General features: G+C 41.3%; 1 protein-coding gene across 1 annotated transcript; it reads left to right on the top strand.

The window, feature by feature from the left end:
* The first annotated feature begins 40,825 nt into the window (after window positions 1-40,825).
* Window positions 40,826-142,474, top strand: LOC122926354 (mucin-2-like). The gene is made up of 64 exons (XM_044277729.1): window positions 40,826-40,901; window positions 41,548-41,809; window positions 46,537-46,651; window positions 46,883-46,973; window positions 47,555-47,670; window positions 47,791-48,007; window positions 49,446-49,571; window positions 55,107-55,224; window positions 55,457-55,595; window positions 55,684-55,794; window positions 55,912-55,981; window positions 56,134-56,271; window positions 57,962-58,126; window positions 58,636-58,730; window positions 58,828-58,954; window positions 60,247-60,502; window positions 61,193-61,239; window positions 61,433-61,533; window positions 61,617-61,768; window positions 63,304-63,442; window positions 65,689-65,799; window positions 66,405-66,584; window positions 68,057-68,296; window positions 69,400-69,556; window positions 69,962-70,093; window positions 71,917-72,064; window positions 72,505-72,551; window positions 75,255-75,452; window positions 76,990-77,028; window positions 78,043-78,594; window positions 81,875-82,258; window positions 83,288-83,440; window positions 85,755-86,684; window positions 89,007-89,119; window positions 92,512-92,689; window positions 98,828-100,320; window positions 101,785-102,112; window positions 102,849-102,975; window positions 107,467-107,480; window positions 109,219-109,920; window positions 112,131-112,647; window positions 113,967-114,664; window positions 116,811-117,665; window positions 119,805-120,551; window positions 121,552-121,605; window positions 124,934-125,077; window positions 127,341-127,978; window positions 129,576-129,750; window positions 129,911-130,158; window positions 130,878-131,061; window positions 132,465-132,669; window positions 132,771-132,946; window positions 133,058-133,127; window positions 133,978-134,090; window positions 134,366-134,397; window positions 134,900-135,077; window positions 135,193-135,297; window positions 136,467-136,507; window positions 138,025-138,144; window positions 138,248-138,343; window positions 139,450-139,578; window positions 140,645-140,684; window positions 141,118-141,241; window positions 142,142-142,474. The coding sequence occupies exons 1-64, from the start codon at window positions 40,826-40,828 to the stop codon at window positions 142,377-142,379; spliced, it is 14,814 nt and encodes a 4,937-aa protein (XP_044133664.1). The 3' UTR covers window positions 142,380-142,474.
* The last annotated feature ends 1,705 nt before the right edge of the window (window positions 142,475-144,179 follow it).

Below are 144,179 nucleotides of genomic sequence, written 5' to 3'. Positions count from 1 at the left end.
TGGATTTGGGTTAGGTGTTCTGTAGATTTTATAATTTTCCCTTATAACATGGTTATAAGGGAAAATAATAGCATTCTTAATACAGAATGCATAGTACAATAGGGCTGGAGGGGTTAAAAATAATAAACTAATTTAACTCACCCCATCCACTTGGTCACGTAGAGGATCTCTTCTTCTTTCTACTTTCTTCAGCACCTGGCTAAAGGACCTTTGATGTCAATGCGCTCATCACTTGGTCCATCACCATGGTGATGGACCATGTGATGAGCGCAGTGACGTCATCAAAGGTCCTTTAGCCAGGTCCTGAAGAAAGTAGAAAGAAGAAGAGATCCTCTACGTGACCAAGTGGATGGAGTGAGTTAAATTTGTTTATTATTTTTAACCCCTCAATAGACATTTTACTAAGCATTTTGTATTAAGAATGCTATTTTCCCTTATAACCATGTTATAAGGGAAAATAATAAAGATCGGGTCCCCATCCCGATCGTCTCCTAGCAACCATGCGTGAAAATCCCACTGCATCGGCACTTGCTTGTGGATGCTTGCAATTTTCACGCAGCCCAATTCACTTCTATGGGGCCTGCGTTGCATGAAAAACGCTAAATATAGAGCATGCTGAGATTTTCACGCAACGCACAAGTGATGCGTGAAAATCACTACTCGTGCACAGCCCCATTGAAGTGACTGGGTCCGGATTCAGTGCGGGTGCAATGCGTTCACCTTACGCATTGCACCCGCACGGAAATCTCGCCCGTGTGAAAGGGGCCTTAGAATTTCATAATCTATTAATCTACATATATTGTATACTCACTGCAAATGGTTATGTCCTTAACACTCCTGCATTCTGAGATTTCTGAGATGTGTTATCTTAACTAAGCAAACACCTTAAATTGCTTTTCAATGGCTTTTGTTTCAAGATAACACGATGATTTAAGAAATTTGAGTTAAGAGTTTGAGTGCTAACCCTGCTCCATCTGTAGATCTGTCAGAATTAGGCCTCATGCACACGACCGCAAACCGTGGATCTGCAAAAAACGGAAGCCGCCGTCTGCCTTCCGCAATTTGCAGAACGGAACGGGCGGCCCATTGTAGACATGCCTATTCTTGTCCGCAAAATGGACAAGAATAGGACATGCTATATTTTTTTTGGCGGGCGACGGAACGGTGCAACGGATGTGGACAGCACGCGGAGTGCTGTCCGCATCTTTTGCGACCCCATTGAAGTGAAGTGGTCTGCACCCAAGCCGCAAAAAATGTGTCTCGGATGCGGACCACAAAAACGGTCGTGTGCATGAGGCCTTAAACATGATGTATACACAGGACATTTCTAACGTTTATTTCTTCAGCCTGGAGAAACGATTCCTTCTGACAATAACTGCACGCTGTACAGCTGCTCCGTGATCAAGAATCAGTTCATCACATCAATGTCCCAAATTTCTTGCCCCCATTTTCATGAAGATGACTGTGAGCCTGTGAGTATGATAAAACATGTTCCTATGTGCAGGGCCGGTTTTAGACAAAGTGTGGCCCTGGGCAAAATTGAAAGTGGGGCCCCAAGTCCCAAAATATTGGACCAGTAGTCTTTCAGGATTTTGTAGGCACGGACAGCGGTTGCAACCACAGCAGTGTAGAATGCCACATTATATCTCTTTAGCCTTTCCACTGTAAGCTGCTGATCCTGCAGCCTCATTGGAGTATTTTCTGTGCTTACAAAAACCTGCATCAGGTTTTTTTTCCGACAAATTTTTTAAAACACTTGCCCCTGAAGTGAAAGGAGAGCACAATGTGCATGCGTGGTCATCCTCCATTATGCTATTTTTTCGTAATTCCATAGCAGTGAATGAAGATAATGCTGGACATGCACACTGTTTTGGGGGATCCGTGGATGACACACTGTTATGGGGGATCCGTGAATGACATACTGTTATAGGGGATCCGTGAATGACACACTGTTATGGGGGATCCGTGGATGACACACTGCTATGGGGGATCCGTGGATGACACACAGTTATGGGGGATCCGTGGATGACACACAGTTATGGGGGATCCGCGGATGACACACAGTTATGGAGGATCCGCGGATGACACACAGTTATGGAGGATCCGCGGATGACACACAGTTATGGAGGATCCGTGGATGACACACAGTTATGGAGGATCCGTGGATGACACACAGTTATGGGGGATCCGTGGATGACACACAGTTATGGGGGATCCGTGGATGACACACAGTTATGGGGGATCCGTGGATGACACACAGTTATGGGGGATCCGTGGATGACACACAGTTATGGGGGATCCGTGGATGACACACTGTTATGGGGGATCCGGGACACCTGTTATGGGGATCCGCGGATGACACACTGTTATGGGGGATCCGCGGATGACACACTGTTATGGGGGATCCGTGGATGACACACAGTTATGGGGGATCCGTGGATGACACACTGTTATTGGGGGATCCGTGGATGACACACTGTTATGGGGGATCCGTGATACAGCCACAATGTCTGACAAAGCTTTACAGATGCCCTTATTAGCAGCCCTGGTCTGCATCCCCCGAGGAGTGAAAAAAAAAAAAAACACTGCTAATTTGGACTCAGATACTTAATCTATGCGCTCCCCCACCATTAACAATGCAGACCACCTAAACAATGCCGTCTTCATTAGTTTAACTAGAGCCCTCTATGGCCCATACAGCCACGTGGTAGTTGAACGCATCCCGGCTACTTCACAAGCACGCGTTTAGTGGTGTCCTAAAAGTGCTGCAGACCTAGCTCATACTGCAGTCACACGGAGAGCACAGGACACAAGGAGCTCATACAGGGGGCATAAGGGGCACAGGGATCACACACAACTCACACAGTGGGGGCACAGGGAGTGCACACAGGGGGCACTGGGAGCTTACATAGGCAACACAGACATGGAGCACACACCGGGAGCACAGGGGACACAGGGAGCCCACACAGAGGGCACAGGGAGCCCACACAGAGGGCACAGGGAGCGCACGCAGCGGACAAGGTGGCAAAGGGCGCTCACAGAGGGGGGCACAGGAAGCTCAAAGATCAGCAGCCATAAGTATTTGAGGGAAGTGCAGGGCATTACAATGAGAGTGTGACCACCAGCAGCCCTGCACCCTCCTCCTCCACAGACACTGCTGCATGTGTTTTGCTCCATGGACTTACCAGCTGGAGAGGGAACAGGCCAGGTGCTATGATAGGACAGGGTCCTGGGAGCTCCTGTTGTCCAGCAGCTGAGGTCAGAGCCTGGGGATCGGATGCAGTAGCATGCCCAGTCATCCCAATCTGGTTTGGGCCTTGCAGCCTGGAGCAAGTGCAGACAAACCCCGCCCACACAGAACGTCCTTATGCTGGTTTGTGGCAGCAGGATTCTAATGCTGTGCAGTCACCTAGGTCTGGTGAGAAGGGGAGATTGTGTGGGGTGGACAGCAGTAGACAGCTGCAGCATGTTAGAGAAACGGAAAGGGGGCCCTGGGCAATTGCCCAGTTTGCCCCCCCAACACCGGCCCTGCCTATGTGATATGGACTTAGGCCGAATGCAGACGGCCGTGTTCCACGGCCGTGAGCGGTCCGTGGTATCCTGGCCTGGCATCCTGCTGAGAGTAGGAGCGCATGTCGTCATTGGATGCTATTGGTGCACTACAGTTATACACTCGTATAAATCATACCAGTGTATTACTGTAGTGCAGTGGCGGCATGAAACGCACGGCGTCATAGCAACCAATGACGCCGTGCGCTCCTGCTCTCAGCAGGATGCCAGGCCTTGATACCACGGACAGCTCACGGGCTAAACTTAAGGGCATTGTTCTGGCGGTCCCCAGGTAGTTACCTTTTAACCTATATACAGGGATCTGGACTTTGCTGCAGAGAACCAACCAGGCTGCTATTGTCACGGTTTCTCCAGCCGGAGCTGCCTTGGTGGGGCGGCAACATCCGGTTGAGAGGGAACCAAATCAGCTGTGCGGTCCCTTCAGAGATCAGAGCCACGGCCAATGACAAGGTGTGTCGGGGCTCCAGAGCATCAGCTCCCTCAACTGACAGCTCTGCTTGGTCTGCAGTGACGCCGGAATGAAGCTATGGCTGGCAATCTATATAAAGGGGTTATCCAACTCCTATAGTGCCCCCCAAAATGTCTGGGCACCTCACACAGGTTATACTTGCCCCGCTCCCCGGCACCTGCATCGCTCTGATGCCCACACGGCTGCTGCTGAATCTGCCCATCACCCGGATCCAAACATCCGGCGATGGGGGGAAGGCAGCCAATAGCAGACCATGACAGGGACGAGCAGGTGATGCAGGGAGGCTCGTTCCGGTCGTGGCTGGATGTTTTGATCCGCGCGATGGGGCTGCCAATAGCAGGCCACAATCGGGAAACACGATGCTAGAGAGGCTCATCCCTGTCACGGCCTGCTATTGGCTGCCCCCTGCCCCATCTCTGGATGTTTTGATTCAGGTGACGGGAAGATGCAGCGGCTGCCATGCAGGTTGCTGGAGCAAGGTGGGTGCCGGGGAACAGGGTGAATATAACCGGTATGAGGTGCTCGGGCATTTTGAGGGCATTATAGGTGTTGGATAACCCCTTTAAGGCCGGCTGTATGTACAGGTGCCAGTGAATGGCTTGTCCTCTGGCTCCCGCTGCTGTTACCTTGTGGTATTGCTGAAGACTCCTCTGGCTTGTGAATTTATGGACTGCCGCCCAGTTGTGGTGTCACTGCCTAGGGTGACCATGGAAGTAGGTAGGGATAGTGGGTCTAGGAAGTTTAGGGCTGCATTATCCCTGTTTGTGTGTGACGGTAGTTGCCATATCTTGACAGCTACCTCCTGGAGTAGTCCTGGTGCTGTTGGAGGCTAACTCACTGGCATCAGAGAAAAAGATGCAGGTACCGGAGGGTCAGTACAGAGTCAGGAGACAGGCTGAGGTCAGGGCAGGCAGCATACAAACATATATTAGAGACAAGTCTGAAGTCAGAACAGGTGGCAGAAGGGCAATCCAAAAAACAGGATAAGGTCAGGGCAGGAGGCTAGGAGTCAGAGTTGGTTGTTAGGCTGGAGTTCAGTACACAGAAGTCAGATAATAGAGAATAATACCTTTGCTTTTAACTAGAGACTAGATAACCTAGTTCAGGCCCCCCCAACTGGGGTGGGTACGTTAAATGTCCGGGGGCAGCCAACCATTGGCTGGGGAAGGATTTTATTACAAGTTACTTATATTGAAGCTTTGGTAATTCAGCTCCTCCTGCTCTTTAACATAAGGCCTGCAGATTGCACTGCATTGTTATGTCGCAGGTTCACTGAAACAGCACAAAAAAAAATGACAAATATATCATGAGCTATTTATGAAAACTTCCAACGCTTGGCCTTTTGGTCACATGGATTGGGACTCATTTATTATCAGTGGCACATGCTGTTGGGTTTGCATTGGTAAATACAGCACACCCTACAGCAATCCCTCAACCACCTGCTATATGCTGCAGAAGCAACACCACTGAGATGTATGGAATGGAATTTTCAGCTGCAAAAATTTCTACAAGTCTGCCTCGCCCAGTATCATATGTTTTTAATCTATTTCATTTTACTGTAGGGAACCATTGAATTCTTACCTGATGGCTGCTGTAAAGTATGTAAGTATTCAGCAACCTACAATTATCAATGCAAACTCATGTAATATTTTGCAGTAAAGTAAAATTTTCTTTATTAGTCATATCCAAAACCCACTTTATAAGTAATATCCCAAAAAACACAATCTATCCCACTTTGTTTAGTCTGTTAAATACTATATGTTAGATGATCGGATACTGTGATCTGCCAACATACTGTAGCTGCCTACTTTGATATAAAAAAAATGTTGCCAGGGCGAGAGAGTCAGTCATCAGAAAATGGCCTACTGTTTAAAGGGGTTATCCAATTTCTAAAAATCCCCTCCCCCATGTGCCAGGCCCCTCACCGGTAATATACTTACCCCGCTTCCGGTGCACCCGCGATGCTAGGGAGGCTCGTCCCCGTCCCCGCCTGCCATTGGTTGCTCCCCCCGACACCGGATGTTTTAATCCGTGTGCATGGAGAAGCAGCAGCCGCGGTGCGGGGGCCAGCAGCGGCTCCGGGAGCTGGGTAAATATATTACCGGTGAAGGGCCCGGCACATGTGGGGGGGGGGTTGAGAAATTGGTTAACCCCTTTAAATCAGGTTTTATGTAAAATATATTTTTTCATTATATTACAATATTTAAAAAAAATCCAAACATCCAGCAATTTTCTTACTGACTACTAAGCCTAATAATATATCGAGACCCCCTGTTCTTTGAAGATCCCTTTTTCAGCAATCATCTCATTATCATCACAGGTTGGATTACACTGATAGATAACATGCCTGTACAGATAACACAGGATCCACTATTCACAATAGGAGATCTACCTTTTCCCCATACAATGACCTCTGCACAGGTCACAGATCATGCCTAGATAACGCTCTGAAATCTCTCCAGTCCGTTTTGTCTATGGCCCATGTGGCTGTTGTAAGAAGAGCTCAGGCAAAATGTCAGCCCTTATAACCATTCTCAGGAAATAGAATTTAAAAAAATCTACGATCCGAAAATTTAAACAGATTAGAATAAAAAATTGGAAGAAAAAAAAATAAGAAAAAAATACAGGTAGCGTATAACCTTATGAACATCCACCAGATTGATTCGAAAAAATAAATGAGCTAATGAGGAAAAAAACATAGCTCACCTGAAAAATTCCCTACCAATCCATTTGCACTGCAATAGTGGTCCCTTCCAATCTTGTTTGTCTTTCCAATCTTTTGGGGGGATTTTGGAAGTGAGCAATGTTTTTTTTTATTTATTTTTTATTTTATCTCATTTCCTTATGCTTATTTGTCCCACTTTAGTTAATAACATTTTGGCTGCCTATATCCACCAGTAGGGGCAACTTACCACATACTGTTTATACACTGAACTGAACACTATATTAACATGTAAGAAGCTCTTAACCCTTTGGGGGACATTCATGTATGGTGGTGGTAAAGATGGCACCCACTGCGGATTGGAGTGGGTGCTATAGCTACTGGGTTTCTGTTGTTTTACACAGCAGCCATCCGGAGACAAAGTATGTGATTGGTGTTAACGTTGATCACAAACATTTAACACCTCAGATGGTGTACTATGGTGGAAGCTATGGTGAAATAGATTTTTTTTCCCCAATTCTACTCCACTTGGATTTTTTTTCAGCTTTCCACTAAATTTCATGCAATATGAACTGGTGCCATTAGAAAGTACAACTTGTCTCGTAAAAAACATATGGCTATGTAACATAGTAACATAGTACATAAGGCCGAAAAAAGACATTTGTCCATCCAGTTCGGCCTGTCATCCTGCCAGTTGATCCAGAGGAAGGCAAAAAAACCCTGTGAGGTAGAAGCCAATTTTCCTCACTTTAGGGGAATAAAAATTCCTTACCGACTCCAATCAGGCAATCAGAATAAATCCCTGGATCAACGATCTCTCTCTAGTAGCTATAGCCTGTAATATTATTACACTCCAGAAATACATCCAGGCCCCTCTTGAATTCCTTTATTGTACTCACCATCACCACCTCCTCAGGCAGAGAGTTCCATAGTCTCACTGCTCTTACCGTAAAGAATCCTCTTCTATGTTTGTGTACAAACCTTCTTTCCTCCAGACGCAGAGGATGTCCCCTCGTCACAGTCACAGTCCTGGGGATAAATAGATGATGGGAGAGATCTCTGTACTGACCCCTGATATATTTATACATATTAATTAGATCTCCTCTCAGTCGTCTTTTTTCTAAAGTGAATAACCCTAATTTTGATAATCTTTCAGGGTACTGTAGTCCACCCATTCCAGTTATTTCTTTAGTTGCCCTCCTCTGGACCCTCTCCAGCTCTGCTATGTCTGCTTTGTTCACTGGAGCCCAGAACTGTACACAGTACTCCATGTGTGGTCTGACTAATGATTTGTAAAGTGGTAGGACTATGTTCTCATCACGGGCATCTATGCCCCTTTTGATGCAACCCATTATCTTATTGGCCTTGGCAGCAGCTGCCTGACACTGTTTTTTGCAGCTTATGTGAACGGAAAAATACAAAAGTTATGACTTCAAGGCCAGGATTAAAAAATGGAAATGCTAAAATGGAAAATTGCTGTGTCCTCAAAGGGATAAGCTCCCTCTAGTGGTGGCTGCAGGCTGATAGAATTGTATCACGTAGGAAAGAGGCAGGTGTCAGGATATGGATGACTCCAATCAGAAGAGTTCCCAGAAATTTTGTCTAGAGGGGTCCGAGTAGAAAAAAGGGTGATGCGTGTAGTGCGCCACGCAAAAGTTTGGGCCCAACCAATTGTTATAAGCGCCTCCTACATATAATAGGCCACTCCCAACAAACACTGTACAGCTGAAATTATATTGTTGAGGATGAAGGTAAGAGTCTCACCCTCATCCTATATAGACACACTGTATTTAATACTCAGGGCCCCAACATAAATCTACTGTGCTCAAACTTTTCTTTTTCCCTCCCTGTGGTAGGAATCACCATCCAGTTCTGTTCACAAACTGGCCACCACATGGCTCCATGGCAGGAGCTGTTGCAGCTTCACTTCCTCCCTTCTAGTCCTGAAGGCACCAAAAGAGGAATGGAGGAGGAGCTGCACAATATTTAAGGTGTAGGTTCGGGTGGAGAAGCCCGGCTCTACACATCATACAGAGAGGGAAGGGCCTGCCCTGGCTGCACTGCCTGCTTTACATTATACAATAGACAACTACCACCACCATGCTTATAGCTGCTCAGCTCTGAATCCTCCTTCTGGAAATGGCAAGTGGAAGAGCCGGAGTATCTCCTTTCCTACATAGCACCACATACCTCTTACATTCAGTGATGTCACCTTTGATGTAGACTTTCTCTTTCCTCATCTTCTCCATTCAGACCAGACCGCCATGATGATTTTTCAGCCATCTCTCGTCTCTGCAGATATTGACAAACAGACATTAGTTTCCTACTTTTCCATCATCTTCACATCTTCTGAACACCCCATTCTGCCACCTCCAATACTGTGCCTGCTGTGCTCCCCAATACTATACAGTCCCCCTGAAAATACTAGTACCACAGAGATAGTGCCCCCTTGAATAATTATTTGCACACAGCACCCTAAACAAATAACTGCGCCCAGTAAATAGTATCCCAGACACTAATAGTATAAACATAATGTCCCCCAAAAATAATTGTGCTAAGATGATACTATGCTAGGGTGCCTACGACAGTAATAGTGCTCCCCAAAATCCCACCAATAGAAATAATTCTCTGCCAGAGCACACTTAGTAGTAATAATGCCCCCATAGTGCCCATACTAATACTCGTGTTCCCCATAGTAGTAAATCTCACGATAATGCCCCTAGTAGTAATAATTCTCCTTATAATGAGACAGTAGAAAGTACTTAAATGCCCCCTTAAAATATGTGCCAGTGCAAATAATTCCCCCTAATTATGTGAACGAGTAAAATAATGCCTCCGTTCTGTGTGCCAGTACATAAAATACCCCCTCTTAGTGCCCGCAGTTGAGCTAATGTCCCCATAGTTACCCAATAATGTATGCCAGTATAAAATACCCCAATATAGTGCCCCCAGTAAATGCCCCTATAATGCTCTACTCTCTGCTTTCTCATAGTGCCCCATAATGTACCAGTATAACATACTCCTATAAAGTACCTCCAGTAGATGACCCCATAGTGGCCCCCATAATGTGCCAGTAAAAATCCCCCTTCTTAGTGCCCTCAGTAGATGCCCCCACAGTGCTCCTCTCCCCCTTCCTCATAGTGCCCCCCATAATGTGCTAGTAAAAAACGCCCCTAGATGCCCCCATAGTTCTCCTCTCATACATTGTGCCAACTAAAAGAAAAAAAAAAGCTCTAATACTTACCTCCATGCGGCTGTCACCGATGCAATGCAGGTCTGTGCCCCGCTTTGTATGCTGCCCGGCTCAGGCGCCGCGATGATAATGATATCATCGCGCTGTCTGCGCTGGCCTCTGATAGGCTGCAGATACTAGTGCCTTCAGCCTATCAGAGGAACGGGGAAGGGACACGCCTCTCCCCTGCCCCGCCGCAGCCTCCAACTGTGTCACTGCCCTGTCAGTGCGCCGCTGACTCCAATGACAACAATATCTTGATCTACAATGTATAGGAAAAAGGATCCAAATTCATTTACCATCCAGCTTTGTAAAAATATTACCTTAATGACAAAGCATACAAATGTTTTAAATGTGATCTACTCTTTCCAGGTGTTGAAAAGACTTGCAAACTGCATGAATACCATGAGCGTCTGTCCTACAACAATTGTCGCACAGCAGACTTTGTGAAGATGTCTCGTTGTGATGGGTCATGTGGAACGTTTTCCATGTAAGAGCATGTCATACGTTTTTATCAGTTAGGCCTGTTTCACACTGGCGCTAATGGTTCCGGCAGGGGAACAGCTTGTTGGATCCGTAAATACCACGTGCAGCTGTGTGCTGCTGGAAGTCTGTCCGGTCCCATTCACTATAATGAATATGGGGCCGGACGGACTTCCGGCAGCGCACAGCTGCACAGGGTAGTTATGGATCCAACAAGCTATGGAGCCGTTAACTCCAGTGTGAAACAGGCCTTTCCCCATACATGTTTGGTCAGTATGCACATCTAATGATAACTTATTCAAATAAATTAAAATATTTTTAATATTTTTCCCAAAAAGAGAACTGCTAAAGCATTACCTTTTCTCAACTGTCATAGTGTCAGGCAGCTGCACCAAAAGCAAATGACATTTTATTATGTTTAAAATAGAGTATAGCTGTTAGGCCCCTTTCACACGGGCGAGTTTTCCGTGCGGGTGCGATCCGTGCGGCGAACGTATGGCACCCGCACTAAATCCTGACCCATTCATTTCTATGGGGCTGTGCACATGAGCGTTGTTTTTAACGCATCACTTGTGCGTTTAGTTGAAATCGCAGCATGCTCTATAATGTCCGATTTCGACGTGACGCAGGCCCCATAGAAATGAATGGGGTGTGTGAAAATCGGATGGCATCCGCAAGCAAGTACGGATGCCGTGCGATTTGCACGCACGGTTGCTAGGAGACGATCGGGATGGAGACCCGATCATTATTATTTTCCCTTATAACATGGTTATAAGGGAAAATAATAGCATTCTGAATACAGAATGCATAGTAAACCAGCGCTAGAGGGGGTTAAAAAAAAAATAATAATAATTTAACTCACCTTAGTCCACTTGATCGCGAAGCTGGCATCTCCTTGGGTCTCCTCTGCGCTGAACAGGACAGGACCTGGGGTGAGCTGCTCCATTAAATATCGGTTAAGGACCTTCGATGACGTCACTCCGGTCATCACATGGTCTTTTACCATGGTGAATCACCATGGTAAAAGATCATGTGACGTACCATGTGATGACCGGAGTGACGTCATCGAAGGTCCTTAACCTGTATTTAATGGAGCAGCTCACCCCAGGTCCTGTTCAGCGCAGAGGAGACACAAGGAGATGCCGGCTTCGCGATCAAGTGGACTAAGGTGAGTTAAATTTTATTTATTTTTTTAACCCCTCTAGCGCTGGTTTACTATGCATTCTGTATTCAGAATGCTATTATTTTCCCTTATAACCATGTTATAAGGGAAAATAATACAATCTTCAGAACATCAATCCCAAGCCCGAACTTCTGTGAAGAAGTTCGGGTTTGGGTACCAAACATGCGCGATTTTTCTCACGCGAGTGCAACGCATGACAATGTTTTGCACTCGCACGGGAAAATCGCGCATTTTCCCGCAACGCACCCGGCTCTTATCCGGGCAAAAAAAATTACGCCCGTGTGAAAGAGGCCTTAAGGAGTAACTCTGACACTTGTTAAGCCTCATTCACAAGTCCGTGTCCGTGCTCAAATCCGTGAGCAGGTGGTCAGTGATGCATCTGTGAAGCTGTCCGTGAAGGATCCGTGTTGAGTCCGTGTGTCCGTTTTTTGCTGTCTGTGTTGCATCCGTGTTTCACTGACACTGAACAGCTGAAAATTTATTTTCAAAGCATCTCTTCTTAATGATCCGTGCAACACAGATGGCATCCGTGGTTTTCACGGAACCATAGACTATAATGGGCGTGATGGATCCGTAAACATGGACAAAACCATGCATCCGTGCTAAAAACACAAATCCACGGACCGTGCTAAAACACTGATGTCTGAATACACACATTAAAATAAATGGGGACGTGTGCTGTCCGTGGAGAACATGTACCGCACACGTCCCTGAAACACTGAGGCGTGAATGAGGCTTTAAACAGTATCTTCAGTAACAGAAACATGTCAAAGGCTTTCATTAATGGTGTCCAGGTTTTGAGACCCAACCTTTTGCTACCACCAATCTGCAGCAATGCACATTGGAACACATAGCAGCTTTGGCTCTTGTCTTCTCCCAGTCTGTTATCTGCCTTTGGCTTTCCTGAGTAAGGGTCCATTCACACGTCCGCAAAATGGATCCGCATCCGTTCCACAAGTTTGCGGAACGGGTGCAGACCCATTCATTTTCAATGGGGCCGGAATGTGCTGTCCGCATCCACATTTGCGGATCCGCACTTCCGCATCCTTGCTTCCGTTTCCGCAAAAAAATAGAACATGTCCTATTCTTGTCCGCAATTGCGAACAAGAACAGGCATATTCTATTAGTGCCAGCAATCTGCGGTCCGCAAAATGCGGAACGCACATTGCCGCTTTCTGTGTTTTGCGGATCCGTGGCTCCGTGTATCCGCAAAACACATTGCGGACGTGTGAATGGAGCCTAAATGCAAAATATGCTGACAAAAGCTAAAATTGCTATGTGCTCTGCCAAGTGCTGTATCAATTTAATTCCAGTCAAAAGCAGGGGTCCCAAAGCAAGGAACCCCTCCTAATAGTGATGAGTGAACCCGGACTGCCCTGTTCGGCTTTGTACTGAACATTTCGGTGTCCGGGAACCCGAACTCTCTTATTGGCGCCATAGTCCGTGTTTGTTTTCGGAGTTAAAATAAAGCTTGTTGAAAGGCAGCGCAGCCAATCAACAAGTGTTTAAGCTGTGGGCACTTGAAAGCCATCACAGTCACGCGTAGTATTGGCATGGCTGTGATTGGCCGGCACACCATGTGACCCTGCATGAATAAATGCTGGATCACGTGGTGTGCCGCCATTTTGCTCTGACTAGTGTAGGGACAGGACTCTGCTGGATCAATGGACAGTGTTAGACTATTATTGATTTTAATAACTCTGTGGGTGACCTGTAGGCATTTTTCTGGAGTGCAATACAACACCTTTGCACCAGTGACACAGAAATACAATACTTAATCGGGTTGTTCAGTCTGAGGGCGACCTGTAGGCATTTTTGGTAGTGCAATACAACACCTTTGCACAAGTGACACCAAAATACAATACTTAATCGTGCTTTTCAGTCTGTGGAGGACCTGTAGTCATTTTTGGTCAGTGCAATAATACTCCTTTGCACCAGTGACATGGAAATACAATACTTAATCCGCCTGTTAATTGTGTTGGTGACAGATAGCAATTTTTTTGGCGCAAAACACTTTAATTACCCCTGTGACACAGAAATACAATAGTTAATGTCTGTTAATTGTGTCAGTGACACATAGCTATTTTTTTGGGTGTAAAACTGTTTTAGTACCCCTGTAACACGGGAATACAATAGTCTGTTAATTGTGTCGGTGACACATAGCAATCTTTTGGGGGCAAAAGAATTTTAGTACCACTGTGACAAGGAAATGCAATATTTATTCTGTCTGTTAATTGTGTCGGTGACACATAGCTATATTCTGGGTTCAAAACAATTAAAGATTCCCCTGTGACATGGAAATAGAATATTTAATCCATCTGTTAATTGTGACAGTGACACATATTTTGGGTGCAAAAGAATTATAGTACCCCTGTGACACAGAAATGCAATAGTTAATCCATCTGTTAATTATGTTGGTGACAAACCAAATTTAAAAAAATTAAGAACACTGCATTTGCATTCGTCTAACAGTAGTAGGAGGGTAAATTCATCTGTTCCTTGTGTCGGTGACCTATAGCCATTTTTTGGGGTGCAAAAGACTTTTTTTTACACCTGTGGCACGGAAATACAATAGTTAATTAATCTGTTATTTTATTTTTTTTGTAAGAACACTGCATTTTCATCTGTCTAACTGTAGTAGGAGAGTACATGCATCTGTTTGTTGTGTCGGTGACACTAAGCAATTTTTTTTTTAATAGTAAGAACACCTCATTTTCATCCATCTAACTGTAGTAGGAGAGTAAATTTGTCTGTTCATTGTGTCAGTGACCTAAAGCCATTTTTTGCGGTGCAAAACACTTCTTTTGAACTTGTGACATGGAAATACAATTGTTCGTCTGTCAGCCTATTTGGTGGGTGACCGTAAAAAAATATGAGGAGAGCATCAAATAAGGAACGTGGCCGTGGTGCTGCTGGTGTTAGTGGTGTTGGAGCTCCTGCTGCAGGGAGAGGACGTTGTCGATCTGTGCCAGCTATGCGCCCAAATGAAACGCCTTCCTCTGGCGACATGCAGGCGACAGGATGTTCTGTGTCATTTTGTAGGCCCGAATACTGCTCTAAGAATGGTGGGGCCAGAACAGGTAGAGGCGGAAGTAGATTGGATGGCTGAGAGTGCCTCCAATTCCTTCACACTGTCTTCTACCTGGTCCACTGCTGAAAGCGCAGAGTTTGCAACGGTGGCCCACAGGCATCTGTTTACCACCTCAACCCCTTGCACATCAGCCAAGCAGTCTGAGCCCCAAGCCATGCAGCAGTCACTTATGCTCTTTGATGACTCTGCTGGCGCGGTTTCCGTTTCCATCCACCTAGCCCTGCCCCAGAAGTGGAAGATATTGAGTGAACTGATGCCCAACCAATTATGTTTGAGGATGAGGACATGGAAGGACCACCACATCAAGTCTCTGACAATGACGAAACACAGGTGTCAACTGCTGCGGCTTTCTGCACTGTGCAGACCAGTGAGGAGAGCAGGGGTGAGGAGTGGGTGGAAGATGATGTGGCGGAAGCACCTTTTGATTTTATTACAGCACTCAGTCTTTTGGGGTATTTTTCAGCATGGCACATTTTGACTTGGCAAGATTTGCCCACTCTTCTTTGCAAAAACACTCCAAATCTGTCAGATTGCGAGGGCATCTCCTGTGCACAGCACTCTTCAGATCACCCAACAGATTTTCATTCGGATTCAGGTCTGGGCTCTGGCTGGGCAATTCCAAAACTCTAATCTTCTTCTGGTGAAGCCATTCCTTTGTTGATTGGATGTATGCTTTGGGTCTTTGTCATGCTGAAAGATGAAGTTCCTCTTCATGTTCAGCTTTCTAGCAGAAGCCTGAAGGTTTTGTGCCAATATTGACTAGGTATTTGGAACTGTTCAAAATTCCTTCTAGCTTACCTAAGGCCCCAGTTCCAGCTGAAGAAAAACAGCCCCAAAGCATGATGCTGCCACCACCATGCTTCAGTGTGGGTATGGTGTTCTTTTGGTGATGTGCAGTGTTGTTTTTGCGCCAAACATATATTTTGAAATTATGGCCAAACAAAAAGTTCAACCTTGGTTTCATCAGACCATAACACCTTTTTCCACTTGCTTTTGGGAGACTTCAGATGTGTTTTTGCAAAATGTAGCCTGGCTTGGATGTTTTTCTTCGTAAGAAAAGGCTTTCATCTTGCCACTCTACCCCATAGCCCAGACATACGAAGAATACGGGAGATTGTTGTCTCATGTGCCACACAGCCAGTACTTGCAGATATTCCTGCAGCTCCTTTATTGTTGCTGTAGGCCTCTTGGTAGCCTCCCAGACCAGTTTTCTTCTTGTCTTTTCATAAATTTTGGAGGGACGTTCAGTTCTTGGTAATTTTCACAGTTGTGCCATATTTTCTCCACTTGATGATGACTGTCTTCACTGTGTTCCATGGTATAGCTAATGCCTTAGAAATTATTTTGTACCCTTCTCCTGACTGATACCTTTTAACAATGAGATCCTTCTGATGCTTTGGAAGCTCTCTGTGGATCATGGCTTTTGCTGTGGGATGTGACTAAGAAAATTTCAGGAAATACCATCTAGAGCAGCTGAACTTTATTTGGGGTTAATCAGAGACACTTTAAATGATGGCAGGTCTATGTTGACTCCTATTTAACATGATTTTGAATGTTATTGCTTAATTCTGAACAAAGCTACATCCCCAGTTATAGGAGGGTGTGCACACTTATGCAACCTCATTATTTTAGTTTGTTTTGTTTTCTTCCCTCCACCTAAAAGATTTCAGTTTGTTTTTCAATTGAGTGGTACAGTTTATAGGTCACATTAAGGGGGAAAACGTTCTGAAATTATTTATTTGTCTCATTTTTTTACAGCACAGAAACCTGACATTTTAACAGGGGTGTGTAGACTTTTTATATCCACTGTATATGGTGTATTTATGCGTGTTGCATATATATGGTGTATACATGTGTCGTGACACCACGTGTCCGCCGTTGAGTAGGGGACCTGTTAAAAATTGGACATTGCTGCTTTCTGTGTTTTCACCCTGCTGCTGCACGTCTGTCTGCGCTGCAGCGCCGCGTGCTGTCTGCGATGCGATGTGCCTACAAGGTGAACTCCACCTTGCACCTGCTGGAGAGACTGTGCAAGCAGCAGGCGATAGTGGAGTTTCAGCTACAGCACGCACAGGTGTGTTGCTCTGCGGAACAGCACCACTTCACCCCCAACGAGTGGGCCTCCATGTGGGGGTTGTGTTTTTTGTTGTGCTGTTTCATATACTCCACCAATATGGCCAGCGCTGATGACACTGTCCTCAGCGTTACTATCCCGCTTCTAGGTCTCCTTTAGGCGATGATGGAAGAGGAAAAGGAGGAAGAACAGGGATCATTCCCACGATTATCAGGCCAGTCGTTTACAGGTGGCTCCGAGGGTGGGTTCCTGCACCAACAGCGGCACGGTACACAACTGTCCAGCGAGGGCACAGTTTTGGAGGATGAGGAGGAGCGGATGATGATGATGATGATGATCATCCGCATTCACAGCAGGTTGGCATCCAAATCAGCTTACGGGCATCACTGGAGTGGGAGGAAACAGAGGACACAGACGATACACCTTCCACCGAGGACAGCTTGTCGTTGCCTCTGGGCAGCCTGGTACTCATGAGCGACTACATGCTGTAGTGCCTGCACAATGGCTGCCAAGTTGCCCTCATTCTCACCAGTGCTGATTACTGGGTGGCCACCCTGCTGGATCCCCTCTACAAGGACAATGTGCCATCCTTACTTCTGTTACTGGAGCGTGATCGAAAGATGTGCGAGTACAAGCGAACACTGGTAAAAGTGCTACTGATGGCATTCCCACCTGACAGTGGGGGCTCAGTTGAAGCACGAGGTGAAGGCAGAGGAGGAGGAGGAAGAAGTCGTCAACACAGCTGGGGCACTGCCAGCACCTCAGAAGGGAGGGTTAGCATGGCCGAAATGTGGAAAAGCTTTGTCAGCATGCAACAGCATCCAGCACCACCATCTGATACGGACCATCTTAGCAGGAGGCAGCGTTTCAGCAACATGGTGGAACAGTATGCGTGCACATGCCTGCACATATTGACTAATGGGTCTGCCCCATTCAACTTCTGGATCTCCAAATTGGGCACATGGCCTGAGCTTGCCCTTTCCGCTGTGGAGGTGCTGGCCTGCCGTGCAGCAAGTGTATTGTCCGAACATTTGTTTAGCACGGCAAGGGGGGGTGATCATAGACAAGCGCATCCACCTGTCCAACCAGCCAATGTGGACAAGCTCACATTCATTAAAATGAACGGGAATGGATCCCACAGGACTTGTCCGTCCCTTGGCCAGTGTAGGGAAGTATACCGTCCGCACCCCGCCATTGTTATACTCCAGCGCACTTTGTGCATTCCCTTTGCCATTTGCCAATGTTTTGGGGCCTACACTAACCAAATAACCCACAAAAAATAAGAAAATAAAATGTTGGCAACCTCCACCCCCTCTTCTGCCTGTAGCACCACGTCCCTCTCCTCCTCCACTCGGACCTCCACCTTCTGGCTCAAGTTTATTATGTCTTAAATTGTCAGAGTAGAGAAGTATACCGGCTGCACCCCACCCCAAAAAAATAGCTGAAGGTCACACACAGAATTGACAGACACATAAAAAAAAAAAAAACAGAAACAGTATTGCTTCTTCCTCCACCTCCTCCGCCTCTTCCACCTACACCGCCACGTCCACAGCCTCCTCAACTTCCTACTCCACTTGGACCTCCGCTTCCTGGTTCAAGATTGTTATTTTTTTATTTTTATGTATTTTATGTTTTTTAAGTCATTCCCCTATCCATATTTGTTTGCAGGGCAATTGTACTGCTCTTTTGCCCATTTTGGATCCTTTTGCAGCCCTCTAGCCCTTTCTATTACTTTTTTACAGCCATTTTTCAGCCCTAAAGTTCAGGTCTCTATTGACTTCAATGGGGTTTGGTGTGCAAGGTCTAGTTCTGGACTCGAACCAAACTTTAAAACAAAGTTTGGTCGAACCCCTCAAACATCCACTGGTCCACTCATCACTACCACCTATGAATGAAATATCAGTGCACTTTCTGTAACTGGAGATATGCTCACATTGACAATAGGATATAACTGATAGAAGTGATAGGCATGCAAAAATATGTGAATGAAGCTGACAATCTCTTTTCACTTGTATATATATCATCATGATGAGTGGGTCAAAGGGCTCCTCTGCCCAGTCACCAGTATTATGAAAGTCACATCTTTGGCGGGACCTAATACAAATTCTACATTATGGCCTACGTTACACCTATGATAATTATTATAATGATTATTAAAGGGCATCTGTCAGCAGATTTGTACCTATGAAACTAGTTGTCCTGTTTTTATGTGGCTTGGCAGCTGAAGGCACCTTTGTTGGTCCCATGTTCATTGCTGAGAAAAATTATGCTTTAATATATGCCATTAGTCCTAGAGGCTCTGCAACTGCCATGTCCTCTCCACTTAGATTGACAGGGCCTGGCGGTGTAAACACTATCACTAAAGATGAGCGAAGTTTTCAAAAATTTTATTTGGACGCTTTGCCAAATTTTTTCAAGAAATTTGCTTCAATCCGAATTAATTTGCCACAAAGCGTGTTAAATCAGCAGGGAGAGTGTATCTCAGGCCTACAGAGAGAGTGTATCTCTGTGTAAATCTCTGTGCATTGCAGCAACATGCATAGCAAGTTCTTTCTGGTAGTGACGGAGAAAGTACTGCAGTGGCGCAAATTCACTGATGGAGACGGATGTGGAACTTCAAGTTGGATGATTCTTTTTATTCAATGGAAGCGCAAACACATGTAAACAAAACGTTTCGGTGACAAACAGTTCCCCTTCATCAGGTTTCTGATAAACCTGATGAAGGGGAACTGTTTGTCCCCGAAACGCATTGTTTACATGTGTATGCGCTTCCATTGAATAAAAAGAATCATCCAACTTGAAGTTCCACATCCGTCTCCATCAGTGAATTGGTGCCAATGCAGTACTTTCTCTGTGACAAGCACTCTCTGGAGGATTGGACACCCATTCCAGGAAAGACATTTCCTGCGGCTGCAGTCCTGTGGAATCGGATTATATCTCATTTATACATCTACAATAGAGTTGTGCCTATCACTAGCACAACTAAATAAGGCAAGACTTTCTCTCTTTTTTAATACCTCAATTTGCTCAAACATACTACCCTACTGTGTGCCCCTTTTCTCTCTCCCACCACCCCACTTGTGGTTTGAGTGGGGTTAGAGACGTCCTCTTCTACAACAATCTTTCTGGTAGTGAAACAGTTACTGTGACAGGCAGGAGAACACCACAATAACAGTAGAATTAGACATCTTACACACCCAAATTTGAGAATGAAGGCCTAATAGAATTGCTTATCTATTACACAAGGTGGACACTTTTTAATTAGATAGCTCTGTGTTCTACACAGGGATTGATGCAAACTGTCTCATATGCTCACCCTACAGTGTGCAAACTCCCACTACGATCTCCCTACACTGTCCTTACTGTCTCCCTACCCAACATTTCACAAATAAAAGCTTTTAGCAACACTGTCCCTAGTGCTTGTCACGTCTCTCTCTATGCTCAGCTCACAGTTAAATGACAGAGACCGCACGGGATGAGGCTTTTAAAGGGCTGTGACATCACAGGGGCTGGCTAGCTGGTGGTTGGCTGCCTGCACAGCATTATGTGTGATCTTGCATTCCCAGGCTTCTTACTTTCACTTTGTAACACGTGTAGCCACCATTTTAAGAAAAAAATAATTAGTTACCATAAAGCTCGAGGAAATTTGGATTTATTGCGTATCTAATTTTTCTAAACTCCAATTCCAACTCGAATTCCAGTTCGGATGGTTCGACTCGCTCAAAACTAGTTATCACACCTGGCCCTGTCAATCATAATGCAGAGGTCGCAGGAGTTGCAGAGAGAACTGAGCCTCTAGGAACATTGACAATGCCCCCATTGCTCCTAGAGGCTCATTTGCATATATGGAAAAAAAAATCTTTTAACAATGCAGGCACATATGAACATAGGACCAACATCGATGCCTTCAGCTGCCAGGTCAACCAATTTCATAGTCTGCCAACAGATGCCCTTTAAATTTAACTTACATTTAGTATATGACCCGGTGGTGTGACTGGCCACATATGGTGGATCCATGACCACCAAAATAATTGACATTGGCAGCTTGGGTGGGCGTGGCTTGGCAGCAAGCGGCCAGCTGCTCCTTCTGTTTTTAACCTTATAAGATGAATTAATGAAGTGAATATTTTCATATAATATTTTTTTCAGTTACTCTTCAGCTGCCAAAACCATGTCACATAGTTGTGCCTGTTGCCAGGAGGTGCAGACCAGCCTGAAGAGAGTAATGCTCCAATGTTCTGATGGAAGTCAGGTAGATCACGAGTACATTGCAGTGGAGAAATGTGACTGCATAAATGCAGAATGTGAACTGTTGAATGTAGAAGAAGTAATGACATCAGCTCCTACCAAGAGTTCCACAGAAGACTAAGCCAACACGGGAAGATGCACTAAAGCTACAACAAACTCAACACGAAGAAAGAAGAAATCACTGCAAAAAGATCTGTCATTCAACATTGAACACAATGATTTTGTGCAATGCCTTCTTTTTGAACATTAAATCAATTATTTCATATTTTGCTTGCAAACTCTACTGGATCTCCTCTGATGTTAAAGGTGTTCTCTGGGCTTTTAAAAAATTCCCTTCTTTCTTCTGACCTATGGGAGAAAGATAGTTTAGTTAGTAACTTACCCATCAATTGCTCCATCAATGCCGCCATTTCTGCTGCATTCACACTGGCTGCGAGATCTTCTACTTTGGTCCAAACTCAATGTCTTTCCTTCTCTATTAATATTATCCAGCTGAACAGGAAGAGAAGGAAAGACTACCAGTTGGAACCTGAATGGAAGAGCCCGCTGCCAGTGTGACTGCAGCAGAAATGGCATCGGCATAGTGATGGACGGGTAGCTACTGCCTAAACTAATCTTTCTTCCACATGTTAGAAGAATGCATGGATATTTTAAAAAGCCAAGAGAACACCTTTAAAGTGACATGGGATTTAAAGAGACCTAAAATATTCACTTAAATAAAGCATGGTTGCCTTCTTTAAGTACCAGTACATGGTCTTTCTATAAAATGCCCACTATCACATATCCAAAAACTAAGGGGGGATGATAGACAAAATTAAAAATTTGCCTCTGCCTAGGAGCCTCTACAACCACCAAAATTCTTGCTATTCTGGAGATGTCTATTGAACTTCAGCCAAGCTGCAGTCAAACTGCCCCGCTGTATCTTGCTTCTTAGGGTGCCTTCACACACAGCAGATTTTGTGGCAGAAATGTTTGTGACTGGAAAGCAGTTCCATTCACCTGAATAGGACTTGCAGAAATCCATGTGCTTGCCGCCCCATTTAATTAAATGGGACTGATTTTTAGTTGCTGAACTTTTACAAAATATGCCGCGTTTGAAGACAACTTTAAAAATACATTTCCACTAGAAAGGTTTTTTTTTTAACTCAGTTGTCATGCAAAAAAAATAAAAAATATAAGTTTTCCTTTTCACTATGTTGGACTATGCCATTGAAAATTAAATACAACATTTGTAGCAGTGAACACAGAAAGATAAAACTTATATACAGATAGGTGACCCACTGTCAGTTTAATGCTGCTGCAAGGGAAAGAGAAAAATAGTAGATAGGTAGAATTGGGATAACAGTAACAGCTCTATTGTTCACTTGAAAGGCTCCCACAGAAGAGCATTGCACTCAGAGTAATGTGTGATGCTCTAATTAAGTCGCTCATTCCTCTCACTCCTCGGTAATGGTCTGACTGAGAGAGTCAAGTGAGGTTGTCTGCCATGCTAAAAGTCCAAACAAAGGGGGAAGTTAAAGAGTCAGTACAGGAAGTAGAATACATGGAGTGACTTCAAGACATTATATCCAGTATGTGATCTTGCTTTTGGGCTGCTGTCTACTAATGTCATGTAGCTGGCCAACGCTCTCATTCTGCATTTTGTCGGTAGACATGTAATAATAGAGATCTGTCACTTCCCTTCTCAGAACATCCATAAATGACCTTTACTGAATGGAGAGCAGGTGAAATGAAATAGACTGCATCAATAATAACCTAGCCAATTGAGTGTTGAGAGGTGCAAGCAAATGGATGGAAATGGACGAAAGTTCCTATGTACTGTAAACGCTGGTGACAACCATTGGGATACGGAGGAGCAAGAAAAGTGCACTTCTGTCTTCACTGTGCCTCTAAATCATTGCCAGGTTAGCCTACACATCTACACTATATGGACCAATTTCTTTGGGACACCTACAAATCACTCCTACAGGAGCTTTTACAATATCCCATTCTAATCCTGTTTGCAGTTAAACAGCTTCCACTCTTCTGGGAAGGCTTTCTACAACATTTTGGAGTGTGTCTGTGGAAATGTTTTCCCATTAATCCAGAAGAGCATCTGAAAGGTCAGACATTGATGATGGAGAAGAGGGCCTGGCTTACATTCTCCGTTCTAATTCATTTCAAAGATGTTTAATGGGGTTGAATAATATAATGGCAAAAAAGAGATAAAATCTGTTGGAATGAAAGATAAAAAATAAAAAAACACAGAAGACAACAAAGGACTATATATTTCTTGGGGAACTGTTCAGAAGGTATAGACCCCAAATAGCTGTATTAATAACAAACCTCTCAGTAATTAAACTATCCAGTGGGACAGCAGTGCTCAAGAGATATGAATAAGAGATGAGCAAATTTCTTAAAAGTTCGATTCTGCTGATTCGCCGAATTTCACAAAAGAATTCACTTCGTAATGCGCATTTTTTCTAAGTAGCGGGTGCAATAACAGGGAGCTGTGATAGCGCAGCCCCCGTCATTGTACCGCTCAGATGCCGCGTTCATACATGATCATGGCATCTGAGTGTAAAATTAACAATACATTTATTTTTTTTATCAAACTTACCGCCTCCATTTGCTCACAACGGGTTGGCCGCCGCCATCTTGCTTGAAGATCTCGGACGAAATCCTGTGCAGCACAAGATTAAGTCATCACACCGGTGTCACGGAAGGTGTACAGGAAACAAGACAACACAAAATGCATATACGACTCACTGGATCCAAAACTAAGGAACAAAAAGGGAGACCCCTGCATCAGACCTGGCACTCTCCCTGACTGCTCAGCCTATGCGAAAATCCCAATGGTAGATGATCGCAGATCCTCGTACCTCGACTGTACAACACCTGAACACCCTATAATAGTGAGGGGACACGACCACCGGCTCCCTACACTAGATACGGAGGGAGTCAGGGTCACCTGGGATCCAGCAAACAGAGAAAACACAAATGAATGCACAACACTTATCTTGTAGAAGACTGGGAAGTAGGATCAGCATGCACACACACTCCAGGAAGTAATATAAACCGCAAACTGATGCACTATTGGGAGGAATTTAAAGGGATGCAATCAGTTCAACTACATGACAGCTGAGAGAGGCTAACGAGATGAGGAACTGAAAGCAAAACAAAGGAAGCTCAAGGAGGAGGTTCTGAAAGGCATCTGTCAGAGCTTCTCAGATGTCTGGTGGTGACAGTACCCCTCCTTCTAGGAGTGGACTCCGGACACTCAGAGCCCACCTTCTCAGGATGGGACCTATGGAAAGCCCTGATGAGACCAGTCTTCTGCAGAAAGCGCACAGATGGCGCCTGAAAACCAACCCCATCAGTCTGTCACATCACCCCCATGCATACCAGGGAAACTGTCTCAGCCTCAAGTTATGCAGCAGTCTCTTATGCTGTTTGAAGACTCCGCTGGCAGGGTTTCCCAAGGGCATCCACCTAGCCCTTCCCCAGCGGTGAAAGACATAGAATGCACTGACGCACAACCACTTATGTTTCCTGAGGATGAGGACATGGGAATACCACCTCAGCACGTCTCTGATGATGACGAAACACAGGTGCCAACTGCTGCGTCTTTCTGCAGTGTGCAGACTGAACAGGAGGTCAGGGATCAAGACTGGGTGGAAGACGATGCAGGGGACGATGAGGTCCTAGACCCCACATGGAATGAAGGTCGTGCCACTGACTTTCACAGTTCGGAGGAAGAGGCAGTGGTGAGACCGAGCCAACAGCGTAGCAAAAGAGGGAGCAGTGGGCAAAAGCAGAACACCCGCCGCCAAGAGACTCCGCCTGCTACTGACCGCCGCCATCTTGGACCGAGCACCCCAAAGGCAGCTTCAAGGAGTTCCCTGGCATGGCACTTCTTCAAACAATGTGCTGACGACAAGACCCGAGTGGTTTGCACGCTGTGCCATCAGATACTGAAGCGAGGCATTAACGTTCAGAACCTTAGCACAACCTGCATGACCAGGCACCTGCATGCAAAGCATGAACTGCAGTGGAGTAAACACCTTAAAACCAAGAAAGTCACTCAGGCTCCCCCTGCTACCTCTTCTGCTGCTGCCGCCTTGGCCTCTTCTGCTGCTGCCGCCTCGGCCTCTTCTGCTGCTGCCGCCTCGGCCTCTTCCTCCGCCTCTGGAGGAACGTTGGCACCTGCCGCCCAGCAAACAGGGGATGTACCACCAACACCACCACCACCTCCGTCACCAAGCATCTCAACCATGTCACACGGCAGCGTTCAGCTCTCCATCTCACAAACATTTGAGAGAAAGCGTAAATTCCCACCTAGCCACCCTCGATCCCTGGCCCTGAATGCCAGCATTTCTAAACTACTGGCCTATGAAATGCTGTCATTTAGGCTGGTGGACACAGACAGCTTCAAACAGCTCATGTCGCTTGCTGTCCCACAGTATGTTGTTCCCAGCCTGCACTACTTCTCCAAGAGAGCCGTGCCTTCCCTGCACAACCAAGTATCCAATAAAATCAAGTGTGCACTGCGCAACGCCATCTGTGGCAAGGTCCACCTAACCACAGATACGTGGACCAGTAAGCACGGCCAGGGACGCTATATCTCCCTAACTGCACACTGGGTAAATGTAGTGGCAGCTGGGCCCCAGGCGGAGAGCTGTTTGGCGCACGTACTTCCGCCGCCAAGGATCACAGGGCAACATTCTTTGCCTCCTGTTGCCACCTCCTCCTACTCGACTTCCTCCTCCTCTTCTTCCACCTGCTCATCTAGTCAGCCACACACATTCACCACTAACTTCAGCACAGCCCGGGGTAAACGTCAGCAGGCCATTCTGAAACTCATATGTTTGGGGGACAGGCCCCACACCGCACAGGAGTTGTGGCGGGGTATAGAACAACAGACCGACGAGTGGTTGCTGCCGGTGAGCCTCAAGCCCGGCCTGGTGGTGTGTGATAATGGGCGAAATCTCGTTGAAGCTCTGGGACTAGCCAGTTTGACGCACATCCCTTGCTTGGCGCATGTGCTGAATTTGGTGGTGCAGAAGTTCATTCACAACTACCCCGACATGTCAGAGCTGCTGCATAAAGTGCGGGCCGTCTGTTCGCGCTTTCGGCGTTCACATCCTGCTGCTGCTCGCCTGTCTGCGCTACAGCGTAACTTCGGCCTTCCCGCTCACCGCCTCATATGCGACGTGCCCACCAGGTGGAACTCCACCTTGCACATGCTGGACAGACTGTGCGAGCAGCAGCAGGCCATAGTGGAGTTTCAGCTGCAGCACGCACGGGTCAGTCGCACTACAGAACAGCACCACTTCACCACCAATGACTGGGCCTTCATGCGAGACCTGTGTGCCCTGTTGCGCTGTTTCGAGTACTCCACCAACATGGCCAGTGGCGATGACGCCGTTATCAGCGTTACAATACCACTTCTATGTCTCCTTGAGAAAAAACTTAGGGCGATGATGGAAGAGAAGGTGGCCCAGGAGGAGGAGGAGGAGGAGGAGGAGGAGGAGGAGGAAGAGGGGTCATTTTTAGCACTTTCAGGCCAGTCTCTTCGAAGTGACTCAGAGGGAGGTTTTTGGCAACAGCAGAGGCCAGGTACAAATGTGGCCAGCCAGGGCCCACTACTGGAGGACGAGGAGGACGAGGATGAGGAGGAGGTGGAGGAGGATGAGGATGAAGCATGGTCACAGCGGGGTGGCACCCAACGTAGCTCGGGTCCATCACTGGTGCGTGGCTGGGGGGAAAGGCAGGACGATGACGATACGCCTCCCACAGAGGACAACTTGTCCTTACCCCTGGGCAGCCTGGCACACATGAGCGACTACATGCTGCAGTGCCTGCGCAACGACAGCAGAGTTGCCCACATTTTAACGTGTGCGGACTACTGGGTTGCCACCCTGCTGGATCCACGCTACAAAGACAATGTGCCCACCTTACTTCCTGCACTGGAGCGTGATAGGAAGATGCGCGAGTACAAGCGCACGTTGGTAGACGCGCTACTGAGAGAATTCCCAAATGTCACAGGGGAACAAGTGGAAGCCCAAGGCCAAGGCAGAGGAGGAGCAAGAGGTCGTCAAGGCAGCTGTGTCACGGCCAGCTCCTCTGAGGGCAGGGTTAGCATGGCAGAGATGTGGAAAAGTTTTGTCAACACGCCACAGCTAACTGCACCACCACCTGATACGCAACGTGTTAGCAGGAGGCAACATTTCACTAACATGGTGGAACAGTACGTGTGCACACCCCTCCACGTACTGACTGATGGTTCGGCCCCATTCAACTACTGGGTCTCTAAATTGTCCACGTGGCCAGAGCTAGCCTTTTATGCCTTGGAGGTGCTGGCCTGCCCGGCGGCCAGCGTTTTGTCTGAACGTGTATTCAGCACGGCAGGGGGTGTCATTACAGACAAACGCAGCCGCCTGTCTACAGCCAATGTGGACAAGCTGACGTTCATAAAAATGAACCAGGCATGGATCCCACAGGACCTGTCCGTCCCTTGTCCAGATTAGACATTAACTACCTCCCCTTAACCATATATTATTGTACTCCAGGGCACTTCCTCATTCAATCCTATTTTTATTTTCATTTTACCATTATATTGCGAGGCTACCCAAATTTGAATGAACCTCTCCTCTGTCTGGGTGCCGGGGCCTAAATATATGCCAATGGACTGTTCCAATGTTGGGTGACGTGAAGCCTGATTCTCTGCTATGACATGCAGACTAATTCTCTGCTGACATGAAGCCAGATTCTCTGTTACGGGACCTCTCTCCTCTGCCTGGGTGCTGGGCCTAAATATATGCCAATGGACTGTTGCACTGGTGGCTGACGTGAAGCCTGATTGTCTGTTACGGGACCTCTCTCCTCTGCCTGGGTGCTGGGCCTAAATATCTGACAATGGACTGTTGCATTGGTGGCTGACGTGAAGCCTGATTTTCTGCTATGATATGAAGACTGATTCTCTGCTGACATGAAGCCAGATTGTCTTTTAAGGGACCTCTCTCCTCTGCCTGGGTGCTGGGCCGAAATTTATGAAAATGGACTCTTACAGTGGTGGGTGACGTGAAGCCTGATTCTCTGCTATGACATGAAGACTGATTCTCTGCTGACATGAAGCCAGATTGTCTTTTACGGGACCTCTCTCCTCTGCCTGGGTGCTGGGCCTAAATTTATGAAAATGGACTCTTACAGTGGTGGGTGACGTGAAGCCTGATTCTCTGCTATGATATGAAGACTGATTCTCTGCTGACATGAAGCCAGATTGTCTGTTACGGGACCTCTCTCCTCTGCCTGGGTGCTGAGCCTAAATTTATGACAATGGACTGTTGCAGTGGTGGCTGACGTGAAGCCTGATTCTCTGCTATGACATGCAGACTGATTCTCTGCTGACATGAAGACAGATTCTCTGTTACGGGACCTCTCTCCTCTGCCTGGGTGCCGGGGCCTAAATATCTGAGAATGTACTGTTCCAGTGGTGGGTGACGTGAAGCCAGATTCTCTGCTATGGGACCTCTCTCCAATTGATTTTGGTTAATTTTTATTTATTTAATTTTTATTTTAATTCATTTCCCTATCCACATTTGTTTGCAGGGGATTTACCTACATGTTGCTGCCTTTTGCAGCCCTCTAGCCCTTTCCTGGGCTGTTTTACAGCCTTTTTAGTACGGGTCCCCATTGACTTCAATGGCGTTCGGGTTCGGGACGAAGTTCGGATCGGGTTCGGATCCCGAACCCGAACATTTCCGGGAAGTTCGGCCGAACTTCTCGAACCCGAACATCCAGCTGTTCGCTCAACTCTACTAATAAGTAGTCAGACCTGTTAAAATGTGAAGTTGCAGGTATTGCGCCAAAATATTTGCATCATTAGTGCCGATTTCGCAATTGTGCATATATTGGAGCACTCTATCTGCATATAAAGCTATTGTAATGTTCTGCCATGCCAACCATTTTCTCCAGTCTCAGGAAACGTATAGCAGCTTGAAAAATGTAGCTATAGTGACCCACGCCTGTATTTTGCGTGCATTACGCAAATATATCATTGCTGATTTTTCGCGATAAAGAAAAAAATTGCTAGGAGAAACGCCCTGCTGCGGTATTGCTGGCCCTGAGCTTAATTTCCTAATATCAGCCAAACAGGCATATTTACTAGGGCTATCCAGCTCAGACTTTTCCCTCTACCCCTTCTTCCTACATTAACCCATCTGCTGACCTGATAGTCCTGATCTTGCCCTCCTCCTCCCACCTCCATTGCACTGACCCCAGTCAGCGCCTGCACAGTGAGGTCTAAGCCTCTCTCCAGGTCTGCAATGCCCATAAGTATTTCAAGCTGCTTATTTAGATCCAAGATCTGGGCTTCAAAAATGCAACGTGATTGCATCTAGTGCAAATGTATTCACCCTCGAATGGCTCTTCAAGGCACGCATACATTGCACAGGACACACACTTAGTGGCATTGTCCATGGAGCACATGTTTAAATGGGGATTTACAGTAAGGAAGGAAAACAGTAAATATGAGTTGGAATTAGACCCTGTCTGCTGTAGTCGGAGGACTAGCTAAAATCAAGCCAACAACACACAATGAAATCTAGCAAACCTTAGTTTCTTGCTCCTTGTCTTAAACTCCGGTTCTTTAAACTCCACTTATTCAGAAGCCGACTTAGTACAGCAAACCCAGAGTTTGCTGGCAGCAGTGCTGTTTAGACAATCTGCTGCCGGCAAATGATGATTTGGGTGTCTGCACCAAAGATCTTATTACCCGATAAACGAGCGTACGAACATTGGACAGTCTAAAGGGCCCTTATTAAAGACTAGAGGGGCGGTTTGGATTGTGTCACAATGGTTTAATCTCATTAGTTTCCTCCCCTAATCTGTATTATGTTCCCCTAGTCTGTAAAGTGTCTGTTAAAGTGCAAAAAGTGTCTAAAACACTTTCACATCTGCGCTTTCCCTTTCCGCTATTGAGATCCGTCATAGGATCTCAATAGTGGGGGAAAACGCTTCCGTGTTGTCTACATTCATTGTCAATGGGGACAAAACTGGACTGAATGAAACGGAGTGCAGCAGAATGCATTCCGTTCTGTTTGGTTTCCTTCCCATCATTTTCTGTCTGCGATATGGTACGAAGTAAGACGTCCTGACACACAATGTAAGTCAATGGGAACTGATCCATCCCCCACTGACTTTCAATTGTGTTCATGACAGATCCAGCCTGGCTATTTTACAGATAATACAACCGTATCTGTGCAGACGGTTCTATTTTCGTGACGGAAGCAGGTTTGCTGATCCATGATGGATCCAGCAAAAACTCTGGTGTGAAAGTAGCCTAACAAATCTGGTGCATGGCACAATTCGCCCTGGAATTCTGAGACAATTGCTGTATTTGATCCCCCAACAAATCTGCCCTGATACAATGAATCTACTATATCCAATATATAATATGTGGAGTGAACCCGATTACCAGACCTTACAGGCACCCAGTCTTCAGGTACTGATTATGGATCACAAACCCAGTGGTTAAATTGGTTATTGCAATACAGTGTATGCTGACTTATGTGAAGAGTCCAACGTGGAGGGTAAGTATATTTAGCACTATGCACACAGCAGCTGGGATGGCTTGCACCCTTGTAACTTTTTTTTATTTGTTTAAGATGTTGTTCCAAGTTCAATAAATTGCTAACATATATATATATATATATATATATAAATGGCACACTGTCAAAAATGTTGAAACATCAAAAACTCGATCATCAGGTTTTGCCTGCATACGAAACACATAGTAAGGAGGGGGACACAAAATATAGACCTGTCGGAATTTCCAGCACAATTGACTTCAGATCTCATACATAAGATGGTTTGGACATTGTATAATCTTATGTCAACAGAAATATACACGCTTCAGCTGTTTACTTTTATGAGCGGGTGACACCAGAATATACAGATAAACCTGATAAAATATCTCATCTACTAATATTATAAGACTGCTAGTTCCCATTCATTCATATTAAACATATCAACAGGAGACGACTTTGGATAACATTTGGAGTTTGTAGCAGAAGGCTTCCAAAGAAAACCCAGATCAATTGTCAAAGGAGGTTCCCTTTTAAATGGTAGATAATATGTTATCTAGTCGCTTTCTCGTGAAAATTTGTTCAGATCTCTACTTATCCTACTTTGCATATTTGGGAAATACAACTTATCATTTTATTGAGACATGATGCTCTTCGAAAAGGGATTTCTGGTAGGCGTAGTCTTTGTATGATAAAAGTTATACTAACTGTATGTGGACTCAGGGCTGACACATCTCACCTATGTAGATACAGAACATGTGCACATCCACTTTTAATTGCATTGCAAACATTTTCCTTATCGTTGAACACTTGGGATTTATCATCTATTAGGTCAATCTACCAAAAAGAATTAGATCTTAAGGTGCAAGTAATTGGCTTCAACGTCAGCTCCAAATGGGCTTTTCTTCTGCTGGACCATATGCTGTCCATACATATTGAATGTATGTCAGACTTCAGTGGTGTCGGTCAACCATCATGTGTGTATATGGGCCTCAAGACTCTCCCCCCATTCTTTTGTTCTTGGGGAGATAAACTCTGACAAAGGAGTGGATCATGAATTTTGCAGTATGGAGTAGACAATAAGTGGCTTGCCAAGTCTGGCTCTGCTTACCTCTAGGGGAATGGAGTATTGAGAATGTTAAAATACAACATGGCCGATTCCTGTTTTCCCCGACAGCAGACATTAAGGTAGAGTCGGGCTGCCCACATACATATAAAATTTGTTGACTTAAGTGGCATTTGTTGAAAATGATGTAAAATATAAGCCCAACATTACACTGTTATCGTGTTCTATCCCTGTGCCAATAGGTTTCACAGAAATAATTTTTTTATTTTTGTGACACAGAGGATTATCAAATTGTAACCAGAGACATTGCTTATTTTTATGCATTAATGGACTAAACTCCAATCAGTCATAGCATTAAATCCACCTGCCTAATATTTTAAAGTTCAACTGGATTAACACAGCCTGTAATCAACAGGAATGAACCACCTATATAAATATCAACTAAAGAGAAATCGGCACCATGATATCCCTTAAAATGGTTTTTATTATAATTAAATGACATAAAAAACATATACAAAACAGCATATTGCAGAGATCATACAGAGTGCCATGCATTACAGTCCATACTAATATCACTTATTTGCACTTATTATTTATTGTGTATATAATTGTATTGCTATTGGGTGGCTGCACTGAGGCGCTCAGGTCAGCATACAATATCAATTAGCTGGCTCTGGCTATGCTTACAGTCATCTCGGCTCGCAATACAATTAATATGGTTGTTGGTAGGATGATAGTTCTAGTGTGGCGCTTGACACCAAATAACTTCTAAATGATATCATCTGATGTTGCAGTGTGTCAAATCAGGCCGATCACATTTTCTATTTCTAATTTCTATTTCTTACCCTATTGTTCAGCGTTGTGAAAGTGTGGGCTGGTTCAGTATGGCGTGCGCTCCTCTACTAGAACTATCATCCTACCAACAACCATATTAATTGTATTGCGAGCCGAGATGACTGTAAGCATAGCCAGAGCCAGCTAATTGATATTGTATGCTGACCTGAGCGCCTCAGTGCAGCCACCCAATAGCAATACAATTATATACACAATAAATAATAAGTGCAAATAAGTGATATTAGTATGGACTGTAATGCATGGCACTCTGTATGATCTCTGCAATATGCTGTTTTGTATATGTTTTTTATGTCATTTAATTATAATAAAAACCATTTTAAGGGATATCATGGTACCGATTTCTCTTTAGTTGATATTCTGCCTAATATTTTGTAGATCCCCTTAGTACCACCAAAACAGATGTGATCCACAAAAACATGGCTTCCACAGGTCCCATGGAGATGTCCTGTAGTATTTTACATTAGATTTTTTAAGTCCTGTAATTTATCATTTGGGGACTCCATGGTTTAGTACATCTCACAAGTGATGGATTAGATTGAGATCTCAGTCATTTGGAGGCCAAGTCAATACCTTGAACTCTTGTTCATGTTCCTCAAAGCATTCCTGAATATTTTTGTAGTGTGGCAGGGTACATTATCCTGCTTAAAGAGACTACTGCCAATAGGAAATACTGTTGGCATGAAGGGTTGTACTTGGTCTGTGTCATTTAGGTACTGTAGGTTGGATGTGTCTTAGCAGGGAATGCATCAGAGCAGTACTGGTGGTACTGCAGTCACGGGTCCAGAGCAGCTGGGGGGCTAGGCCCAGCCACTTTACAGTAGGCCTGTAACATCATCAGCTTCATTAGTAGTCATTTCAATGAATACTAAAAAAGTGGGGCGCTTCCTCTCAATATGAGCTTGGGGCAGGGGTCCTCTCCCAGCACATAAACATTCACTAAACAAACAATTTTACAGATTTATGTTTTGAATTGAATCCAAGAACTTCTGTATGGCAGGTGGCAGTATTACCATTACATTACAGAACTGCACTGTGGTGACCAAATGATTTTCTGTTCTTAAAAAAAATTAAACTACTATAATACTATTCACTATGCCTCTGATGAGTACAGTAATACTACTTTTAAACACAGAAAATACTACCTTTAAAACAGAGCAGTAGTTCTATAGTATAGTGGTAAACCTTCTGCTTGCTATACAGAAGGTTTGAGGTTCATATCCCAGCAAAGACCTGTACAGTGAGTTGAAATTATGGCAGAAAAATGCAACTTTTACTTTCCAGCTTTTTTTTTGGCAAAAGAAAAGATAACAGTAAAAGTTGCATTTTTCCCCGCAAAATTGTTATTAAAAATAAGTAACAAAGCAAAAGCCATTACAATAAATGCGATTTTGTAATATACTAATTTGTAACAATTCTTAAATATCGCATAATAACAGTATTGTGTATCCCTGTAATCATAATAACTCATATAATATGGTGAATATATCATTAATGCTGATTGGAAAATAGTGTAAATTAAAATGCACCATTTTTTTTTCTTCGTTGACCTAGAATAAAAGTTAATAAAAATTTAAATTGTACTTATGTATATGGAAAAAAAATGGCCTGATGCAAAACAAAAAAGAAAAAAAAATTATGCCTATGAATGTGAGATTGGCTGGAGGTGGTGGGGTACATGGTTTTCCTATTTGCCTATATGAGGCCCAGAAATTTCTGATGGAAACCCCATTTCTCGGGAATGTCCACATGAATGCATAAATGCCAGGACTCAAGGTTTCCCATCAGAGCATTGGCCAGAACATCCCTGCTCTACCATCTTGTGCTCTCCCTATAGTGCAGGCATCTCAAACTGCGGCCCTCCAGCTGTTGAAAAACTACAACTCCCAGCATGCCCGGACAGCCTACAGGTATCAGCCTACAGCAGGGCATTGTGGGAGTTGTAGTTTTACAACAGCTGGAGGGCCGCAGTTTGAGATGCCTGCTATAGTGCATTCTAGCGCTATCTTTTCCCCAGGAAAGATGCACACGCACCCGGCCATGCACATGATGTATAAGAAAATGTGATTGATAAGACCTTATTCCATTGCTCAGTGGTCAATTTCTGATGCTCATGTGCCTATTATACTGAAGATTCTTTAGGCAGTGGACAGGGGCAGGGGTGGACTGGGAACTTAAAGTGGCCCTGGAAAATAATTTAAAAGTGGCCCCAGGTAATAGATGGATCCAGACTGACAGAAGGCAGGGCAACACAAGTCAGCATTAACAATATGGGTAGAAGTAGGCAGGGCCAGTAGTACCTTAGTGCAGCACAAAATACTGCCCCAGCAGAATTAAATACCACAAAGCAGCATAAAATACTGCCGCCCGCATCATAGTATTCAACTGTATTATTGTCCTGAGGATGGTGATACAGTTAAATTCACGAGGGCACCTGTACCTGATACTCCTAGCTGAGATCGTTATGTACCCATCTGGCGGCCATGAGGAGGGCTTGGGTGGCCTCCTGGACATTGTCTCACTGGGAAATTTCCCTGTAGAGTCTATGGCCAGTCCACTCATGGACAAGGGTCAGCATGGACATTCTGACTGGTCTGCAACTCTGCTGATTTCTTTCTAAATAGCCAGTAATTTCAGCAATTTGTGCTCCAGTAGCTCTTCTTCAGACAAGATGGGCTAGCCATGGCTCCTCATGTGCATCAATGTTATGGCTGACCGGTACATATAGTGATACTTGAGTGTATCATTTGCTAGAAAATACGGAGTGAAGGTGCATTTTGAGTCTGGCAGACTGGCAACACTTCACCTATGGGCATTTAACTCTGCAGGCATTAGTTTAGCATTAACTGCACCAGTCTGTAGACATTCTGACTTATTACAGAGCAGGAACATTGTAAATGCCGTACGTACTGACCTTTAAACCCATTAATACGTCTCTTAGTCCCCAACTTAATGTGATGGGAACTGGCTTATTTGTAATTATTAACAACAAAGGGTCACATATCCCTTAGAATAGAGCACAAAATATTGAAGGAATCTTACATTAGAAAGTGTTAGTGATATCTGCTGTATTCTGAACAGGTTGTAGACACTGCATTATTTATAGGTTTACCCAGGAAAACAATCTAATTGTATTTGCTCTGCATACACATTAATAGATCTACCCACCTTTTGTAATTTCACTGTATTCTGGTAAATTGGATTAGAGCTACTCAGGTGCCAACATCTATCAATTACTTCTTGGGAAGCTGGTGCACTGAAGGCTGATTTCCCCCCACGGGGTACATTTACTAAGAACAGTATTTCACACACCAGCCTATAAGCCCAACTAGAAGATCTAATCAATTTATAAAGGGTGCATACTGTACCTCTCAATAAGGCCTTTTGCCCATGACCACACAAATCCCAGCTATGTGCTTGCCACCATTTTTTTAACATCTGTAGAAATGTCCTACCCAAAAGATACTGTCTGCATCTTTTGCGGTCCCACTGAAATGAATGGGTCTGCATTCGATCTGCGGACCAAAAGTATGGTTCTGTGCATGAGGCTTAAATTTGTTGCATCTTCTGCTGTCCGTGCACAAGAACTGAAATCTGAAAGTAAGGAGCTAGAGTAGGTTTCTGATGTAGGTTTTCTGAGACAGTTTTCTGGTGCACCTATCAAAAGAGTTAGGTCCCTGAGCTCCCACCCTTTGCCTGCCTCTCCTGCCCTCTTTTTTTTTTTTTTTTTGTGGTGAAGTTGTCATAAAAAGCTTACCAGTCCCAAATTTGGTCACATAACAACACTTGCAACAACATTTGGGACTTTGAAACACCAGAAAACTAGTGCAGAACTACTCTATAGTAAATTACCCCCAATGTTTGCAGTGTGTACAGAGACTAATCATCTTTGGAACGTTTATGCACTTTAAAAACCCACACATAGTATGCAAAAAAGGTATTTTTTTCAGACTTGGTGTGACAAGTATATGTTGGGAAAGCAGAGTTGACTATGTCTTCAAGACAAGTAGACCATGTGATGTCATTTTTAATGGCAGTCTGTGGAAAATGTATGCCACAGTATAGACATACGGTGACACATATTTGGTTCATATGCTCTTCAAGATAAATTTGGTAGGACTCATGAGTAGAAGTTTTTGAGATGTAGAAGTTACAGGTTCAGTGCAAGGCCCCCTATTATTTAATTTATTTATTAATGATATCAAGGGGGGTGATTCAAATTTTTATATTTTTAAAACTTTTTTCTTTTTTTACACTTTTTAATAGTTCTTCTACGGAACTATAATAAACAATCAGTAGATTGTTTTTTTCATAGACTCCAATGCACTAGCATTGGAGTTTATGAGAATTACACTGTTCCTGTGGAGCCCTGCCACAGGCGCTCTATAGGAACTAATGTACTGCAGCCCTGTACTACTCCTGAGTAGAGGTGCTGCCACACAGTACATCCGGCCCCCCCCGACCCTCACCAGGCGGAGCCGGTACACGACTGGGAGCTGTGGTCACATTTTACCAAGGCATCTGAGGGGTTAAATTAGTCCCAGGTGCCCACTGTTTAAAATATTAGGCACCCGTCGGCTATGGCACCCGCTCTGCTCGCGAGCAGCGCCATTTTTAAATGCCCGACCGGCAACGTAAATTTACCAACTCAGCCTTACAGATCTATGTTAGTGCCAAGAAGAAGCGCACTCCTTTTACACAGTCGCCAGCTGATTCCACATAGATGTCTACAGAACCTTTTCTATTGAATGCTCATACAAGTAGAGCCCCTTGACAGAGTGGAGACACATATAACCGTCGCACTGACTGACTGCTACCGCCGCTGCTTCCACGAACACCTGCACCACTACTTCCCGGGCAGGTAGGCTGCTGCGAAGCACGTGGTCTACCCCGGGCATGTTTGGCTCCCGACCTCCCACTACTGCCACCCTGCTGACTCCCAGCCATGCTTTGAACGGGAGCTGAGCCACGCATGCGCAGTGTGCTCCCATTCACTTGTAGGGGAGCTTTCAACACAACTTAGAATATATATATTTTTTTGTACTGAAATAGGCCACTAAACGCTTTCAAGACATATAACCGCCGAAGTGAACTGAGAATATATATTTTTTTCTGTACTGAAATAGACCACTAAACACTTTCACCACAAATAAATGCAACAGTGAAGTGCGTATATTGTTTTCCTTTTGGTAATGAAATAGCACACTAAACTCTTTTAACACAAAAAACTGCAGAAGTGAAATGCGTATATATTTATCTTTTTCCACAGATATAAGCCACTAAAGGCTTTTCAACATAACACTTGCACCCCTAGAACAAGAACAAATTGCTAGAATACAAGAGCTGTATGATGGCTATTTGGATCCCCAAAAAATGTTTTCCTGCACTTGTAAATCGCTTTTTTTTTTTTTTTTTCCACTATGAGGTTTTTCTAGTACTGTCCCTAGCAACTTCAGACGTCACTTCCTGCACTAAGATGCTGGGAAATGATTCCTCTCTATTTTTTCCCTGCACTTGTAAATCGCTTTTCTGGCACTTTCCCTAGCGCCTTCTGACGTCTCTCCCTGCACTAAGATGCTGTGAAATCATGCACTTACAAATCGTTTTTTCACTTTTTTTTTTTCACAATTAGGTTTTTCCTATTGCTGTCCCTAGCGCCTTCTGACGTCTCTCCCTGCACTATGATGCTGTGAAATGATGCACTTACAAATCGTTTTTTCACTTTTTTTTTTCACAATTAGGTTTTTCCTATTGCTGTCCCTAGCGCCTTCTGACGTCTCTCCCTGCACTATGATGCTATGAAATGATGCACTTACAAATCGTTTTTTCACATTTTTTTTTCACAATTAGGTTTTTCCTATTGCTGTCCCTAGTGCCTTCTTACAACTGTCCCTGCAGTCAGAACACTAGAAAATGTCTAACTCTAAGATGGCCGCCGTATTTATAGGGCTCTGACATCAAAGGGCTGGCTGGCTGCTGATTGGCTGCATGCATGACATTATGGGTCAGCCCACCGTCCCAGAGTTCATTGCCCCATGTCCTCACATGTGTAGCCGCCATTTTAGGAAAAATTGCGATTCGTTACCACGAAGCGCGAGGAAATTCGCATTCGTTGCAAATCCAATTTTTCCTGAAATTCAGATGGAATTCCATTTCGTCAGATTCAAATAGCTCATCTCTGTTGAGACCCTATGACGGATCTCAATACCAGAAAATAGAAACGCTAGTGTGAAAGTAGCCTTAGATGACTTCTTAAAATGAAATAATATTAATGCTTATGAAAATGTGTAGAAGTCTATGACTCACTCCCTTATTCTAAAATTCACATTCCCACCTATCCCTTGCTTGAACTTGGTGGATTTATGTATTTTATCTTTTTGTATTCACTCTATAACTATGCAACTATAAGCAGCAATTCACTCATGCACCATGGCTTCGCACGTTCTTGAACTTTCCTTCATCCATGAATTAGCAGGCACAAACAGAAACCTTCTGTAGCATCTAGCCCATTGATGTATATATGTAAAGGTTTGCAAGAGAAGAACTTTGCTTTAGGTTTTAAATATTTCCTTACATATTACTATTTTTAGCAAAAAGTTTAAGAGGTTGGAAGAGATAGCCTACCGTATACAGAAGCAGCACCATGTTTGACTATAGGCAGCACCTGGTATAGACTAGAGAATTTCTACAAAAGAAAACAAACCTTTTTTATTTACAATCACTTTTTTAAATCTAATCTATCATCTGAAAACATATGTTTTAAATCAAGTATTACATTGAAACATTTTTTTTCTAACAAATTGGTGGTGTTTTTTTTCCACCTTTGACAAAATATGATGGTCACAGCTCCCCCCACCCCTCCCTACACAATGACCTTTGCTCAGGTCACAGACCATGCCAAGAATAATATCCTATGCATGTCCATGATGAGTCATCTTCAGACACTAGATTCCTATGGTCTAGAAAAGAATTTAGGCATCACTCCAAAAAAGTTCTTGTTTATTCACAAGCTTACAAGTGCATAAGTGGGCATCCCATGAAATATATTACTATGTAATGAATATAGTATTTCAAATGAAGTATTATTGCAATATACATGCGATAAAATATTGTTACTTTTTTCGTGTACACTTTCCTCTCTCGTGGCTTCCTCTGCTGTTTTTCTTGAGCGGCTAGGATATGCCCCCATTGTCTGACTGGTGCGGGTCCCACCTCGGGGACCCGCACCTACCATGAGAACTGAGCAGGGTGAGTTGTGGCTGGAGGACCCCGGGTTTACTGGGGTCCGGCCACCACTAAGCACTGCTCCCCTACAAGTGAATGGGAGCACACTGCGCATGCGCGGCTCCGCTCCCATTCATTTCTATGTGGCTGAGCCAGTGGCTATGTGGCGTAGCTGAGCCAGTGCCAGAGCCGGCCCCATAGAAATGAATGAAGGACGGCTGCGCATGCGAAGTGTGCCCTCCACTACTTTCCCCGCTCCGTTCTCCGTGTAGGTGTGGGTCCCAGAGGTGGGACCCGCATTTATCAGACGAAATCTGTACAAAACCCCTTTAAGGGTCCATTACTAGAAAATAAACAAGAAACACAACTTTGCACTAGAACATCAAATCTGGAGATGTGGTTGAATTAGAGGTAGGTTTTACAGGCTGATGACTCCTACATTTAGGTCAATTAACATATTCAGAATTAATCAGAAGTAATCATTTAGATCAAGTAACAGGTTGTAGAATAGGTCTCTTTAATGCCTGCTTTAATGAACCTAGCATGGTACAACTTTGAATATGTCATAGGGGGTTTCCGAGACTTAAATACTGATGACCTATCCTCTTGACACCGGTGGGGGTCTGACACAGGAGACCTCCGCCGATCAGCTATTTGAGAAGGCAGCGGCGCTGTTCTTTTGTGTTTGCCTTGTCTTTTGTTACGATGGACCTTCTTTTTTTTTGCTATCTATCTGTCTATTTATCTGTCTCTTAAATTATCATGTATTATATGTACGATGTTATATTCACACATAGTTAAAACCATATTGTGACCTTACTTGAAAGAAAATGAAGCCAACAAGAGATATATAGTCTAGATTGACCAGCTTGTTTGTCAAAGGCTTGGTCTGTAGTGACAGAGTTAAGGAAATGAATATCTTTTAAAATATCCCTCCCAAATGTATTGATATGAAGAAAGAAAAGGAATGTTTACCTCGATTGTAAAGATTAAAGATTTCCATGCCCCTCCTGCTGTGATGTCATTAAGACACCAAATAATCCTATAAGAGCAAGGTGCGAATGATCCTGACACTCCTGAATGTGCATCGCCCCTGGGGCATACAATGGGGTACCACACTGCCAGCTTGTGGGTGCTATGGTTGGCTTTGGGCCTCTCTGATGCTATAGATGTGAGAACAGGTAAATACTTACAGTTTCTGAAATCCCTTTTACGTTACATGTGTGCATTTTGACATAGTAGAAAATGATTGGGTTTACTGTCTGGCAGAAGAGAGTCATTTTGGACCAAGTGATCAAGAAAGACCATAATAATGTACTAATGGTAATGACAGGTTTTTACTCCTCATTGTAGACAGTTTAACAACTTAGTCAATAGATAAGAGTCTGGGAAGTTTACACATGCTGAGAACCCTGGACAATAAACCACTGTATGGATGAAGAGAGTCTTTTAATGTAACGTAAATGAGTGGTTTTACTCTATATTAGAGATTTGATCTTTCTTACAGAAGTTTTGCCCGTGCATGAGGCTTTCTAGTGAAGTTATAACATTCTTACTTCATGTTTATAGGGACATTACACAGAGGAACTAGCTTTGTTAATTGCTACATACTAAGTGGGGGAAATGTATCAAAAATGGTGTTAACTAGAACTGGTTTAGTTGCCCATAGCAACCATTCAGATTCCACCTTTAATTTTTCAAAGTTCCTTTGTAAAATGAAAGGTAGAACCTGATTGGTTTCTAAGAGCAACGAAGACAGCTTTCCTTTGATAAACTTCCTCTACCGTTTTTAGACTCGTTCTAACCTTCTTGACCAATTGTCAACAGGTCGAATCCGTAATCATGGTCACTACGTCTGCAGTACCTGGGGAAACCATCATTTCAAAACCTTTGATGGGGATTTCTACCAGTTTCCTGGCAGCTGTAGCTACAATTTGGCCTCAGACTGTGGAGAGTCCTATCAGGAGTTCTCTGTCCACGTCCACCGGTCCATGGTCAGTGGTCACCCCCATATAGACAAGATCACCGTCGCAATCAAAGATGTCATCATTCAGCTGAAAAGTAGCATCGTGATAGTGAATGGAGCCATGTAAGTCCATTATACTTATATAATTTTATAATAATAATAATAATAAAAAATAATAATATTATAGAATTTTTTAAAGTTTGGACACCTAATATTTTCATAAACACTTCTGTTCACACCTCTGTCATGCCTTCCATTTTTACTATATAATCTGTTTAATAGCGCATGCATGATCTTAATCTCTTTTTTTCCGGGTTAGCCAGTTTTCCATTTTCTGTACTGGAAAGAACGGCAAGCTGTGTCAAAATATGTAAAACAACAGAAACCTAGAAATAGTGCCGGTGTGAACAGAGATGTATTTAAAGAGGACATGTCGCCATAAAATCCAGTGTAATCTGCAGGCAGCATGTTATGGAGCAGGAGGAGCTGGGCAGATTGATATATATTTTTTATGGGGAAAGATTCAGTAAAACGTGTAAATTATACATATTAATCTCTGCATTCTCTGTGTAAGTGTGTATATATACAGGGAATGCTATCAATCACTGGTAACACCTCCCCGTGACCAATGAAATATCAGGAATAGCAGGAAATAGCAGGAATATACCTTAAATGTATAAATTACTATTTTTACTGAATCTTTCCCCACTAAACTATATATCAATCTGCTCAGCTCCTCCTGCTCTATAATATGCTGCAGATTGCACTGCATTTCAATGCTGACCGGTTCCCTTTAAAATTTGTGTTGCTCTGTCAGAGTGAACTGTGCTCCAGTTTATAAACTGTGTAGCTGCTGTACCCAATACTAACTTATAGGTAAAATTTAGCAACACTTTATACAGATGTGTTCTCTAAATCATATCTTGAGATGTAAGACACGAGATGTTAAACAATTGTGAAAAAAAACCTTGATGGATGGAACCCTTCAAACTTCCACTACCATTGGCTTTTAAGTAAAAAATATATATTATATATAGTTTTATGTATATGCAGTTTTACTGAATGGTTCTGATGGATGCATCTGAAGGATACCAACCATCAGCCATTTGTCACCTATGGGGCTCCTATGTAAAAACATTCAATGTTTCACCTTTTTTTACTCTGTGGCACTCAATTGTATTGAATTGTCATCATAACAAGTTGCATAATGTATAGAATTTCAGAAAGAAAAAAGGTGTGAACTAGAGCTAATTTGTGTTAAAGGAGTTCTGTTTTTCTTGATATGTTTGTTGACTACTAGCCCCTCAAATTGAGACTCTAATCTTCCTTGCCCTTTTCTATAAACTGTTGTAATCTGGGGGACATATAGTTGTGGTCCTTGCTCCACTAAAATCAGTTGGCTGTTAAAATTGGCCAACCTGATCTATAAAGGTACAGAAGTCAGAGGCTGAGGAGTAAAAGAGTACTACTTCACGCCAAGTCCAATTTATTCGGGATATCTGATGCTCAATTCCAGACCCCTAACAATGTATTTTTCTCGAAAGATTTTGGAAATAATTCAAATAGAGACTCTTTTATTGGTAAATCTACCGTAACTTACCTGCTTACACTTTAATTTGCTGAATATGTAATAGAAAGTTTGTCTATCAAAGACTTGATAGAAAAAGTAACTTAAAGTAAATTGTCATTTTCTCCACTGAATTCTATGAATGTATCTCCACAGTATACAGTCTACCTATCTTTATCTAAATACCATAACTAATTTTCATGTTCCTTCATTTAAAGTAAACCACAGTTTTTTTGTTAATTTTACCTTGGGCTTGCGTTGTCAGTGTCATTGCAATTGATATCCTATAACTGACCCTCCTGTAATACAAACCTACAAATTATAGGGTGAGAATTGCTGTGACATAATATTTCAGTGGATAAAACATGTTTGCTCTGATCCAACACGCCCTAAGGGTATTTTCACACTAGCGTTTTTGCTGGCTCCAGCAGTGCTCAGCAAAAATGCTTCCGTTACTGATAATACAACTATCCGCATCCTTTATGAACGGATCCGGTTGTATTATCTTTAACATAGCCAAGACGGATCCGTCATGAACTCCATTGAAATTCAATGGAGGACGGATCAGTTTTCTATTGTGTCAGATTGTGTCAGAGAAAACGGATCCGTCCTTGTTGACTTGCAGTGTGGGTCATGACGGATCCATCTTGCTCCACATCCCATGATGGAAAGCAAACCGCAGCATGCGGAATGCATTTTGGAGCACTCCATTCTGTTCAATTACGTTTTGTCCCCATTAACAATTAATAGGGACAAAACGGAAGCGTTTTATTTCTGGTATTGAGACCATATGACGGATCTCAATACCAGAAAATATTAACGCTAGTTGAAAGTAGCTTAAGATGCCTAATTAAGATTCATATTCCCTAAAGTAACCTTAAATCTTTCCTGTATTCATTGGCAGATAAAATCAGCGTCAACATCTAGCAAACTTAAGCATTTGGCAGGGCCACAGATTTTTATAGGTCCTATGGCCATTCGAGTAGACATGTTCTACCCTTGTCAAGTGGGTAGATGGATAGATGATGGACAGATCTTATCATTGCTTTGCATTTGATAGCTAGAGCTATATGAATATCCTTAAATTTTGACTGGTGGTGGTCAGTAGAAGGAGGAGAGAGAAGTGCTTGCATATCAAGTTTTCTCTTCTCGCTGCAGGAGAAGAAGCAAGACAGACTTAATAAAAAGCATAGGGGTCCTCTTCAATCTAGGGATAGTAGAGGTCTCAGCAGTTAGACCCCCACCGATCAGAAACTTGGATGACTCATGACATATCAAACATTTCCTGAAAACTCTGTGACCTTTTAAAGGGTTTTTTCCAAGATTATGAATTGATGACCTCTTTTCAGGAGAGGTCACCAATATCAGATAAGCAGCAGGTGTTCAACACCTGAGACCACTGATGATCAGTTGTGTGAGGAGACTGTGGCACTTTGGTGAGCACCTCCTCACAGTTCAACAAGCACAGCGCCACCCAATAAATAATAGGTGTGCTTGGTATTGTACCTCAGCCCCCTTCATTTGAAAGGGACTGAGCTGAGCCTAGGCTATGTGACCAATGAACATAATGTCACTATCCTAGGAATAGGCAGCAGATCCAGCAGCTCAGTTGAGGGTTGCGGCAGTCAGACCCACGCTGATCTGATATTGATGATCCATCCTAATGAAAGGTCATCAACATCAAAATCTTGGGCAACCCCTTGCTGCCTTATCGGGGGCAATAAGGTTAAGAATCTTGGTGGAGGGTTACGATATTTGATGAACAATGAAATCTCACCCATTACACTATCATTTATACTGTACCATGGGCTTACCTTCAACCTACTGTGAAGAAGTTTTTAGAGAATGCCTTTTGCTTATGTAATGATACCATCTCATTCTTTAGCCAATGGAGCGTAGTGGTAGTAAAATGTAGGTCTGGGGCAGAAAATCACATTTCAATAATTTGCAGATGGATATCTTTGTAAAGTGGTTGCAGATATATTGTCCATAGATAAAGTAATAACCCCTACGAAGCCTTTGTGCAATAGAATTCTCCCATGACTATAATTACTTTTTAGTAAAGTAGTTTTTAGTTAAGTTCTACTGACTATATAAGAGTTCCCTGAATGATAAATATCTAACTACTGACAATGTTGTGGTATTTCCTGAAAATGTCATAAATTACCTATAGGAAAGCATTTATTAAGCTGTCAAATGACAGCACTGCCTTCTGGGAAGAACATCTGTGGTCCTGAAGGTCTAGTATATAGACTGACATTTGTATAAGGAGTTCCCTTGGGTGTTGTCCATTTTATAAAGCAATTAAAATGAGTTTATTCATGACCACACCAAGCCTCATATATATCTTAGACCATATGGTGAGCAGGCTGAGGTTGGACTCATCAGATTGTAAAATTTAATAAGAAGCTATAAATATTTATAATATCATACCACACTGGATTAGTCATCAAGTGGATATTAGGTTTAACCCTTTAGCCTTTTTTAAATTAAAATTATTTGAAGATCTGAAGAGATGTGGCTACATTGATAAAGCCTATTATGTGTCATACTGTCATGGAAATCCATGAAGGTCTAAGGTTATCAATCTGAAAGTTTTTATATTGATTTACTAAATAATTTCAGCATTTTAATTGAAGCCAGTCCATACTAAGGAAGCAGGGGAATTTCTAAGGATACTCTTTTATCTTTTTATACCTGAGATGTCCATGGGAATAAGAAGTTAAATTTAACATGACTTTATGAAGTCTGAAATTAAAATGGTTTACGTACTACTGATATACGTATTAAATTGTATGATTCTACATTGATTTTGAGCACCAAACTTTATGAGCCATTTGCACATAATATCGTCTTCCTTTGTATAGTTTATATATTATATCTACTTGTGTTGTCATTTCCTATTCCTCATAATGGAAATGCTGACTTGGCTGACCCCATAGTAGATGACCTCAAGTTCAACACTCAAACCCTTTGTGTAACTGAATCCATGGTGTTGTATACTTCATTCTTCCCATCGATCAAAAGAAGGTAGAAGGTGAATGTCTATTGTTAGAAAGTCCTAGATGACCCATCAATGCAGATGTGAGGAAAGAGACAAGCAAGTATAACATTTAAAGGGAGTTCAAACAAGTAGATCCCTACCAAACTTTTTTCACGTAATAGACTTGTGTCAGGTCAATGTGATAGGTGCCACATCAGGTCTCTCAGCATACTTTCTGAGAATTTTTTGGAGATCTATGAGAAGGAGATTTTCATTCTTTTGATTATTTTTATTTTTTAGAGCTAAGACACCTTACTACAGCTTTGGAATCCTGATTCATAAAAACGATGCTTATTTTAAGTTGTACACAAAGACGGGCTTGACCCTCATGTGGAATAAAGAAGATGCTGTCATGGTGAGTTTCATGCAAAATATATAGCTCCTAGGCAGATTTGAGGAAGCTGGTTGTGTTTATATACACATTTTCTTTATATAATTTTCCACTGGCGTACAAGTTCCACAACCTAAACTGTACTATCATTAACTCATATAGAAAAATTAACACTTTGTTCTGAAATAATTTTAGTTAAGTAAGTCTTGGTTTATTGTTCCTCATGATGAATGTTTTCTCTTCTTTTCTTCTTAGCTGGAACTGGATCCAAAGTTTAATAACCGTACCTGCGGTCTGTGTGGTGATTACAATGGTGTCCCTCTTTATAATGAATTTGTATCTGGGAGTAAGTAGTCTGTTGAAAATGGTTAATTTTAGCACCCTAATCTTGTATGGGCACAATGTAAAATGTAGGAAATTAGGGATCTAGTACACAGAAGAGGTAAAGAGGTAAGGATTGGTCTGGCACAAAATAAAGCTAGAGGAGTTATGGTTTAGCATTTGCTTATTAGTTACACAATTAGTAGTAATGTTAACAATAGATGTGCATGGGTTACCACAATTCCCAGGAGATTGACCATACAATACTGATATCTAGAACAGAAGTACGATAGATAGTGCATTTTCCCCTTTGGCCATGACCAACTTGATCCTCTGTAGAAAGTGGAAGACAACCTAATTCAGCAAAACAAGGTTATAACACAGGACACAGAAGAGAGCAGTGCTGTATCAATGGAGTGCCAAAGTGGGCTTGGCTAGGATATGCCATCAATGTTAGACACTGATCACCTATATTACAAGATACTGCCATCGTCTTTCATAAGAATACCTGTTTAACCAAATTGGCAAACAGGACACAGGTTATGTTGCTCACTTCTCAGTCCAAATAGCAAGTGGTATGCTACATGGTGTCTTTCTTCTCTTTAGGTATTATACTGAACCCAATACAATTTGGAAATTTGCAAAACATTCATGACCCAAATGATGAGTGCACAGACAAAGACGAGACTCAGAAAACAGACACAGCGCAATGTTCCCAATTCGTAAGTAAAGGGCTTGTCTGAGTGTTTAATACTAATATTGATCCACTGTTTTCACCCAGAAATATCTTATAAATATTACTTTGCAGAGAGTATGTAACTATTGATATTTCTACCCTTTAGCGCTCTGTGTGTGAACAGCACCTGAGGCATGAGGCATTCTCAGACTGTGAAAGTCTCCTGAACCTGGAAAACTACATCCAGGCCTGCATGCTGGACATGTGCTCCTGTGATCACTCTCAAGACTCCTTCTGCTTGTGTAGCACCATCACTGAGTATTCCCGACAATGCTCTCACGCTGGAGGACGTCCGGGAAACTGGAGAACTGATAACTTCTGTCGTAAGGATTATAATTCTCCTCACTTACAGAAAATCTGTCACCTCTCCTGACATGACAGTTTTAGTAAATATTATATTACCCATGGAACAACAAGTCTGGAGCATGTTTTCTTTAAATGTGTGTCATTCCACTAGTAGGATTTGGGGGGTACTATCTCTTCTTGGAGAAGAGTTACAGGCCATGCTCCTGTATTCTGGGAAGAGGGTATGGAAATGAGCTCTAAACAAGCTCTGCTAATGCCACCAGATGTAAGGCAGCTATACTATAAGTCAATATTTGGCCCTTTAACTAGCCCTTGAGACATGACTTGGATATTAAATAAGCCAGCATCTCATCTGCAGACAGCTGTTTCAGGGTGATTTACCCTCATCAATGCAGAGCAGAGAGTACTGGCTTAACTGGGTGAGAGGCCTAAGTCAGGATTTGTGGGTTACTATCTCTCCTCGGGGAGAGAGAGCGCCTTAGTCAGCGCGAGGAGACTTATAGGCCATACATGCTCATCTGGAACTCTGAGAAGATGTTATTCCTCCTGGAAATGTGAAAGGAGCTTGCTCCTGCACAGTCTGATGTTGTTAGCTCTGACTGGACAGTGCCAGACTGTGCCAAATTTGTTCATGCACTTCTAGCAGTAACAGATGAGCTGCATAAAACAGCATTCTAAGAAGAAAATTCTCCTAAATTCTTATATCATGAAGAATACAAGTGCATATTAAAACAGAACTTCCAGGAGAGGTGACTAGTGTTAGTCAAGCACCAAAGTGCTCATGTGCTCTGCTGCTCGAGTAGGACATTTCCCGATGCTCAAGGGATCTACAGAGCACCCGAGCACAATGGAAGAACCCGAGCATTAAACCAGGCACCCCCTGCTCTGACTCCATATATAGCTATGTCCAAATATGGGGTCAGTGCTTGGGGACACCCAGTGTATTTAAATCTAATTTAGCCTGTATTTCTGAAAAGTTTCTGGCAGGATTCAAACTCACAAACCTCTACATTACAGCCAAGAATGTTAACCACTACACTATAGAGCTGCATTGCCAGTTACTAAAAAAAATTAAAAATTAAAAAAATATGAGACACAGCTGAAGTCTAATTTATTATGTAACTGGCCATGCAACTCTAAAGTGTAGTGGTTAACATTCTTGCCTGCAATGTAGACGGTTGTGAGTTCGAAACCCGCCAGAAACTTTTCGGAAATAGAGGCTATAATTAGATTTAAATACATTGACTCGAGCATCACGCTTGAGAACACATGATATTTGGCCGAGCATAGGGATGCTCGAGCCGAACGCTGAGCGTGCTCGCCCAACACTAGAGGTGACAGCTCCTCTATAAGCCTTAAATGACTATGAATGAAATATAAAGCATTTACGCAGAAGAGATTGATGCTCTCACTTATTTCATGCATAATATAAATTGAGATTGATATGTTTTCCAGCTAAACAATGTCCTGCAAATATGATTTATCAAGAAAGTGCCTCGCCTTGCAAGAACTCGTGCTCCCACCTAGAAATACACAGCTTGTGTGAGGAGCATTACATGGATGGCTGCTTCTGTCCTGAAGGTGAGTTATGCAGAAATAATATATAAAATTCCTGCCCATAATAATAAAGTGAGAGGTTTATTGTACTATACAAATATAATAAAACTACACTGAGCATACAGTGAAGTCAGCAAGTGCACATGGTCTCTACCTTTACAACTGCATCCAGTTAGGTACCTCCTAAACAATTTAACACTATGTGGGTTCAACCTTTTCTGCTGATTATGTAATTTCTTAAGATGCAGCATCTTTATGGCTGTACGTTTTCTGCTTGAGGGCTCCAAAATCCATGCAGAGACATAAATAAGTGGAGTTTATGATGAGGACAATTTCTGAAGTCAGATTTTCTTGAGTCTCTGTGGCCCTAATGAGCTCCAAATTTATTAAAAGTCGCATATAACACTTTTGTCTACAGTTTTTATATTAAGGAACTGTAGTAGCAGGCACTCTCTAATTCTAGAGTCACATATTAATTGTAATAAAAACAGGCAATACTGAGTTAGGCCTCATGCACACGACCGTTGTGTGCATCCGTGGCCGTTGTGCCGTTTTCCGTTTTTTTTCGCGGACCCATTGACTTTTAATGGGTCCGTGGAAAAATCTGAAAATGCACCGTTTGGCAGCCGCATCCGTGATCCGTGTTTCCTGGCCGTGAAAAAAATATGACCTGTCCTATTTTTTTCACGGCCAACGGTTCACGGACCCATTCAAGTCAATGGGTCCGTGAAAAATCACGGATGCACACAAGATTGTCATCTGTGTCCGTGATCCGTGTCCGTGATCCGTGTCCGTTTTTTCCTATCATTTCAATGGCAAACTTGACTTAGATTTTTTTTTCATTTTTCATGTCCGTGGATCCTCCAAAAAACAAGGAAGACCCACGGACGAAAAAATGGTCACGGATCACGGACCTACGGACCCCATTTTTGCGGACCTTAAAAAAAACGGTCGTGTGCATGAGGCCTTATCAAAATTTAGATGTATTTCTATAAAATGCAGGTAATACAAATGTCAATAATAAATGATGCAATAAAGGTAATAAATAATGATAAAAGGAAAAATTTATGAGGTAATAGTCCCAAACAATAGTAGATTAATGAAATAAAAATAGTAAAACCAGGTAGCTAATAATTTGCAAAAAGATGATGATGCAAAAATAAATCAGTATTGCATATATAGTCCTTCCAATGTTGTAAAACATAGACTTTCGATTTTTGTAATATTCGGTAGCAACCTTGTATGTTTTGGGTTGTAGCTGATCCAAAATAGTACTGCTTGTCTCAGGTACAAGTCTTAATAAACTGCTGATATCAAGTTAAAAATCGTATTCGATAAGGCTACTTTCACACTTGCGTTCAGAGTGGATCCGTCTGGGGTCTGCCCAGACGGATCCGCTCCTATAATGCAGACGATGGGATCCGTTCATAACGGATCCGTCTGCATTATATTGTAGAAAAAATTCTAAGTGTGAAAGTAGCTGCAGACGGATCCGTCCAGACTTTACATTAAAAGTCAATGGGGGACGGATCCGTTTGAAAATTCAGCCATATAGTGTCAAATTCAAATGGATCCGTCCCCATTGACTTACATTGTAAGTCTGGACGGATCCGTTTGCCTCCGCACGGCCAGACGGACACCCGAACGCTGCAAGCAGCATTCGGGTGTCCGCCTGCTGAGCGGAGCGGAGGACAAACGGTGCCAGACTGATGCATTCTGAGCGGATCCGAATCCACTCAGAATGCATTAGGGCTGGACGGATGCATTCGGGGCCGCTTGTGAGAGCCTTCAAACGGAACTCACAAGCGGAGCCCCGAACGCTAGTGTGAAAGTAGCCTAAAAACACAGAAAACCCTCGTGTTGAATTCGGATCCTATCAGAGGGAGTCTGTCAAAGTAACTTACGTGCGGGGTAGGTATTCTTCGGTAGCTGTGCCTTAACGCGGCGTCCCGCATTTTCCCCATCTCAGCTCTTCCTATTTAGTCAATTGCAGTCTTACCCGGACAAGGCCTCGGCGTCCCACGTGGAGTCTGGTGGCGCGCTTCGCATAGGTTAGGGAATGCAGTTATTTGCGCTGTCTCGCCACGTATCCTTCACACGTGACCGGGATGTAATTGATCCGGGAAAAAGGCAAAACCAGTGATGCGATAAAGTCTCTGATTAGATAAATAATAATACTGGAGCGGTCTGATTATTTATGTTCGCTACTTATACTGTGTATAGTCGAGAATAATTCCACCATAAAATCGAGATAATAGTAAGTCCTCAAACGCGTTTCGGGACATTCGGTCCCTTCATCATCACACTCACTGAGCGCTGAGCGCTCCAGTATTAATATTCATCTAATCAGAGACTGTATAGCATCACTGGTTTTGCCTTTTCCCCGGATCAATTACATCCCGGTCACGTGTAATTGTGAGACAGAGCAAACAACCGCATTGCCTAACTTTTGCGAAGCGCACCCCCAGAGTCCACATGGGACGCCAAGGCCTTGTCCGGGTAAGGCTGCAATTGACTAAATCGGAAGAGCTGCGTAGGGGAAAACTCTGAGAGGTAAACAATTTTAGGTGCCGAAGAAGACACGGGACGCCACGTTAAGGCACAGCTACCGAAGAATACCTACCCCGCACGTAAGTTCCTTTGACAGACTCCCTCTGATAGGATACAAATTCAACAGGAGGGTTTTCTCTGTTTTTATCGAATACGATTTTTAACTTGATATCAGCAGTTTATTAAGACTTGTACCTGAGACAAGCAGTACTATTTCGGATCGGCTACAACCTGAAACATACAAGGTTGCTACCGAATATTACAAATATCAAAAGTATATGTTTAACAACATTGGAAGGACTATATATGCAATACTGATTTATTTTTACATCATATTTTTTCAGATTATTAGCTACCTGGTTTAACTATTTTTATACTATTTTTATATCATTAATCTACTATTGTTTGGGACTATTACCTCGTCTATTATTCCTTTTATCATTATTTATTACCTTTATTGCATCATTTATTATTGAGATTTGTATTATCTGCATTTTATAGAAATACATCTAAATTTTGATAACTCAGTATTACCTGTTTTTATTACAATTAATATGTGACTCTAGAATTAGAGAGTTCCTGCTACTACAGTTCCTCTATATTCTTTATTACTGACTGGGTGAGTCACAGCAGTTGCACCTCAAACCATTGTAATATCTGGTGGAGCTGTCCAATCACTAGACTTACTTACAGTTTTTATGTCACCCTTCTGCTAGAGTAAGAGTGCACTTTTTTTGTAACATTTAAAAAGTTGCAATAGGTAATTAACATAGGAAACCGATTGAACTTTTCCACCCGCTTCAGTCACTAGGGGGAACTTAGGGGGAGTTTAGAAGTCTAATGCATACTGAGAGGTAAGATTTATCAAATATTTTATGCCACAATAGTGGCATAAAAAAGTGTATGATTATGGCACATGTTATATTTGTGCCATAATTTGGACTTTTAGAGGTTCTTGACACTTTTCAAAAGTGTTGAGAAAAGGGTCGGGGCCCAGAAGGAGGGTGGGGCTTAGCGCTGCCAGCTGGTTTTACTATAACCGTCGTCAAAAACTGGCATAGATTAGAGCTCAAGTCTGCCCAGCCTCTAGCTAGTGTAGACTTCAGTTTCTGGGGCACGGCAGGGCAGGAGATGTAACTAATATATTAAGAGGTGTTACGAATCAGCGGGTATGAACCGACTGTGCCACTGACTGGCTATACTCTGGAGGGGCGTGTCTAAGCAACTACCTGGTTTTCACTAGAGCCTTTGATCGTGAGGATAGACTTGAGCCGATAGTGTAGTTGCCAGGGGCTACTCCAGAGCAATCTCTAAGTCAGTGGCAGCTGATCCAGGCGGACCAGGAGGTACCGGGGAAGGGTACTAGAAGTACAGGTGTTGGTCAGGCAGGTGGGTCATTAATAGGAGCAACAGTGCAGGACCGAAGGATGAGGCAGAGGCATAGTCAAATAGGCAAAATGTCAGGGCAGGTGGCACAGGTACAGGTCAGGCAATCCGGTTCGGCAACAGGAGAGTCAAGGCAAGCAGGTAGGGATCAGACGGGTAACAGAATCCATGAACACAGGTACAAGTCAGGAACACAAGTGAATATCAGGAATCTAGCAGAGCACAAGGAACTTGACACTGAGGCATCTGGGAAGGGGGCTAAGCCACTTATATATGTGCATGAGGGCTAGGATTGGTCAGCAAGGTCACATGACCTAACCCATAAAACCCAGGAAATGACGTGCGCCAGCCCTCAAGGAAGCGCTGCAAAAAAAACAGCAGCAAGCATGCTGTGGCCAGGACTTAGGCCTCTTTCACACTTGCGTTGTCCGGATCCGGCGTGTACTCCACTTGCCGGAATTACACGCCGGATCCAGAAAATCGCAAGTGTACTGAAAGCATTTGAAGACGGATCCGTCTTCAAAATGCTTTCAGTGTTACCATGGCAGCCAGGACGCTATTAAAGTCCTGGTTGCCATAGTAGGAGCGGGGAGCGGTATACTTACAGTCCATGCGGCTCCCGGGGCGCTCCAGAGTGACGTCAGAGCGCCCCATGTGCATGGATGATGTGCCATGTGATCACGTCATCCATGCGCGTGGGGCGCCCTGACGTCACTCTGGAGCGCCCCGGGAGCCGCACGGACGGTAAGTATGCTGCTCCCCCGCTCCCCGCTCCCCTTTACCATGGCTTCCAGGACTTTAGCATCCCGGCAGCCATGGTAACCATTCAGAAAAAGCTAAATGTCGGATCCGGCAATGCGCCGAAACGACGTTTAGCTTAAGGCCGGATCCGGATCAATGCCTTTCAATGGACATTGATTCCGGATCCGGCCTTGCGGCAAGTCTTCAGGATTTTTGGCCGGAGCAAAAAGTGCAGCATGCTGCTGTATTTTCTCCGGCCAAAAAAAGTTCAGTTCCGGAACTGAAGACATCCTGATGCATCCTGAACGGATTTCACTCCATCCAGAATGCATTAGGATAAAACTGATCAGGATTCTTCCGGCATAGAGCCCCGACGACGGAACTCTATGCCGGAAGAAAAGAACGCAGGTGTGAAAGAGCCCTTAGATGAAACTGTGGAGCGGATCCTCAGAACCACAGCACCTACACAAACAGAGCCCAGAGCTGCAGCGGTAAATGGGAAGCTCTGGCCACAGATCACCCCTGAGCACGGGACTGTGGTGGTAAGCAGGGGAACAGCGGCGCACGACAGCCGCTGTTACAAGAGGCATCTTACACCAGTAGAGGGAGGTTAAGACTGGGACTGGTCTTGTCTTCTAATGAAGTTCAATGTATAGACAGTATGTGGTGGCTGCAGGCCGTCTCTGACATTTACAGGAGGAGTGAGATATGAGGAGATTTGGACAAGTAATGATTCTGTAACTATTCATTTTTTAGTGGTCTCATAGGTGGCAAATTTACAGGAGAATAGACTATAGTACATATATTGCGCATATATACATTTATGAAAGATTAAAATGACATTTTATAGAATAATAAAATATATTTATTGACTCTTTCCAGGCACTGTACAGGATGATTATACCAACAGGGGCTGTGTACCGGTCAGCCAGTGTCACTGCAAGCATCGAGATACTTTATATGCGCCCGGAGAAACCATGGAAAACGACTGCGATGAATGGTAAGGACAGGAATATGAGGGTCTCTAAGATGATCTCAGTGGTTTTCTAACCAAGTAGCTATGCTTTCCTCCAACCGGGGCAAAGATTCTGCTTAGCTGCTCTAGCCCTGTTATAACCTGGCCAAAGGAGAGGCTTGTAGGCTCTGCCAGACCTATATATCTACGTTCTGTCTCCAAGCAATCTACCAATCCCTGTCTCTCATGTATCTTCCCAATATTATATTCATTTTAGCCACTGTGTAGCAGGAAAATGGAGTTGTACAGATCGGTCCTGCCCAGGAGTTTGCGCCATTGAAGGTGGAGCACATTTCACCACTTTTGATAAGAAGGCCTACACTTTTCATGGGAACTGTTACTATGTGTTATCTAAGGCAAGAAATAGTTATTTTAAGTTCTTTTTTCTATCTATCTATCTATGAAAATATAATTGACTTTCTTATGGTTTATTCCTCATTACAGGGCAATTCAAATGAATCACATGTAATATTAGGTGAATTGACACCCTGTAGTTCTTCCGAGAGAGAAACCTGTCTTAAATCTGTTGTATTCCTGACAGACAACAAGAACAATGTAAGTATGATTACCAATAGACTGGTAATAGTAATGGCTTTTAAGAAAATGACAAAGTAAAGAATTAAGACTAATCTAATCTAAGAAGCCCTTTCATCTATATTTTAATTCCTCTAGGTTGTGATCATCAAAGCAGATGGCACAGTGCTATTCAATGAGCTTAAAATAACCTTGCCTCATCTAACAGGTAAAAAATCACAAATATATATAAAATGTATGCAATTATATATTCAGAAAATAAACAAAACCATGGATCCGAATGGGTGAAGGAGATTTGATGGTGGGATCTCAATTTCTAGGTCACTAGGTAACTATCAGGATGTCTCTGTTTTTCCACAGCCAGTTTTTCAGTCCTGCAGCCGTTTGAAAACTATATCATTCTTCAAGCTATAAATGGCCTCAAAATGCAGATTCAGCTGTCTCCGACAATGCAGTTATACCTTACAATGGAGAAATTCGCCAAAGGACAACTGCAAGGTCAGTTAAACCAACACCAATTTTTTGGTTGTTGCGTGGTGTTTTTTAAGCATGCTGCTTATTTTGGATCTAGGGAAAAATTATCTTGACTGAGCTAGGACAAACAAATGCGTTTGAAGTGATTCATTTTGCACCAAATGGAATCCCACAGAAATGACCATGATAGAACATACATTTGACCCCTTTAATAAAAAAGTGCATGCAGAAATATGATAAATTCTAAAGGTTATAAACACTCTGCTTCATATTTGTATTTAGCAATATGAATAACTTGCAAAAAGGGCAAGCTGGTAAGAACTAAATCATATATAATACCTCTATCATGCTATCGCATCACAAATTTAGAACTTGTTGTCTATTGGGTTTTCTAAAGATGCAACTATATAGAAGCACAATGTGAAATAACTTGTTTTGTGACAACTATCATAAAAGTTATGAACACCTTTGGGGTGTGTTTTTTTTAATGAACTGCTTGTATTTTTTCTAAAAGCAATTTTTATAATTGAGTCTTATTAAAAATGTTCCATTGTTTGTCTTCTGCAGCCTGCATGTACTCTCATACATTGCAGGCTGCTCAGTCCTATTCAGTGAATCCATCAGACAAGTCCTTTGATGGCTCGGACTGTAGTCAAGGGTCTAGGTCCCAGCTCTCCTGAACATGATTATAAGCTGACATTTTTACAACCAAATAAAATAACCATACTTCAAAAAGGTTTCAGCTTTATGAACATTTAGGAGAGCAGAGAGAGGGCCACCAGAGAGCTCATTTGATGGATTTAGCATAGAACCGGAAAAAGCAGCCTGCAGTGTATCAGAATACATTGTATGAGAATAAACTGTTAACATTTCAACAAAACCCAATCACAAAAAATAATTTTAACCAAAAAACTTCACAGTTTGTAAAAAATTCCATCAAAGCTCTCCGTATAGCCTCCAACTCTCTCAGTGCTGTCCAGATTTTTACAAATGGTGGCATTGTCCTTAGAATAGGCCATGACTGCCTGATCACCAACACCCCACTGATGGAAGCTGGTTACTGCAGCAAAGTGAAGTGCTTGGGAGCAGTGCTGCAGTAACCAACTCCAAGCACCATACAGTGGACAGAGCAGTGTAGTTCCAACTCCAACTTCTAGCTTCTGAAAAGCTGGAAACCTCTTTTACCATATAGAATACCTTGAGGGGAAAAAATCCCAATAATTTTTTTTTAAATAGTTCTAGCCGTCTCTTTTAATTTGGATCTCCAAAGTATCAAGTAGACATGGTATAATATAAGAACTTACAGTAAAAGTAAAAGGACGAGGCACTCACCCATCGAAAATGGAGTTTATTCAGATGCCATGGTACATGGGATGTGGACAGAAAACGACTTTCCTGTCCACCTCCTATGTACCATGATGTGTGAATAAATGCCACTTTGGATGGGTGAGTGCCAAATCAGTCTTCTACTGCATGTTGTAATCTAGAGACTTTCTCTGCAACACTGAGCACCACTGATATCAAAGTAATTGAGTCTCCATCTGGATGGAAACTTACACATCTGGGTTGAAGAGAGTTTTGCAGCAGCACCATGTGTTCTTCATTTTTGGATCATAAAAGAACTGGTGGAATGTGGCCCATTTATTTTCCAGTTTCACTATATTTTTTATTAACAATATTCCAAATGGTCATAACAATTCATTGTCTTGTTTAGGTCTTTGTGGAGACTTTAACTCTAAGGAAGGAGATGACTTTAAAACATCTGGAGGTCTTGTGGAAGCCACAGCATCAGCCTTTGTCAACACGTGGAAGGCCCAGGCCAGTTGCCATGACATATCTGACTGGTTGGAGGATCCGTGCAGCCTCAGCATTGAGAACAGTAAGACTATATTTCACTGCACATCAAAACATGTCTTGATAAAAATTATATCTAAAAGATAAAGTTGTTTGACTAAAAAAAATCTACTATAATAAAGACAGGGATACAAAGCATAGTAAAAAAGACAACACTATACTGTAGATACAAGTCAGTAGTGAACATAGGAAAGACCATCATAGTAGTAATAGTCTGTCAGGAATGGATACATAGAGGCCTATTTAAAGCTGATCCAGCTTTTATGAATGAAAGCATTGAAGATATTGTTAACATAGCCATATCTCCAAGGATTACAGTGTATATAGATTACTTTCTTGGTTTGAATCTGATAGATGGGCCCATCCAGCCCTGAAACGTTTAATTCCCATCCAATTAAATAAACAGCTTATACTTACCTACTGAAGTCTCCTTACCTATAAGAGCAGTGTGCCGATTCTTGGTTTTCTGTAGCGACATATGATTTTCCTTACACTAATATGGCATTTAAATTTCCAAATTCCTGTATTTTTCAGAAAATTACGCAGAATATTGGTGCTCTAACTTGGAAAGGGATGAGTCTGCTTTTGCCAAGTGTCATTCCACAATAGATCCTACTGAATATGTAAAGGTTGGTGGCAATTTTGCATGTACAATCTCAAGCACCTTTGTACTATACCATACTATACTATACTATACTATAATTTCATCTTATGTTTCATCCACAGAGATGTCGCTATGACTCATGTAACTGTAAGGACAGTGAGCACTGTATGTGTGCAGCTCTCTCCTCCTACGTCAGAGCCTGTGCAGCGAAAGGGATCATTCTCTGGGGATGGAAGAAAGGGATCTGTGGTAAGAACAGCTTAATCGGCTAATGATATAGAAATGCTAGAGGAGAGGGGATCCAAAATGAGGCCCCTTTCTCATATTGGCTCACAATAGCACTGCCATTGTGCCTTTTTATTCTACCCTTGTTTGGGTATGTGTCAATGAATGTATAGGGCGGGAGCATTTTAAAAGTTGACACCCACGAGGAAGTATAATGACACCATGGTGAAATGGGGCCTTCCCTTTCTACATTCTCTATAGGAGCATAATGACCTTAAAAACAGATTATTTTAGAGATTTGTTTAACAGTAGTATTTACTCATACAGTGTCCTGCAGTAGAGGAAAATTATAAATAATTTCATGCAATTTTTGTTAATCCTTTATATTTCTATAATAAATTGACTTAAAGGGACACTGACAGCCCCAATTAGCATATTTAGGTATATATACGTGAGTACAGGTCTTATAAAGTCTATTAAAATGATCTAAGTATCCCCCTGTCCACCTTATAAGTACCAAAATATAAAGTTATATAACCTGCTTGTCCGGTCACCAATCTGCCCAAGGGGCGGCGTTTCATCACAAAATGCGCCCAGCCAGCCGCTCCTAACTGCCGTTCTGAAGCGCCGCCCAGCTCATCAATATTCACTTAGCATTTTGTGATGAAACGCCGCCCCTTGGGCAGATTGGTGACCGGACAAGCAGGTTATATAACTTTATATTTTGGTACTTATAAGGTGGACAGGGGGATACTTAGATCATTTTAATAGACTTTATAAGACCTGTACTCACGTATATATACCTAAATATGCTAATTGGGGCTGTCAGTGTCCCTTTAAGACTTTAGTATAAGCCAGAATTAAAGTAAAGTGGACCTGCCATCTCTCCTGACATACTGTATGTATTTTAATTAAAAAAAATTGTATTCCTCAATTCTGGAGCATCTTTCTCTTGAGCTCTGCATTGTGTTATTCCCTTTTATGTCTCCTACAAATTTATGAATAAACTGACAAGCAAGTGGTACCAGTTGGGTGTGGTCCCTACTCAGTCTGGCACTGTTAGTACTAATTGGACAATGTCAACCTATGTAAGGACACCCTTCCAAACTGGTAACCCAATTCTTAATATCCATGAGGAAAGGCAGAAGAATGGCACAGCGTAGAGTTATGAGAAAAGCTGTTTCAGCATTGTTAATCTATGACAAGTATTTACTAAAACAGAAATGTCAGACTCTCTTTAAGTTGATTTCTTGGGAAAATTCAAAGTCAAAAATTCAAAAACATTAAAATCTTGTTTCATGTTTTGTTCTCTATAGACAAGGACATTCATTCTTGTCCCTCTACCCAAGTTTATCTGTACAACTTGACTACGTGCCAACCGACCTGCCAATCCCTGGCAGAGGGCGAGAAGTCTTGTCACACTGTCTTTACACCAGTAGATGGCTGTGGGTGTCCAGACGGACAGTATTTGAATGAGAAGGACCATTGTGTAGATGTATCTAAATGTTCCTGCTATTACCAAGGCACATATGTTCAGCCATTAGATGTTATCTACAAGCACGATGAGCGCTGGTAAGTGAATTCTTGCTCAACACAGTAAAGCTCCGTACGCATGACCATATTTTTGTGGATAGAACACTGATCCACTGATCAATTCATTTCTATGAGGCTATGCACGCATGTATTTTTTGTGGATCCATGTGGCCACTCTTCAAATTATAGAATATGTCCTAATGTGGTCCATATTGTGGACAAGAATAGTCCTTTTTATTGATGGGAGTGAGGAAAATGTGTATATACACATGGAAAGTATCCATATCTTGCAAATCTTTTTTTTTGTGGATCAAAATATGGTTATGGCCATTTACATGAAGCCTTAGGCTGGGTGTACATATATCAGGTGTTTCTGACCAATGGCTTCATGCCAGTGCCGGACATGATTGATGTACAGTATATGCATGAGCACCAGTCCACGTAGCCATAGCGCAAAAACTGCATGCTATGTTTTTTGGTCTGGCACTATAAAGCATCCGATCAATGTCAAAACTGCGATACAGATTAGAAACTATCTCATAGACAACCATGGGATCTATTCAGGCATCAGTTTTCCTCTGGTTATTCTGTGGTTCTCAGAGAGAAACTGCAATAGATTAAATTACAAGTAATGTATAAGCATGACTCAATATATATTTTAGGTCAATGTATTTGCACAAAATAACATGAAGTTATTAACAACATATTCTACTATTTTTTTTAAACCAGCTCCTGCCATCATGGGAAACTTCTCTGCACCACACAAGTCAATGAAAGTAAGGAAATATTGCATTGTTCTCTTTTTTATGTATATTATAATGTTAATGCAATTAATAACAAGTTGAGATTATTGTGAGCCTTTAACGAGAACCTGGTTTGTTTCTACTCTCATACAAATAATGTTAGTAATACATTATAGATATACTTTATATATAGTATAATACAGACTCGTCCAATGTCTCTTCACAGCTTGTCCTGCTGGAAAAGTCTACTTTGACTGTAACAAGGCCTACTCAGGGGTTTCACGATCTACAGTACATAGAAGCTGCAAGACTCTGGGAGTTGAATACGTATGTTGAGTCTCTCTCTATTATTACTATTATTATATTTTATAGTAAAGCAGGGACTGTACAATTACTGTTTTCTAATATAGTTCCAGACAGAGTGCATCTCAGGATGTGTTTGCCCCAATGGACTTCTAGATGATGGAGCTGGAGGCTGCGTCCCTGAAGACAGGTGTCCTTGTGTCCATAATGAAGACATTTATCCCCATGGATCCAAAGTGAAAGTAGACTGCAATACATGGTAACATAGCGTTTTAATGAACAAACTAATATAACTTTAAATATAAATTTATAAGTGATACGAAGGGTTTCATTATAGATAAACTGGACAGTTTGGAAATTCTTAGCATTTGCATACCGCTCTCTCTCTCTTGAATTCATTTGTTTGAATAGCTTCATCTCTTATTTTACTTTAGTATGTAATTTAATATTTCCTAACTGTTCCTATGAACAATGTTATCCATGAACTACATATACTGATGACTTTCAGGGGATTCAGAGTTGAAATAGAAATCTGTCCCAGTGCTTTGCTTATGGAGTTTCAAAAAAACTTTTTTTTTTTTAACATGATACAAAAATATTAAGTGAGAAAAGAAGAACTGGCGTAGGAAGGGAAGAAGAAGATCTGGAAGAGATTAGTTGGAACAATGATAGGTTGATGATCCTCTGTTGTGAGGCGACAATTTAAATCACTTGTAACAAGGTCATTTGTTGTCGAGTGGTGAACAAGTAGGCCAGCCTTTCAGAGTAGTAGCCTAAGAGGTGTTGGTAAGAACCCCACCAGTGTGGTAAACAGACATAGGCAATTTGTCTTCTGTTAGAAGACAAAATATCAATCGTATCTGCCACTATTACACGTTTACTTGCAGTAAAGACCCAACTTTCTTCCCTTGGGCCTTAAAAGGGGTACTCCTGACTGGATGTTTATGACATATCCACAACATATGCCATAGAAGTCCAGTAGCTCCAAATCCCACCCCTGGGACATTCTCCTATCTTGAAAATGGTGCCCTGATTTGCAACTAACATGAATGGAGAGGTGGGTGTATATACTTGGATCTCTCCATTCCTTTCTATGGGGATCTGAAGATAGTGCCTCTTCTGCCACCTAAGGCTCCACTTCCCAGACTACGCAATGTACACTGTGCATTGGTAGTCTAAAACACTGTTCTTGGATAGGTCAGCACTGCTTACGTGGTCAGCACTGGCCAATCTGAAAGCAGCAGGAACTGTGCATCTGGTAGTCTGAGAAGCGTGGTGGTCATCTTAGGTGGTAGAGGTGGGACAGGTGAATTGGCAGATCCATGGTTCAACAGATGAAAATGAGGGCACCAGGTTGCTGTACTCTCTGTTCCCCATCTAATGTGAATTTTTTTATTCGGAGCAAGAGGATCTCTTTAAGCAAATAGCTTTCTCATGAAGACAACCCTACAAGGGCATAACGGACATTATAGAGTGTGGTGTCCTGATGGGATCCTACCTCTATGAGCTGAAAGAGAGAGTGCCTTGTAAGAGCAGCTGCCACAGTGGTGGAATTGACCTGTCCATGGCATGAATGGTTACTCAGTTTCAAGAGAAATGTCTGGAGAGAAGTGGCCCCTGGAAATAACAACTAATTGCAGGGAACTGGAAAATCCAGATCTAGGAGGATCGGCTAAACGCTTCACCTTATTCTTAAAACTGAGACTGTGGTTAATGGATTATTAATGGAATTATACCTAATATAGCAAAAAAAAAATAATCAGAAAATCTAATTGGATTTTTTCACTGTTCTAGCTCATGTCAGAGAGGAAGATGGACGTGTACTAATGCTATCTGCTATGGAACATGTATAATCTATGGAAATGGTCATTATATCACATTTGACGACAAATTTTATGACTTCGATGGAAACTGTGAATTTGTTGCTGCCCAGGTAAGCAAAGCAATTCACATGTAACTATACATAGCAACTATCTGCTGCTATCTATACATTCTCTACTATTTGCTCATGTCTCTTTACTATTTGTTCACATATTATTTTGCACTTAGCAAATATGACATTTTAAGATTTCTCATTCACTGATCTTTTCTTATGCCTTAACATGATATAAGGTGTTTGTCATACTTCAAAATTCCAACCATAATCCTAGAATGGAGAGCCTTGCTAGCTGAAGGTGGGGTTGTATTTAGTATAGATATTTAAAATAGGTGAGAGGGTACTTTCACACTAGCATTATTCTTTTCCAATATTGAGTTCTGTCACAGGAGCTCAATACTGGAAAAAAAAAATGATTAGTTTAATCCTAATGCATTCTAAATAGAAAGCAATCCATTCAGTATGCATCAGGAATGGATGTCTTCAGTTCAGTCACTCTTACGGTATTTGGCCAGAGAAAATACTGTAGCATGCTGCGGTATTTTCTTAGTCCAAAATTCCAGAACACTTGCCGGAAACCCTGATCCGACATTAATTTCTATTGAAATTTATTAGTGCCAGATCCGGAATTAAAAATGCTGCATTGACGGAACTGGTCTTCAGTTCTGCGCATGCGCAGACCTTTAAAAAATGCAAAAAAATACCGTATGCGTTTTTCCGGATGACAACAGGAGAGACAGATCTGGTGTTTCAATGCATTTGCTAGACGGTTCCAACGGAACTGCCTGCCGGATCTTCACAACGCAAGTGTGAAAGTACCCTTAATACCTATTTTCCTGGAAATAAAAGCATAACTCATAAATATGCGTGCATGTAGTTATGTATAAGAGAATAGAGTAGACTAAAGTTATGCAAGATCTGAACTGCTGTTGTCAAAGGATGAAAACAGTCATCTGTAACTATAAGGGCTAAAAAATGATACGTCAACCATTAATAAAAAAATATAAATAAAAGAAATGTATGTAATTAATCACAACACTTTGGGAACAATTAATTGAAACTGGCGTTTTATATATAAATCCCAAAGGAATATCTGAGATAATCAAAGATCTTGGATAAGCCCTGCAATAGCCTAAAATAAAAAAATCAATTAGTGTTGTCCGTGTCGCCGGCCTGGCCCTCCTGCCGCAACTTGTTTACAAACTGCAGCGGAGACGTGTCATTATATGGCACATGACCACTGCAGTCAATCACTGTCATCATTGGTCTAACACCAAGGAAGGGGATTGGCTGCAGCAGTAACAGAGGTGGACCGACCGGTGCACCAGAGGATGTTCCAGATGGCCCTGGCTCTGATGCAATACTGGGCCCCATTGGTCCATGAGAGAAATCCCATTTGGAGCCTCATTGGAGCTAGTCACTTGCTACTGGGGTCTGTTTCTTTGTTTTAAAACCTATTAGACAATATTTATTATTTATTATTGATGATTGATAGAGCAGGGATGGCCAACCTGTGGCTCTCCAGCTACTATTTCCACCATGCTCTGGTGTAGGCTGATATCTGTAGGCAGTCTGGGCATGCTAGGAGTTGAAGTTTTGAAACAGCTGTTTGGGTCCCAAAAGTAATTTCTTCTGCTGGGCCAAGCAATCCCAGTCCAACACTGAGCAGTAACATTTCATACAACTGAACATCACATGTGACCACTGCAGCCAATCACTGTCTGCAGTGTTGGACTGCACAAAATGCTGCCGGAGAGAAGGGATGAGTATAAGATTACTTTTTTTATTTTACTATATTGCTGGGCTTGTACAAGATTTTAAATGGTCTCAGGCAATAGGCTTCAGATAATCAACCTTCGGATCATAGATCCAAAGTCAATTTGTTCAAATACCTAGATTTTAATGCTGTTTCTGTATAGCATTAAAATTTATTGGCTCCATGGAGCCAAAGTTCTTCTCGCCCGAAGTTGTGCAAGACTTTGGTGAATTACTACTGTATCAATATCTACATCTTTAAAATAGCTGGATGGAAATCACTGACCAAAACTCTGACGTGTGAATGAAGCCTTAAAATCTATATACCACTCTGCTCTCCATATAGGGCATGTAAGTGAATACTGAATTGGCAAAAAAGTTAATGTCAAGTGGTGGGACCCTACTCTCTCTCTCTGTAGTAACTGTGTGTTTTTGGGGATGAGGGTGGCGGGTTACTGAGTTCAAAATATTTGTTTAAGGTAGAAATATTTTGATGTGAAGTGTTTGCCATCACACTGTCATCAATAATGTAACTTATGTCATTGCAGGATTACTGTGGCCCTAACCATTCTGCAGGCAACTTCAGCATCATCATAGAGAACATCCCATGTGGCACCACCGGCGTTACTTGTTCCAAGTCTATAAAAGTCTTCCTAGGAGTATGTATTTTCTATCCAGATTGTTCATGAATGTGACATTATATTATTAAAGAGACTCCTACGGTATATTGATGACCTTTCCTCAGGATGGGTCATCAATATCTGATCAGTTAGGGTCTTAAACCTAGCATCCCCACCGATCAGCTGTATTTCACCATTACTACACTTGTATTTTTTACTTTATGGGTTTTACGGAACATATCTGCTCAACATTGAAGAACTGTTACTTTGTACTAGTAGTCCTGACCCTTTTTATAGCTAAGGAGACATGGCGGTGGTAAGCCACAGCTTGTCCAGGTTTAGAAAAACAAGGCCACTTTCTTCCAAAAACAGTTGATATCTCTCCACAGGTTGTTTGTGGTATGCTATAGCAGCTCAGCTCTATTAACTACACAGAGCATGCTGAAATGGCAGACACATCCTATGGATATGTGTCTACCGGAAAGCAGCCATATTTTTGTAATCCTGAGATTATTGATAAGGACAAATTAACCAATCTAGACAGAAAACGTCAGTGTCAGAGCCACATGATAGTGTAATGCCATAAACTGTGTACAAGTAGAAAGTAAAATGTATCCCTTTGGTTATATTCTGACAACTTTCAGAAAACTGTACTGAAGTTAGCAGACAAGCACATAGAGGAAACAACAGGTGAAGGTGTGAAGCGTGTGACATACCTGACCCGGGAAGTGGGGATTTACATGGTCATTGAAGCAAGCAACGGAATTCTTTTGATTTGGGATAGAAAAACAACTATTTTCATTAAGGTGTCACCAGCATACAAGGTAAGTTGATCTTGTTCAATACTCAGTTCTACAGAACACAAGGTTTCAAGAATTTTAAAAAGCAAACAAATTGTCTTATACAATGATATTCTTAAAGGAAAATGGGGGGGGGGGGGGTTCTCATTAGAATCATGGTGCTGTCACAAGGAAGCAGTCAGAAATGTATTATTAAATTATTTCTAAGTGCAGTGGATTTGGAGCTCATTATAGGAGTAAGCAGAGCTCTCAGCATTTATGACCAAATATGCTAGAAAAGATTCAGATAAATCTGATTGACTTATAGTTGAGGCAATTGTTACGAGACCAAGATCACATTTGTGTTAGGTTTTATTGTATTGTATTATTGTTCTATGATTTCTATTATGATTTCTATTGTGATACGTATATTGATATAATTATTATTTGTGATATATATTTCGGGGAGAGCTATATACATTTTAAGACATTGCTACTTGTAGAGCCAGTCATTTCAAATATGTTAGAAAAGAAGTTTCATGTTATTAAATTAAAAAATTAAATAGTGTTCAACGGTGGATGTTCACAAATAATGAATCAAGAGTATGTATAACCAATATGCGTTTTGTCCTTCGTTGTACATATACTTGACAAGTAGGACTTAAAGGCTATGGACATTTTTGCATTTCATTTTTTATTGCCCATTAGCTTCTTGAATGCAAAATTAAGCGACTTTCTATATAACCTTCATTAAAAATATTCTACCATTTTGCTTCTGCAGTGTGTGTGAAAATCTTTCACCTAGCTACTGATGCTGCTGAATCTTACATGAAATCTGAACTCTGCTTTGACAGCTTTCTCCCTCTCTTCTCTCACTGTTAGGGCTCATGCACACGCAAAAAACGGATCTGCAAGAAATAATCAGATGGCATCCGTATGACATCCGTGTTGCATCCATTATTTTGGTGGATCCATTGTAACAATGCTTGTCCTCGTCTGCAAAACAGACAAGAATAGGACATGTTAAATTTTTTCGCAGAAAGGACATGCGGACATGCAGACATGGAATGCACACAAAGTCATTTCTGTTTTTTTCAAGCAACATTGAAGTGAATGGTTCAGCAAACAGAAAAAAAATACGTTCAAGTGCATGAGCCCATAGAGATAGCAGCATGAGGGTCTCTACATGGTAGATGTGTGGAAAAGGGAGAGGATATAAGGAGGGCAGCTCACACAGGATGTAGATGGGGAGGAAAACACACACAAGGCAAATTGCAGGGGGAAGGCAGAAACATCCTGGACACACAGATCCAGTATGCATTATTGGAAGAGACATACCCACATGAGAAAAGTCTGAATCTAGAAGCAGGTTGTAAACTGAATATCAGGGGATTTGAAAATCAAAGATAGAATGAAAACAGAAGAAAATATACCCATACGCTTTCCTGATAACCAAATTTACAGCTTGTGCATATTTTGACTTTTCACTAACTTGCAACCTCTTTTTTTTTGTCTAGGGAAAACTTTGTGGCTTATGTGGAAATTTCGATGACAACTCACAAAACGACTTTAAAACCAGTCATATGTTACAAGTCACTGATGTGCTGGAGTTTGGAAACAGCTGGAAGTTGGATGCCTCCTGTCCTGAGGCAACCGAAATCATCAATCCCTGTAGCCAAAACCCACATCGCCACTCCTGGTCAGAAAAACAGTGCGGACTTATCAAAAGCCAAGTATTCAAAGTCTGTCATAGCAAGGTAATCAGATTAGACTGGACTGTATGGAAACTCTCAAGTCTGCATCAAGGTTTTCTTCTGCAATAATGCAATGAGTATAGAGCAGGGCTTTTCAAACTGGAAGTCACTCCCCTAACTCATCATGAGGGGCATCATGCATCCTAAGCATCTCAGAGTTAGCAGGAAAGATCTACTTTCCAGGGCACAATTTTCTGTCCTGGCAATGGAGATCTATCACAGATTACTTGATCCAGGTAGACATTCTCCTATGCAAGCTACAAGTTAAAGGGGATGTGTCATAAGAAAAGGACCTATTGTTAAATCACAGTTTTATGTTAAACACATTTTAAAGAAATGTTCATGTTATTTTTAATTGACAAATAGCAATGTCCATATTTAAAAAATACCCATAAAATCCTGCCGTTTTCACAATGGTCACTAGGCCTAATAAAAGGGAGCACTTCTTGTTCTGTACAAATCACTTTACTGCAGTTATCTCCTTATCATTACAGGCAAGTTTAGAATGACAAATAGCACCCCTGTGTAGAGATAACACAGGATCCTTCATTCACAATAGGTTTAATTTTAAAGCTTATCTATTGTTTCCTTGTACAATGACCTCTGCACAGGTCACAGAGCATGCCTAGAAAACTCTCCCATAGAAGTCAACGATGTCAGTTCCTGTATGTTGTGTCTATGGTCCTTGTGGCTGCCATAAAGCAATTCTTTAAATGTTTTTTAAATTATGTTAAGAACAGCTCAGACAAGATGGCAGAACAATTTGCTGACACATTCCCTTTAAGTCCCTTCTTGAGGAAGAAGAGGCAGGAGCATCAAGAAGATAACTAAGTATGGACTTTGTGGCTCGTACTGGGAACACATTGGATGACACTATATTAGGGCACTGTGGCTGACACTGAACATTTTAAATCCCTCTTTTGGTACAAAGGTAGAGCACTTTTGAGTCCCAGGGGAATGTTTTGGCTGGTGAGGCCCTGAAAGAAAAGGTTTGAAAAGCCCTGCATTAGATGAGAGTTTCTGATCACTTTAAATGCTAATGTTTTTATTAGTGCAATTCGAAAACATTTTTGAAAAATTCACAAAAATGTATCTACTTCTTTAAGGTTGATCCAATACCATTTTATGAGGCCTGTGTAAATGATGCCTGCTCATGTGACAGTGGTGGAGACTGTGAATGCTTCTGTACCGCAGTCGCTGCCTATGCTCAAGAGTGTACCAAAGCAGAAGCCTGTGTCTACTGGAGAACACCAGACATATGCCGTGAGTAATTTATTAACAATTACTTTGGGGACAATGTATTGTATATATGTAGTATTGGTGGAAAGTTGATGAGTCCTAGTTTGCCCATAGCAAGTAAGATCTCGTTTTGTTTGGACCCATAATACAGCACATACTGTGCCTCCCATTTCATATGAAAAAACTGTGGCATGTTCCACCCCATACAATACTTAAGATGGTACTGTAGAAGGTTTACCTCCAATAGTCTGGCTTCAGAGGTAGCATTATATATGAGTTTCTGTATGAAATTTTTTGATCACCTGTATATAAAGCACACGATTACAATAAATGCATATGGTACATACGTATGTGTTGTCCACTTAAAATAGCATTTGAGATTTGAAGAACTAAAGTATTTACAGGAAACTTTCTTTTCTTCCACTTTAGCCATATTTTGTGACTATTACAATCCTGAGGATGAATGTGAATGGCATTATCACCCATGCGGCAATCACGAAATTCAGACATGTCGTTCCATTAATAACGTCTACACAAATGTCACCATTACTTATCTGGAAGGTAAGCATTGTATCCTGCCAATTTTGAGAAATGTTTTAGTAATAAAATATATAGGATCTAAGTAGAGATAAGCAAATTAATTCTAAATAAACCGAATTCAACATGAATTTTTCCAAAATTCAGGTCAAATCTAAAACTGAATTTTTGGCAATTGAATTTTGGTGAATTTCTCAAATTGGCATCAGCCATTTTTCAGCTCAGAAGATAGCTAAGATGAAGAAGGAGGAACATATGACCCAGGCAATATGTGTGTATACATACCAGCAGGCATTTGCCACCAAAAATTAAAAAATTTTGGGACTATCTTTTTAAACAAAATTAAGTGCAGATGTTTGTTGCCACCAGCAGCTATGCATTATCCATAGCTATACACGTTGCTGTAACTTTAAGATTACATATGCAGGTTTGGCATTAAAGAGTTCAAAATGAGTTAGATACAGTCCCAGTAGACCCAAGAGCATTATACAAAACTTTTCAGGACAATTGGCGTATTTTCAATTTGGGCCAAATTTATTAAGAACTGAATAAAATCACCGGACCGACTGCAGAATTAAAGTAGAATTGAATTTCAAGAAATTCAGTAATCACTGGTCCTAAGTCTATGCAATTTATATCTCTGTGTAAAATAGCAAAGGGGTATTCCAATTTCAGCAAATAAAGCCTGTTCATTATACAATGTAAACTATGCAATTTTCTAATATGCTTCATACATAAATAGCCCATAATTTCAAAAACATTGCTTCCTCTTGAAGTCAACAGTGAATATTGCCATTCAATGGAATAGCCCTTTAAGGAAATATTTGTAATACCATAATCATTATGTCTACACTAGTTGTATTAGAGATAGATTTGACTTGAAATGACCCTGGATTCAGGAGCTCAAAACTATATGTACCTACAGGGGATGTATTTTTGGTGTTATTTTTCATGGCTCCTTTTTTCAGCTTAGTTCCTTTAGGACAGAGCTGTTATTGGTGACCACTGTTTAGCTACACTACACAGAGGGAGTCTGACATAGTCTGAGACACACCTCCTTTCTCATTGTAAAACCCAGAGCAGCTGCATTCCCCCAGCATACAGATCCTGCTAGAGTGTCTATGTGCTGTGTGTCTGCAAGAGGGAGGTGGAACCAAAGTTCAGGAGACAGTTAGGAAAGGTTTTGGAGCCTGCAAAGTGACAGGTCATATGCTGCAGTAGAAAGACAGTCTGTAATATTTCCTGGACAGCAAAATAGTAGAAACAGAGGTATCTACAGACCTAGGCGTGGAAAGCAAGCGTGTCCATACAGTAAGAACTGTGCAGAAGGCTTTGCTTCAGGCTAAAGTCACATTACAAACCCAGAGTACTACCTGTATGGCATCCCCATAACAGAGAAGTGGATTGTAATAGGGGACAACATGATATCACTGCAAGTACTGGATTAAAACATAAAGTGCTTCCAAGTCATTAAGTTAAAAGGGCACCCAGTATAAGGACTGTTGTAGTGTATTCCATAGAAGAATATTTACTGCTTTGCATTGCTATGGATGTCCATGAAAAGTGAATATTGTTTCTAGAGATTGTACACATGAGCATACATGGAGTGAGTCTCAGACTACCTCAGTCTAGGCACTGTAGCTAAACTGTAGACACAGATGAAGGCTCTGAAAGCAGCCAAGATCTGAGGAAACTAAACAGCAAGTAATCATCCAATGCAGATACCGACCTACAAAACATTTCTGAGCTCCTGACTTAGGAGTCATTTTAATTGTGATTGTACTGATGTTATTGATGATCATTTCTATATTTGTATGTTGAACCTCTTTACCATCCATGTTTTTCAGGCTGTTACCCTAGTTGTCCACAGGACCGGCCTATATTTGACGAGTCAAACAGAATATGCGTAACCAAGGAGGATTGTGGCTGTTACATTAACAATACTCACTATAACAAGGGTGATCCTGTGCCTACTACTAAACCTTGTACTTCTTGGTAAGAATCACTACGGCCTGCAAGTAGGCAGGCCTTTACTCCAAGGTGTTCTTCGGGCTACAGCTATTGATGACCGATCATCTGGATAGGTCATCAATATCAAATCAGTGGTGGTCTGAGAAATGCACACCCACCAATAAGCTGTTCTGGGCTGTTGGGTGGTATACGGTGTATATAGCAGAAGGCAGACAGCACCATATACTATTTCGTGGCAGTGCTGGGGTACTGCAGCTTATTTTCCTTTCAAATAGAGCTGAACTGCAGTATGCCAATGCCAGAAACCCCTCAGTGTATGGAGCCTTCTGCTTCTGCCGGTACCACGCTGAAAGAGCCGATTGGTAGGGGTGTTGGGTATGGTACCCCCCACTAATCTGCTATCTTGAGGATAAGTCATCAGTGATAGGACAACTATGTAACAATATATTTATTTTCTGTTTCAGTGTCTGCACCTTTGAATCAAAGGTCGAGTGTTTTTACGATCCATCAGGTAGATTCACTATTATTATTGTAATATTTGCTCTAGCATTTTTTATTTCTATTTCATGAGGGTGCTATTGAATTTTAAGAAATTCAAAGGGAGTTAGAAATTACTGGCATAGTCATACATATACAGCAGACCCTCAAAATAGATCTGCACAACCAGCTCTCTACTTATCAGGTGGATACATAATGAGACTATATATTATATGTACATTTATTTTATTTATTTTACTCATATAGCGCTGACATATTCCACAGAACTTTACAGATGTTATCATTGCTTTCTGTCTCCTGTGGAGCTCACAATTTAATGTCTTATTCACACAGATCAGTGATTTTGAGCCACAACCAGACACGGCTCTAAACACAGAACAGATGCAGATCTTTCCCTTAGACCTTATCTCTGTGTAGGCTCCAGTCCTGGTTTTGGCTCACAATCACTGATGGAATTCACTGACCAAACACTGACATGAGAATAAGGCATACGTTTCCTATTAGTATGTCTTTGGAGTGTGGGAGGAAACCCGAGTACCAGGAGGAAACCCACCCAAATACAGGGAGAACATACAAACTCCATGCAGAGGGGGCACGAGCAGAGAGCAGCTTCTTACGTGCGCTTGATCCTCTCAGCTCTGCCAATAGGCGGCATACCACATCAGTGCAGGCAATTAGGGAGCGGGTGAGCTCAGGCCAGGAGCTCACATAATACATTGCTCTCCTGCTTGTACCTGCTCTGGTAAAGCCTACATAGCCCATGTATGCCAGGCTTTATGGAGCAACGCTGGTACAGGCAGGAGCAACAATGCTTTGGCCTGTACAGCACTCAGTGCGGCCTTAGGCTGAGTTCACACAAGCGTGTCCGGATAAGGTCCGGATGCGTTTCGGCAAACCCGCGCGAGTAGGTACCCAATTGCAGTTAGTTTTGACTGTGATTGCGTTCCGTTGTTCAGTTTTTAACGCGAGGGTGCAATGCGTTTTGCATGCGCGTGATAAAAAAACTGACTGTGGTACTCAGACCCGAACTGAAGTTCAGGTTTGGGTTCAGTGTTGTGTAGATGTTATTATTTTACCTTATAACATGGTTATAAGGGAAAATATTAGCATTCTTTAACACAGAATGCTTAGTAGGTGGTCAATTGTGGGTTACAAAATTAAAAATAATGAACTCACCTTCTCCTCTTGATCGTGTAGCTGCCGGTCTCTTCTTACGTCTTTAATCATGAGCTGCTGGCTAAAGGACCTGTGGTGACGTCAGATCACATGGTCCAATCACATGGTCCATCACCACTGTGATTGGACCATGTGATATGACGTCACCACAGGTCCTTTAGCCGGCAGCTCATGATTAAAGAAGTAAGAAGAGACCGGCAGCTACGCGATCAAGAGTAAAAAGTGAGTTAATATTTTTTTTTTAACCCTCAATTGACCACCTACTAAGCATTCTGTATTAAAGAATGCTATTATTTTCCCTTATAACCATGTTATAAGGGAAAATAATACAGTGAATAGACTGTCATCTTAGCAACTATACGTGAAAATTGCACCGCATCCGCACTTGATTGCGGATGCTTGCGATTTTTACTCAGCCCTATTCACTTCTATGGGGCGTGATAAACGCACAATATAGAGTATGCTGCGATTTTCACGCAACACATAAGTGATGTGTGAAAATCGCCGCTCATGTGCACAGCCCCAAAGAAATGAATAGGTCCAGATTCAGTGCGGGTGCAATGCGTTCACCTCCCGCATTGCACCCACATGGAAATCTCGCCAGTGTGAACTCAGCCTTAGGGGAATCTGTACTCCAGTAGAGCTGTACATGACTATGGATTTTAAAGTGAAATAGGCACCTGAACTTTAGCTGTCTATTTTGCATGGAAAGTAAAAAAAAAAAAAATATATATATATATATATATATGAAAAATTATATTCTAAAAATTATTTTTAGCACATTTAGAAAAGGATCTAATAAAGGTTAGTTTAAAGTGTAGGTACACTTTAATAAGAAGGGGCTGTATAAAAACATATGGTAATACATAATGTTGTCAGTTCCCTGTTTTTGCAAAAACCTCAGGGTATTGTTGGGGGGCATGGCATTCTAACGAAATAGCCCCCCGAAGGCTATAATGATTGGGTTAAAGGGATTTTCTGGGATTTTTTTTTTTTTACTGATGACCTATCCTCTAAATAGGTCAATATCAGTATCTGATTTGTGGGGATTTTCCTTTATTGGTTACATGGCCTAGGCACAGCTCAGCCCTATTGAAGGGAATGGGGCTGGGCATAATACCAAACACAGCCGCTATACAATGTACAAGAGAAGGCCGTGGCGCTACTGCTAGCAACAATGCTTTCTCAAACAACTGATTGGTGGGGGTCCTGGGTGTCAGACCCCCACCAATCAGATATTGATGATCTATACAAAGGAGAGGTCATCATTAAAAAAACTTCTGGAGAACCCCTTTAAGCTGCAATGTAAATGTGAGGTATTATGACTTATAATTACTTTATTTTGGGGCTACTAATGGCAATTAAGGAAATACTGTTAGACGTGAAAGTACATAACATAAAAGTACAGCCGATATGTTACTTTGCATGAAGTCACCAACTGTGATGTCTTCTTCCATGTGATACTACTCCATTACAATGTAGTAAAGTGCAATTTCCTGGTACAGTTTTCAGTAACTCACTTTGAACACTTCGGTTGTAGCATGTTTCTGTATGATCAATGGGACAAGATATGAAGAAGGTGAAATCATATCTGCAGAAGAACAGTCTGGAGTTTGCATTGAAAGACGATGTGAAAATGGGAACGTTACAGTATATGTTACAGTCTGTACTACTACAGTACCTACTACCACATCAATTACTACTGTTACTACTACTCCTACTGTATCCACCACAACAGGTACTACTTCTATTTAGCTGTCTGTTATAACAAAACTGTCACAAAATAACTCCACTGTTAAAGGGGTTATCACATGATTAACGTAAAAAATGAAGATCATACACGATATAGTACATGACAGTCTCTTTCTAACAAAGCTAGAACCAGCCCTGTACCTCACATGGATACGGAGATCTCCCCATTCATTGTTCCAATCGTTCTACTAGATTGATTTCAAACCCAGGGTCATGTCCTATCTCAGGGGCATAGAGGGTGTGGCCCTTCTATTGTAGCTAGTACCAGTAGAAGAATGGAACTGAGTACGTGCTTCCATCTCACTGAGCAGGGCAGAGACATTTTTAAAAGCGCGAACAGCAGGTGGCGATATACCGATACATTTTATTGAATAACTCAGTGGCTATGATACATTTTTTATTACAAAACAATTACAAATGTATTCAGATCTAGTGTTGATCACGAATATTCGAATTTCGATTTTTTATCGCGAATATAGGTACTTCGAAAATTCACGAATATTTCGAATATAGTTATATGTATTCGTAATTTCAAATATTCACATTTTTTTTTCCTTTTTTTTTTTTTATCAGCACACATGATCCCTCCCTGCTTCTAGCTTGTGAGCCAATAAGAAGGCTGCAATATACTTGACTTCAGGAGTAGTAGTGTTTGCGAATTTTGCTCTATATTAATTTTTCGAATATTCGCTATATTGCTATATATTCTTGTTTTAGAATAATACGAATATTCCAAAAAACGAAGTTATAGCAATATAGCGAATATTCGGAAAAAAAATGAATATAGAGCAATTTAGCTAATATAGTGCTATAACCTTCTTTGTCTAACAGTTGTAATTTTTTTCTCATCTGAAGTTCAGATTGGAAGAAAATTCCAACTATAAAAAAACAGATTATAGCACTATATTAGCTAAATTGCTCTATATTAGTTTTTTTCGAATATTCGCTATATTGCTATATATTCTTGTTTTAGAATATTACGAATATTCGAAAAAACTAAGTTATAGCAATATAGCGAATATTCGAAAAAAAGTCGAATATAGAGCAATTTAGCTAATATAGTGCTATAATCTTCTTTGTCTAATAGTTGTAAGTTGAAAAATTCGCAATAAAATTTCGAATCCGAAAATTCGAATTACGAAAAATCATTACCTTGCCGATTTTCCGAGTAAAAAAACGTGAATTTTCGAATATTCGAATATTCTAAAAAGTATTCGCGAAATATCGCAAATTAGAATATGACCCCTGCCGCTCATCACTATTCAGATCCAGGTGCTGGTTTGAAAACTGTAGAATATTTTTGAGGGGACAACTCCTTTAAGACCAAGTATAACATTAGCCATAAGAGTTTGGGGACGTAGGCACATTTTACATCTATTTCTTTACTACAAAGCCTTTTCAAAGCCATATGCGTTAATGTTTTATGCTTTTTAACATATCCTTGATATCATATTTTGTATGATCCGAACTTTTCACCAGCACAAAATTTAAAGAGAAAATAACACCAATATTTATATTTTCAGTCACAACTCCTGTGACAACAACAAGCCCTCCATCTACAAGTAAGTACCTATTACTGCTGTTATTCCAATCTCCGACCGTGATGACTTATGTCTAGCAAATGCCATCAATGTCAGATGGGTGCAGGTCCCACCGCTCCTATCTCAAGAACAGGGCCCCTGAAGTGAAGGAGAGCACACCGTTTATGAGTGGCATGATCTTCATTTACCGCTAGTGAAGTTTTAAAAATAGCTGAGAAAGCGCGCTCAGCTAATTTCAGAAGTCCCATAACTGTGAATGGAGAGCACACCGTACATGTATGGCTACCTGTCAACTTACCGCTATGGGCCTTCCAGAAATAGCAGAGCCAGCGCTTAGCTATTTTTGGAACTTTCGTAGCGCTAAACGGAGGCTGGTCGCGCATGGTTGGCTGCTCTTCCTTCACTTTGGAGTGCCTTTTCTGGAGATAGAAGCAGGTCCCAGAGGTTAGATCCTCAATTATCTGACATTGATGGCATATGCTAGAGATATCTTTTTCAGTTTTGACTGTAATATAACACAAAGTAGGACAAAGGGAAAGGATGAGATGAAAGGGAGGTGCTGGGATTTTTTTGTGTACATTTTCTACATTAAAGACTCTTTTAATGTCATGAAATAAACTAGTAAACAGAAATGTCTATACACTTCTGTAGTCAAACAGGACTGCGAGCACCCTGGCCACTCCTTGGTTACTCGCTCAGCCCAAAGAACTCTGCTGCTCCATCATTCTGTTGATTGTAATGGTTCTGGAGGTTGGAACACCACCACTTACCAGTAGAAGTCAGGATGGAATTTTATGGCACTTTGGCCTTTGTTATTTAGTGGAGTTATTGGTCTTTCTCTGAAGGAATCAGTTTTTTACCAGTATGAAAGGTTGAAGTTGAAGGGCTTATATCTTTTTTCAACCCAGTAACTACTTAACTTGTTGTCATCCATTTCCTATGATGTTATTGGCAGGTATAGATCTACCTCACCAAATATTTTTTTTAAATGATTGTACATATCGTATATCATTTGCTTACCCCTCTTTTTCACAGCTTGTGTTCTTCAAGAAGTTTGCCTTTGGACCAAATGGTTTGATGTCAGCAAGCCAGAAAATGATGTTGGTAGCGGTGATTATGAAACATATGATGAGATAAGAAAGCATCACAATTTCTGTGACGTCCCAGAGCAAATTCAATGCAGAGCAGCAAATGCGCCCGATGTCAGCTTAGATGAATTGAATCAGGTTGTATATTGCAATGTATCATATGGACTCATTTGTAGGAACAGTGAGCAGAGCACAGGGAGCAGCCTTTGGCAAAAGTGCTTCAATTATGAGATCAGCGTATACTGTTGCAGAGTTGATTGTGTTCATTCAACAACGCCAGCTACCACAACACCCACTACCACAACATCCACTACCACTACTACTACAACGACAACTTCACCAACGACAACTCCACCAACAACTTCACCAACGACAACTCCGCCATCAACAACTTCACCAACGACAACTCCACCAACAACAACGTCACCTACGACAACTCCACCAACAACGTCACCTACGACAACAACAGTTACTACTACAATAGGAACAACAACTTCAGGTGAGAAATATTGACAAAATATTTATATAATTCAAAAATATAAAAGCTCTTGATTCAAATGGTAAAATAATGTACAGTCACAGTCAACATAGGGAAAAAGCAAAGGGAATGACAAGTAATGCATTAAAAGGAGACTTTATAATATATAACATATGTATGTGCATTAAATACTTGTTCAACAATATACATTATATTTATACCAAGTAGTGAGAAGAGTAGAGATGTCCCGAACTATTCGCCGGCGAATAGTTCCCAGCAAACATAGCTTGTTCGCGTTCGCCGCCGCGGGCGAACATATGCGATGTTTGGTCCGCCTCCTATACGTCATCATTGAGCAAACTTTGACCCTGTACCTCACAGTCAGCAGACATATTCCAGCCAATCAGCAGCAGACCCTCCCTCCCAGACCCTCCCACCGCCTATCAAAAAGCAAGGACAACATCCATCTTAGATTAATTCTGAAGCTGCAGTGTCACAAAATTGTAATCGCAATGCGATTAATACAGGTTATATTAATCGCATTGCGATTACAACTTAGACCTGGGTTCCTAATGGTTATATTGATAGAATATAACGAAGATTGAGAATATAGTGTTATATTCGTTGTCAATTCTAGCAATACAACCATTAGGAACTCAGATCTAAGTTGTAATCGCAATGCGAATAATGCAGGTGATATTAATCGCATTGTGAATTCAAGCTAGCGAATGCAAGCTAAGTTCCTAATGGTTGTATTGCTAGAATTGACGAATATAACGAATATAGCGCTATATTCTCAATCTTCATTATATTCTAGCAAAAAAAAAAAACATTAGGAACCCAGCAACTCTAAGTTGAATTCGCAATGCGATTAATATAACCTGCATTAATCGCATTGCGATTACAAATTTCTCAAATCCGACAGTACATTCTAGCATGGAGCCGTTCCCATGGTGATGGGGACGCTCCATGAGCACGGAAGTCGGCAGAAGCTCTAAGTTGAAATCGCAATGCGATTAATTCAAGTTCTATAAATCGCATTGCGATTTCAACAGAACTTATGCTGACCTCCGTGCTCATGGAGCGTCCCTATCACCATGGGAACGGCCCCATGCTAGAATGTACTGTCGGATTTGAGAAAGTTGAAATCGCAATGCGATTAATTTAAGTTCTATAAATCGCATTGCGATTTCAACTTACCACACTCTGCGTCAACTACGTAATTTTCCATGGGAGTTTTGCCATGGGTCCCCCTCCGGCATGCCACAGTCCAGGTTTTAGTCCCCTTGAAACAACTTTTCCATCACTATTGTGGCCACAAAGAGTACCTGTGGGTTTTCAAATTCGCCTTCCTATTGATGTCTATTGCGGTTCGCGAACATTTGCGGAAATTCGCGTTGGCCGTTCGCGAACGGAAAATGTTATGTTCATGACATCACTAGAGAAGAGGTTATATAGAAGCTTCATTCAATGAACTTGGTGCAATAAGTAATATATACATGGTATAATATGTGAGTTAGCTGGCCAATTATGCCTAATGTTAAAAGAAGGTCCTGCATAAGAAATAAAGCAATCAAAAAAAGATTGGTATATGAAGTAGCCAATGGCTGACAAACTTCTATCAGTCAAAGCCTTTTCTGCAGATTTTCCACATTGACTTCAAAATCCACCATAAAATCAATCTATTTAAAGGGTAACTAAGTTTTAGAGTTTCTCACAAATTAACTTCTGCTTTGCTGGGGACAATGTGAGTATCCATTCCAGCCTTCCCCAAGTGCTCTGTTCTGCTTATATTGCCTTTATCTTCCCCAGTGTGCTGCTCCTGCATCCAGTAGTTATCCTCAAGCCTGGAGGGGGGGAAGGGGTGTCCTAATGCAGGCAGTCTGCCAGTACTATACTGCTCTAGACTTTATTTTCCATACTACTAGGTCAATCACCAGTGAGCCCTATTCTAATATTTTGCCCTATTATCAGCACAGATGGTGTGTAACAGACAGTTTAATCTCACAGCACACAGATTTCAGACTCAAAATACACATTATTATGACAACATAGAAAGGGGGGAAATAATTGCGGGTCACAGAAGACAGTTTATGGGGGAAAGTTTATGAGATAAAATATCCAGAACTCAAGGACACATTGATTATAGCACAGACTTCATAAATGAATTGTAATATGACTGAAGTAAGAAATACGCTTACTATGTAGCACAGTGAAGATGTGGCTGTCATACACGGACAACAGCAGTCTAAGACACTCAGCATTCTGTACTGTTCAAGCTAAATAGGGAAGGGGCCTCTGCACTGAGCTCAGATACACATTAAGATCTGGAGCCAGCCAGTGAAGAAAGACACAACCACTTTCTTCAGTCTGTTTTGGCTACTAAGGATGGGATTCACCTAGTCAATGGACAGTAAAATTGCTAGAGGGGAGAACCCTAGTGGTTGAGATTTCAGAAGTGTTTTTAAGGTGAATAATAGGAACATGTTTAATCAAAGTGCTTTAAAGCTTTGTTCAGGTTCACCTAGAGTTGTTTGAAAAGTTAGTGTTCCATTTATGCAATTTTATGTTGCAGATTTTGCTGTAGGTTACTTACAGATCCACGAAAAAATCTGCAATGGTAGATCTCCAAACCATTGAGTTTTTTCTCCTTTTGAGATTCCACATCAAATTGCACTATTCATTACAAATTTATCTTGCATATTGTCCTTGCAGATCTGCAGCAAGTCCAAACAGTCTGAATTTAGTTCTACTACTGTTATGAAATTCTGTTAAAAAAATAAAAAAAATAAACCAGTGACACCTACGATGAGCATGTATTTTAACATATTTATTGCTTTGCTTTTGCACAATTTGCTCCAAATACTATCTAACGCAGTATGATTTATAGATGATAGTTTGCTAGTTGATGATGGAGTAAAGGGGTTTGATTCTTCTTTTAGAAACTGTTCAATGAAAGAGATGGAACAGGAACAAGTTTTTTTTTGACACATGCCAATATTCTTTTGTATTCCAACATAAATATTTGCAACTTTTTAAAATAAACTATTTTCTACTATTTACTTACAGCAATATCCAAATTTTAAGTGCTCAAATGTAAAAATAAATAAAAACATTAAAAAATAAATAAATAAATAAAAAATAGTTAAGTTAAAAAAGTACTTTAAAATAAATGGACTCAATTAAGTTGACCACTAAACATATGAAACCAAAGGTGGGACCTTTAGTTATTTAGATATGTTTTTGGATTCATTAGAATATTTTATAATTTCACCATAAAAATGTGTCCTGATTTCTGCAGTTTATCCCCCCTGTGACCAAGTTTGCACATGGTCACCATGGTTTGATGTGAGCTATCCTAAATATGAACCCAATGGAGGAGACTTTGAGACATACGAGAACATTAAGAATGCTGGCTTGGAAATGTGTAAGGAGGATATGAAACCAGAGAACATTTCCTGCAGAGCAACGAAATTACCAGATATGACACTAGACCAGCTGGGACAGACATTGACCTGTGATGTCTCCACTGGCCTAATCTGTTACAACAAAGATCAAACAGGGTTCATGCCTGTGTGCTACAACTATGAGATCAGTGTGTACTGCTGCCGACCTGAATGTACAACTACAACACCAACAACCACCACTACAACTACAACTCCAAGTACAACAACTACAATCTCAGGTAAAGGATCGCATTGTTTGTAATATCCAATAAAATGTAATAAATAAATAAAGTTCTGTAGCAAAGGTGTATGCAATGGGGCAATTTATTAAGCTTAATGCCCCACAATTTTTGCTTAATTCAGCCCAAGAAAACTGGCCCCACATTTATTTTATGCACCTTCCCAGACAAGGAGATGTGGTTCAGTAGGTAAGGGCATGGCTTAAATGTGTGACAAAATTACACCAAAAAAGTTATGCCAATGTAATCCTCCAGCATCATTTGGTTCATTTGTAGTCAAGTTTACACATGCTTAATACTAGACAAGGCTAATAAAACTTCCCTATTGTGTCAAGTTATTATAAATGCTGAAAAAGCTGCAGCTGCAATAAAACATAATTTAGTTTACATGAAGGGATGTACCTAAGGCATAGTTGGCATCATGCCCATCTGCTACCTCTTTTGGGATATATCACCATTACCCCCCATACATTGAGGAAGGAAGGGTTGAGGCTTGTTTCCCTTGTAGACACTATTTCTCCATTCTGATTCCCCATTTTAAGAACTGAAAACGTATATTAAATAATCTATAGTAGATACTTGTATGTTCATGATCTATCTGTTATTCTGTTCAATATAATAACTCCTATATACTAGAACAATAATTTATATAAGGATAGGTCATCAGAATCAGATTGTCGGGAGGCAGGAGTAGAGCTGCAATAACCAGGTGAGGCCACTGCATAGTGGATCGAGCTGTGCAGTTCAGGTGCCTGGTTCTAGCACCGCTTCTCCTGCAAACAGCTAAACAGTACAGGTGGCAAAATTCAGACCCTGATTATCTGATGTTGATGACCTAAAATCAGTAGGTAAGTCCTTGAAAACCTTTTTAAGCACAGTAAAAAATTTTGGAACGTGGTGAGAGTTGCTTACTGTGCAGATTCTTACGTTACAGTGTCGGTCAATGTCTCTATTCTTGCTGTTCAATTTTTTATTAGCATTAATAATGTTCAGCATCACCCACTTATTATTAATATTCTATATGCACAGAGTCTACAACTCCAGAGCCCACATCAACTTCAACAAAGACCACAACTACTAGCCCCACTACTACCAGTGTGACCACAACTTTGCCAACAACAGTCACCACCACAGAGTGTACAACTGAAGAAACTGAAGAGACAACTCCAACTCCAACACCAAGTAAGTAACAATTGATGGGAACAACTTTCTGTTTGACATTTTTAAAAAGAAAAACAGTGTTGAAAGAAAGATTAAACCAGCTCACAAGATATAAAATGCTAAGCATTACACAGGGCTCATTCAAATCTTTGCAAATGCTCTTTGTAACCATTCTAAACTCTGGCCAAGCGATGAGGAGGACTACCGCTACTATAAACTGGGTTTTCTAAACTGGACAACCCCTTTAAAAAAGAATTATAGAAATACATTGTCTTGAATACAAAAAATATATATACAAAATACAAACAAAAAAGATATCCATTAAAACCTACAGTACATATAGCATGGATTCAACTGCTAATGCTCAACTTGACAACTTAAACATGGAAATGAGTAGTATCATGCAATCAAGGAAAGCAAAATAATACAATGCCATCTTACAGCCAACATTAATTAAAAAATACACCTTTCTTCTGTGGGTTTTTGGTAACTTTTTAATATGGATGACTTGAAGACTTTAATATGGATGACTAGGACTAAACCCCTTGATCATAGGATGACCAGTCTCTATGTAAAAATGTATTGTCATATCTAATTATTTAGCTTAGTATATGTTTTATATAGTATAAAGAAGTGTTTCCAGACCTCTTTAAATCAAGCACCCTCTAGTGATAACACATTATAACTAAATACCCCAAGGAAGTGATCAGTGATAAGGTTTTGTTCAATTCCTGTCAGTGGAGCCGCTTTGCAGGTTCTGTCGTACGTGGCAGGAAGAATAGCACAGCATGCAGCACTGTTCTTCTGCCAAAATGACAAACACCACGTCAAAACCCAGACAGGCACCATTTGAAAACAATGGAACCAGTTGGAATGCTGATGGAGTTTGCTTTATCATGGATCTGGCATTGCATTGTGATTTCCAGGTCAGACTTCCTAAATAAAGATACAGATCCTCACCATACAGACCCCAGCCTAGCCCAGTATATAGACCCTAAAGCATAAAAGATAGAACCCCTAGAATACAGACCTCAGATTCCCTTGTATATACAGGTCTCCCTATTTATACAGAACTCAGACCAGCCTCCCTCTGTTTACAGACCCCACATGACATCCCCTAAAATTACAAACCCCAGATTTGACCTTATAGAAAGTTCCCGATGAGACTTCATAAAAATTATACGCTCCAGATCCCCCCCACCCAGTGCCCCCCCCCCCCCCATTTACATAGCCAAACTGATAGCATGCACTGGCAAGAATAAGCAGCTTCAACAAAACCATATCATCACCTCTTCATTTTCACCTATACAGGATAGGAGGAGTATCATGATGATGATGGTGGTGGCAGCAACAGGCAACTCACAGCAGTAGCAGGTGCAGAGCATTCACAGAATTGATGAGAGCAGACAGGCTTTAAGAGCTATCAGAATATCATAAATGCTAGACTTGTGTCTAATTCCCTTAGAAGACTTGTCTGGTCAAGATCTGCAGCTAATAATCCTTGTGCTTTGTGATAGAGAATCAATTTAACCTGAAATAGTATAAATAAAAACAAAAGCAAAATCATACTTACCTCCTCCATTTGCTTGTGATGGGTCGGCTGTCACCACATTATTTGAAGATCTCAGTCGAAATCCCATGTGTGGTGACATATGATGTCACTACGCCGGCCGGCGTAAAGACGTAATCTCAGGCAGCATAAGATTTCGTGCCAGATCTTCAAGGAAGGCGCCGGCCTGTCGAGAGCAAATGGAGGCCATAAGTATGATTTAAAAAAAATAAAAATTTCTGTAAATTTGACACTGCATTTCAACTATCAGATGGCGTGATCATGTATGATTGTGGCATCTGAGGGGTACAATGACGTGGAGTGGTGCAATCATTGCACGTACTACGTACGCTTGTAAAATTTGGCGAAGAGACAAATTGAACTTTTAAGAACTTTGCTCATCTTAAATCATTCCTTGCCCAATGGCATCTAAGACAGTCTTGTTGCCATTGTCTGTAAAGAAACCAGAGAAAGGGGACTCCAAGAATGCGGGCTTGTAATAGTTGTTTTCACCCTTGCTAGTGACCTATACACTGTAAAGACTAAACTCTAAAGCTGTTTTTCTATGCTTCGGCTGCTGCAAGTGGCCCAATCCCACCTCCCCTTGACGGCTAGTGCTCTCACTATTTTACTTGCAAAGCTGAGGCATTGCCATCAAAATTGTATTTTCAATTAATTATGGCAGTGATAGTGTGTAATCCTAGGCTAAGTTGTTTCCTAGAGATCATATTAAGTAAATTTACTTGATAAATGTTAGATAATATATTTTACTTTTATTTTATCTAGCAAATCCTGGCCCCTGTGATCCTGATTGCAAGTGGTCACAATGGTTTGATGTGAGTTATCCTAAATATGAACCCAATGGAGGAGATTTTGAGACCTATGAGAACATAACAAATGCCGGACATGAAGTGTGTAAGGAGAATATGAGACCAGAGGACATTTCCTGCAGAGCACAGAAATTCCCAGATATGACACTTGACCAGCTGGGACAGACATTGACCTGTGATGTCTCCACTGGCCTAATCTGTTACAACAAAGATCAAACAGGGTTCATGCCTGTGTGCTACAACTATGAGATCAGTGTATACTGCTGCCGACCTTTACCTGAATATTGTGAAAGTACAACCTCTAAAACCACTACCACAACTACAACTACTACTCAAAGTACTACTACTAAAATCACAACTACCACAGAGACATTAAGTCCTACCACTACAGAGACCACAACATCTGAAACCACTGCACCAACAACCACAACAACTGAAAGTACAACTCCCACCACTACAGAGACCACAACATCTGTAACTACAACACCAACAACTACAACAACTGAAAGTACAACTCCTACCACTACAGAGACCACAACAACATCTGAAACCACAACACCAACACCCACAACAACTGAAAGTACAACTTCCACCACTACAGAGACCACAACATCTGTAACTACAACACCAACAACCACAACAACTGAAAGTACAACTCCTACCACTACAGAGACCACAACAACATCTGAAACCACAACACCAACAACCACAACAACTGAAAGTACAACTTCCACCACTACAGAGACCACAACATCTGTAACTACAACACCAACAACTGAAAGTACAACTCCTACCACTACAGAGACCACAACAACATCTGAAACCACAACACCAACAACCACAACAACTGAAAGTACAACGACTACAAAGTTCACTACAACTTCAGGTGAGAAACATTATAAAATATTATGATATGAAAATGCTTGATATAAATGGTAAAAGATTGAGATTAAATTGAATTTGAGGGCTGGCTAGACATGGTTCAAAGCAAAACAAAAGAACTTAACAAAAGGCATTTATTCACAGTGTCCCCATTCCAGTGCTGAGGTTCCTGTCCCTGGCGGCTCCTGTATCTGCCAGCCCATTAGTGATGACGTGCCTTATACATGTGACTATTGGTGGCATGTGATCACTGCTAACCAATCAATTGCCTTAGTAGTGATATGTCACAAACACCACATGACTACTGAGCCCTAAAAATATGAATGCCCAAGTGTTTCTGTTTTAAACCCTGTCCAATCAGCCTCCAAACTGACTTGGCAAACAGACAAACCCCTGTAAAAAAAAAAGCTACATTACTTAACATAGGCAAACAAGCAAAAAGGACAATTCAGAAAGGGGGATACTTCATAAAGAGATGTGGAATATGTGCATTAATTGCATTACAGTATAAACCATATCTAGAACACATATTGATATCAAATAATAATAAGTGATTATAGAAGTCTCTAAGTTAAGTAACAAAGGGCTCTTTCACACTTGCGTTCTTTTGTTCCGGCATAGAGTTCTCTATGCCGGAAGAATCCTGATCAGGATTATCCCCATGCATTCTGAATGGAGAGAAATCCGTTCAGGATGCATCAGGATGTCTTCAGTTCAGGACCGGAACGTTTTTTGGCCGGATAAAATACCGCAGCATGCTGCGCTTTTTGCTCCGGCCAAAAATCCTGAACACTTGCCGCAAGGTCGGATCCGGAATTAATGCCCATTGAAAGGCATTAATCTGGATCCGGCCTTAAGCTAAACGTCGTTTCGGCACATTACCGGATCCGACGTTTAGCTTTTTCTGAATGGTTACCATGGCTGCCAGGACGCTAAAGTCCTGGCAGCCATGGTAAAGTGTAGTGGGGAGCGGGGGAGCAGTATACTTACCGTCCGTGCGGCTCCCGGGGCGCTCCAGAGTGACGTCAGGGCGCCCCACGCGCATGGATCATGTGATCGCATAGGACACGTCATCCATGCGCATGGGGCCCTCTGACGTCATTCTGGAGCGCCCTGGGAGCCGCACGGACGGTAAGTATACTGCTCCCCCGCTCCCCACTACTACTATGGCAACCAGGACTTTAATAGCATCCTGGCTGCCATAGTAACACTGAACGCATTTTGAAGACGGATCCGTCTTCAAATGCTTTCAGTTGACTTGTGTTTTTCCGGATCCGGCGTGTAATTCCGGCAAGTGGAGTACACGACGGATCCAGAGAACGCAAGTGTGAAAGAGCCCTTAAACAGATATATTATAAGAATATAACAAAGTAGGATCAAGTATTTAAAGACACGCACAAAAAAACTATTTTATTTCAAATAGATGCAAGGTAGAGTGCAGTTCATCACACTTGCAGAGACTGAATTTGTCCATCATATAACAAGTGTCAAAAATATTATATGCTATGCCAATACGTTATTTATTTATTTTTAGTCTATCTACCTATGACCTATCATGCATTCAATGCATATTTCCTGTGAATTAGCAATTGATATTTGAAATGGGAACACATATAGAGCACAGTGGCTTGTAAATTCCTTTTGAAGGCTCTCACAAGCGGCCCCGAACGGATCCGTCCAGCCCCAATGCATTCTGAGATCCGCTCAGAATGCATCAGTCTGGCTCCGTCTTGCCTCTGCTCCGCTCAGCAGGCGGACACCCGAACGCTGCTTGCAGCGTTTTGGTGTCCGTCTGGCCGTGCGGAGCCAAACGGATCCGTCCAGACTTACAATGTAAGTCAATGGGGACGGATCCGTTTGAAGTTGACACAATATGGTGCAATTTCAAACGGATCCGTCCCCCATTGACTTTCAATGTAAAGTCTGGACGGATCCGTCTGAGTACAGATACCATCGTCTGCATTATAGGAGCGTATCCGTCTGTGCAGACACCAGACGGATACGCTCCGAACGCAAGTGTAAAAGTAGCCTTAGCAGGACAGAGAAATCAGAAAAAAGAAAACAGCAGATGGCGCTATGCAGATAGTTTGATTAAATAACTCGGTAGCTATCATACATTTTTAATTACATGCAGTTACAAAAGTATCCAGATCCAGGTGCTGATTTAAAAACTGTTGAATGTTATCTGTAGGGAAACCTTTTTAAGATGCTGCAGCACTCATTTGCTGTGCCAGGAACCTATTAAATATTGATGAGAATAAATCATTAATATTTAAGTTCCAGAAAACCCTTTAATAATGTTTAGTTTCACCCACTTATTGTTAAGACTCTGCTTCTAAACACACAGAGTCTACAACTCCAACACCCAGCGTAACTACAACAAAGAGCACAACTACAAGCCCCACTACTACCAGTGTGACCACAACTTTACCAACAACAGTCACCACCACAGAGTGTACAACTGAAGAAACTGAAGAGACAACTCCAACGTCACGTCCAAGTACCGGTACGTACAATTTAACAAATCTTTCTCTCTCAGACTATGTTTTCTAAGAACAGCCCTGGAAGCCAGCCAGTTTCTCCATATGGCTTGCTAAAGGTTGAGGTACACTAGGCCTCAGAGATGATGATGTCCTCCAGATACTTCTACTCCTGAATCATTCAATTACAGTTTTATATGTATATAGAAAAAGTCATAGCCACAACGGTGCACATAATGCTATGCTTGGAGTGCTGCCTCCCGTAAATCCATCCTTTTAAGACCATCAGCATAAGACAGGTCTTAATAGGAACTTTACTGATCTGGGAGCCTTTAGAAGTCCCCAGGGTGCCATGTTAACAGAACAGCTCTGGTAGTCTTACAGGTGGATGTTTGATTGTCTCTAAATGACTACCCAGATGCCGTGGTTGCAATAGACCATAACACCCGAGGGATTAAGTGTCAGTAATGGGAGTTGCCTTGGATAACAGACACTGCTAACGGATGTCTTCTGTATGAAACAGCAGGGACTAATCGGCTATGAGGTGATCTTCAAAGACCTGACATCCACCATACATACAAATCTGTACTGCATTAACTGCCCCAAAAGTTATGTTCATAAGAAAATTACTGATTGTAATCATTGTAAGGTATCTACATATAGCATGTCACATTAAAGCGAAAAGTGTAAGTGTTTCTGTCACTTTAAAGAGTGTTCAGGACATTTCTGATATGTCATAGAGACAAACTACATAGTGCTGAGATCCCCCACTGATGGGTAGAGAGAAACACTTCCACAGTGCGTTCTCTCTCCTCACTGCAGTAGTCAGAAGCAAGATGGACTCATTTACTTTCTATTGAGTTTGTCTTGCATTCTCTCCTGCTGCACGGGGCGTATTTCCAATTAGGCACTAAAGGCCTACAATATTCAGGGCAGTGTAAGGACCAGCTACATAAATACTCTGCTCAGAAGTCCCAGGTAGAAGGGCGTGTTCAGTCTAAAAGAGGAGCTACCCTCAATTAATACTACAAGAAAATTTAGACTAGAACCTTCTAAATCACAGGTGCATATCCATGAAGCAAACATGATTATAAAAAAGAAAATTGTAGGCTTAGGTAAGTCCAAAGAGAGGCAGTATACTAGTGTCAGGGACCCATCTGCGGAAGCCACCTTGACACCTGCTAGATGGGCCCGACACACGTTTGATCAAATATGTGCGCTAAGAGCCTCCATTGACTCATTTATAGTAGGTATTATACCAGTTTTATTTAGAATGACCCCCATTTCTTAGCTCTATTGTTTGTATGTATGTATAATGGTGTGCAGCCATTTTCTTTTTTATAATCATGTTTGCTTCATGGATATGCACCTGTGATTCTGAAGGTCCTAGTCTAAATTCTCTTGAGGTAGACACTATAGGCAGTCTATGTTCCCACCAAGGAGGAAGCAGCTGATCCCCTGTGAGACTCACCCACCCAGCTGTACTGCTGTCTGCCTGCCTCTGAGTGCAGCATCCTGATCCCACAGGTATGGAACCCCTATCATCCCTATGCGGTCAATCATGCCAAGGTTCACTACCAGTCCTATATGCAGGAGATCTAGTACTGTTTATATACTATTATACGCAGGAGATCTACTATATATACACACTATATGCAGGAGATCTACTACATATAGACCTAATGCACTGCACAGTATATGCTAGATCTTCTGCAGATATTGTGTAGTAAGGGGTAGCTCTCTTTCAGGGGGTCACACTCACAGACATCTTCACAGACACCAGGATTTAAGGACCAAAACTGTGTTTTATTGCGGCACGTCCGCGTAAACATAAACAGTTATACAAAATAAACTCCTGCCCGTCTGGGCTCTACCTAAACACATAGGTTTCCCTGACTCACCTCTAAGTACCGCTTAGTGTCAGGGTCTCAGGCTCCAAGCCTTAGCAGGTTCCGCTCATCAAGAGTCAGTCCGCACAGGGAAGAGATCAGGCTTTGCATAGCCTTGTGGCCCCTCCGTCCTCCTGACTGAGACCACACACAGAGCCCCTGCTCCAGGTTCACAGACACTTCTCCCTTCTCAGACACCCTGGGAGGTGCTTTATGCCGGCCTGATTACAGCGGGCCTCACCTGCGATCACCTTCCTGCTAGGGAAAAACCTGGGGGGGGGGGGGGAATTGGGAGGTCCCACTGCCAAAACCTACCATCCCAATCCAAGTAAAATCCAGCCCTGAATAAAAAAAGAAAAAGCATTAAAAGCAGGAGCATTGTGAAGTTACTATATCCTTTATGTCCTTTTGGTTCTGGTTAGCTAGGAGCTGGAAGATGTCAACTCAAACTACTATGTTACAAGCAGCGAAAACCCACGGCCATGCGCAGCCCTACACATTTATTACAGTTTAGGTCCGAAAATTATTATGTAATTGTACCGCAGCTCAGAGCTGGCATTGCTTTGTATTTAGTTGCATGGATTGCCAAACGAGGAGACTAACCATAAGCCTCTTAATAAATTAGGTGCACCTAACTTTATTGGGCCTCTAAGTAACACTGGGGTAGGAAACATCAGCCTTAGTATAATCTGTCCCACTGTGTTTTGTTGATTTTTTTTTTGCAGTGTAGCTTATATGCATATTGGGTTGTTGGGAGGGATAGAGGATGGTCTAGAGAGCATTTGGCTGCCAACTATCTACATTCTATGGACATATGGGAGGGGCATTAAAGTGCCTATGGCAGTATGAACTCTTAATACGGCCCTGGAGAGAGCATTTTTCTCTTCTCGTTCTACCAATTGGTGAGGGTCTCAGCACTCAGATGTTTCTATGTCATTTCAAAAGTTTTCTGAAAACTCAGTGATCCTTTAAGAATGAATGTGTTTACATTTATCTTAACTTACATATGTATGTATGTACAAATCTTTGTGTTTTATTCTATTCAGTAACTCCTACCTGTGATCCTTCCTGCACATGGTCACAATGGTTTGATGTGAGTACTCCTAAATATGAACCCAATGGAGGAGATTTTGAGACATATGAGAGCATTAAGAATGCTGGATTTGAAGTGTGTGAAGGAGACATGAGACCAGAGAACATTTCCTGCAGAGCAACAAAATACCCAGATAAGCCAATACAACAATTGGGACAGATGGTGACCTGTGATGTTTCCATTGGGCTCATCTGTAACAACAAAGATCTTATAGGATACAAGCCAGTGTGCTACAACTATGAGATCAGTGTGTACTGCTGCCGACCTCTACCTGATTTCTGTACAACTACAACCTCTACAACTACAACATCAACAACCACCTCTGAGACTACAACTACAACAAGTACATCACCAACAACCACCTCTGAGACTACAACTACAACAAGTACATCACCAACAACCACCTCTGAGACTACAACTACAACAAGTACATCACCAACAACCACCTCTGAGACCACAACTACTCCTTTCATTACAAGTACTCCAGAGCCTCCAACACCAACCATTACAAAGACCACAACGACTACATCAGTAACCACAACTTCAAGTAAGTAACCAAACTAGGAATAATAAAATAAATTTTATGTGTACTGTATAACATGTATTTATGTGGTCACGTTTTTATGAGCTATTAAAGTGGTTTTCCCACCAAAATACTTATTGTATGCAAACAGGATATGTTATAAATGATACGTGAAGAGCCCACCTTTTGATAACACCTATCAGCAGAACAAACATCTCAGAGTATACAAGGGTCCCCTGTCCTTCCAATAAGTAGTTTTCCCAGAGGTACTTCCCAGATATTATACAGTGGTGCTTGGAAGTTTGTGAAACCTGCAGAATTGTCTATAAAGATAAAATAAAGATAAACAAATCAGAAGACTTAGTCATCTATTTTGTGAGGGAAATGACACAATATCACATGTCTGTGAGTTGCAAAAGTATGAATCCTTAGAATTAACAGATAATTTTAAACTGAAATTACAGTTAGGTGTTTTCAATCAATGGGCTGATAATCAGCTGTGAGTAAGCAACCTGTTTTATTCAAAGAATAGGGCTCTATCAAAGTCTGATCTTCACAACACATGTTTATGTATCAAGGCACAAACAAAATAGATTTTTGAGGACCTCTGAAGAAAGCTAGTGATGCTCACCAATTTGGAAAAGGTTAGAAAATCATCTCTAAAGAGTTTGGACAGATTTTAGGAAATTCAAGAAAATTATTACCATCCCTAGGAGTTCTCAAGCAATCAAAATCATGCCAAGAGAGAGGTGTGTAATAGTCAGCTAGGTCACAAACGAACCCGAGTTAACCTCTAAGCAACTAAAGGCCTTTCTCACATTACCTAATGTTAAAGATCATAAGTGCACCATGAGGAGGACAATGAACAACAACGGTGTGCATGGCAGGATTGAAAGGAGAAAGCTCCAAAAAGAACAATGCTGTCCCATTTGCAGTTTGCTCACCTGGACAATGCCAGAACGCTATTGGAACAATGTTTTGTGGATGGATGAGTACAAAATAGAATGTTTGATTTAATTGAGAAGTTATATGGTTGCAGAAAGGAAAACACTGCATTCCAGTTTGAAACCTAGTGGTGGTAGTATCATGGTTTGAGCCTATTTTGCTGCATCTAGGCCATACATCAGTCTGTGAGGTGAATCTCAAGAGAATGTGGGTCATGCAGCAAAACAACTACCCTAAGAACAAAAGTTATTCTGCTAAAGAATGGTTAAAAAAGAATTAAATTAAAGCTTTGGAATGGTCAAATCAATGTCCTGACCTTAATCCAATAGAAATGTTGCGGAAGAACCTGAAGTGAGCTGTTTATAGGAGGAAAACCCACCAACATAACAGAGATTAAGCTATTTTGTACTTAAAAATTGGCTAAAATTCCTGTAAGCTGATGTGCAGGACAAATTAACAATTACCAGAACACCAGGTTCACATACCTTTGCCACTCACAGACATGTGGTATTGGATCATTTTCCTAAAATAAATGACCAAGTCTAATATTTTTGACAGATTTGTGTGATTTCATTATCTTTATCTATTTTTAGGACTTTTTTGAAAATCTAGTGTAGGTTTAGGTCAAATTAAGACAGAAATTACAGAATTCTGAAGGATGTATGAACTTTCAAGCACCACTGTAACAGTCACTATATAGCTGAAAATTATGTATAGTAATTTTTATTTAAATTGCATAAACATAAATTATATGGTATTCTGAAATGCTTAACTACATTTAATTTAGGTCCAACAACTACTACAGAGACCACACCAACTCAAAGTACGAGCACATCACCAACAACTACCACCTCAGCAGTCTACAAACACTCCTATCATTACATCTACTCCAGAGCCTTCGACTCCAACTATTACAAAGACCACAACAACTACATCGGTGACAACATCTTCACGTAAGATACATTTTGTACAAAACTAAAGCATCTTCAGGGTTAGACTGAAGTCCCTTTGGCCCACCAGAGGGAATGCTTCTGCGGACCCAATTTGTGTGAATATTGGACCTTAAAGGCCCTGTTTTATTAGGGGTCCTATCATTGTTAGAATTTGGGCCCACTGGAGAATCCTCTAGTACTCTGCTAGGCCAGTCCAGCCCTGGGCACCTCGTTTTTCCTCTATATGCTGTATACAAATGTTATTCTTTAAAACAAACAATATATATACATATATATATATATATATATATATATATATATATAGACACTCAAGATGGTTTATATTACTTTGCACAGTGTGGCATTGGTTAAAAGATGACACTTATGTAGTAGGTGTAATTTTTCAATCTTGTATAACATAGATGTTATGTCAAAACTGATAAAAAAGGAAAACTGAGTTAGTTACCCATAGCAACAATCCTATTTCACCTTTTATTTTTCAAAGGTGCGCTAAAAAATGAAATGTAGAATTTAAATGGTTACTATGAGCAACACCAGATTAAAATAATTTTCCCCAGAGACCTAGGCCGGGTTCATATCATTGCTTCATTGTCTGTTAATCCAATCCATCAGAATAAAAAAAAACAAAAAAACAGACAACTCCATTGTGCTCAGTTATGCACATTTTGCACCCGCTTTAGCCATTTCGATCTGAGATCCATTATTTTAGAATATAAAATAAAAATAATCTGTGTAGGACTTTTATTCCGTCTAAAACGGGTCTCAGATGGAAATGTCAAAAATGGATGCAAAATGTGCATAACTGAGTATAATGTATGCTTAAAATACAGACAGCGTTTTCATTTTGTTCTTTTCTGTTTTTCTGATGGATTAGGGGAACGGAAAACAAAATGGTGATGTGAACCCAGCCTTAAAGGAAATGAATGTTTAAAAAAAATCTAAAAGTTTTAAAATTATACTCTAACACATAAAAATAATAGAAATTGCATACCATAAAAGTTTATATAGCTTTTAAGTTTCATGCACACGGCTGTAATTTTGGTCCACGGACCTATACATCTCAGTGGACAGCACGCAGCAGGGCCACAACCCGATCACAGTACGGCCATGCCGTGTGTTCGTACCCTAATGTCCACTCACTTTTCGATTCAGTAAATGCAATATCACTTGCAAAATAGTAATCTAGTTGTTAAAAAAATCTGTGTAGCGGAGTGCAATATTAGAATCCACGATCTCCTCTGGTATAACATGGTAAATCCACAGTCAGCGCTGAACAGTACGGCAATATTCCCAATCCTCCCAATAACCGGACGAAACACAGTCTGGGAGTCAACAGCCCGCTTTATTCACAAGCTTGTATATTTATACAGTTCCCCATGCCATTGTACACAAAATCCCCTTCCCTCTGTCTGTAACACAATAAACAAAACCAAATGAGCATTGTCTGAGACGTAATTAACCAACACAATAAGCATTGTCTGAGACGTAATCCACAAAATACAATTACCAAACGTAATGGACTAACTTGAACCCTGGCATACACATATACAATTTAACCGAACACATAATAGCATACATAATCTTTAAGACAGCCTGAATGCAATCTGCTACCCAGTCTTAAAGGGGCAGTAGTAGCAATATAAAATACCACATGCCCCTATATTGCATTCAAACGTACGGACAACCTTTCTTACATTATAGTCCAGAAGTGGCTAGGTTTGCCACAATGCTCCCCCAGAACCAAGCCGGCATACACAGTCTGATCCCAACGGATCGGCTTGGGGATGTCCGGGAGAGTACTCACAGATCACTTTTCAAGTTCAGTTTGTCTGGATAACCCGTCGGCGTTATCGTTTTGTTTCCCTGGGCGGTAGTGGATGGTAAAGTCATACGGCTGCAGCGCCAGACTCCAGCGCAGCAGCCTGGCATTGTCTCCAGCCACACGATTTAGCCACACCAACGGGTTGTGATCTGTGAGTAAGGAAAAAGGTTGTCCATATAAGTACGGCTGTAACTTTTTGAGGGTCCACACCACAGCCAGACACTCCTTCTCAATGGCGGCGTAACTTACTTCTCGTGGCAATAACTTTCGGCTCAAGTAAGCTACGGGGTGTTCTCCGCCATCGGCTCCAACTTGGCTCAGCACTGCTCCCAATCCAAACATTGAAGCGTCTGTGTGAACAAGAAATCTTTTAGTTTGATCAGGAGCAGCAAGTACGGGAGCATTAGTTAGAGCAGTCTTCAGTTGTTGGAATGCCTGATCACACTCTGGGGCCCAGACAACCTGTCAAGCAAGATTCTTACGTGTCAGGTCAGTCAGGGGTTTAGCCAGGGCGCTATAATTGGGCACGAATTTTCTATAGTACCCTGCGGTACCCAGAAACGCTAGCACTTGGGTTTTTGTCCTAGGAGTGGGCCATTTAGCTACAGCTTCCACTTTAGCTGGTTCCGGTTTCTGTTGCCCGCTCCCCACCCGGTGGCCCAAGTACTGCACTTCGGCCATCCCTATATGACACTTGCTGGGTTTCAGTGTTAATCCTGCCTCTCCAATACGATCTAGGATGGCCCCTATGTGTTGTAGGTGCTCTTCCCAGGTCTGGCTGAATATAGCGATGTCATCCAAGTAGGCACAGGCGTATTCCTGGAATCCGTCCAGTAACCGATCGACCATCCGCTGAAAAGTTGCCGGAGCGTTTTTCATCCCGAATGGCATGACCCGAAATTGATACAGGCCAAATGGGGTGACAAACGCTGACTTGGGCATGGCATCCTCGGCTAGGGAATCTGCCAGTATCCCTTACATAGATCTATGGTAGTGAGATACTGGCCCCGTGCCATCTTATCCAGCAGCTCGTCTATCCGAGGCATCGGATAGGCATCAGACACCGTTTTGTCATTTAGCCTCCGGTAGTCGACACATGAAACGTGTCGTACCGTCCTTCCTGGGTACCAGCACTACCGGCGATGCCCAGGGGCTATCGGAAGGTTCGATAACCCCCAGCTGCAACATCTCGTCAATTTCAGTTTTCATATGTGTTCTGACTGCTTCAGGGATGCGATATGGAGTCTGCCACATAGGTAGCTGTCCCGGGGTTTCGACTCGGTGGGTGGCTAGCGGAGTGTACCCAGGCAAATTGGAGAAGGTAGCCCCTTTAGCTACAATCAGCTCTTGTACCTGGACACGCTCCTGAGGGCTTAGCCGCTCCCCCAGCCGAACCCCCTTGGAGGGCTCTGTCTGTTCTTCCTGTTCTAATAGGTCAGGTAGGGGCAGATTCTCCTGATCCTCAGAGGCTGAGGCGCATATCGCCGCCACGTCCTCTATCCTCTCATGGTAGGGTTTGAGCATGTTTATGTGGAGCATGCGTCTCTTCCCTACCCCTGAGCAGGGGACAATCACATAGGTGGTGTCACATCTCTGTTCCACCACCTAGTATGGGCCTTGCCAGATGGCCTGCAGCTTGTCTGTGCGGATGGGTTTTAAAATCAAAACCTTCTGCCCCACTTGAAAGCTGCGGTCTCTGGCTCCCCTATCGTACCATCGGCGCTGGCGCTGCTGGGCCGCCCGGAGGTTGGTGCGCACAGTCTGAGTCAGCGCCTCCAGACGGTCCTGGAACTCCAGTACGTAAGATACGATAGGGGTTCCATCTGGGCTACTCTCACCCTCCCAATGCTCCCTAATTAGGTCTAACGGCCCTCGTACCCTCCTTCCAAACAGTAATTCAAAAGGAGAAAACCCTGTCGATTCTTGGGGTACCTCCCTGTATGCGAAGAGCAGGTGGGGTAAAAACCACCAAATGCAAAAAAACCCCCACCAAATTAGCCAAATGCAAGGCAGCTGTGGCTTATTGGCCGCGTGGTTCCTGATGGCAGCAGGGCCGCAACCCGATCACAGTACGGCCATGCCGTGTGTTCGTACCCTAAAGTCCACTCACTTTTGGATTCAGGAACTGCAATATCACTTACAAAATAGTAATCTAGTTGTTGAAAAAATTCTGCATTTTCATTGTCTGTGAAAAAACAAGGGAAAAAGAACCCCACACTGTAAAGACTAAACTCTGAGGCTGGGTGTATGAGCCATGGTTGCCACATGCGGCAACCCTTGGTTGCCAATGCCAACGCGATTTTGCTTGCAACGTATTACAAACAAAATCATGTGGCCAATAGGAGTTCCAATGTATAATAGTAGTCAAATTTGTCCCCTAGGGCTTATATTAAAGTGAGTCTACTTGATAAATGTTATATATTTTATTTCTGTTTTATCTAGCAACTCCTAACTGTGATCCTGTTTGCAAGTGGTCACAATGGTTTGATGTGAGTACTCCTAAATATGAACCCAATGGAGGAGATTTTGAGACATATAAGAACATTGAGAATGCTGGATTTGAAGTGTGTGAGGGTGATATGAGACCAGAGAACATTTCCTGCAGAGCAACGAAATACCCAGATAAGCCATTACACCAGCTGGGACAGATGGTGACCTGTGATGTCTCCATTGGGCTCATCTGTAACAATAACGATCTTATAGGATACAAGCCTGTGTGCTACAACTATGAGATCAGTGTGTACTGCTGCCAACCTCTACCTGATTTCTGTACAACTACAACCTATACAACTACTGCAACAACTACATCACCAACAACCACCACTTCTGAATGGACAACTACATCACCAACAACCACCAACTCTGAGACGACAACTACATCACCAACAACCACAACTCCAACAACTACAACTACTTCTCCAACAACCACCACCTCTGAGTGGACAACCACATCACCAACAACCACCACCTCTGAGACTACAACTACATCACCAACAACCACAAGTACAGCAACTTCAACTACTTCACCAACAACCACTACCTCTGAGTGGACAACTACATCACCAACAACCACCACCTCTGAGACGACAACTACATCACCAACAACCACAACTACAGCAACTTCAACTAATTCACCAACAACCCACAGTTCTGAGTGGACAACTACATCACCAACAACCACCACCTCTGAGATTACAACTCCATCACCAACAACCACCACCTCTGAGTGGACAACTACATCACCAACAACCACCACCTCTGAGACGACAACTACATCACCAACAACCACAACTACATCAACTTCAACTAATTCACCAACAACCCACAGTTCTGAGTGGACAACTACATCACCAACAACCACCACCTCTGAGACTACAACTCCATCACCAACAACCACCACCTCTGAGTGGACAACTACATCACCAACAACCACCACCTCTGAGACGACAACCACATCACCAACAACCACAACTACAGCAACTTCAACTAATTCACCAACAACCCACAGTTCTGAGTGGACAACTACATCACCAACAACCACCACCTCTGAGACTACAACTCCATCACCAACAACCACCACCTCTGAGTGGACAACTACATCACCAACAACCACCACCTCTGAGACGACAACTACATCACCAACAACCACAACTACAGCAACTTCAACTAATTCACCAACAACCCACAGCTCTGAGTGGACAACTACATCACCAACAACCACCACCTCTGAGACTACAACTCCATCACCAACAACCACCACCTCTGAGTGGACAACTACATCACCAACAACCACCACCTCTGAAACTACAACTACATCATCAACAACCACCACCTCTGAGACGACAACTACATCACCAGCAACCACCACCTCTGAGACCACAACTACTTCTGTCATCACGAGTACTCTAGAACCTCCAACACCAACCACTACGACTGCAACAACTACATCAGTGACCACATTTTCAAGTAAGAATTAAACTAGAAACAAAGGTGGTGATTTATTAAACTGGTATAAAGTAGAACTGGCTTAGTTGCCTATGGCAACCAATCAGATTCAACCTTTCATTTCGGACAGCTCCTTTGGAAAATAAAAGGAGGAATCTGATCGGTTGCTATGGGCAACTAAGCCAGTTCTACTTTACACCAGTTTGAAAAATAACCCCCAAAACATCTTTAGTGCAAATTGATTTAATTAGCATTAGATTTTTTTTTACCACTACAAAGTTCACTACAACTTCAGGTGAGAAACATTATAAAATATTATAATATGAAAATGCTTGATTGATTGAGATGAAATTGAATTTAAGGGCTGGGTAGATATAGAATATATATAAAAAAATAAATAAAAAAAACTTAACAAAAGGCTTTTATTTACAGTGTCCCCATTGCAGTGATGAGGTTCCTGTCCCTGGCGGCTCCTGTATCTGCCAGCCCATTAGAGATGAAGTGCCTTATACATGTGACTATTGGTGGCACTGCTAACCAATCAATTGCCTCAATAGTGATATGTCACAAACACCACGTGACTATTGAGCCCTAAAAATATGAATGCTCAAATGTTTCTATTTTAAACCCTGTCCAATCAGCCTCTAAACTGACTTGGTAAACAGACAAACCCTGTAAAAAGCTACATTACTTACATAGGCAAACAAGCAAAAACCATAAAGGAAAATTCAGAAAAAGCGGGATACTTCATAAAGAGATGTGGAATATGTGCATTAATTGCATTACAGTATAAATCATATCTAGAATACATATTTATATCAAATAATAAGAAGTGGTTACAGACGTCTCTAAGTTGAGTAACTAAAAGAGGTATATTATAAGAACATAACAAATTAGGATCAGGTATGCAAAGACATGCACAAAAAACTATTATTTTTCAAATAGATGCAAGGTAGAGTGCAGTTCATCACACTTACAGAGACTCAATTTGTCCATCATAGAACAGTTGTCAAAAATATAATAGACTACGCCAATATGTTATTTCTGGGTTGACTTTTCTATCACAGGTGTTTTTGAGTCTGTCTACCTATGACCTATCATGCATTCAATGCATATTTCCTGTGAATTTGCAAGTAATATTTAAAATGGAAACACATATAGAGCACAGTGGCTTTTTATATCAGTATAGTTAAACACCTGTACACTACAATATACATTGCTCTCCATTTTTTTTATTTTATTATTTTAGATGTTCAAATATTAACATTTTAAATGAATACTAAGACTACTACATTTGAAACCACTAATGTGTGACAAGTGTGTTACTTTTTGTCTCTACTATAAGGAACATATACTGTGGATATCTGTTTTATATTTATCATAATATTTATTGACAATAAAATATGTTCTGATTTTTGTAGGTATTTGTGTTCCTGATTGCAAGTGGTCACCAGTGGTTTGATGTGAGTTATCCAAAATATGAACCCAATGGAGGAGATTTTGAGACCTATAAGAACATCACAAATGCTGGATTAGAAGTGTGTGAGGGTGATATGAGACCAGAGGACATTTCCTGCAGAGCACAGAAATTCCCAGATATGACACTAGACCAGCTGGGACAGACATTGACCTGTAATGTCTCCACTGGCCTCATCTGTTACAACAAAGATCAAACAGGGTTCATGCCTGTGTGCTACAACTATGAGATCAGTGTGTACTGCTGCCGACCTCTACCTGGTTTCTGTACATCTCCAACCACCACTACTACAACTACAACCTCAGGTAAAGTTTATTTACAATATTCACTAAAAAAGTAATATGTTTCCAAAATAGCAACCTGTAAGATTGATCCTTTCATTTTCCAAAGTAGCTCTGAAAAATGGAATATTGATTGGTTGCTATGGAGTTTTGATAAATCTCCCTCTAAATCTTTCCTAGTCAGTATGTTCTGCAGTAAGTGTGTTTGCATTGTTTTCAACGTCACACATAAATGATTTATGATAATCATCTACATGAAAAGCTGTCTGCTGCCCACAGAAACCCATCACAGCACAGTTTTTATTTTTCAAAAGTCAAGTACAAAATAAAAGCTGTGATGTGAGTGGTCGCTATAGACATCAAATGGTTTTTCTTTTAGGCGGTTTAATATATCTTTCCTTTGCCTCATATTACTTGAAGCAGTCATCATATATATATATATATATATATATATATATATATATACAGGACTTGCACATGAAGTAAAACATTGTTGTACATTCAGTAATGTACATATAGCATAGGTGTCATCATAGCTAAAATTTAAATGGAGCTCCTCTGCCGCTCCTGGAAGATGGGGCTTGTTCTCCTTGTGAACACAGTTTTTTTTATATACATGTAGATAGAATATCCACTTGTAGCACTGCAGCACTTATTTGCCATGCCTGGAACCCATTAAATATTGATGAGAATAAATTATTAATATTTAAGTTCCAGAAAACCCTTTAATAATGTTTAGTTTCACCCACTTATTGTTAAGACTCTGCTTCTAAAAACACAGAGCCTACAACTCCAACCCCCAGTGTGACTACAACAAAGAGCACAACTACAAGCCCCACTACAACTAGTGTGACCACAACTTTACCAACACCAGTCACCACCACAGAGTGTACAACTGAAGAAACTGAAGAGACAACTCCAACGTCAAGTCCAAGTACCGGTACGTACAATTTAACAAATCTTTCTCTCTCAGACTATGTTTTGTAAGAACAGCCCTGGAAGCCAGCCAGTTTCTCCATCGGCTTGCTAAAGGTAGAGGTACACTGGGCCTCAGAGACAATGATGTCCTCCAGATACTTCTACTCCTGAATCATTCAATTACAGTTTTATATTTATATAGCAAAAGTCATAACCACAACTGTGCACATAATGCTATGCTTGGAGTGCTGCCTCCCTAAAATCCATCTGATTTTGGTGATCGACCTTAAGACCATCAGCATAAGACAAGTCTAAATAGGAACTTTTCTATGGCTGATCTGGGAGCCTTTGGAAGTTCCCAGGCTGCCATGTTAACAGAACAGCTCTGGTAGTCTTCTTACAGGTGGATGTTTGATCGTCGAAGGGAGCCTCTACTCAAATGCCACGCTTGCAATAGACTATAGCTGTGATGGCTAACCTCCGGCACTCCAGCTATGGTAAAACTACAACTCTCAAGATGCATACTTGCTTGGCTGTGCTCAGAACTCCATAGAAATAAATGGAGCATGATGGGAGTCATAGTTTTACCACAACTGGAGTGCCAGAGGTTAGCCATCACTGGACTATAGTATGTGAGGGATTAAGTGTCAGTAATGGGAGTTGCTTCCGATAACAGACACTGCTAATGGATGTCTTCTGTGTGATACAGCAGGGACTAATCGGTAGTGATGTCGCGAACATAAAATTTTCCGTTCGCAAACGGCGAACGCGAACGGCGAACGCGAATTTCCGCAAATGTTCGCGAACGTGCGAACCGCAATAGACATCAATAGGAAGGCGAATTTGAAAACCCACAGGTACTCTTTGTGGCCACAATAGTGATGGAAAAGTTGTTTCAAGGGGACCAACACCTGGACTGTGGCATGCCGGAGGGGGATCCATGGCAAAACTCCCATGGAAAATTACGTAGTTGACGCAGAGTGTGGTAAGTTGAAATCGCAATGCGATTTATAGAACTTGAATTAATCGCATTGCGATTTCAACTTTCTCAAATCCGACAGTACATTCTAGCATGGAGCCGTTCCCATGGTGATGGGGACGCTCCATGAGCACGGAAGTCAGCAGAAGTTCTGTTGAAATCGCAATGCGATTTATAGAACTTGAATTGATCGCATTGCGATTTCAACTTAGAGCTTCTGCCGACTTCCGTGCTCATGGGGCATCCCCATCACCATGGGAACGGCTCCATGCTAGAATGTACTGTCGGATTTGAGAAAGTTGTAATCGCAATGCGATTAATGCAGGTTATATAAATCGCATTGCGATTTCAACTTAGAGCTGCTGGGTTCCTAATGGTTGTATTGCTAGAATATAACGAAGATTGAGAATATAGCGCTATATTCGTTATATTCGTCAATTCTAGCAATACAACCATTAGGAACTTAGCTTGCATTCGCATTGCGATTACAACTTAGATCTGAGTTCCTAATGGTTGTATTGCTAGAATTTACAACGAATATAGCACTATATTCTCAATCTTCGTTATATTCTATCAATATAACCATTAGGAACCCAGCTCTAAGTTGTAATTGCAATGCCATTAATATAACCTGTATTAATCGCATTGTGATTACAACTTTGTGACACTGCAGCTTCAGAATTAATCTAAGATGGATGCTGTCCTTGCTTTTTGATAGGCGGTGGGAGGGTCTGGGAGTGAGGGTCTGCTGCTGATTGGCTGGAATATGTCTGCTGACTGTGAGGTACAGGGTCAAAGTTTGCTCAATGATGACGTATAGGAGGCGGACCGAACATCGCATATGTTCGCCCGCAGCGGCGAACGCGAACAAGCTATGTTCGCCGGGAACTATTCGCCGGCGAATAGTTCGGGACATCTCTACTAATCGGCTGTGGGGTGATCTTCAAAAACCTGACATCCACCATACATACAAATCTGTACTGCATTAACTGCTCCAAGTTATGTTCATAAGAAAATTGATTGTAATGATTGTAAGGTATCTACTTATAGCATGTCACATTAAAGGGTAAAGTGTTTAGTGTTAAGTGTTCATGTCACTTTAAAGAGTGTTCAGGAAACTTCTTATATGTCATAGAGACAAACGGTATCAAAGGTTTTGATTGGTGACTGAGATCCCCCACTGATGGGTAGAGAGAAACACTTCCATAGTGCGTTCTCTCTCCTCACTGCAGTAATCAGAAGCAAGATTTACTTTCTATTGAGTTTGTCTTGCTTCCCCCCCCCCCCCCCCGATGCATGGAGAGAGACAGGGGCGTATTTCCAATTAGGCACTAAAGGACACTAGCCTAGGGTAGCGGTCTGAAGGGGGTGCCACCACAGAGGACATCTTTTTTAAATCTTTTATTTCTTTACATCCCTGCCTTTTGGGCATCCATGTTGCCAGGGGTTTAAACAGTGGAGTGCCACTGCACGCTACAACCATGGCATGACTTTCCTTCCTGTAGTGGAGGTCCTGGCAGAGGACGAGGAGAGAGGAGTGAGGAGTGATTCATTTTAGTTACATAGTAAATACGGCTGAAAAAAAATCCAATAAAGTCCAATAAATTTCAATCAAGGGATGTGGGGACGCAAATTTTAGAAAAGGAAGGGAGACCCAGATTTCTGCACAGTTTCATAAGCATTAATGTCATTTACTTTCAAGAACTTATCTAGGCCCTTTTTAAAACTGTCCACTGTTCCTGCTGTGACCACGTCGTGAGTTAGACTATTGCAGTGAAAAATTCTTGATCCCTCTGGGGGCTGAACTTTATCTTCTCCAGTCGGAGGCAGTGCCCCTTGTCTTGGTATTTTACATGGAACAGCTTTTCAGCATATTTTGTGTATGAGCCATTTATATTTTTGTATAGGTTAATCATGTCCCCCCTTAGACGTCTCTTCTCAAGACTAAATAAATTACAAGACCCTCCATGCCCCTTATCAGTTTAGTCGCTCTCTTCTGTACTCTCTCCAGCTCCAGAGCATCCTTTCTATGAACTGGTGCCCAGAACTGAACTGCATATTCCAGATGAGGCCACAGAAAAGCTTTATAAATTAGTAATATTACATCCCTGTCCTGCGAGTCCATGCCTCGTTTAATGCATGACAGTATCCTGGTGGCCTTAAAAGCAGTTGATTGACATTGTATGCTGTTATTTAATCTTTGATCTACAAGGACATCAAAGACTTTCTCTACAAGAGACCCTCCCAGTGTTACATGCCTTAGGACATATGATGCACTTAGATTATTACCACCCAAATGCATAACTTTACATTTATCCACATTGAACCTCATTTGTCAAGTTGATGCCCATTCACCCAGAGTGTCCAATTCAGCTTGTAGTTTATGGACATCTTCCGAAGACTGCACAGTACTACATAGCTTAGTGTCATCTGCAAAAATGGAAATAAATTAGATAATACAGGACCCAGCACTGAACCTTGGGGTACACCACTTATAACCTGGGACCATTCTGAATAGAAATCATTGACCACAACTCTCTGGACACGGTCCTTCAGACAGTTTTCAATCCAATTACAGACTATACTTTCTAAACCTATAGACCTTATTTTACCTATTAAATGTCTATGAGGGACAGTATCAAAAGCCTTTGCAAAATCCAAGAACACTACATCCAAAGCCGCCCTCTGTCCAGGCTCTTACCCCTTTCCTTTGCAATGCAGCACTAAATGCTAATCTGATTGATTTAGAAGCACATTGCTGCTCCACCAATCATCTTAGTGACATGTAGACACTATAGGCAGTCTATGTGGCCACCAAGGAGGAAGCAGCTGATCCCCTGTGAGACTCACCCACCCAGCTGTACTGCTGTCTGCCTGCCTCTAAGTGCAGCATCCTGATCCCACAGGTATGGAACGCCTATCCGGTCCTGCCATTGTCACAGAACAGAAGCAGCGGCTTTCCAGGAATGTGCTGCATAATAGTAAAATAAATTCTTTCCAAGAAGCTTTGCCCATGGGCTGAAGCATTAAAAGCAGGAGCATTGTGAAGGTACTCTATGCTTTATGCCCTTTTGGTCCTGGTGAGCTAGGAGCTGAAAGATTTCAACTCAAACTACTCTATTTTTTCTAATGTGTGGTATAGAGTGAACATTATTAGTTGGTGGGGTTCTAGGTGATAACCCCAAGTATGAGATCCTTATGGCATATTCTGTGGATTATTGGTGGTGAAAAGCCTTTTCAAAAGGATCAGAATAGTAAAAAAATATATATATATTTTTTTTTATTAATACTGACCATAACACAGTTGTGACTTGTCTTATAATAATTTGGCTTGGCTGAGCAGGCATTTCCTCTATTTCCAAGAGGTAGACACCAGACCACATTCCAGGAAGTGTAGTTTTTATTCAGTAGTGGAGACAATATCAGGAAAAAGAGATTCAACATTCTGGTAATGTCCTCAGGGATAGAACAGTAAATTCAGTATAGTTACTTCTAGTTTTCGTTTATTACTGCATCAAAAGTAAACATTTTGATTCTGAACAACCTTCTTGAATGTGAACAACCTTCTTCATCTGGGATTGAGCCCAATGAAGATGGCTTTTCACCTTTGAAATGTATTGTTTTGATGCCCTAATAAACTGAAACTAGAAATAACTACATGGGATTAGCCTTTCTACCCCTGTGGACAGTACAGCACTAATCCTATATTGGTGATATTTTCTCCACAACTACTACCGGCCACAGTTATTGTAGTTTATGCTGGTTGGGATCCAGGCCAGAAGTCCAGAGAATTTGTACCATGCTTGTATATCTGTCATGCCCGCAGAACACCACCCTGTTAATGCATTACTGTTTACCCATACCTGCATTCCTCCCCTTGTTTTATAGCCCTGCAAATGAAGTGTTCCTTTCTTTTCTTTATTTTGGCATTCATCTGCCATTGAAAAAAAGTCATGTTGGTGGTGCCATGAGACCTGTAAAATGGGCAGAGCAAGTGCCAGTGGTTCCTCCACATATACTACTGGTTTATTAGATCAGCAGCAGTGGTGAGGTTACGGGCACACGTAGTGTTGGCCAGAAGCATGTGATGCCCATTCCTGGTGGGTGCGGTTTAAAGATTGATAATGTGTACATGATTTCTACAGCAATACCACAGTTTAACCCACCAAACCGCATAACTATTCAAAGTTATGATAATAGTCAGGTGGTTTTGAGGGTAAAATTTATGCAAAATTGTGTGGCCAATTAGCTGCAGAAAGGTATCTAAGAGAGTTTTAAAAAGTAAGTAAACTTTTCAATACATTTTTGTTAATGTCCCTAATGCTCTAATAACAGTTTTTGTCATGTACTTTATTAATGCATTTTGTATTATTTTTAATAGACTAAACCTCTAGCCCCCCCCCAACTCAAGGCGCCCCTTTCTCTGTGGAACTTGTCACCGGTGTACGGAGTTTACAGTTTCTCAATGGGGCCACAGCGCAGGGAGTACAGGCAGAAGCACACATTGCTGCTCCTGCCCGTTCTCCCCCGGAAGTTTATTGCTGGAATAGCACAAGGGTGCCCTGTAACCATGTGCTATGCCAGGATTAGCTGAGTGGAGCGGCTCCTGCCTTTGCCTGCTTCACTAAGGTAAGAGCTGACATGCAGGACTTTTAGCTTAGAGAAGCAGGCTCAGGCAGGAGCTCACTCCGCTCAGCTGATCCTGGCATAGCACGTGGTTATAGGGTACCCATGTGCTATGCCAGCATTTAGTAAACCTCCGGGGGGGGGGGGGGGGGGGCACAGACAGGAGCTGCAATGTGTGCTCCTGCCCGTAGGCCCTGCGCTGTGGCCCCATTGATGAAGTGACAACTCTGTACACTACTGAGAAGTCAGCGGTGTACAGAAAAGTCAATTTTAAGCGCACAGGGAAAGGTGCGCTTTGGGGGGGGTCTATTAAAAATACAAAATACATTAATAAAGTATATTTAAAAAAAAAATTATTAGGGCATTAGGGACATGTTAACAAATATTTTGTTACTCTTTAAGGCCCTCCCACAGCTGCCAATGACCAGAGGATTTTAAAGTTGAAATTGAAGTATTCCCACCAAAATTGTGTACCAACTGTAGGTTGCAGTGTGTCAGCCACAACTGGCAGCCGCATTTTGTCCTCCCACACTAATTTGTTCTTTAGAGCTCATATTAAGTGAGTGCAATTGGTTAATGTTATGTATTTTATTTCTATTTTAATTAGTAACTCCTAACTGTGATCCTTCCTGCACATGGTCACCATGGTTTGATGTGACTTATCCTAAATATGAACCCAATGGAGGAGATTTTGAGACCTATGAGAACATCACAAATGCTGGATTAGAAGTGTGTAAGGAGAATATGAGACCAGAAAACATTTCCTGCAGAGCACAGAAATTCCCAGATATGACACTTGACCAGCTGGGACAGACATTGGACTGTGATGTCTCCACTGGCCTCATCTGTTACAACAAAGATCAAACAGGGTTCATGCCTGTGTGCTACAACTATGAGATCAGTGTGTACTGCTGCCGACCTTTACCCGAAGAATGCTTTACTACAACCTCTAAAACCACTACTACAACTACATCACCAACAACTACCACCTCTGAGACTACAACTACATCACCAACAACCACCACCTCTGAAACTACAACTCCATCACCAACAACCACCACCTCTGAGACTACAACTACATCACCAACGACCACCACCTCTGAGACTACAACTCCATCACCAACAACCACCACCTCTGAAACTACAACTCCATCACCAACAACCACCACCTCTGAGACTACTACTACATCACCAACGACCACCACCACTGAGACTACAACTACATCACCAACGACCACCACCTCTGAAACTACAACTCCATCACCAACAACCACCACCTCTGAGACTACAACTACTTCTGTCATCACAAGTACTCCAGAACCTCCAACACCAACCACTTCAACTGCTACAACTACATCAGTGACCGTATCTTCAAGTAAGAATGAAACAAGGAACCCTATATCTTTAGTGCATATTTATTTAATTAGTATTAGATTTATTTCTACAGTTTTATTTATAACCAAGAATCCCAAATAGCTTTAAACCGCAGTATTGTATTTTTTTGTCCTTTTTTCAAACGTGTGGTATAGAGTAAACATGATTAGTTGGTGGTGTTCCAAAGGTGGTAACCCCAAGTATGAGATCTTTATAGCATATTCTGTGGCTATGCCATAAATATTGGTGGTGAAAAAGCCCTTTTGAAAAGGCTTATTGGTAAGATTAAAATTATTTTTAAAAACTTCAGAATAATTTAAATAAAAAAAAATAAAAAAAATGATCTTAGTGCAGTGGTGACTTGTCTTAGTAATTGGCTGAGCAGGCATTTCCTCAGTCACCAAGAGGTAGACACCAGACCACATTCCAGGAAGTGTAGTTTTTATTCAGTAGTCGAGACAATATCAGCAAAAAGAGAATCAACATTCTGGTAATGTCCTCAGGGATCCAGTCCTCAGGGATCCAGTATAGCTACTTCTAGTTTTCGTTTATTACTGCATCAAAAGTACACATTTTGAATGTGAAAAACCTTTTTCATCTGGGATTGAGCCCAATGAAGATGGATTTTCACATTTGAAATGTATTGTTTTGATGCCCAAACTGAAACTAGAAATAACTACATGGGATTAGCCTTTCTACCCCTGAGGACAGTATAGCACCAATCCTATATTGGTGATATTCTCTCCACTACTACTACCGGCCACAGATACTGTCGTTTATGCTGGTTGGGATCCAGGCCAGAAGTCTAGAGAATTTGTACCATGCTTGTATATCTGTCATGCCCTGCAGCACATGCACCCTGTTAATGTATTACTGTTTACCCAAACCTGCATTCCTCCCCTTGTTTTATAGGTCCTGCACATGAAGTGCTCCTTTCTTTTCTTTATTTTGGCATTCATCTGTCATTAAAAAAAGTCATGTTGGTGGTGCCATGAGACCTGTAAAATAGGGAGAGAGCAAGTGCCAGTGGTTCCTCCACGTATACTACTGGTTTATTAGATCAGCAGGAGTGGAGAGGTTACGGGCACACGTAGTGTTGGCCAGAAGCATGTGATGCCCATTCCTGATGGGTGCAGTTTAAAGATTGATAATGAGTACATGATTTTTACAGCCATACCACAGTTTAACCCACCAAACTACATGCCCATTAAAAGTTATGTTAATAGTCAGGTGGTTTTGAGGGTAAAGCTACTGCACAATTGCTGCAAAATCATGTGGCCATTTTGATTTTTTTCCCCTTGTCATGCTGCACAAAGGTATCTAAGAGAGTATGACCGCACTGTCAGGTTTCAGCATGCAGTTTTGGAAACCAAAATCAGAAATGAATTAAAAAGAAGAGAAGTCGTATCTGTTCTTTATACTTTCTCTCATTTTATAATCCACTACTGATATTGGCTTTAGAAATTGCATGCAGAAACCAATATAAAGACAAAAGTAGAAAAGGATTGAAAATAACAAAAGTATAATGTTTTCTAAATACTTCCCCATAAGAACTAGGGGAAAGGGGAATTCAAGATTGAAGGCCTGTGATATTTGTTCATCCCTGTTAGTAGCCTATACACAGGAAAATGGGGTTTCCGTGATTTTAATACTGATGACCTAACCTCAGGATAGGTTATCAGTATCGTATTGGTGGGGGTCTCACAACCAGGGTCCCCACCAAACATCTGTTTGAGAAGGCAATGGCGCTCCTGTGAGCGCTGGCCTTCTCACAACATTTCCTAAGCCAGTGACTGCATGTTCATCTGTCATGTGGCCTAGACACAGTTCAGCCACATAGAAGTGAGTGGGGCTGAGTGCTATACCAGACACAGCTGCTATACAATGTACACTGAAAGGTCATCAGTATTAAAATCTCGGAAAACCCTTTTATGCTAAACTTTAAGGCCCTTCCTCAGCTGCCAATGATAACAGGATTTTGAAGTTGAAGTATTCCCACCAAAATTGTTTACCAACTGTAGGTTGCAGTGTGTCGGCCACAACTGGAAGCTGCATTGTGTCAGCCCAGACTAATTTGTTCTCTAGAACTCATATTAAGTGAGTCTACTTGGTTAATGTTATGTATTTTACTTCTGTTTTATCTAGCAACTCCTAACTGTGATCCTGTTTGCAAGTGGTCACAATGGTTTGATGTGAGTACTCCTAAATATGAACCCAATGGAGGAGATTATGAGACTTATGAGAACATTGAGAATGCTGGATTTGAAGTGTGTGAGGGTGATATGAAACCAGAGAACATTTCCTGCAGAGCAACGAAATACCCAGATAAGCCATTATACCAGTTGGGACAGATGGTGACCTGTGATGTCTCCATTGGGCTCATCTGTTACAACAAAGATCTTATAGGATACAAGCCAGTGTGCTACAACTATGAGATCAGTGTGTACTGCTGCCGGCCTTTACCTGACTATTGCCCAACTACACCTTATACAACTACTTCAACTACATCACCAACAACATCTGAGACTACAACTTCTAGAACTCCATCACCAACGACCACCACCACTGAGACGACAACTACATCACCAACTACCACCTCTGAGACTACAACTACTTCACCAACAACCACCACCTCTGAGACTACAACTACTTCACCAACAACCACCACCTCTGAGACTACAACTTCATCACCAACAACCACCACCTCTGAGACTACAACTACTTCACCAACCACCACCACCTCTGAGACTACAACTCTTTCACCAACAACTACTACCTCTGAGACTACAACTTCTTCACCAACAACCACCACCTCTGAGACTACAACTACTTCACCAACAACCACCACCACTGAGAGTACAACTACTTCTGTCATCACAAGTACTCCAGAACCTCCAACATCAACCACTTCGACTGCTACAACTACATCAGTGACCGCATCTTCAAGTAAGAATGAAACAAGGAACCATATATCTTTAGTGCATATTTATTTAATTAGTATTAGATTTATTTCTACAGTTTTATTTATAACCAAGTAACCCAAATAGTTTTAAACCACAGTACTGTTTTTTTGGTCCTTTTTTCAAATGTGTGGTTAGAGTAAACCTTATTAGTTGGTGGTGTTGCAAAGGTGTTAACCCCAAGTATAAGATCTTTATGGCATATTCTGTGGATATGCCATAAATATATGCCATCAATATTGGTGGTGAAAAAGCCTGTTCGAAAGACTTATCTGTAAGATGATAATTATTTTTAAAAACCTCAGAATAATTTAAAAAATTAAAAACTGATCTTAGTGCAGTGGTGACTTGTCTTAGTAATTGGCTGAGCAGTCATATCCTCAGTCACCAAGAGGTAGACACCAGACCACATTCCAGGAAGTGTAGTTTTTATTCAGTAGTGGAGACAATATCAGCAAAAAGAGAATCCCTGTTAGTAGCCTATACACAGGAAAATGGGGTTTCCGTGATTTTAATACTGATGACCTAACCTCTGGATAGGTTATCAGTATCGTATTGGTGGGGGTCTGACAACGAGGGTCCCCACCAAACATCTGTTTGAGAAGGCAACGGCGCTCCTGTGAGCGCTGGCCTTCTCACAACATTTCCTAAGCCAGTGACTGCATGTTCATCTGTCATGTGGCCTAGACACAGTTCGGCCATATAGAAGTGAGTGGGGCTGAGTGCTATACCAGACACAGCTGCTATACAATGTACGCTGAAAGGTCATCAGTATTAAAATCTCGGAAAACCCTTTTATGCTAAACTTTAAGGCCCTTCCTCAGCTGCCAATGATAACAGGATTTTGAAGTTGAAGTATTGCCACCAAAATTGTTTACCAACTGTAGGTTGCAGTGTGTCGGCCACAACTGGAAGCTGCATTGTGTCAGCCCAGACTAATTTGTTCTCTAGAACTCATATTAAGTGAGTCTACTTGTTTAATGTTATGTATTTTACTTCTGTTTTATCTAGCAACTCCTAACTGTGATCCTGTTTGCAAGTGGTCACAATGGTTTGATGTGAGTACTCCTAAATATGAACCCAATGGAGGAGATTATGAGACTTATGAGAACATTGAGAATGCTGGATTTGAAGTGTGTGAGGGTGATATGAAACCAGAGAACATTTCCTGCAGAGCAACGAAATACCCAGATAAGCCATTATACCAGTTGGGACAGATGGTGACCTGTGATGTCTCCATTGGGCTCATCTGTTACAACAAAGATCTTATAGGATACAAGCCAGTGTGCTACAACTATGAGATCAGTGTGTACTGCTGCCGGCCTTTACCTGACTATTGCCCAACTACACCTTATACAACTACTTCAACTACATCACCAACAACATCTGAGACTACAACTTCTAGAACTCCATCACCAACGACCACCACCACTGAGACGACAACTACATCACCAACTACCACCTCTGAGACTACAACTACTTCACCAACAACCACCACCTCTGAGACTACAACTTCATCACCAACAACCACCACCTCTGAGACTACAACTACTTCACCAACAACCACATCACCAACAACCACCACCTCTGAGACTACAACTACTTCACCAACAACCACCACCACTGAGAGTACAACTACTTCTGTCATCACAAGTACTCCAGAATCTCCAACATCAACCACTTCGACTGCTACAACTACATCAGTGACCGCATCTTCAAGTAAGAATGAAACAAGGAACCATATATCTTTAGTGCATATTGATTTAATTAGTATTAGATTTATTTCTACAGTTTTATTTATAACCAAGTAACCCAAATAGTTTTAAACCACGGTACAGTTTTTTTGGTCCTTTTTTCAAATGTGTGGTATAGAGAGAACCTTATTAGTTGGTGGTGTTGCAAAGGTGTTAACCCCAAGTATAAGATCTTTATGGCATATTCTGTGGATATGCCATAAATATATGCTATAAATATTGGTGGTGAAAAAGCCCGTTCGAAAGGCTTATCTGTAAGATGATAATTATTCTTAAAAACCTCAGAATAATTTAAATAAATAAAAAACTGTTCTTAGTGCAGTGGTGACTTGTCTTAGTAATTGGCTGAGCAGGCATTTCCTCAGTCACCAAGAGGTAGACACCAGACCACATTCCAGGAAGTGTAGTTTTTATTCAGTAGTGGAGACAATATCAGCAAAAAGAGAATCAACATTCTGGTAATGTCCTCGGGGATTGAACAGTAAATTCAGTATAGTTACTTCTAGTTTTCGTTTATTACTGCATCAAAAGTACACATTTTGAATGTGAACAACCTTTTTCATCTGGGATTGAGCCCAATGAAGATGGCTTTTCACCTTTGAAATGTGTTGATTTGATGCCCTAATGAACTGAAACTAGAAATAACTACATGGGATTAGCCTTTCTACCCCTGAGGACAGTATAGCACCAATCCTATATTGGTGATATTCTCTCCACTACTACTACCGGCCACAGATACTGTCGTTTATGCTGGTTGGGATCCAGGCCAGAAGTCCAGAGAATTTGTACCATGCTTGTATATCTGTCATGCCCGCAGCACATCACCCTATTAATGTATTACTGTTTACCCATACCTGCATTACTCCCCTTGTTTTATAGTCCTGCACATGAAGTGCTCCTTTCTTTTCTTTATTTTGGCATTCATCTGTCATTGAAAAAAGTCATGTTGGTGGTGCCATGAGACCTGTAAAATAGGGAGAGCAATTGCCAGTGGTTCCTCCACGTATACTACTGGTTTATTAGATCAGCAGCAGTGGTGAGGTTATGGGCACACGTAGTGTTGGCAGAAGCATGTGATGCCCATTCCTGATGGGTGCAGTTTAAAGATTGATAATGAGTACATGATTTTTACAGCCATACCACAGTTTAACCCACCAAACTGCATGCCCATTAAAAGTGATGTTAATAGTCAGGTGGTTTTGAGGATAAAACTACTGCACAATTGCGGAAAAATCATGTGGCCATTTTGTTTTTTTCCCCCTTGTCATGCTGCACAAAGGTATCTAAGAGAGTATGACCGCACTGTCAGGTTTCAGCATGCAGTTTTGGAAACCAAAATCAGGAGTGAATTAAAAAGAAGAGAAGTTGTATCTGTTCTTTATACTTTCTCTCATTTTATAATCCACTACTGATATTGGCTTTAAAAATTGCATGCAGAAACCAATATAAAGACAAAAGTAGAAATGGATTGAAAATAACAAAAGTATAATGTTTTCTAAATACTTCCCCATAAGAACCAGAGGAAAGGGGAATTCAAGATTGAAGGCCTGTGATATTTGTTCATCCCTGTTAGTAGCTTATACACAGTAAAATGGGGTTTCCGTGATTTTAATACTGATGACCTAACTTCTGGATAGGTTATCAGTATCGTATTGGTGGGGGTCTGACATCCAGGGTCCCCACCAAACAGCTGTTTGAGAAGGCAACGGCGCTCCTGTGAGCACTGGGGCCTTCTCGCAACATTTCCTAAGCCAGTGACTGCATGTTCATCTGTCATGTGGCCTAGACACAGTTCAGCCACATAGAAGTGAGTGGGGCTGAGTGCTATACCAGACACAGCTGCTATACAATGTACGCTGAAAGGTCATCAGTATTAAAATCTCGGAAAACTCTTTTTATGCTTAACTTTAAGGCCCTTCCTCAGCTGCCAATGATAACAGGATTTTGAAGTTAAAGTATTGCCACCAAAATTGTTTACTAACTGTAGGTTGCAGTGTGTCGGCCACAACTGCAAGCCGCATTGTGTCAGCCCAGACTAATTTGTTCTCTAGAACTCATATTAAGTGAGTCTACTTGGTTAATGTTATGTATTTTACTTCTGTTTTATCTAGCAACTCATAACTGTGATCCTGATTGCAAGTGGTCACAATGGTTTGATGTGAGTACTCCTAAATATGAACCCAATGGAGGAGATTATGAGACATATGAGAACATCAAGAATGCTGGATTTGAAGTGTGTGAGGGTGATATGAAACCAGAGAACATTTCCTGCAGAGCAACAAAATACCCAGATAAGCCATTATACCAGTTGGGACAGATGGTGACCTGTGATGTCTCCATTGGGCTCATCTGTAACAACAAAGATCTTATAGGATACAAGCCAGTGTGCTACAACTATGAGATCAGTGTGTACTGTTGCCGGCCTTTACCTGACTATTGCCCAACTACACCTTATACAACTACTACAACTACAACAACTACATCACCAACAACCACATCTGAGACTACAACTTCTAGAACTCCATCACCAACGACCACCACCACTGAGACGACAACTACATCACCAACTACCACCTCTGAGACTACAACTTCTAGAACTCCATCACCAACGACCACCACCACTGAGACGACAACTACATCACCAACTACCACCTCTGAGACTACAACTACTTCACCAACAACCACCACCTCTGAGACTACAACTTCATCACCAACAACCACCACCTCTGAGACTACAACTACTTCACCAACCACCACCACCTCTGAGACTACAACTCTTTCACCAACAACCACTACCTCTGAGACTACAACTTCATCACCAACAACCACCACCTCTGAGACTACAACTACTTCACCAACAACCACCACCACTGAGAGTACAACTACTTCTGTCATCACAAGTACTCCAGAATCTCCAACATCAACCACTTCGACTGCTACAACTACATCAGTGACCGCATCTTCAAGTAAGAATGAAACAAGGAACCATATATCTTTAGTGCATATTTATTTAATTAGTATTAGATTTATTTCTACAGTTTTATTTATAACCAAGTAACCAAAATAGTTTAAAACCACAGTACTGTTTTTTTGTCCTTTTTTCAAATGTGTGGTATAGCGTGAACCTTATCAGTTGGTGGTGTTGCAAAGGTGTTAACCCCAAGTATAAGATCTTTATGGCATATTTTGTGGATATGCCATAAATATTGGTGGTGAAAACGCCCGTTCGAAAGGCTTATCTGTAAGATGATAATTATTTTTAAAAACCTCAGAATATTTAAATAAAAAATGAATAAAAAACTGATCTTAGTGCAGTGGTGACTTGTCTTAGTAATTGGCTGAGCAGGCATTTCCTCAGTCACCAAGAGGTAGACACCAGACCACATTCCAGGAAGTGTAGTTTTTATTCAGTAGTCGAGACAATATCAGCAAAAAGAGAATCAACATTCTGGTAATGTCCTCAGGGATTGAACAGTAAATCCAGTATAGCTACTTCTAGTTTTCGTTTATTACTGCATCAAAAGTACACATTTTGAATGTGAACAACCATTTTTCATCTGGGATTGAGCCCAATGAAGATGGCTTTTCACCTTTGAAATGTATTGATTTGATGCCCTAATAAACTGAAACTAGAAATAACTACATGGGATTAGCCTTTCTACCCCTGAGGACAGTATAGCACCAATCCTATATTGGTGATATTCTCTCCACTACTACTACCGGCCACAGATACTGTTGTTTATGCTGGTTGGGATCCAGGCCAGAAGTCCGGAGAATTTGTACCATGCTTGTATATCTGTCATGCCCGCAGCACATCACCCTATTAATGTATTACTGTTTACCCATACCTGCATTACTCCCCTTGTTTTATAGTCCTGCACATGAAGTGCTCCTTTCTTTTCTTTATTTTGGCATTCATCTGTCATTGAAAAAAAGTCATGTTGGTGGTGCCATGTGACCTGTAAAATGGGGAGAGCAAGTGCCAGTGGTTCCTCCACGTATACTACTGGTTTATTAGATCAGCAGGAGTGGTGAGGTTACGGGCACATATAGAGTTGGCCAGAAGCATGTGATGCCCATTCCTGATGGGTGCGGTTTAATGATTGATAATGAGTACATGATTTTTACAGCCATACCACAGTTTAACCCACCAAACTACATGCCCATTAAAAGTTATGTTAATAGTCAGGTGGTTTTGAGGGTAAAACTACTGCACAATTGCTGAAAAATCATGTGGCCATTTTGTTTTTTTTCCCCTTGTCATGCTGCACAAAGGTATCTAAGAGAGTATGACCGCACTGTCAGGTTTCAGCATGCAGTTTTGGAAACCAAAATCAGAAATGAATTAAAAAGAAGAGAAGTCGTATCTGTTCTTTATACTTTCTCTCATTTTATAATCCACTACTGATATTGGCTTTAGAAATTGCATGCAGAAACCAATATAAAGACAAAAGTAGAAATGGATTGAAAATAACAAAAGTATAATGTTTTCTAAATACTTCCCCATAAGAACCAGGGGAAAGGGGAATTCAGGATTGAAGGCCTGTGATATTTGTTCATTCCTGTTAGTAGCTTTTACACAGTAAAATGGGGTTTCTGTAATTTTAATACTGATGACCTAACCTCTGGATAGGTTATCAGTATCTTATTGGTCGGGTCTGACAACCAGGGTCCCCACCAAACAGCTGTTTGAGAAGGCAACGGCGCTCCTGTGAGCACTGGCCTTCTCGCAACATTTCCTAAGCCAGTGACGGCATGTTCATCTGTCATGTGGCCTAGACACAGTTCAGCCACATGGAAGTGAGTGGGGCTGAGTGTTATACCGGACATAGCTGCTATACAATGTACTCTGAAAGGTCATCAGTATTAAAATCTCGGAAAACCCTTTTTATGCTAAACTTTAAGGCCCTTCCTCAGCTGCCAATGATAACAGGATTTTGAAGTTAAAGTATTGCCATCTAAATTGTGTACCAACTGTAGGTTGCAATGTGTCGGCCACAACTGGAAGCCGCATTGTGTCAGCCCAGGCTAATTTGTTCTCTAGAACTCATATTAAGTAAGTCTACTTGGTTAATGTTATGTATTTTACTTCTTTTTTTATCTAGCAACTCATAACTGTGATCCTGATTGCAAGTGGTCACAATGGTTTGATGTGAGTACTCCTAAATATGAACCCAATGGAGGAGATTATGAGACATATGAGAACATCAAGAATGCTGGATTTGAAGTGTGTGAGGGTGATATGAAACCAGAGAACATTTCCTGCAGAGCAACGAAATACCCAGATAAGCCATTATACCAGTTGGGACAGATGGTGACCTGTGATGTCTCCATTGGGCTCATCTGTAACAACAAAGATCTTATAGGATACAAGCCAGTGTGCTACAACTATGAGATCAGTGTGTACTGCTGCCGGCCTTTACCTGACTATTGCCCAACTACACCTTATACAACTACTACAACTACAACAACTACATCACCAACAACCACATCTGAGACTACAACTTCTAGAACTACTTCACCAGCGACCACCACCACTGAGACGACAACTACATCACCAACAACCACTACCTCTGAGACTACAACTACTTCACCAACAACCACCACCTCTGAAACTACAACTTCATCACCAACAACCACCACCTCTGAGACTACAACTACTTCACCAACAACCACCACCTCTGAGACTACAACTCCATCACCAACAACCACCACCTCTGAGACTACAACTTCATCACCAACAACCACCACTTCTGAGACTACAACTTCATCACAAGTAACCACTACTTCTGAGATTACAACTATATCACCAACAACCACCACTACAACTACTATAACGACCAGAATTCCAAGTAAGTAGAACAATTAAAGATGAATGCGTATTGTTTAATTTCATATTTTTCTATTTATTTCAGCTGTTCCATCCATAATATGGTAACCCAAACTGTGTTTTAAACCACATTTTTGTATTGAGTTCTAATTTTATCAGTCATGTGGTGTACATTGAAAGTTATTAGGCTACTTTCACACTTGCAGCAGAGTGATCCGGCAAGCAGTTCCGTCGCCGGAACTGCCGGCCGGATCCGGTAATCTGCATGCAAATGGACACAAATGCATTGCAAGAACGGATATGGACAAACGGATCCGTTTCTATTTTTCTTCACATTTTTAAAGGTCTGCGCATGTGCACACCGGAAGGACGGATCCGGCACTAATACATTCCTATGGAAAAAATGCTAGATCCGGCATTCAGGCAAGTGTTCAGTTTTTTTGCGCCGGAGATAAAACCGCAGCATGCTGCGGTATTATCTCCGTCCTGAACAGTCAAAAAGACTGAACTGAAGACATCCTGATGCATCCTGAACGGATTGCTCTCCATTCCGAATGCATGGGGATAAAACTGATCAGTTCTTTTCCGGTATAGAACCCCTAGGACGTAACTCTATGCCGGAAAATAAAAACGCTAGTGTCAAAGTACCCTTAGCTGTATATGGCGGTGTTAAAATACATAAATTGTGGCGTATTATCAGTTGCAATCACAATTCAGGTGTTTGCCACAATTTTTGCAAAAACTGCCATAACACCAAGCTTAATATGTAGTTATATAATAACAAACAGGCAAATTCTATTTAACATACTTTTAGCGCATGTCCACACTAGACATATTTTGTAGTGAAAAAAATTAGGTTGTGGATTTGCCTTTAAATCTGTGGTGAATCTGTAACAAAATCCACAGATTTGTCTATGTATAATCAATGTGAATTATAATTGTAATCAGTGTGAGAGGGTTGTTCTTGTCTTCTTTAAGTCTGTCTTAAAGTATATAACAATATTAATGTTATTCTCACACAGCGCCCAGTGTAGAAATCAGAACACCGCCAACACCACCTAGCGAAGGCCAAAACGGTAATTATAAAAACGAGTTGACATCATGAACAATCTCAGCTTCCTAATCCACTGTTGCCAGCACTCTCACACTATTGTATCATGATTAGCACAACCTCAAATACTTCATAAAAGCACATTAAATCCACATCTACCTCAACTAGTAAGGTGTCTCCAATTAAAGTGAACCTGGTTTATGCTGCCCTGTCCTGAAGTAGTGACAGAAGCCCTGATTATACTCAGTTGCTTTCTTCCAGTAGTTTCCATAAAATCACAATTTATTAGGTGTAAGCCAAGCCAGGAAAACTTTCAATGATGTAGGTGCGATCTGGAGTCCTTGATATTTATGGACTACTAGCTCCCACCCCCCTGCTGCTGAATGATAGCTTTCTTTCTATGCACAGTAATAGAGAAAACTGTCATTAGGCCACAGGAGCCCTCTTTCATCTGCATTTTTAACCATGCTAAACTATTGCCAGCACTAGGTAGGAGTTGGGGAGTGTAGTACACACCTTTTTTATTATTATCAGGAGTAGTGTGAATATGAAGTTTTATTCTGCCAGGCAATGCAACTAAATGTAGCGACCCATGTAGCGTGAGATTGTAGGAAGCGGTTAAAGAGGAATTCCCATCTCAGACTTTGGGGGTATATCGCTAGGGTGCAGAGGTGGGACAGAGTGGGAGATTTATCACACTGGTGTAAAGCAGAACTGGCTTAGTTGCCCATATCAACCAATCAGATTCCACCTTTCATTTTTCAAAGGAGCTGTGAAAAATGAAAGGTGGAATCTGATTGGTTGCTATGGGCAACTAAGCCAGTTCTAATTTACACCAGTTTGATAAATCTCCCCCATAGCTTTGTAGGTTCTTCAGATGAGCAATGTTCATGTCCGTGGACTGAACACTGACAAAGTATTATCGTCAATGGGTCAGTTCACTTCTCTAATTTTCTGTGCAGGCTGTCGGTCTTTGCAGAGAAATGAATCAAAGCACTCCTTTGATCAGATTTTAGTGCAAGACTTGTTAATTCAAGTAAATAAGGGCTCATGCACATGGCCGTTGGTCGGCCATTACGTGCATGAGGACCGCAATTTGCGGTCAGTAATGCACAGGCAACATCAATGTGGATTCCACAGACGGATCCAGACCCATTCAACTTGAATCGGTCCGTGATCCGTCCGCATCGCAAAAAAATAGAACCGGATTGCAGACCCATTCAAGTGAAGCAAGGTGCAGACGGCTGGTGCCCGTGTATTGCAGACCCACTGTGTATTAGCCCTTAGGGCTGTTTCACACAAGCAGATGCCGTGCGTGTCATCTGCAGTGTGAATGACAGGCAAGTCCCACTCTGGACAGCAGAGACACGGAGCATTAACATGATTGCTAATGCTCTGTGCCTCTTTGTGATTTTTTTACTACAAAATCACAGTGACAGCTGTATCTCACCGTGATTATATAGTAGAAATGTCACAGAGAGGCACGGAGCATTATCAATCATGTTACTGCTCGGTGTCTCTGCTGTCCGGAGCGGGGCTTGGCTGTCTTTCACGCAGCGGATTACCCGCACGGCATAGATCATACCAGTGTATTACTGTATTGCGGCGGCAGCAGGGAGCGCACGGCGTCATAGCAACCAGTGACGCCGTGCGCTCCTGCTCTCAGGAGGGATCCAGGCCGCGGTTCCACGGCCCGCACACGGCCGTGAAACACGGCCGTGTGCATGGGGCCTAAGTCTGTGGAAAATATTTTGAGCACACAGACTCCATTCTTGTGTAGTGAAAATGGAAAATGGACGGGTTTTGCATCGCTCATCCAGACTGATGACTCTTTCACACTTCAGTGAATCATGGATGTCCGCTGTCTGTGGTCTCCACGGACCACTCACGTAACCATTGACTTTAATGTGTGTATTCACACAGCAGTGGTTTTCCATGAGCTGTGGGTCCATGGTGACTCCATGGAGGCATGATTATGAATCCCTAACACCCATTATCGTCTATGAGTGAGTGAAAACCACTGACACAACACGGATGGCATCCATGTTTGGACCGTGGTTTTTGCGTATGGTTGCTAGGAGATGCTCTGGAAATTAATTTTCAGCCTAGCAGTGTCCATGGAATACAGATGACAGATGGAGGGCAAAAAACGTACACATGGACCAACACGGATCCATTACAGACATCTTGAAGGATGAACCACTAACCATCTTGTCATGGTCTCCACTGTAAATGCTGAAATCCACATGGATGAGATTTGTTAAAATCTTATCCACTTTGCTGGTACCATTCAGCTCTGCAGATTTACCACAGGAAAATCTGTGGCAGAAAATCCACAATGTATCTGACAAGGATGAAAATACGCTTAAAGGGGTTTTCTTAGTTGCATCGTCATCCTTTAAAATACTCACTTACGAAGGTAGCTCTAATTTTGTAATGTATTTATTTTACCTTTATTGCTCAAATCATCTGATGTGGGCTGTGGTCACATGACCATGTCCATGCCGCTCTTTCTTATTTCCTGTGAGGTTATGTCCATGGGCGGGGCATTGATAGGGAGGTGTCTATGTAACTAGCTGGGTGGGAGGAGCTATAAACTAGCAGGATGTTGTTAGGGGCAGTGCTGGAGCTGTGGCAAAGGAAGGAGAAGTGCATCATGGGTTTGGTTGGATAATGCAACAGGAAGTGCAAAAACACAAGATGGAAACAGAGGGGTAAGTTTACATGGTCAAAACAGGTCAGGAGGGTCTAACTGAAACAATGTATGTACACTAGGTAAGCAACTACATGAGCATGTCCGTTAAACACCATAGTGATCCAAGGAAACCCATTAAAGTGGTTTTCTGGTTTCATTCAAATAAAGTTTAATCACTGCATAAATAACACACAGTACTTTAATTTCAAAATATCTATCTGCTGTCATTGATAAGAACACTGTTGGTAAACTTCACAAGCTGCAAGGGGGCCTTCACACACAGCAAATCATTTCCATCTATTTGAATGGGATTTATTTTGGTGGTAAGCACATGGATTTCAGCAAGCACCATTCAGTTGAGTGGCACCAATTTTCGGTTGCAGAAAATTTCTATAACATCTATGTTCTGAAGGAACCCAATTCTTGTACATCACTAGATCTGCCCTCAGCTGAAAAGTGGATGCAATTGTGTTCTGTCTAGGCAATGTTCTGTGAGCTAAACATCCTGTCCTGTATGCCTCAACATAATCCACTGTATGTAGATAATATTATACACATACTGTCCACATTGATGACATAATGGCAGAATTTACAACACAATAATTGCATTATTGTTGCTATTTCTCAAATAATTATATTGTAATGTATGTGTTTCCAGCAACAACTACGATTAGTCCAACAACAACCACAAACTTTTCTACTAGTTCTGTTACAACTCCAGAAACCACCACCACTTCTCAGACGACCATCATGTCTTCCACACCATGTGTCTGCTTGTACCATGGGACACCATATCCACCAGGTATGTCATTCACAGAAATTCAGTATTTAATACCAAACCAATCACAATACCGGTTTGACAGGTTTTTCATTTAAATAGTACTTAGCATTACAATTACCAAAGTAAAAAAATCTATATCTTAAAGGGGTTTTCCCATGTCAGACATTGAGGTCATATCGCTATTATATGCTATCAATTTCAGCTAGGTGTAGCTCCCACCTCTGGGACCCACTTATATCTCCAGAACAAGGCCACTGAAGTGAAGGGAGAGGAGATGTGCATGCGTAGCACCTTCGGTTCACCGCTAGGGACCTCTGAAAATAGCCAAGTTATTTCCGACAGTCCAGTAGTGGTGAATAGAGAGGTGGTCCCATTCCAGAGATAGGGGTGGGTCCTGGAGGTGGGACCTGCACCTATCTGACATTGATGACATATCCTAGTGATATGCCATCAATGCCTGAAATTGGAATATACCTTTCAGTCATGTATTAGCCATCAGAGTTTATTTCTCATATATAGACCTAAACATCTCTGGTTTCCCAACACTCAAAATATTTAAAGGGGTTTTCTGTGCTGGAGATATTGATGACCTATTCTTGCGAATCTTGCAGAATCTGTGCAGATGATGAACTTGCAGCAGATTTTTTCTGCAACATGAAAATAAAAATATATTTTAATTTGCATTAGCTTCTTACAGAAGTTTAAGCAGGATTTACTGCAGTCTACAGGTTGGAGTAACACAAGTGGTTTTTGATGCACTTTTATGTTTTTTCCACCAAAGTCAGTAGTGGATACAAAGGGAAGGAAAGGTATGCAGGAAATACCGATTATATCTCTTTTCTGTAGTATCCACTCCTGTGTTTGACTCAGAAATTGCTTGTTGAATCCAATCTAAAGTCTACACCCTAGTACATTATTAAGAGTGCTAATACAGTACATTTGCATTGGCAACATTGGGTGAATCTCGTAGTTTACCAATAATTGCCAGACTATACCAATATGTTTGTTTATCTATCTTTAGATTAGGGATCCTTAGCTCCTGATGTGCCCTACGGCGAAATGTGTAGAGCTATAGATAGGATCATGGACAGCAGACTTAGTGAATTGTATGGACAACATGTATAGCATAGCCGCTGCATTTGCCGGTAGGAAGGAGAGGTGTCTGAGCATGTGGAGGTGGAATGGGGGTTGGTGCTGATATTGGCTCCCCCGACCCCTGGCTCAGTACACTCCGTCATTGGGTGTTCTTTGGCTCAATAGCACACAGTGACTACTGGCATCCTATCTGTCAAACAGGCGCTACAGCAGACAGGATATGGCTTAGAGCCACTGTGTGCATTTGTGGGCAGCGTACAGTAAAGTATCTACGCTGCAGTCTACAATATTGAGTAGCCACTGGTCCCTCATCTGCCATAAAGCATGTATGACCAAGTGTACTACTATAATTTGCAGCTGTATTTAGGTCATTAGCAACAGTTTTTTTTTCTTTTCATTTTTTATGTGACATATAAGTCCCTCCTTATTTCCTTTTTAATATATATTTAATAAAGCTTAGTGTTTTAATCCCATCAGTCAACGTTTCTTTAGGCAGTGATTATATGTATGTAGGGGACTCTCCCTTAGAAACAAAGTTAGGGGTCATGCACATGGCCATTTCCCGGCTGTGCCCATATTGCGGCCTGCAAACAGTGGGTCTGCAATTTTCAGGCACCGGCCGTGTGCACCCCACATCACGGATCACTTGGCGAGGGTGGCATAAAATGCAGACTAAAAAAGTCACACTTGCATTGTAAAGTCACAAATCCGGTGGATTTGCCACGAAGAGATGTAAGGGGAATGATACATTTCCCCCATAGTTATTGTTGGAGCCAGTAAATGGAGACTGTGCCGCTATCCACGAGCCATAAGACTGGGACTATATAATGTCTATAATTCATGAGCAAATTATGCAGTTTGAAATATACCCCATGAGAAATATTGCATCTTCCTAAAATGCCTAACCATATAAATTTAATCTCAATTTGCACATGATTTTCAGTCACCATATAGCCCCAGCTGTAGAACCACTTTCACAGACCTGCTTCACTCACTCTTCAGGTGCCATGTCCAATTTTCTCCATATAAAATTTGGACTATTAACTTTGAAATGAACGGCATAGGCAAAGGCAGGCAACCCCAGTAACTATGAACTGTTAAAAAAAGAAAATGTTTCATTTTGTAGGTACAAAAAATACTGAAATGTTCCATTTCCAATAATTATGTAAATATTTTTTTTAATTTACAGATCAAACAATAACTACTGGTTTTATAAATGAAACTTGTTACGAAGTCATTTGCACTAAAGAATGCGAGCTACGAGTTAATCACTGGAATTGCAACTCATCCACAACCACAAGTCCTTCAACACCACCACAAAGCAGCACCACAACACCGGAAATCATAACTAGCACTACAACTACCACCAGCACACCAACAGAGACTACTACTACAACGCCCACCACCACAAGTCCTTCAACACCACCACAAAGCAGCACCATACCACCGGAAATCATAACCAACACTACAACTACCACCAGCACACCAACACAGACTACTACTACAACGCCCACCACCACAAGTCCTTCAACACCACCACAAAGCAGCACCATACCACCGGAAATCATAACCAACACTACAACTACCACCAGCACACCAACACAGACTACTACTACAACGCCCACCACCACAAGTCCTTCAACACCACCACAAAGCAGCACCATACCACCGGAAATCATAACCAACACTACAACTACCACCAGCACACCAACACAGACTTCTACTACAACGCCAACCACAACATCAACAACAAAGTCCACAACTACAACATCTATGGTCATGTCAACAAGTAAAAAACCTGGTTGTCCATTTGACCCATATCGCGAGGTAAGTAAAAAGCATATGTACAAAACTGTATATATGCATTTTCCCTCTAGTTTTCATGAGGGAAGCTGATGGGCCATTACAGTCCCACAGATTCTAGTGGAAACAAAATGTCACATTCGATTATTTCACAGTAACTGTGTATGAAGTCAGTGGGCCCCTTTTCTAATATTATTTTACAAAATACCAATGGAGGGATAGATAATGTTTAAATAAAATTGTTTGGATGGACGTTATATAATTTCCTCAATCTTAATAATGAATTGAATCGTATTTTACTACGTCTTTTCTTCAGGCAATAGTTTAAAGTAAATTCTAGATGATAAGTAAGAACTATTTATTGAAAACAGAGAAAGTGGGAGAGAGAAGGCTTAACATGAAAGATGAAACACATACTTTAAATGGCCACTGTGCTTTTATACAACTGCATAAATCAATATTACGTGTAAATATGAGAAACTTTGTAATATAGCTGATCAGAGAAAATGCCTTGTACTAGACTGATCAGCTGTTTTCTTACTCATCCCTATTTTCTAAATTGACTTTCTCTCTGTAATTTGTGATAGATGCATTTTGTTAAAACTAAAATGGGCTGCCTGCTCACTGAAAGATTAGAAAACATTGTCCCATAGAAGTCTATGGAAAGGATAGTAGGCAAAGCAGTAAACATCATTTAAAAACAAAGAGAGGGAGACATGATTCAGCCTCTAATAATAAATGTGACATTTCACACTAAGTGCTTTATTCACATCAATTCAGCTCAGTACTGTGCAAGAATATCTTATCTATATGTGTAGTCTATGGGTAGACATCATTACAGCTATTTTCCACCCACCAGCTCTGACAATTGAGCATTAGAGGTGCAGCATGCAGGGGAAAATGTCAGGTCATGCGATGGTCAGATATAGTGTTATCAGTCATTTGCACGCCTATAGCAGCTTATTGTGAAAACGTATTTGAAATGACAGGTACGTTTTAAAGGCATTGATGGTATATATGTAGGAATTTCCATCAATGTCTGAATCGTGAAGGACCAACTACTGTGAATTTATGAAATAAAGTGGCAGGGGAGTTAGAAATGCATCAAGCCCCTCTGTTAGATGATGGTTCATCAGAGGTTGGGTGAGGCATGTTTAGCCCTTTATAGTCAATGAGAGACCATGCAACCAAATGGAAAAGCCAAGTGGAGCTGATGGGAGACAAAGTGGCACCACAGTTTCTTAGCACTGTTGCTACTTCATTCTTCTCATACCTTGAAAAGAACTCTAATTGGAGCATCATAGCTCCAAGGTTCTTGTGGCAAGCACCTCATATTTCGACCATTCTGTGCTGCTTTCATATTAGTATGAGTCATTCTACTAATTGGTGGAGGTCTATTTGCTAGTTTCCCTCTCTAGACTCGTTAAAAGTTGTTCAGGAATTTCAGCGTTCTAATAGATTAGTGCTCCTTTCTATTATTGTTCTAGACAATACTTGCCTACTCTCTTGGAATGTCTAGTAATAGACATACTTCTGGGGCATGAATTATCATGAATAATCATTATCATGAATACTCATTTGAATTATATTTATCACTTACATTTGTGTTTTGTCTTTCCAGCATAATGAAACCTGGATGCTGTGTAACTGCACCATGGCTAGGTGTCTGGAAAACAACACAGTAGAGATCATTGAACTCAAGTGTGAACCACCACCTAAGATCACATGTGCTAATGGTCTTCAACCCATAGCTGTACCAGATGAAGACCTCTGCTGCTGGCACTGGGAGTGTGATTGTGAGTGTTTCTGCTCTGAATTATAAAATGTGTCAAAAGCATAATGTTAGGTTAGAGATAGGGTCCCTGAAACTAACTGTAAAAGTGTATATATATAACATGCTAAAAAATCTAAATGTTGATAACTGCTGTAAATCTTATCCTTCATTTTCTTATTTAGGTGTGTGCAATGGCTGGGGAGACCCCCATTATATCACATTTGATGGGACCTATTATAGTTTCCAAGGCAACTGCACCTATACCTTAGTGGAGGAAATTGAAAAGAAGATTGACAACTTTGGAGTATACATTGATAACTATGATTGCGGAGCACAAGACCGAGTCTCTTGCCCTCGTGATATCATTGTCCAGCATGAATCGCAGATAATACGCATTAAAGCAAAAAGCTTGATACCAATAAGCTTACAGGTAGGATGGACCAAACATATGTATAACAGACCATGAGACGGCCACCCTACTGTTGTATGGTTCCATAAACTAGAAGATAAAGACATCCATAAACAATGTTTAGTAATTACTGGCCAAAAATGTTAAGATGCTGCTTTACCAGTTTGCCACCTTAAACAGCTAATGTGAGGAGTTGGTTATTTGAATGTCAGCCACCAGTACTGATATAAGGGGATTTCCTGCAAGAGATCCTCTAAAACACAAATGCTTAAAGGAAACCTGTCATGTAGAACATGGAGTATGAGCTGCAGGCAGCGTGTGACAAAGCAGAAGCTGGGCAGATTGTTATATTGTTTTATGGGAAAAGATTCAGTAAAACTTGCAATGTATACATTTATATCTCTGCTCATTCTGAACTTCGGAGTCAAGGAGGTGGTTCTATTAGTGATTGATAGCCTTCCCTCTATGACTATGTATACAGAGATAGCTGTCAATCACTGATAGGACCACCTTCTTGACTTCAAAGCTCAGAACAAGCAGGAATTTAAATCAATAAAATGCAAATGCTACAGAAACAAATGTTACTAAACTCCATATCAGTCTGCTCAGCTCCTCCTGCTCTATGGCATGCTGCATGTAGATGAATTCACATTTTCATGGTGACAGGTTCCCTTTGATTTCCTTGGCTATTTTAGACTTTTATACATTGGTTGCTTTATTGTTGTGTAATTTGTCTACAGGTTCTCATAAATGATGAAATAGTTGGATTACCTTATAAGAAATATGGAGTTAAAGTGTATAAATCTGGCATTAATTATGTTGTGGAAATACCAGAATTGGAGACCAATATCACATACAATGGTTTGTCTTTCTCGGTTAAATTGCCATATAGACTTTTTGGACATAACACACAAGGGCAGTGCGGTAAGTTTTTCTTATGAGGTATTATAATGCATAATTTATGTCAATTTCCCTCCTTTACTGCTATAATTTAAAATATTGAACCTTTGCTTGTTCTGCTTGGATACATTCCATGAACATACATAATGTTGACTTTTGCATATCCACCGCTTAATTGCTGTGAACAAGGTAACATTTGGACAAGTGTAACGTAACGTGAATTCAAAAGATTTAAGAATTAATAAATTTACGCAGGCTAAGTGAATAAATATATTTACTAAGTGTGATTAAATAAACAATAACACAAACAAATTACATAAAGAATAAAAAAAAGTTTAGAAACATCACTAGCCTAAATATGGGGTAGGGATCCAGTCAATCATGCTATAACACATGTCTGTCTACCAAGTTATAACACATGACTGACACCCCAGGGTGTACAAGAGATAGGGCAAATCAATACTTATATCCTACCTAGGATGAAGTTCATGGTGGAATCCCAATTAATTGTTAGAGCAGACCACAGTTTTTCCCATCAGATCACTTAGGAATGTGTTGTTATCAGCACAATGGGGGATGGGTACTACATTTACAAGGAACATCATTACACAGAATGGTAATAATAAAAGGGAACAGAATTAAAGGGACAGAACCAATCAGTACTTAAAATACCCTTATAATATATTAAGTTACATTTTGGAGGTCATATTATTTGTGTCATTAGAGACACTTACTAAATGCACTTTTGAGATTCCTACAGTTTCACAAAATCCCATCATGTCGCCTTCTAAATGTTTGCAGTCAGTAAGGCCTTGTGCATGCAACCACATGAAACACACAGTACACACTGCACTTAATACAAAATTTGCACTACTGGAAGTCAGTTTTGAATGATACTGTATTTTTACATGTTTATCTATGATATATGGTAATCAAAGGTAACACTTCTCCACAGTTATTAAAGGTCATGGACACCTTTGGACTTTTTATTACTTTAATGTATGCAGTTTAGGTTGAAAAACATTTTTGCAATAGGGTCCAGTTAAATTGTTTTCACTGTTTGCCTTCTGCAGTTTCCAGTATCATAGTACATAGCAATCTGCAGAATGCTTTTCATGGTGAAATCCATGAGGATGTGCTCACATAGCAAAAATATGCTGCATATTCTATCACATAAAACAGCTATGTGAGGCAGCATAGTATGCAGAAACAACTAAACAAATCCAGAAGTAGATACTTTCCTTTAATAAAATACATTGCACAGTTTCCTGTTACCATTCAAACTGTTGAATTATTAAATATAAAATAAAAGTTTAGGTACACATTAACAATTTACTGTAAACTCTAATATTCTGATCTGTATGGAAAAAAAACAATTACTAGGAATATCATGAATTCTAGAAATAATAGAAATTCATCCTTTATAGGTACTTGCACCAACAACAAAACGGATGACTGCAGGTTGCCTAATGGTACTATTATATCGAACTGTGAAATTATGGCTGATGCCTGGGTTGTATCAGATCCAAGGAAACCAGAATGTAGTCACTTAAGACCGACAGTACCCCCCAAAGTCACAGTGCGTCCAACCCCCTGCAAACCGTCACCTCTATGCGACCTCCTTTTGGAAGCGTAAGCATTTTATAGCTTTTTTTCACATATTAGTTGGAATTATATATTTTTTTTACTTGCCCCAAATAATGTTTTATTCTTTTTGTATTTGCAATGAAAAGACCATTCAAGGAATGCCACAAGACCCTGTCACCCAATGACTTTTACAAAGCTTGCCAGTTTGATAGCTGCCATGTTCCAAATTCCAACATTGAATGTACCAGTTTGCAACAATATGCTTTCATCTGTGGAGATCAAGGTGTTTGCGTTGACTGGAGATCTCGAGCCCCAGAATGTCGTAAGTTACTTTGTAGCAGTGCATTTCACCCCAAAAAAAAAAAACTAAGCTACTTTTTTATTTTTTATTAGTTACATACTGGAATAAACTATTGGATTTCATTTATTTCAGCATTATCTTGCCCATCATCCAAAGTCTACAAAGCCTGTGGTCCAGTTTTATCACAAACATGTGAAACCACGTAAGTGTTAAATGGAATTTTAGGCCACATAAACTACACCCAATTTCGTGACAATTATTTTACGCAGTGTATGCTAAAAATCAGCCCAAGTTATAGTTTATTAACCTTAAGTCAAAGATGTTGTGCTCATGTATTTTTTAATATTTCATGGAATCTGTTTTATCACGTTTTCTGATGCAGAGCTCCAAAACACCTACATGCACATAGGGGGCGATTTATTAAGACTTATTAAGAATGCCAGTCTTTATTTGCCCTGTGCTATCATGAGAAGTGCCAAATTTAATAAGTTTTTTAAGATTTCCTACTGTCCATGCACCAGACAGAAAATTATGAAAGCCAGTAGTTTGGAGTAATTTCAGTTTTCTTGTTAAATTAGTCTAAAAATTTGGTACAAAATTTTAAATTTTAAAAAATATTTTTATTGTGGTCTAACCACCAATTGGAAGGGGTTTATTAAGAAGGGTGACGTGGCCTCCAGTGGCTTGAGAGATTTACTGTTACCAGAAACTGGAGTAAACCATAGTGCAAACTAGATGGGCCAAATGGTTCTTATCTGCCGACACATTCTATGTTTCTATGTTTTTAAAATCTATGTCAGCTCATAGCTGGTGAGGATTTGCTTTTCTGGCTGATGGACTACCAGAAGATATGCCATGTTTACTAACAGGTCGATGCCTGTTAATAAAGTTGGCTTTTTTTTCATATTTTTTTTTTTTTTATAACACTGGTATAATTAATGTCTTAATAAACTCCCCTATAAAAAATAAGTATTAATGCCTACAGTCACCACTAGATGGGGATAACATCACATATCTATGCAAACATCTAAACTATGACTGTTATCTTTCAGTCCAAAAGAAAATGCTCAGATTGCAGCAAATAATCGCACTGTTGAAGGATGTTTCTGCCCACCGGGTACAATACTCTTTAGTCAAGCAGTGGACATTTGCGTGGAAACTTGTGGTAAGAATGAGTAGGATGTTATTCACCTGTTAGTAGAAATATACATAACATATCTATTGTATATTATGAAGCGGTGTTACATATTCATTACCTCGGGGTAATGAGGGGAATGAAAATCGTAGGTGGTTAAGCAGCTTACCTGGGAAATATTGGTTTCAGGATTTCTCAGTCGACTATAACATGGTACAAGCTAGAAGACGAAAAATAAGGGGCAAATATTGAAGCATTAGTTAAGTGAACCACGGCATCTCACTTGTATTGTTCTGTTCTTTCAGGATGTGTTGGAACGGACAACATACCACGACAAGTAAGTCATTCTTCTGGCATCCTTTCAACCTTTTAGCCATTCTCTATAAAATGTTGACCAGGCCATGGCTGTAAATGTACATCACATTACAAGCAGCTGGGCCAGAAATCTTTGTATTGCTGTCTGAGATAAGTAGAAATTGACAACTTCAAAGAAGTCAAAGAAGGAAGACTATCAAAGGGGTTGTCAGCCACTAACATTTTTTTTTAAAAGACTCAGAAATAAAGGGCATTTAAAAAGTGATACTTACTGATATTTGTCATTTTCATTCTGACACTTCAGCTGGTTTCTACTTTGAGGTCCCTCTAGATGCAGTACTCAAGAAAGAACACTCAGCCAATCACTGGCTGAGGTCATTTCCTGTTGTTCAAGAGGGACCAGGAAGAAGAGACCAGTGAAGACCGATGGGTGCTGTATTATGTATGCTACTCGAAAGCATACCATGTTTTTGCATTTTAAATTTAGATTTTGTTAAATTTTTATTAATATTGTGTCCTTACAGTTTGGGGAACAGTTCCAGCATAACTGCCAGGACTGCATTTGCCGAGAAGGTGGTATTGGAATCACTTGTCAAGAACATAAATGTAAAGAAATGAATCAAGTGACCTGTAATCTGGAAGGTTTCTATCCAGAGATCCAGATCAGTCCCACTGATAGCTGCTGTAATGAGACCGTGTGCAGTAAGTACTGGTGTCTCCTTCATAGTTACACTACATAAAGAGTTCTGATGTGAATGAACATGTAGACAGTATGTGCTGACATAAGGCTAATTATGATATTCTTTCCTCCATTTAGAATGTGACACTAAATTATGCTCAACGAAATCCCCCAACTGTAAGCTTGGCTATGAAGTGGTTGGAAGCATTCCAGATGGACATTGCTGTCCTGTCTACACATGCGGTATGTGCTTAATATCAGATTTTCCATGGGCCCTGGGAGATCCTTTTTTCATTATTTTCTATTTGATGATGTAATTAATTTTGCTGCCATTGACCTAAATCAGTACAATATTCTAAACTGCTCAGGACTTAAATGGGCTTTCCAGAACCTAATGAGGAATTTTTTAGGGTAAGTCATCAATATTAGATTGGTATGAGTGTGACTCTTCAATGGGACAGAGCTTGCAGAACAGTTCTGTGCCACTACACAGTGCATGGGGCTGTGCTAGTGCTGGCACGTCATGGCTCCTTCTTGTTTCGACTCCCACCAATCTAATATGTCATCAATAGGGTTACTGGTAGTTATATAGAATGTTGATCTGGGATCTATTCAATTGCTAGTACCAGAAAATCTCTTTAAGATCTTAATTTTTTTTTTTTTGCTAAGGCTATCTTAATGCTAGTGATGTTTTTTGTTGTTGCAAAAGAAGACTCAATGGACAAATAATTAGATAATATATACATTTTTATAATCTTTTTGATTTACCTTAGTTTTAGCTTTCTGCTTTTATAAATAAAATTGTTATGTATATTTTAAATATGTATGAGGCTAGGTTTAAAGATTCCCATGCTGAAATTCCATACTCAAACTGCCTCCCATGCAAGTAAATGGGGTTTCCACAATCCCATTAACATGCAGTGGAAAAAAATTGGTGCTAATTTTTACCTGCACCGCCAACTGCTCAAAGCTCTCCGTCTCTTTGGTTTTCATTGGCTCTACTAGGCTTATTAAGGGAGAGGAATTCAGATTTATAAAAAGTACATGGCATCCATACTCATTCGAAAACCGAGCAGAGCCATGAATGTTGAAAGGCCAGAGCGCTTGCGCACTCAATTTTCTTTTAACATACAGTAGGTTTTATCACCCTTTAACATTGAGAGATTTCTCTTTTTTTTTTTTCCTTTTTTTTTAATGTAAGATGGCTTCTTCAAGCAAATAAAGAAAAAATTAGGCAAAAAAAATGTCAAATCATACAGGATAAGACACTAGTCAACTTGGTCACATTGTATTGGTAGCCGATCGCCAACTTTCATTAGTTATAAATGACAATACATTTCCCAGTTACCTCAAACATTTTAACCAGTTGTATGCTAGTTAAAACAACTTATATCTGTTTTGCTGTCTTGCAGTTCGTAAGAATGTCTGTGTGCATGGAAACGCTGAATATTTGGTAAGTTGTTCTATAGGCTTAAGGAACTCCATATTCTTTTCCACTATCTGGGATAGTTTATTGACATTAAATCAATTAATCAGAGTGACTACAACATCATAGATCTCAGGAAGCACCATTGTATTGCTTCACTAACCCTGTACTGGTGCTGTAGGGGAATTAAACTCCTGGAAACAGGTTCTCATGCAGATAATAGTTGAACATTTGGAGGCAAATCAAGGGAACTCTCTCTGCACCACATAACCAAATGGGTTTAGGCACAGCAGACAATTATTCAATGCTGCAATTACTAGTGTTGGACGCGAATATTCGAATTGCGAATATTAATCGCGAATATCAGCACTTTGAGAATTCGCTAATATTTAGACTATAGTGATATATTTTCATAATTTCGAATATAGTCTAGATTTTTTTAAATCAGTACCATCCCTTCTTGCTTGTGGGACAATGAGAAGGCTGCAATGTCTTTGTCTGAGCTTAGTAATATCCCTAGCAACCAATAGGAAAGCTGCCCCTTACTATATAAGAACCTCCCCAGCAGCCATTTTCTAAAGAGAGAGCAGTGTCATTGCTGTGCTCTGTGCTTTCCACTCATTACATTACATTAGATAGTTAGATAGCTTATATATATATAATACAGATAGTCTGTGTAGGTTATATCCCGATATAGTGTAGTTGTTGCAGTGCAGTGTGTTAGGTAGTGCTGTCCATACATAAATGCAGACCTGCTAAAATGTGAAGTTTCACGTTTCACGCTAAAATGTTCGCATCATTAGTGGCGATTAGCACAATCGCGAATATATTGGAGCACTCTATCTGCATATAAAACCGTTTTTAATGTTCTGCTGTGCCAACCATTTTCTCCGGTCTCAGGAAACTTCTAGCAGCTTGGAAAATGTAGAAAAAGTGACCCACGCCTGTATTTTGTGCGCATTATGAGAATATCACATTGCCGATTTTTTGCAATCAAAAAAATTATCCTGATTTCGCGAATATATGACAAATATTTTCCCAAATCTGGATCAAGCATGTTGAATTTTAACACCTCATCCTTTTGTCCCGACTAGAGTTAATCTACTGCCTGGGTATCTTTCCACAGGCTTCCTCCTCTATCTCCATTTACATAACCACTTTTCTCCTGAACCAAGTGTAATTGGGGAGGTCGTGAGAGATAGCTGTCGGCGAAATGAGCATTTGGCCAACAGCTATTGAAGGTGTATGGCCACCTTGACAGGAACATGTAGTCGTTACAATGCATCAAGGCCATTCTCTATAGTCAGAGATCCACAGAAACTTAGTGTGAGTTTATAACTACCGTAATATCTATTAGGCGAGTTCTGTAGTGTTTGTGACACACTATGACCACCCCGGTTATGCAATCCAAAATGTATATTGCAATGCTAAACTTAATGAATTTTTTTGACATTTCTCTTATTTAGCTAATATTGATGCTTTAACTATTTGTACAATGCTTCTCACTGTCCTTCTGAGCATGCTGTGACCTTGTATCTCTGCAGCCTGGAGCACCAGTGTTTTCCGACAAATGCCAGAGCTGTGTGTGTGCAGAGGATGACCATAGCCCAACGGGACTAGAGATAAAATGCACCCATGTACCTTGTAACGTAGAGTGCCCGATCGTAAGTACAGTCTATATAAGTAATGATATATAAGTAATATGGTATATATATATATATATATATATATGTCATATATGGTTTTCTTCTCAACTTTTAATCACAGGGCTTTGAGCTGAGACCGAACACAAACGACTGTTGTGGAGTCTGTGAACAAACCCATTGCGTTATAAACTATGGCGGCAGTTACAAACTCATGAAGGTATGTTCATACATCACTTTTTCTATTGATTACATTGGTAATATTTAAAAACCATGTCCATCCTATTATTCTAAAGCATCTAAAATGAAAAAGAAGTAATGCTGCAACTAGTCTTGCAAAGTGTATACAGCTTCTATGTAGATCTACGTGTTCCCATGGTAACAGACTACAAACAGACCCTGTGTAGTCCGATCCTATATTGATACTCCATTCATCCTTTCCCCTAGGCAGTGAGTTAATTAAGTATGTGACAGATGAAAGAAACTTATAGGAGCTGTACACACATAGTCATTTTCAACTGCTGACGCCAATGATTGGCTGCAGTGGTCACATGTTGTTAATATGCTGACATTACTGCAGTGATGGTGGGCACCAGGGCAACAGTGCTGAAACTATAGAGGATTTACCAGAATCTGCATTTTTTTTTTTCATAATTAAATACAATATTTCCCTCTTGGTCATTTTCTTTTTTGAAAATGGAAGATCCCTTTAATGGGAGCAGCCTCATTGGTCCAGAAATATTGACATTGGGAGATTTGGGAGAACTAATGATCAGTCAATCTATTGTCATATAGAAAATAATTGATAGTATTAATATAGAACTTATAGGGTACTTCTTGGCGAATATAGCCTAGAAAAGTATTTTCATATATTCCTAAGCCAAGTATTCACTTCTCAAAAAAACTGCAGCAAATTATCCCAAAGGCTATGACCAAAGACTGGGCTGCGTCTTTTAAAAGTAAAAAACGTGGGAACATGCAGACAGATCTAGAATTTACCCCCAGGGTTAGTTTGCTGAGAATCTCACCTGACATGCAGGGCAGTATCAAGATCAATGTAAACCCCTAATGTGCATACATCTGGCTGAGAAAGGGGGAATCAGGACTTGATAGTCTTGATAAAAGCCCTCCTCCAGTTCTTATGGTAGGACAACACCTTGGTAGATGCCTTAGGGAAATGACAATATTCAAGTATAAAAATTAGGCTGAACATGCATCGGTTGCTTCCTGTATACACTGTACCTATAATGGGAAGCACTGGAAATATCTTTAAGAACTTGCTAACATTTTTACAACCTTGACTTTCTTTACTGTTGTCTTCTACAGCCTGATACAACTCTATATGCTGAAAATAACAACTGCACCGTGTACAGCTGTGTCGTGTTAAGGAAACAATTCATCACATCCGTCTCAGAAATCTCATGCCCTCTTTTTAATGAGGATCTATGTGAACCTGTGAGTAATATGAATGCAAGCGTCCTGCCTATTGAACACATTTTGCCAGAACATATTGGTTTAAGATACAGTCGTTAGTGTTGAGTGCAAATATTCGAATTACGAATATTTATCGCGAATATCGCAACTTTGAGAATTCGCTGATATTTTGAATATTTTTCCATCTGAAAACATGATTCCTCCCTGCTTCTTGCTCGTGGTCCAATGAGCCATTGGCCCACAAGCAACTTAAGCAGGGAGGAATCAAAACTTCAGATGGAAAAAAATGCTGAATATTCTAAAAAATTTATATATAGCACTATATTCTATAGTGCTAAAATATTTGTTTCTGACCTGCTTCGCATTAAGCGATTTTTACATTAAAGATTTTTCAAAATCACGAAAATAATCTTACGCAATTTTTACATTGCAGATTTAATCTCGAATACGAATTTTCGCGAATATATGACGAATATTCTACCATATATTCACGAAATATGGCAAATTCGAATATTGCCCCTGCTGCTCATCACTAACAGTCGTAAGACTCAATTTAACAGATATAAACCATCACTGATATCAACCTCTAACCTCCATGCTTTAGCCTCTAATATCTGTTTTCAGCACGTGCACCATGTTCAGATCCTGTTTATGTGTTACACCCCACCCTTTGGGGCTCCAGAACCAATTAGTAGTTTTCCATGGAGATTTGGACTCATGATACAATGGTTTCAACATACGGTACAATGGTCATCCTGGAACCAATTAATAATGTAACTCAAGGGACCAATGTAATTACACCAGTGCTTCACTCAAAATTAACCCATATTTAAAAGTTGGAAATTAATTCACCCGAAAGATACTGTACTGGAAGTTGCTAAACAATTTCCCCTCCACCTCCTTATTACTTCCAATAGTCTGATGCCAACATTTGCGCAATACCGCTTGACATAAAATATCCTACTTGTAATAATATATTTGTCCCTAACTCCAAATTTTACAGCCTTCATCTTTTCTGGGATGTTTTTATTTTTTCCTAAATATATATTTTTGAACAGACTGTAAATGTGTTTATATATTTTTGCAGGACACCATTCAGCTTTTACCTAATGGCTGCTGTAAGATATGTAAGTATAGAACATATGTATAGAATTTACAGCAGTGTTTTATTTTTATTGGTACAGTAAAACCTTTGTAAAGGGACTATATTTTGATGCAAAAATCAAAATGGCTTCTCTCTTCAAGAAACTCTTGTCCAAAGACTCTTTCTGGTACAGCTCCTCAGACACATTCAAGCTGCAATACCAGATGCAACCTAAGAAGCCTTTTTTCTAATCTCATATAATCCACTGTTTGCATAGGTCCCATTCATTGCTATGGGAGTTATGGACTCAGCGGAGTACAGCAGGCTCGGATGTTTCTAGAACTACTTACTCTGGTCGTTCCCATTTTGGCCGTGAATGGTCGAGATGGGATCACCCCTTTGAATTCTTATCTTGTTCTGTAATTATCTTGCTATTGTATCAAAGTAAATACAACAAAATATAATTTACTTGGCAGGTATTGAAAAAACTTCTGGCTGTCACCTGCAAACAAGCTATGACTATCTCGTCTACAACAACTGCCGGTCAGAAAATAGAGTGAGGATGGCTCGTTGTGATGGAACATGTGGAACCTATTCATTGTAAGTAATACTACAAAATATTAGTTCACAATGGATATAAATTTATTTGTGATATTAATGTATATGAATAATATGTTCAATATTCTAGTGAACCATTTTATCAACTTTTGATTTTCCAATGGCCTGTTTAGAGCAGTGGTGTATTCACCATGGAGGCAGACTGCTATGGGGCCAGATAAGATGGGTGACCTGGCTGAGCTACATTTGTTCCCGACATAGGTCCACTGCAGCCACAACTAGGAACAGCTCAGTGCAACATTAATGTCAATGGTAACTGTATACATTTCCATTCACTGAGCTCCATCTAGTGGTGGTTGCAGGCAGCTTTTTTTTTGTCATGCAAAGTGTGAAGAGAAGCAGGAGACATAGAGCTTTAAGGTGGAGATTAATCAATGTATTTATGCCAGTTGTCTGGTGTAAATAAATTGTGAAATATGGTGTTCAAAATGAGGGCCATATTTATGATGTAACAGCTGCACACTTTCCAACAAAAGAAGTTGGGTTGAGTGGGTGAGTGATGAGGTCAGTTATTGGCTACAGCGGTGAATGTGACCCTGTCCATGCTAGAAGTTTAGAAGCACAGTGAAGACAGCAGTAGGTCCATGGAGCAGGAACCAAGCAGTCGAAAGCAAGAAAGTATGCTTTACAGGTTTGGTAGTGTGGGTTTGGTATTTAAAAAAACATGTTAATGATGGACAACCCCTTTAAGGGGTTAAACTCTATCATTGAACAGTATGACGAAAACCCCTGAGCTTCCCTAAGTGGTGATTAAAGTCACCTAAGAATTTTATTACTTTTTTCTCATGCAAACTTTATTACATTACCTTAGAGTAATACATAAAAAAATATATATATTATAATGATAAAGACTGATAAATTAATACCGTTTCTATACTCTAGGTACTCTGCGCAAGCCAAAGCCATGTCACATAAATGTACCTGCTGCCAGGAGGTGCAGACCAGCCAGAAGCACGTCAAGCTCCAATGTTCTGATGGCAGTGAGGTAGACCATGAGTACATTGATGTGGAGAAATGTGACTGCATGAATACAGACTGTGGACACGAGAAAACGAGTGCAGATCAGACTCCTGTCCGTGTGAGACGCTCTGTAAGAAGAAGAGGTCTTAATTTGCATTAAGAAGAGCCCATTTCCATTTGCAATGAAGAACGCTATTAACAACTAAATATTTGTCACATAATTAATGTAATTTTTTTTGTTTTTTTAGCATGCTGGATTTGTTTTCCTGCCTTGAAATAAAAGCACTTATATCATATTATCTTCTTCTCTTTTTCTATTAAAACGTAAATTTCAGCTAGTACAATATGAAGTTGTATAATCAAGGTTAAATGGGTTGTCAGCAATGTAAAGGAAATGCAAACCAATATTGTTATCAATACAAAAAGACTGCTTTCAGGTGTAGTTTGCTACCCTTTTTAACTAGTTTGATCACTAATCTGAAGCAGCCGGTCACATGACAGATAAAGCCCCTGCATTTCCCAGGAGTGCATTCCAGTAGCTAATCCTCTGTTCTCCTGTCTTCCTGCCGGGCAAAGAAAATATCCCCTCACACACACACACACACACACACCCTCAGCAATTTCACTCATAAATTATAGTATGTAATGAACTGCAATTAACTTCTCCATTGTCTAGACAGAAATATAGCTATACATTACTATGGATTTGGGGAACCAATGAACAAAAGGTGTCTGAGTTTCTCTATGAAATCACTCTGTAATACCACTGAGAGAAGGAAGAGAACACAAAAACTACTGAGCATGTTGCTCTACTATCAAATACAGGATGAAGTGGTCCATAATTTTGGTCATAGGAGAAACATCATATGTACATATGGAGATGCAGGTGGTTCTGCTGCTCGAACTCAGCCCTGATGAAGGAAGAAGTGTCAGCAGCCAGGAAAAGCTAGCGTAAATGAGTTATAATAGTGAAATCTGGTCACTAGATGGTGATGGTGCCCTACCAATGGATTGTACACTGCTTTCTGCATAGGAATGCAGGCTAGGAAGCAGGAGGAGGAGAGTTCTCAAGTTGGGGACAATGAGATGGTGACTGTGATTAGGATGACCATGGAGTGCAGTCACAGATGCAATGTGATCGTAACAAAGAAGGTCTTGGACATGAGAGAAAGCCAGGACAGAGAGTTGCTGTCTGCTGATGAACCCCCCAGAGGTTGCAGGCCCAGCACAGAACAGCAGAGCAGATCAGCCACAGCTTATGACTTTGCCACAAACCCAAGCTTCATAACCAGACACAATCAGTGGTAACCAAGTGGTGAGAGGCTACCAGCTGAGTGACAGCATTTCAGTGGCTTAAGGAGTCTGCTTGTCATGGCAGATGAGAGGGATATGGTGCGGTAAAAGCTGCATTCTGTTGTGGGGCAGAGGGGGGCAGAAACTTGTCTAGAAACAAGCATAGAGGAAGCAGTCTGTACTTGGAACTGAGAATAAAAGAGCCTGGAAGAAGCCTCATGCTACATAGATGATGAACATCACCTTTGAACCACTGTGAATAGTGGCGATGTAGCTATGCCACCAGCTTGATAATGTTACCTGCCTATGACTGTAGACTGCTGACCTATAGAGTCAAGATACACTAGTGCAAAACACTGAGGGGTCAGGCAAAACCTGACCTCAAGGACAAGTTGAGGCCAGGACAAGCAGAGTTCATGTAATTCAATTTCAGTCAGGGCAGTCAACTCAGGGTAAGTATGGAGATCAGGTTTAGCTCAGGTGAAGTAGTGGAGGGTCAAATCCGGAGACTAAAGCTACTGGTATAGCCTAAACAGTAGTAAAGGGATGCTGGGAGTTGTTGTTTCACAAAACAGCATAATACCACCCATCATCAGCTGTAGATCATCCTCGTGACTACAGTACTCATCCTACACAGTCAGTAGCAGAATAATCATTTCCATTTTAG

The sequence above is a fragment of the Bufo gargarizans genome, chromosome 2 (assembly GCF_014858855.1).
Source record: "Bufo gargarizans isolate SCDJY-AF-19 chromosome 2, ASM1485885v1, whole genome shotgun sequence".
NCBI classification, from domain to species: Eukaryota; Metazoa; Chordata; class Amphibia; order Anura; family Bufonidae; genus Bufo; species Bufo gargarizans.
This window is presented reverse-complemented; position numbering and strand designations above follow the sequence as displayed.

What these genes read in the sequence shown, in the direction of transcription:
- LOC122926354 (XM_044277729.1), top strand. Translation starts at nt 40,826, where the DNA reads ATGGGGTACCACACTGCCAGCTTGTGGGTGCTATGGTTGGCTTTGGGC. An exon ending in TAATGAATTTGTATCTGGGA is followed by an intron (nt 46,974 to 47,554) that starts GTAAGTAGTCTG and finishes TCTTCTCTTTAG; the next exon opens with GTATTATACTGAACCCAATA. An exon ending in TCACAAACATGTGAAACCAC is followed by an intron (nt 133,128 to 133,977) that starts GTAAGTGTTAAA and finishes GTTATCTTTCAG; the next exon opens with TCCAAAAGAAAATGCTCAGA.